Source organism: Schistosoma mansoni, chromosome W, assembly GCF_000237925.1.
Source record: "Schistosoma mansoni strain Puerto Rico chromosome W, complete genome".
Classification (NCBI taxonomy): domain Eukaryota; kingdom Metazoa; phylum Platyhelminthes; class Trematoda; order Strigeidida; family Schistosomatidae; genus Schistosoma; species Schistosoma mansoni.
The window spans coordinates 15823308-15967486 of record NC_031502.1 but is presented as its reverse complement, the minus strand read 5'-3'; the positions used below and the strand labels follow the sequence as shown (position 1 = coordinate 15967486).

At 35.9% G+C, this 144179-nt stretch overlaps 7 protein-coding genes across 8 annotated transcripts in view; 5 read left to right on the top strand and 2 right to left on the bottom strand.

Annotated features, from left to right (window-relative positions):
- The window catches only part of Smp_091190.1 (family C78 non-peptidase homologue (C78 family)), a gene marked incomplete at both ends in the record, with an annotated part of 19343 nt that extends 13399 nt beyond the window's left edge, over positions 1–5944 (top strand). The window contains 3 exons of one of the 2 annotated variants that reach the window (XM_018788744.1): positions 4060–4122; positions 4663–4917; positions 5481–5944. In XM_018788744.1, coding sequence (XP_018654255.1) covers positions 4060–4122; positions 4663–4917; positions 5481–5522 — 360 coding nt within the window. The remainder of the gene's footprint in view (positions 1–4059; positions 4123–4662; positions 4918–5480) is intronic. The other variant, XM_018788743.1, reaches the window with a different exon arrangement.
- A 14317-nt stretch (positions 5945–20261) lies between these two features.
- Positions 20262–55736, top strand: Smp_171960 (putative short chain dehydrogenase; the record flags this gene model as incomplete). The annotated part of the gene is made up of 9 exons (XM_018788740.1): positions 20262–20454; positions 21778–22140; positions 23749–23907; positions 25555–25697; positions 32022–32403; positions 34000–34176; positions 37366–37604; positions 53752–54033; positions 55701–55736. 9 exons carry the CDS (start codon positions 20262–20264, stop codon positions 55734–55736), a joined length of 1974 nt encoding a protein of 657 aa, XP_018654253.1.
- On the top strand, positions 31190–31408 carry Smp_114910 (putative short chain dehydrogenase; the record flags this gene model as incomplete). The annotated part of the gene is made up of 1 exon (XM_018788741.1): positions 31190–31408. The coding sequence occupies one exon, from the start codon at positions 31190–31192 to the stop codon at positions 31406–31408; it is 219 nt and encodes a 72-aa protein (XP_018654254.1).
- Positions 55737–57802: 2066 nt separating the features above from the next.
- Smp_091210 (hypothetical protein) lies at positions 57803–59413 on the bottom strand (the record flags this gene model as incomplete). The annotated part of the gene is made up of 1 exon (XM_018788739.1): positions 57803–59413. The coding sequence occupies one exon, from the start codon at positions 59411–59413 to the stop codon at positions 57803–57805; it is 1611 nt and encodes a 536-aa protein (XP_018654252.1).
- Positions 59414–61252: 1839 nt separating this feature from the next.
- Positions 61253–99924, top strand: Smp_171970 (putative hypothetical protein; the record flags this gene model as incomplete). The annotated part of the gene is made up of 19 exons (XM_018788738.1): positions 61253–61300; positions 61848–62051; positions 66412–66495; positions 68388–68483; positions 73174–73506; positions 76029–76184; positions 77225–77440; positions 78400–78588; positions 80145–80375; positions 81257–81376; positions 82948–83205; positions 85853–86104; positions 87205–87408; positions 90643–90810; positions 93756–93971; positions 96268–96462; positions 97779–98039; positions 98632–98783; positions 99555–99924. The coding sequence occupies 19 exons, from the start codon at positions 61253–61255 to the stop codon at positions 99922–99924; spliced, it is 3753 nt and encodes a 1250-aa protein (XP_018654251.1).
- An 8957-nt stretch (positions 99925–108881) lies between these two features.
- On the bottom strand, positions 108882–129021 carry Smp_142180 (putative poly(ADP-ribose) glycohydrolase; the record flags this gene model as incomplete). The annotated part of the gene is made up of 12 exons (XM_018788737.1): positions 108882–108973; positions 110268–110396; positions 110715–110823; positions 111785–111893; positions 113041–113276; positions 121603–121816; positions 122333–122535; positions 124243–124413; positions 124529–124612; positions 124643–124759; positions 124796–124879; positions 129019–129021. The coding sequence occupies 12 exons, from the start codon at positions 129019–129021 to the stop codon at positions 108882–108884; spliced, it is 1551 nt and encodes a 516-aa protein (XP_018654250.1).
- Positions 129022–140665: 11644 nt separating this feature from the next.
- Smp_142170 (putative trithorax protein ash2) overlaps positions 140666–144179 on the top strand; it is a gene marked incomplete at both ends in the record, with an annotated part of 16815 nt that continues 13301 nt past the window's right edge. The window contains 3 exons of the mRNA XM_018788736.1: positions 140666–140754; positions 140798–141072; positions 143866–144151. Of these exons, the coding sequence (XP_018654249.1) occupies positions 140666–140754; positions 140798–141072; positions 143866–144151 (650 nt within the window). The remainder of the gene's footprint in view (positions 140755–140797; positions 141073–143865; positions 144152–144179) is intronic.

The following is a 144179-nucleotide window of genomic DNA, read 5'->3' as shown; positions in this document are numbered from 1 at the left end:
ATCTCCGTGATTGTCTTTCCTTCTTTGTCCTTGACTGGTCTCTCCGGTTTGCTATATCTCCCTGCTAGTTTCTTCGTTGTATCATATAGTTGTTTCATATTCCCTCCCCTTGCAGCTTTCTCTGCCGTCGTTGCTAGTTCTCCCATGTACTTCTGCTTGTCGGCTTTAATGCTCTTCTTCACTTCCTTGTTTGCTTCTGCGTACTCTGCTTGCGCCTTGACTTTCTCTGCTCGTGTTCGACTGTTGTTAATTGCTGTCTTCTTGTTCTTCCTTTGTTGAATCCTGTTCAGGGTTCCCATAGAGATCCATTCCTTATGATGATGCTTCTTGCGACCCAGAACGTCCTGACACGTCGAAGTTAGTGCTTGTTTGATCCCTTCCCAATTGTCCTCCATCGTAGTTTCTTGTTCTTTCAGTAGATCCTGTGAAGCTTGGAACCTGTTGTTGAGAGTTATCTTGAATTCGTTGAGCTTGTCAGTATCTCGAAGGAAGGTTGTATTGAACCTTTGTAATGCTGTTTCCCCAGTTGTCCAGTGTTTCTTTAGCTTCAGTCTCATCTTGGCCACAACCAGCCAGTGGTGATCTGAAGCTATGTCAGCTCCTCTCCGGGTTCTCACATCTTCCATTGTCCTTCTGAATATTTTTTTTGATACAAATCTGATCTATCTGGTTCTCTGTGGTGTGGTCCGGTGAGATCCATGTAGCTTTGTGTATGCGTTTGTGTGGAAATATTGTGCCACCTATAATTTGTTGAATGCATATAGATTTGCAATTCTCTCCCCATTTTCATTTCTCTCTCCTAGTCCATGTCGTCCAATTATATTTTCATATCCTGTGTTGTCCACTCCGACTTTAGAATTTAGATCTCCCATCAGGATGATGAGGTCCTTTCTTGAGCACTTAGCTATGATTGATTTCAGCCTCTCATAGGACTGATCTTTATCGTCCTCTTTGCTATCATTGATGGGTGCATAACATTGGATAACATTCATTGTGATCCCCTCCTTCTTTGTTTTCAATGATGCATTGATAATTCTGAATCCATGAGATTCCAATTCTATAAGTGCTATTCGTGCTTGTTTGGACAGCATCGGATCAAGTTTTTGATTGTGTGAAGCATTTTCCTCTTCGTGACCAGAGTACAGTAGCATCTCTCCCGTATTTAGCCTTTGCTGTCCAGCTTGTGTCTAATGGGTTTCGCTGATTCCAAGTACTACTAATTTATATCTCCTCATTTCCATTGCTATTTGACTGGTCTTCCCGGTCTCCCACATTGTTCGGACGTTCCATGTTCCTATAAAAAGTGTTGCTCTGGTTGTTAGAAGGGGCACTGGCCTCTTGACTTCCGAAGAGTCTCGGCTTTCATCCTGAGGCGTCATAATTCTTTGTTCAACTTGGAGGGCAGAGTTTAAATGGTTTGAATTATTTTTTCTGGTTAGCGTAGTTTTAGCGAGTTAGTTTTCTATGGGATGGGGTCGCTAACCCCTTGCCTAACCCTCCTCCTTTTTATGGGCTTGGGACCGGCAGTAGCTCTAGAAGAGCTACAGTCGGAGTTTTCTATCCCATACACATAAGCAAATGCAGATGAAGACAACCAGTGTAGCAGATGCCTCTGTATCAGTAGGCCTCAACACATACAAGGGCAAAAGCAAGATCCTCAATTACAATACGGAGAACACCAACCCAATCACACTTGGTGGCGAAACTCTGGAAGAGGTGGAAACGTTCACGTACCTGGACAGCATCATCGATGAACAAGGAGGATCTGATGCAAATGTAAAGGCAAGGATTGGCAAAGCAAGGATAGCACTCCTACACTTGAATAACATATGGAACTCAAAACAACTGTCAACTAATATCAAGGTGAGAATCTTCAATACGAATGTCAAGACAGTTCTACTTTACGGAGCTGAGACTTGAAGAACTACCACAACTATCATCAAAATGGTACAAGTATTTCTAAACAATTTTCTGTGCAAGATACTTACTGTCCGTTTGCCGGATATCATCAGCAACAATTTATTATGATGAAGAACAAACTAACTTCCAGGTGAAGAGGAAATTCGGAAAGGTGACTGTAGGTGAGTAGAACATATATTGGGGAAATCATCAAGCTGCATCACGAGGCAAGCGCTAACTTGAAATCGTAATGTTAAACGGAAAAGAGGAAAACCAAAGAACACATTTCATCGGGAATTGGAAACAGCTGGAAAGGATTGCCCAGGACAGAGTTAGATGAAGAATTCTGGTGGGCAGTCTATGTTCCTCTATGATGCGTAACAGACGTTAGTAAGTAAAGCCATATGACGGAACTACTGTAACAACGATTGTATATCCCTCAATATTTTAGGTGTTTGAAATACTATGAAATACTGTAAAGTGTACCATAGGTGATCAAGCATTGTAGTAGTCATTATCTCTAGTTATGGTTACAAAGTTGAGAAAATTATCTTGGAAGATCGTCGAATCTCGGTCTGATAATTTCTGAAACACTTATTATTATTTTTTTTTATCATTATGGATGACCACCTTTGCCATACATCCGTCGTACGGTCTATAAAATGGACACTTAACAACCTCACCAAGTTATTAACCACTGTTCACTGAAACTCCATAAGTCGTACAAACTGTCTCAACAGTTGGAGAACTTGACTTCTAAACGGTCCCAGTTTTGGACAAGTTTGACATGAACGACTTAGTAGTATCATTAAGCATCACACTAAAATTGTGGCTGAAACCCAAGGTTATGGACCTGTTGTTAGTGACTGACCCCCATAACAAATTTATTAAGAATTTATGTGGTTGCAGTTTAATGAGTTGTCAGGTGGATTAAGAACAACCAAGAATGTCAGCTACCATTGTTCACTGTCACTACTTTTATTTAACAGTGCTATAAACATTGCTGTCGGTAATGTTTTAAAGCGTTAAGTTCTTCTAGCTGGGACTAAACTGTTTAGTGGAAACGCTGCTGTGGTGTACTATTCACAGCAAATGAGCCATAAATTTAGTTGTTCGATACAAGCTTATACGCACGCGTGAAATTAGTAGGCTAAATAGTCATTCATTTTCAAAATATGTATATTTAAGATCTAGACTTTTTTCGAGGAAGATACTAGATTGAATTGCTTGCTACCTTTTTCCAGAATACCGATGAACGTTTCCGGAGTATCAGAGCATAAGTTTTACAGTCTATTTTTAATAAAGATTTTACTTGTATTATTCTTTAAGTTCTTCGTGTAGTTGTTAATTAAAAGTTTTTTAAACGTTTGTACGTACTTCTTCTCCTTTAATTTCTGTTGAATACTCTATTGCTTATTTCGTCAGTTTCATCTATATATCTGTTTCTGTTTTTTAAACTTTTTCCTGTGTTTAAACTTGACTCATTCTATTTGCAATACATGACTGATTCTGGCTCATGTGAATAAGTATGCAAAAATATTAGTTTTTAACGTCCGGTAAAGCCTAATATTTGAAATAATCCATTAAATTATATCATCACTTCGCTTTCACTTCAGTATAACAAAGATCTGTTATAAATACTCAAAGGCGTAATGTAAATTGTGTATGCACTTCTTATTTACCTCTGGATATACATATCTGGTAACAAATGTTCATTTTATATTCAGCAAAGTTCTGTAGTAGCGTCTCTTAATTTTTTGAAACTAGAAAGTACATCAGTAAGCGTAAAGTAACGGAGCAGTTGAAACTTTACTTTTCTTTAGCCATAATACTTGTTTATTGATGTGTTTGTACCTACTGCTCTTGTTTTCATAACCCGTCATTGTTTAGTTACTCTGACTTTACCCGTCATTCGTCACCTTGATTCGTAGAGCGATGGTTTCACGGCTAAAGTACCTAGCTGTCAGCTTGTACTTCTCAAGTTCTAATCCTTCTTCACTTTAGTTTGGCTCGGGAAAGCTTAAGGTCATTAACAAAACATTAAGGTGTTGGTTTTTGGGTATACCCCTGATGTAACTGCATATACTCTTGATTGAACAGTATCTCGTTAGTGTTTTTAATGTTTACTATATTGTTTTTTCGTAACTTTATTGCTCGAAGTCTGTCACACTTCCAATGCTATTACAACATGAAGGTCACAGTCGTATAGTTATCGGTGTCGAAGTAAGTATTTATTTCATAATGTTTCATGGGATCGTTTTTTAGTGTTGTATGGGATTATAATTTTGTTTAATGATTTATGTAGCATCGTTGATATATATATATATATATATATATATATATATATATATATTGAATATTGAGATTATTTATCATTTTGTGACTGTAATTGTCCTTTTAAAGATTGTAAGTACTAAACCCTCCTATGTGATAAAAGTGTAAGGGAAAAGCAATATACTCTGAAATTTTTAGGATCTGACCTTAAATTTTCTTTTACTTCCTAGTTTTTTTTTAATTTTCACAATATTTAATGTATAAATAAGTAACCCTTTGTGTCACCAATAGAAACTTTTAGGAAGTGTTATTAGAATATTCTGAGAGTTTCCATCCATAAACCAAACGATCAGTTTTTTAAAATTCAGACCACAAGTTATCTCATTTACTTCATCATTTTTTAATATTAATTTTCGCCTCTTTTCGTTTTATTTTTTCGGGAAATCAGTAAACCTTTAATTATTGATCCTTTAACTGTTCTTTTTTTAGGTTGATGAAGATGACAAACCGTTGGCTCTCATTGTTCTAGATCCTGATGTTTCGGCTGAAGCTATGCGTCAAGTTATCAAAGCAGCTGATTATTCTATATCTAGTCCGAATATAGATTTATCTCATCTTTCTTTCGGATCATATAATTGGATGGATGTTTTAGGAAGTATGCGTGTGGATATGGCTCAGTTAGTTCAACCTCAGTATCAACTGCTTCAAATTAATGGATTAATAGAAACGGATTTGGATTTACAGGTATGAATGCATTTCTTACTGGGTGTTTTACTTGTGTAATATTATACACTGCTTACTATTGTCTACTTAAATTTTCCAACTGACCAGAAACCTTATACCTTGATTTCTGATCACATTGGTGTTTTTAAGATATGTGAGACCTGTAAAACTAAAGGGAAAAATATAAAATTACATGGGTCCCCCAAAGAAACAACAGACAAATTTTGAGTTACTGTCATTTTTGGTTAAAGCTTACATTCCTAATACGTTTTGGGGGCAGTTTTAGGTTTTCTTTTTCCTAGTGCCTGATAGTTTTTCGGAATAGTTTTGAGACGGCAATTCAGAACTTATGTTTTACTGTCTTTTTATCCTTAATGAAAAGATAAAAAAACGGTTTTATCTGTCAACGATATATACTGGGTCTTAGATATGCTCATTATTAATACAGAATCATAATAGCTCTGCGTCCAGAACTCACTTCTGCGATTGAGTCATAAAACCCGTATTTCAGTTTTAAATATATATATATATATATATATATATATATATGACTAGATTGTAAACCATAATTTTTCTTTTTTTAGGACGCTATGGTTCCGGAAAATGTTACAGTTGCGATCTCATAAAGAAAATGGTTTGGAAGTGTAACGTTACTTTTTATGTAAACCCCATTCTTAAAATCTTTTCTTGGATATTAGTAATTTCCATCCATATACTTTACCGTTTTTCACATTCTTTCTGCATCGTATTACTTTCATTCTTACATAAACGTTTCGTGTTTCTTAGGTTTATTTTTATACATGCTTCTAACTAATCTCACGACACTTCGCCACCATGGGCACGATTGCTTTTGTTCTTAATTACCCCATTGCTTTCACTTCTATTTCACGTATTCGTTTCTATGCCCGTTTCTTTATCTTTCTACAGTGTGACACTCTTACTTAATGAAAAGCTATGATAAATCTGCGTCCTATCTTTCTATTCGCGCTTTCATGTTTCATCCTTCTTTAGGATGAAATGGTTTCAAAAATAATAAATACATTGTGTTGTATATGTACTCTTTATTTCTTTGGCAGTTGTCTATTTGTTGCAGACTACTATAAATATAACAAGAACAGTATTTATATATGCTTTGATGTGGTTCATGTGGATTACTACGGTTTATCGATTGCCTTTACACGCCGCCATCTTATTATTGGAATGACATTAGTTTGGTTAGCAACAGTCCATTATGTAAGACAAATTCGGTCCACCAAACGTACGAGAGATTACTCTAAAAAAGTACTGTAACACTTTTTTAAAATCGAACTTCATCCTCGTCACCATCGGGCTTGCCATGGACCTGACTTATTTGTCAAAATTGTAAACGGGATGATGATCAATACGTGATGGGCACCGATACCATTTATTTCAATGCTAACAAGATCAAATTATACCAAGAGGTCTTTAAGTAAAATGATTTCAAGAACAGTTCGACCGGCTAGCGAGTTCAACATTCAAATAGTAGAGACCCATGCTTCGAGAATGTACACGAACTGGAAAATGGATAAATGTTATTTAGAACATACAAGTATATGGTGTAAATTGGTATTTATTCAATAATTTTCAAAGAATTGAAATGCTATTGCGTCATAAACTGTTTACAAAAGTCTAATATTGAATGGGAGTTGTATAATAATCTAACGGTTAATAAAAAGTGTTGATGTGAAGATAATTATCCGGTTGTTAAATTCTAAGAACAGAATAATTAGAAGTCGCAATAATGGCTTATTGTTAGTTGTGGAAACTAATTATTAGGGAGTGGAAAAGACAATAAATTGTGGAGGATAGAAAGTAAGATTGAAATTGGTAGGATAGTGAGCGGGACACACCTTTATACACAAAGGTAGGGCTTGAGTTAGTGAATAGCTATGGTCACCACTATGCACAGGTTTTTCACTTTTTTTAACCTATCCTTGTGATCGTGAATGGTTTGGAAGGCTGAGTGACTAGTATGAACTAGATGTTCCAGGATTGACTTCTGTAGTCCTTTAGAGGATCAGGTAGGGTAATATTCTGCGATGCTCTTTCGAGAGGAGTCGGATTATGCGACCAGCATAACCTGCTCCACATCAGAAAGTGAAGTGATAGGTCCTCGTTGAGGTGGACCGAGGTGATAGCTTGTCTTTCACACAACTACGAATCAAATACCGACCCGAAAAGACGATATGAAGCCTAACCTAATGGAGTGATTTCGAGAATATCTGCCACGGTATATTTTTAGACTAAACGTCCATAAGTAGTCTTATTTGGTATTATTTAGACACATTGTTATTCTGGTCCCTGAATTCTATCAACGAATCTAGATGGATATGTATTGTTGGTCGTTACCTTCTCTAGTCTATCAAGTTTGACATCGGTGGTATACTCGGTTCAGATTTTTCTACTCCCCGTGTATAGAGAAGGGGTAAGGTTTCTAGCTTGCTACAGTGGCAACCAACTTTGGAGATTCGTCTACTAGTCATTTCAGGTTGGCTTTATATATATATATATATATATATATATATATCATTGTAGTAAACCTCTTGGTCTCTTTAACAAAATACTTGGGAAGCGGAAATCTGATTTTGCTGTAAACTTGATTGATTGATGGCAAATACTGAACTTACCCAGGCTGTTGAAACGGGTATTTTTGTCACAAATAACCAAATTCTCTTGCATAAATCGAAACTGCCAACTACTATTCTAAGTATTGTTAGCTAGGATGGGTGAAGACCATATCTCCACACCGTCATTCTATCTATAAATTTCGTATAGTTTGAATTTGGTGTCGTGGGAGATACAGTTGTGGAAACAGAGGTCACATTTAATGGCATCATTTTCAGGTTACATTGACGCAGAAAATTTATTTAGCATGGGAGTATCTACTCAGTCGATTTCCGAATGGTTGTAGAATTTAAGCCAACCATTTAGTAATCCCACAATGTCGCAAGTTATTCATGTCAAATATACGGCGCAGAAAATTTTTTTATATTGTTGGAAGGTTATATAAACGTGGAACAATGAATCCAGTTCCCCTAATTTGTTCCACGGGATTTTCACTAATAATCTTTTTGAAGTGATTTCTACTCAGTTTGTTCTGTGTCATCTTCCTGAAATTTTTATCTAAGTAACTTGTTGGTATCAAATAGAAACAAGGATGATTTTGAGATTTAATCCTTTTGATTCATGGTGATATTCTCACATCCTATCATTTTCAACTTCCAGTTCTAATGGGTTTCGGATCATTGAGTAAGAAGGGATTTGTGAGCTGGACATCGTTACCGGTAGGTGCTTGCTCAATGGGCTACAAGTTAGGTATTTATGTCTTCTTTGGAGTCCTATGTGGTAGGTTCTCTCCGCCGAGGGCTCCAACACTTAGACGAAGAAACTGTTCAGTGTCCGTGTTTTTATTCGTGGTCTAGAATACATTGGTTCATGATTTCAACAAGATTTTGAACCTTTCAACCGTCGAATTCTGTTAATTTATGAGCTTTCCAGATAAAAATGCAAACTGCTTCAGTATTATTTTAAACAGCCTTGATGAATGAAAAAACGATGAGTCAAAAATTGAACACACGTATAATATACTCAAGGTCGGGATGTTTACTCTCATTGTACTTCAGGATGCTCATCTGGATTTCCTGACAAGATTCTGCCAAATGTCGGAAATAAGATATAGGGAAATGCTGATTTTTTGTCCATATTGACACTCTGGCATGGTCCAAGGATCAGAGGAGTACAGTAAGTTTCTGACAGTTAGTGCTGGGGAACAGGATAGTATAGATATATATATCAGACTTTACTTACCAATCAAAAATAGGACTAAACAGAAGACGGACCAGCCTAATCTAGTAGCAGGGTGAGAAATCGGCTATGGAAGGTCGGCTGTCAAGATTGCTTGCAGTTACTCATAAGTAGTGACTATGGACGTTTACCAATCAGATCCTGAGAAAGTGAAGGAGTGAGTTGCCAAGTTCAGCTTTTCAAACACGTAATACACAAGCATTTTGACCATCAGGTCTGTGCTATACTAAAGAACCGATCAGTTGACGTTAAGCATGTCATGGTAAATATATCCCCGAAATAAATAGCTCCTTAAGTTTTCGACATTGATACTGACAGTATTAGTTTTACTGGACTCACCCAGCTGAAGGCACGCGGTCACGCATCCGCATCAGATCACGAGTGGGTACACCGTGTTACGCATCCCTCGCAACCGTTAGCCAACTTAGATCAAACGCTTCCCGATATATCGCTAGCCTTCCAAATATATCTTCGGACCACTTATTTCTTACTTCTTATTTGACTGGATTGGCATACTTCGATTATAAAGGTGTTGCATGTAAAGGCGTTGATTACCTCTGATTAATGGTGCAACCAACGTGATCTGGCACATCAAACAGTGAACTGCGAGTTGTTCCTAGTTGGAACATTATGTATCACCTTTTAATTTTTTATTTTTTAATAAACTGTGAAACGTCTTTTATATTTTCGGATACTTTTTCTCGTTTACTGGTTTACTTCATATTCATTACGGCAGAACAGACTCCTAAGTTATGTGAGATTAAAACTCTTTTGCCCTCCTCATTTCAGTTAATTCCATTTCGGTTCGACAATATCTTAGCCTGGTGCTGACTTGCACGAGCATTCAGTGGCAGATGCTCGTGCACAATTCCTCTCTGTATTGAAAGCACTACCGCGCAATTTCAACAGGTACGTCACACCTAGTATTTTTACTTGTGTTCTTTCGGATCACAAGGCTAGCGATATATCGGGAAGCGTTTTATCTAAGCTGGCTAACGGTTGCGAGAAATACGTAACACGGTGTGCCCCATCGTGATCTTACTAGGTAAGGATGGCAAATCGATTGATGAAGTAGTGGTCAGACTGAAACGTGGCACAAATCCATGAAGTCACTGACAAGTGGACTGAGCCATGTTGGTAGGTGTAGACTTACTGGTTGGGATCCGCGAGATGATAGCAATCAATGGTTGGAGACCTTAAATGACATGGCTCAAAATCGTTTGGAATGTCGAAGGTGCATCCACTCTTTGTGTTCTACCAAATTCTAATCTTCTGAATCCCTCATGTCCCTATCCTGTTTCTCTCTCCAGATTTATTTCACTGTGTTATACTCTTTCAATAACATCTTCAAACCCTAATCTTTCACATAATGCTTATACTCTTACTACTTCTACCACTGGGATTTGAATCGACAACTACATTTGTGCGCTAATGTGGTATGGCAACTCGAACTGATGTACGTACGTACGAAGTTCTACGTTGTGACTGACTGACTCGTGATCTGGTGCTGATGCGTGACCGCGTGCCTTCAGCTGGGTGAGTCCAGTAAAACTAATGCTGTCAGTATCAATGTCAAAGACTGAAGGAGCTATTTATTTTCGGAATTTATTTACTGCAGTGGTCATTCCCGTCCATGACTTACACTGCTGTCGAACATGATAGTAACGTATTTGTATGAGTTAAACCGTAAATTTTTTGCTGACTGACTGTTGTCCGTTTACTGCAACTGTGCACAGACTACAACCTGTTTCTGGCTAGCACTAACTTCCGGCACAGTCATCGCCGGTGTGCCACCTGGCGTCCTCCCTCTGCATCCCAAGCCTGGACTCAGATTGATCACATCGCGATCAGCTACCGCTGGCGTGGTTGTGTACAAGACTGCCGCTCCTTTTGGAGTACCTATCTGGAGTCCGATCATGCCCTGGTCTGCGCCAATCTTACCTTACTTTTCAATGGCCGAAGAATTAACCGCCATCAACGGATTGATGTTAGTAAACTGGCTGCAACTTCTGTTGCAAGTAAGTATCGAGCTGAGCTAGCTTCTAGGCTAGCTACCATCCCACCGAAAAGTATAGATGAGCATTGGTTGCATCTCCATGACGCCATGAAAATGGCGAGTAAAGCCGCTTGCGGCTTCGCGAAACGTCCCGCTTACAAGCACTGGGTTTCTTCTGGCTCCTTACAACTGATGGAAGCCCGTCGGTCTACTCCGGGTGACCGTGAGTTTGACCACAAACGAAGGCTGTTACGTAATGAAATCGGGCAAAGCTTGCGTAAGGACCGGGAAGCCTGGTGGTCGGAGCGTGCTAATGAGATGGAAGCAGCAGCTGCATCTGGTAACTGCCGGAAGCTCTTCCAACTCATCCGAGCCACTGGCAGCAAGAAGTCTGGTGTGAGTGAAACAATCTACGAGGATGATGGGATGCCAATCACTAACATCTGTCGACGTCTTGGACGATGGGCGGAATTTTTCGAAGGGCAGTTCAACTGGTCTGCTGCTCCGGCAACATCAACCAGCTTGTCCTGCCCCCCATGGCCGGTGACGACTGATCCACCAAACGAGGCGGAAGTCCGCAAGGAACTCCAACTCTTGAAACGTTACAAATCACCTGACCCAGATGACTTACCTCCGGCTCTTTTTAAAGATGGTGGCGACTTTCTGACTAAGGAATTGACTGTGTTGTTTGGAAAGGTTTGGGAGCAAGAAAGTGTTCCAACATCATGGAATGAGTCAATAGTCGTCCCTATCTTTAAAAAGGGTTCACGTTGTTCCTGTAACAACTATCGGGGGATAAGTCTACTTTCGATTGCGTCCAAACTATTGGCTTCTATCATTCTTCGTAGGTTGTTTAAAACCCGCGAACGATTGACTCGCGAGGAGCAGGCTGGTTTTCGTTCCGGTCGAGGATGCATTGATCACATCTTCACCCTCCGCCAAATGTTAGAACACCGTCATGCTTATCGCAGGCCAACAATCGTAGTGTTTCTTGATATCAGGGCGGCCTTCGATTCGTTGGACAGGACTGTTCTCTGGGATTGTCTATTGAAGAAGGGTGTGCCTGAGAAGTTCATTAACATCTTAAAGGCCCTATATACGAACACCTCAGGCAGAGTGAGGGCATACAACCACCTTTCTCCCTTGTTCCATTCGAGCAGTGGGGTTAGGCAGGGTTGCCCGATCTCACCATTCCTCTTCAACTTTGCCATCGACGACATCCTGGACAACAGCTCTGATGGATGTAAGTAGTGGCGGTGTGGACCTGCTGCCTGGAGAACGACTTCTCGACCTCGAGTATGCGGATGATATTGTCTTACTGTGCGATAATGCCCAAGGCATGCAATCAGCACTTAATCAGTTGGCAATCAGTGTCCGCAGGTACGGCATGTGCTTTGCACCCTCCAAGTGCAAAGTACTCCTACAAGACTGGCAGGATTCTAATCCTGTACTCACCCTGGATGGTGAGGAGATTGAAGTAGTTGAAAAGTTCGTGTATCTAGGTGGCTACATAAGTGCTGGTGGTGGCGTGAGTGATGAGATTGGTGCACGTATAATGAAAGCCAGAGCGGCTTATGCCAATCTGGGCCACCTTTGGCGCCTTCGTGATGTTAGTCTGGCTGTAAAAGGTCGGATCTACAACGCGTCGGTGAGAGCCGTTTTGCTCTATGCTTGTGAAACCTGGCCTCTCCGAGTTGAGGATGTTAGACGTCTCTCTGTGTTCGATCATCGTTGTCTCCGAAGGATTGCTGACATCCAGTGGCAACACCATGTTAGTAATGCAGAGGTTCGGCATCGTGTGTTCGGGCGCAGAGACGATAATTCAATTGGTGTCACCATCTTGAAACACCGACTTCGGTAGCTTGGACATGTTTTGCGAATGTCGTCCCAGAGACTTCCACGTCGTGCATTGTTTGCCGACTCTGGGACTGGTTGGAAAAAGCGGAGAGGAAGTCAGTGTATGACATGGTGTCGTGGCATGAAAGAGAGCTGCAAAGGGCTAGCTTCTGTTGGTCCTTCACGACTCCCTGGCTGGGGTCCGAGAGATGGTGCAACACAGTGGCTAGAGACGTTATCAGATATGGCTCAGAATAGAAGCCAGTGGCGATCCTGCTGCAACCTTCTTTTACTTTCTACATAAAGAATGGTTCTAACTTTCCTAACTGAAAGAGTCTTCTGGTTGTACATTTCAGTCCGCCTTATCTTTTCATCCCTTCTCTTCCTACTTTCATTATTTTGTGTGGCGCATATGTATCTGGTGCCCTTTTGTACCAATATATATGTTTATATAAATAAATAAATAAATAATATTGTGATCGATTCTGAGCCATGTCACGTAGAGTCTCTAACCATTGGTTACGATCGTCGCGCGGACCCCAACCAGGTAGTCTGCATCTACCAACATGGCTCAGACTAGAAGTTAGTGACTTCAAGCACTGATGCCACGTTTTGGTTTGGCCGCCCCTAACTCTTTTCCAACCATCCCCTACACTAGTCAGCATAGCGCGTCGTGGTATTCGGTGTTCAGGCATACGTAACACGTGGCCTAACCATCTCAGTCGATGAAGATTCATGACTTTGCACTTGGAGGGTGCAAAGCACATGCCGTACCTGCGGACACTGATTGCCAACTGATTAAGTGCTGATTGCATGCCTTGGGCATTATCGCACAGTAAGACAATATCATCCGCATACTCGAGGTCGAGAAGTCGTTCTCCAGGCAGCAGGTCCACACCGCCACTACTTACATCCATCAGAGCTGTTGTCCAGGATGTCGTCGATGGCAAAGTTGAAGAGGAATGGTGAGATCGGGCAACCCTGCCTAACCCCACTGCTCGAATGGAACAAGGGAGAAAGGTGGTTGTATGCCCTCACTCTGCCTGAGGTGTTCGTATATAGGGCCTTTAAGATGTTAATGAACTTCTCAGGCACACCCTTCTTCAATAGACAATCCCAGAGAACAGTCCTGTCCAACGAATCGAAGGCCGCCCTGATATCAAGAAACACTACGATTGTTGGCCTGCGATAAGCATGACGGTGTTCTAACATTTGGCGGAGGGTGAAGATGTGATCAATGCATCCTCGACCGGAACGAAAACCAGCCTGCTCCTCGCGAGTCAATCGTTCGCGGGTTTTAAACAACCTACGAAGAATGATAGAAGCCAATAGTTTGGACGCAATCGAAAGTAGACTTATCCCCCGATAGTTGTTACAGGAACAACGTGAACCCTTTTTAAAGATAGGGACGACTATTGACTCATTCCATGATGTTGGAACACTTTCTTGCTCCCAAACCTTTCCAAACAACACAGTCAATTCCTTAGTCAGAAAGTCGCCACCATCTTTAAAAAGAGCCGGAGGTAAGTCATCTGGGTCAGGTGATTTGTAGCGCTTCAAGAGTTGGAGTTCCTTGCGGACTTCCGCCTCGTTTGGTGGATCAGTCGTCACCGGCCATGGGGGGCAGGACAAGCTGGTTGATGTTGCCGGAGCAGCAGACCAGTTGAACTGCCCTTCGAAAAATTCCGCCCATCGTCCAAGACGTCGACAGATGTTAGTGATTGGCATCCCATCATCCTCGTAGATTGTTTCACTCACACCAGACTTCTTGCTGCCAGTGGCTCGGATGAGTTGGAAGAGCTTCCGGCAGTTACCAGATGCAGCTGCTGCTTCCATCTCATTAGCACGCTCCGACCACCAGGCTTCCCGGTCCTTACGCAAGCTTTGCCCGATTTCATTACGTAACAGCCTTCGTTTGTGGTCAAACTCACGGTCACCCGGAGTAGACCGACGGGCTTCCATCAGTTGTAAGGAGCCAGAAGAAACCCAGTGCTTGTAAGCGGGACGTTTCGCGAAGCCGCAAGCGGCTTTACTCGCCATTTTCATGGCGTCATGGAGATGCAACCAATGCTCATCTATACTTTTCGGTGGGATGGTAGCTAGCCTAGAAGCTAGCTCAGCTCGATACTTACTTGCAACAGAAGTTGCAGCCAGTTTACTAACATCAATCCGTTGATGGCGGTTAATTCTTCGGCCATTGAAAAGTAAGGTAAGATTGGCGCAGACCAGGGCATGATCGGACTCCAGATAGGTACTCCAAAAGGAGCGGCAGTCTTGTACACAACCACGCCAGCGGTAGCTGATCGCGATGTGATCAATCTGAGTCCAGGCTTGGGATGCAGAGGGAGGACGCCAGGTGGCACACCGGCGATGACTGTGCCGGAAGTTAGTGCTAGCCAGAAACAGGTTGTGGTCTGTGCACAGTTGCAGCAAACGGTCCCCGTTATCTGTCCTGCGACCAACAAGTCCCCATCGGCCACCTAAACGACTCTCTTCTGTGCCTAGACGCCCGACCTGTGCATTCAAGTCTCCGGCTAGTAAGACTGGAGATCGTTTAGATAGGACAGATTTTCCAATAAGAGCGAGCTGCTGTATAAGTTGAAGAGTAAGGTTACACAAATTGGGGATAAAAGGGGGTGAATTAGCGATATGGTAAGTAATAATAATAATAATAATAATAATAATAATGTAAATTGTCTTGCTTATAATATGAGCAGGAATAGAATCGTCAGTAGAGTTCATCATTTCATTCATTTGTGTGTGGGCTGTGATACTGCCCGAGTGCCCAAACCGAAGCAGGTGGTTTTCTTAGGGGACCACACCCCGAGCCTTTGACCTAAAGGTCTGATCCACAAGGCAGTGGAGCATCGTGAGGAGATGCAGTCCCATGGTAGCCGTTGACCAATGACAGGTTCTTCCGCCCTTCGTTCCATCAGGATACTGGAGCCCATGTGCACCATTGGTTTGAAATCAGGGTTTTCCAACTCCCCTAGGTGGACCCTCCGTGTCCACCAATCCGGTTATAGCGCCGGACATTCGCTTTTCGTCCTCTCACTTTCGTAAACAACACCCCCGCCACGAGAAGGCAGTGAGTAGGACTTCCCTGGCAGAGGCTATATATTCGCTGGCCATGTGAGAGCATTTCGAGAGGGAGAGTAGACTCTCCCCACTCTCGGCCGTACCAGGGCATTTGGGGGCATCGATCACAATGGCGTAGGTGTATACACTCTTTATCTTCCCTTAAACCTTGAGATTAAAATTGCTTCATATCTCTCTTCCTTCCTGTACTATATCCTTATATACAAACTTTCTTGATATACTACCACCACTAAATTAATTACTTCTATGAATCCGGTGTTCATCTTGTTGTGCTAAAGAGGTATGGCAACTTGGACCGATGCACAAATGTGCCTGGTCCTACATTGTAACTGACTGAGTGCAAAGTACTCCTACAAGACTGGCAGGATTCTAATCCTGTACTCACCCTAGATGGTGAGCAGATTGAAGTAGTTGAAAAGTTCGTGTATCTAGGTGGCTACATAAGTGCTGGTGGTGGCGTGAGTGATGAGATTGGTGCACGTATAATGAAAGCCAGAGCGGCTTATGCCAATCTGGGCCACCTTTGGCGCCTTCGTGATGTTAGTCTGGCTGTAAAAGGTCGGATCTACAACGCGTCGGTGAGAGCCGTTTTGCTCTATGCTTGTGAAACCTGGCCTCTCCGAGTTGAGGATGTTAGACGACTTTCTGTGTTCGATCATCGTTGTCTCCGAAGGATTGCTGACATCCAGTGGCAACACCATGTTAGTAATGCAGAGGTTCGGCATCGTGTGTTCGGGCGCAGAGACGATAATTCAATTGGTGTCACCATCTTGAAACACCGACTTCGGTAGCTTGGACATGTTTTGCGAATGTCGTCCCAGAGACTTCCACGTCGTGCATTGTTTGCCGACTCTGGGACTGGTTGGAAAAAGCGGAGAGGAAGTCAGTGTATGACATGGTGTCGTAGTATGAAAGAAAGCTGCAAAGGGCTAGCTTCTGTTGGTCCTTCACGACTCCCTGGCTGGGGTCCGAGAGATGGTGCAACACAGTGGCTAGAGACGTTATCAGATATGGCTCAGAATAGAAGCCAGTGGCGATCCTGCTGCAACCTCCTTTTACTTTCTTAATAAAGAGCGATTATAACTTTCTTAACTGAGAGAGCTCTTCTGGTTGTACATTTCAGTTCCCCCCCATCATTACTCTTCTCTTTTTTTCCTTCTTTTATATATACACATCTTCCTTCTCCTCCCATTCTCATTATTTTGTGTGGCGCATATGTATCTGGTGCCCTTTTGTACCAATATGTATGTGTTTAAATAAAATAAAATGTGAAAAGCCTAAAGTTTTTCGATTGAGGTGACTTTCTCCCAGGCCCCCGACCCTACTTGAAGTTCAAAAGGCTATAGGTAATCTGAAACGAGGAAGAGCAGCTGGTCCTGATGGATTGGCTCCAGAGGTCTTTAAATATGGTGGTCCAATTTTAGCGATTAGGTTGACTAATATTCTGGCTAAAATCTGGGAGACGGATGTAATCCCATCCGACTGGTCACAATCACTGATTGTCCCAATATATAAAAAGGGGTCCAAATCATCCTGCGATAACCATAGAGGGATTAGTCTGACTAACATAGTATCTAAAATACTAGCCTCAATAATTATCAGGCGCCTAACTAAGACTCGTGAACTGCAAACACGAGAAAATCAGGCTGGCTTCAGACCTGGTCGTGGCTGTATCGACCACATATTCACCATTCGTCAAGTTTTAGAGCACAGACATGCTTATCGGCGTCCGACAATGATAGTTTTTCTTGACTTGAAAGCAGCATTTGACTCTGTAGACCGAGAGGTTCTGTGGCAGTGTCTGTCATTGAAAGGTGTACCTGAGAAGTACATAAACCTTTTGAAGGCTCTTTACTCGAACACTATCAGTCGAGTGAGAGCTTATGGCGAACTGTCATATGATTTTACAACCTCAAGTGGTGTCCGTCAAGGCTGTCCACTATCCCCCTTTTTGTTTAACTTCATTATAGACCTGTTGCTGCAAATGACACTCTCGTCGACTGAGTTTACAGGAATTGATCTCCTACCAGGGGGACCACTAAGCGACTTAGAATACGCAGATGACATAGTCCTGTTTGGTGAAGACGCTGACAAAATGCAGAGTCTTCTGTTGGAACTGAGTAATAATGCCAGGATGTTTGGGATGCGTTTCTCCCCATCCAAATGTAAATTGTTACTCCAGGACTGGCCTGCGTCAACACCTGAACTAAGGATAGGGAGTGAAGTAGTCGAACGCGTCGACAACTTCACTTATCTTGGAAGTCTGATCAGCCCTAATGGGTTGGTGTCTGACGAAATCTCAGCACGGATTCAAAAAGCTCGTTTGGCTTTTGCCAACTTACGTCACCTATGGCGAAGACGAGATATCCGTCTATCAATTAAGGGACGAGTATACTGCGCAGCAGTTCGCTCTGTTCTACTTTACGGCTGCGAAACATGGCCATTAAGAGTAGAAGATACTCGTAGGTTACTAGTATTTGACCACAGATGCCTTAGAAATATTGCTCGCATCTGCTGGGATCACCGAGTAAGTAATAGTGAGGTTAGACGCAGGGTATTAGGTAACGATGGTAAATTAGTTGATGAGGTGATAAATCTTCATCGACTGAGGTGGTTGGGCCATGTGTTACGTATGCCTGAACACCGATTACCACGACGCGCTATGATGACTAGTATTGGGGACGGTTGGAAGAGAGTTAGGGGCGGCCAAACCAAAACATGGCATCAGTGTTTGAAGTCACTAACTTCTAGCCTGAGCCATGTTGGCAGATGCAGACTACCTGGTTGGGGTCCGCGTGACTATCGTAATAAATGGTTGGAGACTCTAGGTGACATGGCTCAGAATCGATCACAATGGCGTAGGTGTATACACTCTTTATCTTCCCTTAAACCTTGAGATTAAAATTGCTTCATATCTCTCTTCCTTCCTGTACTATATCCTTATATACAAACTTTCTTGATATACTACCACCACTAAATTAATTACTTCTATGAATCCGGTGTTCATCTTGTTGTGCTAAAGAGGTATGGCAACTTGGACCGATGCATATATGTGCCTGGTCCTACGTTGTAGCTGACTGACTGACTTTCTCCCAGGATACCGGTAGACATTTAGTGACCCTATATCTAACTCCAGGTCGATCGTACTAATCAATGTTATTGAAATATACTTATAATCAATCCGCGTATAAAATTATTGACTTAAATCGCGTTAGTGAATAATGGAATTAAATAAGTCAAATACGAGAATGGATTTCGAATACGTGTATTTCATACACCCACTCTTTGTGTTCTCCCAAATTCTAATCTTCTGAATTCTTCATGTCCCTATCTTTTTTCTCTTTCCAAATTTATTTCACTGGATTATACTCCTTGAATAATATCTTCAAACCCTAATCTTTCGGATTACTGCTTATACTCTTAATACTTCTACCACTATGGGATTTGAATCGACAATTGAATCTCTGTGCCAATATGGTATGGCAACTCGAACTGATATACGTACGTATAAAGTCCTACGTTGTAACTGACTGTATTTCATACAATCGTTGATCCAGACGAACGGTCGAAGAAACGAAGAGAAGTGAAGAGAGCGAAGCGAGACGACACTCAGTGGAGGAGTGTGAGTCAACTCGATCTACTCAAACGTTAATCGAAATTTATAGTCAGAACAGAAATAAGCTACAGATATGTGATAACAGCATAAGAAGTGCGCTCATATAAAAACAATCAAGGTTGATAAACGAATAATTGACAAGGTCAAAATGGGAATCAAGAATTGATAAATTGGCCTGCCCAAAAGCTAGAATAAGCTGTGTGGGCTTAACATAGCAACAAACACTACACACTATATAGTAGTCATTAATCAAAGAGTTAAGTTCTAATTGTCTTGACATTATTTTTTTAGTGAATCGTCAAAATATTACTTTTATGTACGGTAAAAGAATTCGATTTTTGTAGATGTTTTTAAGTCAAAAAGCCTGCTGTAAACGACAACTGAAAATTTCTTAAATAGCTAGTGTCACACTTGAGTGGAAATCAGGTTACTTTCTTTAGATGTTATTTAAGACTTGTCAATATTTCAGTGATTTATCAGGTGCAAATTTTTTGTTAGAGTTTTAAATCTCACTTTAAGTCGTGAGAAAAACGGGTTTTCAATGTTAATCTTAAGGAAAACATGAGGATTCAATAGTTGTGGATGAAAAAATCAATTTTTGTCTCATTCCCCCCCCTAAAATGTTCGCTAAATTGATCAATTTAGAAAGTTCGGGGTGTTATTTATAGTATCAAAAATTTTGTGTGCGAATGTTAGGTTAATCATCTTTGATGTCACTGGTCCCCCTAAAGCAAGGGCCTCTTATTCTCGATCTAACGGTTATTCCTAATCCTTGGCTAGTTTTAATTTCATGACTTACATGTTAACGGATTGGTTTCCATACTATCAAAATATGTCATATTATGGTGCTTGTGGAAGTGAAGTATTTGTATTTCAGCTAGAAAGTGACATACATGCCAATGTTTACTCTAAGTATACATTCGTCGACCACTATTTTTGTTTTATTTACAGTGAACACTTATTATTCTGTTGTAGGAACGCATAATTTGAAGAATGAAAGATATAACTGGTTGTGTTTGTCTTGTTACGGGAGCTACTCGTGGTATTGGTAAAGGCATAGCAGTATCATTAGGAAAGTCTGGAGCTACAGTGTATTTAACTGGACGAACATCAGTGCCGCTTAGTGGCGGGGTTGGCGGTAGTCTCCAGGAAACATCAGATATCATCAACAACTTTGGTGGTGTAGGTATCATTAACTTTTTACATGTGATACGATTGTCCTCTGCACAAATTTGCTTTACTATTTGCTGTAAATATGGTTTTCAAGATTTGCGTTCTATGTTGACATACTCAAAGGCATTTGAGGTAACTATACTACCTGAATCCATATGAAAAAGTCAAAGTTTTTCTCCAGTCCGTGAAGTGATTCTCCCACGTTGCGAGATGTTATGTCCTCACCTCTGAAGTTCTAGATTGTTCTGAATGTTATTGATCAAGCAAATAGAATTGTGCATCCTAGGTTGTAGAATGCATCAATCATTTGAACAGTGATAACACTATCTGTCTTCACGTCTTAGTAGAATAATACAGGCACGATTCTAGTTACAAGTCAAATTTCTAACAATATTCACTTATAAAAGTCTGAATTTCGGACGTTTCTCTTTGTTAGAGAACGTGGAAATCAATAAAACCAACTGTAGAAACCATATTATCGCCCTAAGGAATTTCACTACTAAGTAGATGGAAATGGAATACATAGACTCACTTGTTTGTTGCTTATGCTTTACATCTATGTCTTCATATCGCATGTATTTTTTTAAACTTATGACGTCATTTATTGTTGCGATAACTCGATACTCAATGCTGGCTGGAATTGGAATAAAGCTAGAGGTGGCCAAACCAAAGCGTAGAATCAGCCTATTAAGTTATTTACTGTTGATCCAAGCCGTGTTCGTAGGTGCAGACTACGGGGTTAGGGTCTACGTGATAGTCGTGATCACCGGTTGAATAACTTGCATGACATTGTTCAGAATCGTGGTGATGGAGATAAGTTCATTCCTCGTTTTTTCTCAGATCTCAATTTTCGACATTATTTTGCGCTTTCCGTTACTCGAATTCTTCCCTTTTCAAACCATTTTGTTTAGTTTTAGTCCCACTATTATTGATTCTAATATCTTAACACTCATTTTATTGGTTTCACTTCGTTATGCTGAACTAATGTAACAACTTGAGCAGATGGTTATTTGTCCTAAATGTTATATTGGTTATGACTAACTTTGTTGCTAATCCAGTCACCCCTAATTATACTGTAATGTAACCAAATGGAGTGAATTAGTTTTCGTTAGCCATCAAAATCAAATCCTGCTCATGCACAACTATTAACTTTAAATTAAGACAATGCCTAGTTTAGGTAAGTAATTTATTGTTTTAATCTTTTTTCAATGACAATAAAAAGTGTTTATTGGAAGGCAAATTATTTTTTCTCTACTGCACATTTATATCTTAGAGTGATTATTGAAGTAGTACCATTTCAAGGTATTCTTTTTCAATCGTTATTATTTTCAGAAAGCTATTCCTGTTGCGGTTGATCATTCTAATGAAGATGAAATAAAAAATCTATTTCATCAGATTGATCGGGAACAAAAAGGTCGCTTAGATATCGTGGTCAACAACGCATATAGTGCTGTAACATTTATACAAAAAAATATGGGGAAACCTTATTATGACATTACAGACAGATCTCCAGGTGAAGCTTGGGATGTTGTTAATAATACTGGTCTAAAGAATCACTATATTTGTTCTGTTTTGGCTACGCGAATGATGATTGAATACCAGAAAAAGTTAAATTCAAGTTCAGCTCAACCTGGCTTGATTGTAAATATCACTTCTATCGGTGGAAAAATCTATCTTTTTAACGTGGCTTATGGAAGTGGTAGGTCACTATTTCTTTTGAAGTTACTTGAAACTTATCTGCTCTCATTATAATCATAGTCTATATTTTTACTCACTATTTATATATGTATATATATATATATCCCTTAATAACAACTTTCATATCACAGCTATACAAACCCAAAAATGATGTTTGGTAAAATAAAGACACCTTTCTTTTCCTTAAACTCTGAGAGTCGACTGAGTAGTACACTTCATATAACTAGCTCCGTAGGAGCAATTGGATCGACAGACACACATGGATGTGGCAAAATCAGGCAGTTTGTCTTTACTTGCGGTTCTACTGACTATTCCCAGAAAACCTAAATGGGACATTGAAGTAAGTCCCCCGACTCTAGCTGAAGTTCGAAAGGCTATAACTAATCTGAAACGAGGAAGAGCAGCTGGTCCAGATGGATTGGCTCCAGAGGTCTTTAAATATGGTGGTCCAATTTTAGCGACTAGGTTGACTAATATTTTGGCTAAAATCTGGGAGTTGGACGTAATCCCATCTGACTGGTCACAATCACTGATTGTCCCAGTATATAAGAAGGAATCGAAATCATCCTGTTATAACCATAGAGGGATTAGCTTGACTAACATAGTATCTAAAATACTAGCCTCAATAATTATCAGGCGCCTAACTAAGACTCGTGAACTGCAAACACGAGAAAATCAGGCTGGCTTCAGACCCGGTCGTGGCTGCATCGACCACATATTCACTATTCGTCAGGTTTTAGAGCACAGACATGCAGACTATATTGTTTGATGTCGTTGTTCATGTATGTCTCAACATATCAAACACACTTTCCGAAATATATGTTTTTGTTATTTAATCTATTCCAAGAAGCCTACTAGTTGTTTATCAATCTTGCCTGCCACACCAGTCTTTACCAGCTTTTGAAATTTTCTGTTATTGAATGGGGGTACGATTCGCCAAGTACGTCATCGTATAGCAGAACAATATCCGTCTTGGTTGAGCGAAGATGAAGTAAGGCTGATTAAGAGTTTTATTAGTGGTCACTTAATGGACATAAAATTGACTTAAATAAAGCTTTTCAAGTTATTCACTGTACTCCATCAAATTTACCGCATGCTTTTGTATATTGCTGAAGCTATCGGAATCTATGTGCATAAGCCTAACTTAAATTTGTACAACCATTCTCTCTACTTCGGGCATCTGTATAAGAATGACTTTTTGCTGAACTTTGATTAACTACCATCCTCTCAAAAACTATTTAATAGATTTTCTGATACCTTTCACTTCTTTATTTTTGCATATTCTTGGCTATTACACAAACACTATGAAATTTACGTTTTATCGAAATAAGTTGTTAATTCGATTGTGAAATATGTAATTTAGCAACTGTTTAGCTAAATTCTTTCAGTTTTTACAAATAATTACTTTGGTAATTGTAATCCTCCTTCCACTCACACAAATAATCATTTGGTACTATATTACAACCACCCTGAAATCCCCTCAGAATAGTTCTTCAAAATTCTGTTTAGCCGAAGTAGTTAAACAAGTTGGCTGTTTGTATACTTTACTACTAACTTTTGTCCAACTTTTTTTTTGAAAGTCTGAGTTTTTATCAAAACATAATTTCAGGTAAAGCAGCACTAGATCGTCTAACTCATGATATGGCGTTCGAATTAAAAAAGGAAAATGTTAATATTTCTGTTGTCGGAGTTTCTCCTGGATTGGTTCGTACAGAGCATATTCTTGACGCTGCTTCTAAAGGTTCTCTCACAGTGAATATAGAAAACAGTACGTTGGTGTATTTATGTTTTAATATTGGTTTGACTTTACCTTTATATTCTCTAAATACTTTCTGACCACCGTAGTGTTTGGTATAACGTATATCTTTGATTTCGTTTTACCTTAGACTACGTGGTTTTAGCTGTTCAAATGTTCGTAAATCCATATACCTACTTTTGAAAGATTTGAAGTGTTTTCTGTAGATTTCTTATTCAAGTAAGTCTTTTTGCTTTGATAGTGGATATTTCTAGTAAATAAACCTGTATTCAGACCAGAACAGAAGCTGTAGTAGACAATGAACATTTGAAACTCGGTTGTATTTTTATTACTTACTGAATAAACGAAATCACATATTCGCTTTTCTTATCTCATAGAGTCATAGTATCTTTTTGAAATGTAAAACAATGTAGTGAATGCACTGTGGTGCTTGAGAGAGTCCCCAAATGCCCTGGTACGGCTGAGGGTGGGGAGATTCCACTCTCTCTCTCGAAATGCTTTTACATAGCCACGTGTATACAGCCACTGCTAGGAAAGTTATACTCACTGCCTTCTCGTGGTGGGGTGTTGTTTACGAAATTGAGAGCACGGAAAGCGAATATTCAGCGCTTTGATTGGGCTGGTCGATACAGAGAATTCACCTAGGGTAGTTGGAAAACCCTGATTCCAAACCAATGGTGCATATGGGCTCCAATATCCTGAGGGAATAAATGATGTATGAACTAATTGTTGGTCACCAGCTACCATCGAACTTTATCTCTTGACGTTGCTCCGCTGACTTGTGGATCAGACCTTTGGGTCGGAAATTCCGGGTGTGACCCTCTAAGGAAACCACCTGCTTCAGTTTGGGCACCTGGGCAGTATCCAGCCCACACACAAATCAGGTGACTTGTGTGGCTCATATGTATTCGGTGCCCCTTTGTACCAATATTAATGTGTTTAAATAAATAAATAAAATAGACTGACTAGTACTAAAGTACATATGTCATTTTGTTAGTGTGCATTGCCACTTAAGCCTTCTCAATCGATATACTTTTTTTTTAAAAAAAAACTAACTTTACTTACATTCCCTGTATATCATGTTAACATTTTCACACAAACAGTCCGCTGAAATGCATCCAATTAACCCAACACTGTAGAGCACTGTATTTGACCTAAAATGTTAGCAGGTCTTCAGTCAGAAAATAGCCTTGCGACTCTGTGCTTGTCAAGTTCCATCGTCAATACCTATCTGATATATCAGAGAAACTAATGGTTAAAGAATGTTAGTCAATCACCTACTTGATTTTGTATAGAATTCGGCTTCTTCGTGTTACTTGGTCACCAGTACTGACAGCATGAACACTAACAACTAACGGAGTGACATAGTCAACAGTAGTCTTGATCGAACAAGTAACATAGGTTCTTGAACTTTCAAATTAGCAAGTTTAATGCTTTATGGACATTTTAATCTATATTATCGTCTAATAAAATCTTCACATGTTCGAATAAAATATTTTTGACTCATCTGAGAAAGTATAGTTTTATGTCATATATTTTTGAAATCTCAATGTAATCACCGTTTAATTTGTTAAGAAAAATCATGTCAAACCTTGAAGCTAGTATCTACATAACTGCATTTTCCTCCTTAAATTTCTTCCGGCTTTAATTATTTTTCAGGTGAATCTCCTGAACTAGTTGGTCGCGTAATAGTAGGTATGGCTGCTGAATCGCCTAAGAAACTACTTTCTCGGTCAGGTCATATATTCTTTGTCAGTGATTTAGCTGAGGAATACGGTATACATGAAGATTGTGGTCGAGAAGTCATGAACATAAGGTCTTTGAAATACCTTCTTTCATATAGAGGCTACTATATTGCTAAATTTATACCCAGTTTTATTCGAATACCAGAATGGTTATTCTATATAATATTAAAATATAGATGAGAAATTTTTTATACAGATTTCCAGCTTTCTTTTAGACAATCTGATAATAAAACATCCATTGATACGTACTTTTTTTCAATAAGTTACTTTTCAGAATAATCCTTGATAATATTCAGGATGCTTTGTACCTGATTCTTCAAAAATAATGATTTTTTTTCTCATAATTTCACGTCTTCTACTTAATTATGTCGTTGTGTTTACACTATAAAGTTCCGTCATTCAGATAGAACAAGTTTTTATTTATTAATAATCCAATGATGTTTGTCTAGGTCATCTTTTTCACTCGTAATACTGGTACTATCTGAATTATTCCTGATTAGTTTGTTTACGAATTTTAGAATAGTTGTTCTTTTTAAGTAAGAAAATAGTAAAACTGTAAGTAACAGGACGATAATTATTAGTATAAGGGATTGTAGAATTTTCACAGTTTAAATCACGAACCGATCATATCTATACTACCACTGAAAGCTTGGAAGCACCGAACGGCTGTTTTGTCCTAGTATGGGACTCCTTAATACACGATAATTATCAAAGTTAGAAATCAACACCGTTAAATCCAGGCTTTAGTGGTTTAGAAGTTAAACATTCACGTGCGGGACCGAATGTTCTGGGTTGAATTCCAGAGTCCGGTGTTGTGGATGCACACTGATGAGGGTTTTCATTCTAGGATGATAATTGCTGGTAATGTACGATAGAATTGTGTGAATCTTTTTTGTTTTTTGGCTGGCACTAGTGCTACGACTCAGGAATATGTCTTGAAATGATTTTATCCTGCTGTTCCAATGTGATATTGCAACTTATCGACACAGGTGTGTATGAAATTCTACACTGCATATGACTGACCAATGCTAACGTCAATAAATCAACCAAAAATCTAAAGACCATATGACTCCCTGTTTTTTTCCCACATGGAAAATTTTAACATCGTTATTCAACTGTACCGAATTGGGAAAGTGAATATGCTGTGGAAATAACTGTTCTAAGCCTTTCTTTAATCAAATTTTTCAGAACCGTTATAGCTATGTACTTAATTCACATATAATACATTAAAGTATACTTAGCGTCTGGATAGTTTTTCAATATAACGCCGCCATAATCCTTTAATTGTGAACTCATGTTTTAATACTGGTAGTCAGTTTTGAATGCTAGTAGTGTAAAGTTTTGGTTTGACTGATGTTTCCGAATTTCAATCACAGTGCCCGAAGTTTCTTGTGAACTAGGTTAATGATCTTTGGGGTCATAATGTGCAAATCAACTGCTTTCTTCTGATCTCATTTTGATTTGAGTTATCGGTTGGCAGATTCTGTGAAAAGCCACATAAGTTTTTCACTCATCAACCACGTTGATGAACACTTCTTTAACAGTAGCCTGAGGTAAACTTATTCTGCTCGTCAGTCAAACAAGTCGCGCATCAATTTCTTAATCCAAAAATTTCATGTATCAGTTAGATTCTTATTGTTATTGATATTCTGTTGGCCATATCATCCAGTATCTAATTTTTAAGTGGTTCATATAAACCTCTGTATTTAGTAACAGCTTTGTGAAGTCGAAGCTTTGACAACCCGAAAATCGCGTACTCAACAGGGAGACAGACACATATTAGCATTTAGAAAGAAATGTGATGTGGTTTTAAATCCAAGACTTATTACCAACTGCTTGGTACCATAAATGTTTCCCTAAAGTTGTTTTTTCTTATCTCTACTTTTGTATTTGCTTCTCTATAGATAACCTATTACTCATTTTTTATGACTAATAAACCTTTACCCAAACAATTCCAATGGCTTCACTCAGAGTTCAGGTTAGTTCCGTAAATTGAGGAAGTTTATCTTACGCCGAACAGCGTTTTACGAGACAGTATTTTATAATGCTACTTATGATTACTTTCCTATATTGTATTTCGATATTGGCCGTAAGTGGGAAGTGAATAAGATGCGATAACGCACATAATGAGGATAAACAAAAAAACGATGGAGTACTTTAGAAATGGAAAAGTTTCCTGACCTACTAAAATAATGAGAATCATTCTATTTCTAGTATAACAAATTGTAACTGATTAACTGGCTAGATCGATGAACACAAGTCAATATCACCATACATAATAGTATTATCCTGAAATATGTCACAAAGTTGTGTAACGATCGCTTTTTTATCAAACGAGAGTTATTGGGAAGTGTTTATTTACTTCTGCTGAATGAAGTGTAGGAAATTACTCAGTTCATAAGTAGTACCAGAAACGAAGGAAGATTTCCTTTAAATGTTGACTATTAAATAATAGTAGATGACTTTAGGTGACTACCCTGTAACCATTCGATAATGAAAACCGTTGACCGTATTCGGTCAAGACACAGGTATGAAATTAGGACAGCTTGGTGGTTAAAACTACAGACTGAAATAGCAAGGTCCCGAATAAGCTGTTTTGTATTATTATAAAAGTAGTAACTCCGAAGGTATGGTGACATTTTCCGACTTATATGGAACCTCATGATTATTATAGTACTAATGAAGGTAGTTGTCGGGCGAAATACTAAGCGATCGGAGGAGCGAAAGATAATCTAGCAAAATTTACCTAAAAGTTCTTGAATAAAAAAGCCATAGTTCGTAACAAAAACATTATAAGAAACACAGTGGCGTTAGATAGTTATGGAGAGTAATTTAATCTTAATACAGGAGCTAACTGAAGAGGTGGTCAGTAAATTTGCCACCATATATAAAAACAACTATGACCCCAGTTAAGGCTAGTGAAACACTATAGTAAAGATCATATAAAGTACAGCAACAATCCAATTCCCATTAGAAACCCAACTTAGTCAGGAATCTAACAACTTGTGATAGAGCGGCTGTGTTTCCATAGTTATCGAGGTCTAGTAAATACTAATTCGATGCATATTGATATACAGCACAGAAATAAGCGCTTGTTCCGATAAGCCCATGAATTTAATTAGCAAGAGGATTGAGAAGTAGGGTGTACTGGCTAAATCATCTTTCATTCAATTGCCTGTGTAACATACTACCTAGTTCATTTTCAGTTTTTTCATGGCATTATAAGTATTTAAAAATGAAAATATATTTCAAAGTCCTTGTGTTATAACAATATGATAAGAACAAATCAGCAATTAATGGACGAGAGGTTACATTATCTCTCTGAGATCTCCATCCTATGGTTTGGACTTATTTATCCAACAATAGTAGCATTGCCAATATAGGGGATTGTTGGATGTGTGATTTTACATCACGGATTGACTTCAGCTAGACAACCACTGATAACTAGTTGGCACTGGTCCTAGTATGGGACTCCTCAAATGGGCTTTCTGGTTTTCAGTAGTTATGTAACAGTCCGTGTTGTGAAACCACGTTCACTAACGTTGTCAATAGGATGTTGAGATCAACTGCATATTACTATTCCTTCACTCTCGAAAAATGCTTCCATTTGATTTGAAGTTGACTATACTAATGCTACTGAACATAACCTCGCCTTACCAATCTATCTACTGAATAAAATTTTGCACTGCGAAGTAGACTCTCGACATTAGTTAGGTCTTAGCAGATTTTTAGAGTATTTGATTAGCAAAACAAAGTGTATTCCGAAATGTAAGTACTAAAAATAGTCACGGTAAAAAAATTCCAGTCAGAAATAACGTTATGATTGGATCCTATATATATATATATATATATATATATATATCCTTATTTCACCAATGAAAATCCAAAGAGAAATGGCACTTGTGTTATTCCAACTACGTTCTGTATCACGTAAAATATTGTTTAACAAATTGGATTTGACCTCGTACTTTGTATCCGTCGTGAATAGAATAATAAAGCCCAATAAATTCGCTGTTCTGGACAGTAATGAATTTCGGGAGCAAGTCTGTTAGAATATTTATATCTCACATCTTACAGTGAAACAAGTTGACTGTTATTTAAGGTTTTGTATTTTTATTATATATTCATAAAATTGTGACGGCGAAGGTTTTGGTTTAGGTGATAATGATCGAACGACAATTGGTATTTCTGAAGAACCAGTAGCTACTTATTGCTTTTACTCAATAAACTTTGATATTCTGCCATAAATGCCTCATCAGATGATTCAGCTACCGGAATGGTACTGATTTCAAAAAAGTTCGGAGAATATTTAGGTCAATATTGAGAAATATCAGACTGTCAGGAAAAAATATAAAACCTTTCTCAAAACAGCTCGTCCCTAACAGTTTAATATCTCTCGACGTTAACATAAATACTTCCTAAATGCGTCTACACAATCGGCGGCTTTTACCTAATAGTAAGAATACAATAACATGACATCGTGAACGAATAGGTCTTTTGTTCAATGTAACGTGATAAAATTATGTGTAGAAGGATACTAGCCATTTATCAGGGAAGCGAAATGCCCCAGTTTTTTGTAAAATTAACATATTTTAATTTTTCAGAAAAGTATGTGATGGAGATATAGGACTGCGAAGCAGTGATAATTTGTAAAATTGTACGCTATATCCCATACTTCTCCAGGTGATTTCATTCATTCAGAATTCTCACTCAGAAACCGGTCCGAAACACCCAAAAAAACAATTTCATTTCCGGTTTCATTAGTCGAGAATTTAAACGTTTGGGTAAGTTGTACTAATTAAACAATTTTTCTACATATCAGTTTTAATTAGCAAACTCCACTGTTTTCAACTTACCAAGTCTACGGAAAGCTAATATAGTGTATAGTAATTGATCTCTCAAATTAAAAGTCGTCTAGTTTCCATAAATCATATTATGTGAATTCATTACTGAAATCAAAGAATCGTCGATAAATCAACTTGTTATTCAGTGTTGGGGAAAGTCTATATCGATTCCTTCATAAAATATCTGTGCTCTTATTGTATCGGATTTTTATTTGAAGATAATGAAATAATCATAGAAATCTTTAATCTTGTTAATTTAATTTCGTTGTATCTTCCAGACAACTCCATCCAGTTTCTGACTTATTTATTTCAGTTAATAGTTTACTGAATCGTTCTTTAATTCACCCCCCCCCCAAGTATTATGCGTCTCTTATCATTGTGATCGGTCCATTACAATATTATTGTTTAATGTGCACAATCTAAAATTGTTAACGAAACTTCTATAGAAGTTTTTACAATATCAGAAAGAACTTAACACCACGTGATAGAAGACAATGTTTGGAAAATTTGATCAAGTTGAACCATTTTGGTTTGGCGAATCATTAACTTGAAACTGAAAACGACATTATGCTTCCAATCAAACGTTATGAAATTCAACTAACCAATCATTCCGGTCAATATGAACTAACCAATCAAATTTCAACTGACAAAAGAATATTATTATATATTTTTTATATCTTGGTTATGTGATTAATTTGTGCAAACATGAGTGGGAAACTTCATGGTTGTGTTTGCCTAGTAACAGGAGCTACACGGGGCATTGGAAAAGGTATTGCGATGGAGTTGGGTCAAGCAGGAGCCATTGTGTACATTACTGGACGCACATTGAAATCTGACGGGAAAAATGTTGAGGGTTCTTTAGAAGAAACAGCAGAAACTATAAATAATTCTAACAGTGGAGGCGTAAGTTCTCAATTTGAATAAAAGGTCTGGACACAGAATTGGATGTTTTCGCCTAATTTCGTATACAATACTTTTTCATACTGTTTATGAAGTACCTTTTAAAAACGTAGGATACGTACTCTAAAAGCAAAAACCGTGAAATTTATTTGCGGATGAAATACGAACGTACTGGAAGAGTAAGGCTAACACTATGTATAAATCTAAAAATTTGAGGACGATGATGCTCATCATACCAAAAGTACTATCTGAAGTTGTTTCCTACAATAAAGACAAATTACTGAGCAATAACAATCTATTATTAAGTTTTATCTGTTGTTTTAACTAACCAAATATACGTTCTTTTTAAAACATATCAAGCCCTCACTGTCTCCAAGATCACGACACCTACAAATAAAACTATTCAGGTGTAATAGTGATCTAAGCATTTCTGTCTAATACAACAGTTTTCTGCCTAAATACTGAATTATAATTACGTTGACATCACAATTGTCTGATCATTTTTACCGACGAACTTTTAAATTAAACTGTTAGGTGATCACGAATGTTTGGTTCAAATGTATCTAAATCTACGTATCACTATTACCCGAAAATTTCGATTTCATAATGACTATATACGTCGTTTATATATTTGTAGAAATGCATACCAATAGCTGTTGATCATGCAGACGATGATCAAATCTCCAAATTATTTGATCGGATTGAACGTGAACAAAATGGACGTTTTGATATTTTAGTCAATAATGCTTTCAGTGCTGTTGGCTTTCTGCTGAACAATGTAGACAAGCCTTATTACGAGATTGAGAGTAAATCGCCAGGTGAAGCATGGGATATAATAAACAATGTTGGTTTAAGGAATAATTATATTTGCTCCGTTTTTGCCACAAAATTGATGATAAATTATCAGGAGAAGTTGAAAAGGGATGGTGTTAAAGATGATCATCTCAGGCCTGGACTAATAGTAAATATTTCGTCAATTGGTGCAAGGATTTACTTTTTCAATGCACCTTATGGAGCAGGTAAAGCAAACGATTTACTCGTTGTTCAAATAATTTCAATTTAACAATCAATCTGAATTAGGAATATTTGTAAACATTTTTGTGTGTACCAAAGTGAATATTAAAAATTGGGCTTAGAACTAATGGCCTCGATTAATCGACCTGTAAGGTGTATCTGGTACATAGGCTTTCGCTGAACATTCATCTTGAGTTGTTTTTCCTTATTCTCACATGTTGAAGAATAATCACAATTCATACCACTGTCTGAACAGCGTTCTAGTGTTCATTACTCTTAATGATACCACAAGTAAAATTCATCGAATCCTTTTTAATATAAGAATTTTGTACTTCGCCTAGCAGTAGTTCTCACGAATTAATTTCCCTTATAGAAAATGGTATTTGGGGTTGTAAACTGTGCTTAAACGTAATTTGATTCTGAAACAGTGCTATCATTTATATGTTTATATATATAATTGATATATATAATTTGATTCTGAAACAGTGCTATCATTTATCTAATCTAACATAAACCTAAAAATTATCCCTTCGTACTCTGAAAACAATGTATCCAGAACTCCTAGTTCTCGTTTCTGTTTGGTTTATTTATTTAACAATTAACTATCTGATTTATTCATATATAATAATAAGGGATTCATTCGTTGCTCTGCTGAAAGATACTTCTAATTACCAGTGTAGTAACGACTAAGAACGACGTGTAGAAATGATTTATTAGGTAAAAGACCTCTCCACAAATTTAAATCTTAAATTTATGCAACTAAAACTGGATGATCTATTTTTTTTATTTATGTACATTTGAATTATGTTCATGTTTCTGTGATTGAAAAAGATGAAAATTATTCAACTTGCGACTATCATGTAGATGGATTCGATGGTTTAAATAGCATGTTGATTATTTTCCGATGTTAAATTTCATTTGAGAAATGTAACGTTTATTTCCATACGAGCAAGCAATTTATAATAAAATATGGCTCGGAACTAATTATATGTTTAATGAATGACAAAAGAATGAAACTCACATTATCAGTTACAACCCCACAAATTAGGCTATTGATCTAACCACCGTGCTAATTTTTTCAATTAAGACCCAGATAAATAGAATATTTATTTCGATAAGAAAATTAATTATTTTGCCTAGAATAGTATCAGTGTAACTATCCAAGTTAATCGAAACCCACCACTGTGTTCCTCTTTCTCAGTGCCATCAATAAGTTGTTTACTGACTGGTTTATAGAGAAGTGTTTTCAACATGATCAATAGGCACTAAGTATATTACTTTTAGTAAATCACTGAAGTTCTCGTTTTATCTGGATATGAATAGGTCTTAAGGAGTAACCCATAAGAAGAAAGATGTGTCACACTATAAATCAAAACCTTATAAATCATGGTCTGTACGAGTTGACGGTAACTCCAAACCATAGTTTATTAATGGTAGACGATATACGTAACTGGACACTTATCCAAATAATCGGCACCATGTTTCATACCATATCTGAGACAACCTTACTACTTGTTTGGAGAACAACTCAAATATATTCTCTTAGTCTCATGGTCAATGGGAGTTTATATTATATTCTTATTTTACTTTTAATATGATAGGTAAAGCTGCATTGGACCGCATGACGTGCGACATGGCTTACGATTTAAAGCGGACGAATACTAATATATGCATCTTCAGTTTATGGCCAGGTCCAGTCCGTACGGAAACTGTAGTTGCAGAAGCTATTGGCGGAACCCTGAAACTTGGCGAAAAGATAGCTTTTAATTATGATACTGGTATGTGGATGGGAGACTAATTAATCTTATAATTGTTTATTTCCTATATGTACTTGGAACCGCAAGCATTTTCGTGTTGCTAAATCCATCTTGGCATTTTCTGGGCAGAATATGACGTCTCATTTCAAATATAGATAATTAACAATTTATGAAAAAGTCAGCCTTCCCTACTTGAATAATAGATAATCACTTAGATATTCGTTTTCGTGTGACTTTTTCGGTCTTATTTTATAAGACTGTAAGCTGAAATTCGTTGAATGGAACTTATTATACATGTAACTTACATGTATTTTGAGTATTATTCACAAATATCAACTATTTTTTAGGAGAAAAGAAACAACGGAGTGATCATTACAATAAACATTGAGTCATTCTGTAAAGTACTTATATAGTGCATAGTTAGAGGTTTTTGATAATCAGTACAGACTGTGATTAATGTCTTAACATTTTAACCATAGTTGTTATAATCTTAAACGGAAGGAATATCAACCAATGAAGTGAACTTTTAAAATCTGCTACTTCCTATTGATTCATGGAAGAGAAGTAATTTGATTTTTCAGTAAGTAATCAGAAATACACTAAGTCAGTTGATGAATTTGTCTATTGACTGTTCTTCAGCGTAACTAACAATCAAGTTTGAATTTCAAAGCAGTTTATCACCAATGTTGCGATCTTTCAAAGCTGTAGTTTTGTAAATTAAATTAACGTGTTAAACTATTATATAGTGTTTGGGTCTAAATTATAGACTGGTCAGATAATCCACTCAATGGTATATGTAAAATCCACTGTTTTTATTTAATGACAAAGCCATCCGTCCCACTGAATAAAAAAATATTTGTTTATTGGGTGTTTGCGTAGAAGAGAATGTAGTTGGGATCTGTGGAGTCGATTGTGTAGGATCGTATCAGATACTGTCAATGATATTGGCTGCTGTTTGTGATTTATCGGGATTTGATTTGAGATATTGATTGTCAGTAACTAGAATCCTACTCATTTATACTTTTCTCGTCGTCTTACGAATTTTAGTTTTTTTATTGTTGACTGTTTATTTCCAAACAACTTCAAATGGTAACAGTTGATGATGATATCTACTTCCGAAGTGATCGAATTTTCAGAAACCATTCCAACGGATTACTTTTCAGCACTGAAGTGATTATAAGCTTTTTGATCATTTAACGAAGTTTAATACTGCTTGTTGCTTTCTCATAATAGAAACCGGTAACTTGCAACATTCTATCCAGTATGATCCGTTAGCAATGAAAGACCGTTTAATCTTTAAATTTTACATTTGATATACCATTAAATTCTAATAGATCACGTTTAATACTAAATAGAAATGGTTACAAACATATGACATTTTCTTTTTTCTATATACCTACGCTAAAATAAAACTGATGTATCATACCTCATTACAAACTCACTGTTTATACCTCAAAACTGTTGGCAATGTAAGGTAATATTTAGATGTTAATGTGTAATTAAGCAGTTAGGTTATTTCAAAATGGCCACTAATCAAGTTTAGAAATCAATTTACTCAGTTGTCAAAAAGATCTGTTAGTCAAGTTCCTATCGATCCTGTAGCAACTAAACAATTAACAATCTAGTCCAATAACACTGTTTTGGTTGTGAATGCGAGGGCATGGAGACCAGATAAAGTTCATTCAAATCTTATCAGAATGATGTTTAATCATCTTCCTCATACCATTATGCTTATGTCATAAGTAGAAAAAAAACATTAAAATGAAAAAGTTTCGGGAGTTCTGTTCAAGTCTGTGTATGACTAGTACTTTATGGAATGGCTAACGCACTTGACCTGATTCTGTGTACTATCCGACAGTGGTTAAGTAGTTAAAGTACTCCAATTTCCATCAATAAATCTCAGATTCGAGTACAAATTTATTGACCTCGATTTGGGTAGCCACACACAGAGGCTCTTGGTCGAAGATCAAAATATGTACTTAGTAAATTCTTTGACGATTTCATATTTCCCGACCAAGCATTTGTTTGAAATATTTTCTTATGGTATCGGTTGTAACCATTGTGTATATTCATCCATTGAGACTACTATATCTTTCGAATTCATATTATTGTGACCTTTGTAAAGATAAGTGTCAAAGAGTACCTTTAGTTTAAACAATAAATTATTGAAAATGTCTAAATGTTAAGGTCGAAGATTATTTCGAGGACGTCTTTGAGTACGAAGTTTTGAACAGTCGAACCCGTTTTCCTGATATACCTAACATTTCGGAAAGAAATCAAACTTTTATGGGAAACGAACTTGTTTTGCTTAAACACTTACATGGTGGATTGTTTTTACATTTTTCATAGTAGTTTTCGAAATACAGATGAAGCTTCGCTTAATTTGTACATGACAAAGCATAATTTAGAAAAGACTCGGTTGTGCACTGACAAACGTCCCGATTCGTTAAACCCTATTGGTTACATTGTATTAACTCGTATGATTTTATTCTTATGGGATATCATCGTACAACTGTTATGGATTCGGCTGAGTTAGATACTCTGAGTTCATGTACTGTATTACTGTGTTTCTCATGATCGATACTACGTAAAATTCATTCGTTGCTAAAATGCTAATCAGAACCCTAGAAAAAGCATCCGTGTATTTACTCCTCTTATCTCTTCCTACCTTCAAAATTTCTTGTCAGTTTATAAACATGAATTGAAGTTGATAATTTTATTTATTAGTATAGGGCTTTGGAGATTATTGAGTTTTAATTGAGTTCATAAACCGATCAATGTTAGACCACCATTGAAAACCTGGAATCTTGGAGTTGTAGTGAGAAGCAGTGACCAGTAAATCTTATTTATATTCCGTTTCAAGTAAACTGATTAAATATTTAGTTCTTTCCAAATGGCACACTGATCAAGAATAATTTTTATATTTACCCGGTTTTCCCTATAACGTTTAGTTTTACTTTCTCTTGGGTGTCACACGAGATCTTTCCCGCTTGACAACGAACCGTCACAGGTTAAATCGTCTGCTGCAAAAAATATATCATTACAAACGCCGTATATATTGTTTGAATTTCCAACAATCGTAATTTATGGAATAATAGTTCTGTTGAAATAACCTGTCAATTATTAAACCTCATTCGATTACTTTCATTTCTATATTTTCCATCAACCGTCTATTAAATATTGTTCTTCTTCCTTTTTTCTAACACACAGCGGAATCACCTCAGTTGTCTGGCAAAGTAATTATTGCGATAGCAAATGAACAACGAGATAAGCTACTTTCAAGAAATGGTCAAGTCATTCTAACTTGTGATATAGCTGACGAATATAGTATTAAAGAAATAGATGGTAGAAAACCAATTAATCTACGTTCATTACAACTAGCTGTGAAAACTAATTTTCCTTTACTGGGTTCCTTTATCCCTGGTTTTATTCGTATCCCATTGAGTTTGGTAACATACTTTCTTCGTCGTCAATAAACGTTCGATAGGTTGAAAGTGGACAGATTAAAGTATACAATATACAGAAAACTTATTATTGCATATTTTCACTTCTACAGTGTGTAACAGTATTTTTTTCCTAAATTGTGTTTAATATCGCTACTTTTTTGTATGCTGTTTCACAATACATTTAAGGGTCAGAATAACTCGTTATTTTTACTGCTGTCAATTTTATTTCACAGTTTGAAATGTAAATGTTCTCACGGAGGTATGTAAATATTATTGATCTAAGTGTTTCGTCGGTGATAAACCCAGTCGTCGCTTTTGAAAAGACAACTTATATTTTACTTAATGAGTAGTTAAAGCGTAATGTATCACGGTTTCATAAAGTGCCCTATTAAAACTTGCACAGTGAATCAAAGAAACATCTTAAATTCATCTTATGTATTGAATTCGTCACTAATATTAATATATCCGTCCCAACAATTCCATAAACTCACCAAATATGACTGAATACATTAGAGCCCTACATGATGATCCAATAAATATTTGAGAATCGAAATCGCAAGGCTAGATCTGTTTCTAGCAGGAAACACAACCCAAGTGCCCAGGTCGTCGATAACCTTCCGGAATCCTACAGTATATTTGACGCGATTGTGGTTGCTACTCCAACCAAAGTTGATGAATGGGTACAGGTCGTAAACAAGAAACGAAATGACGATATAAAAGAATATGCAACCCCCTTAAAAAGTAGTCTTGAAATTAAAGACTGATCACTGTGACAGGTCAATTATTTTTCATAGAATAAAGGAGAGTGGGAGCTCTAAGCCTAAAACTTGTTTTAAGCATGACATTGGATTGATAAAACAGCTATTTAGTCTCTGGAGTCACCTTGCTAAAGGTGTATAAACTGGGTAGTCAAGCTAACTTAAAATCAAATCAAACCGGGTTGCTTAAAGTAGTATTTAAATCTCTTAATGAACGGGACTTAATTTTACAGAATGGACTAAAGGGTTTAGGAGTTTTTGTCCGTGAGGACTTACCGCTCGCAGACCGTGTAAAAAAACAAGAAGCTGAAAAAGAACTACAACTTAGGTTAGGCGCTGCAGAAAAAGACTTAAAAATTGTAAACTTTCGGATTGTGAGGCTTCGACAGAGAATGATGCCGAAGCCACTATGGGTGCAGCACGAAGCTATTTAAATAGGCTTTGGATCTGATACACTAATGCCCAAAGCTTAATCAATAAGCGATCGGAACTAGGTGTACAGATTGACTGTACCAAGCCAGAAACTTGGCTGACGCAGCCTATAGATAGTATGGAACTTGATTTTGAGGGTTTCACGTTGATTAGAGCCGACAAAATCCAGAAGCGTAAAGGAGGGAGAATAGCTCTATTGATTAAGGATACTATCCCATTTGCCATTATCAACAGTGTATCCAATAAGAGTGGAACGTGTTAATTAGTTAGTTGCCGTTTGAAATGCAAGGACAAGAGCTGCTGATTGGTTTGGTCTATTGCAGTCCAAGCTTTGAGGTAAATGTGGTCTTGCTAAACAGTCTCAATACTTGGTCACAAAGTGGTCCATGTCTAATTCTGGGAGACTTTAATGCACCTACGGTAGATTGGAAAAATCTGAGAACTGATTTGTCAGAAAGTTCCATCGAGCAGGAACTAGTTGATACAGTTATCACATGTACCCTAGTACAATATGTGAAAGAAGGGAGTAGGTACTACCCGAATTCTGAATCATGCATACTAGATCTCATATTGACCCATTATGAGGATGACGTCACGAACCTTGATTACATGCCACCCTTAGGTAAAAGTGATCATACAGTTTTAATCTTTGACTTCCATATAGTTATCAGAAACAGGCACGCATCAACCCAACCCAGACCTAACGTCTGGAAAGCTAATATACAAGATGTTGTACAATCAGCATCGTCAGTACATTGGACAATAGAGCCAGAGTCCCCAACTGAAACAGCTTGGGACGTATTTTGAAATTTATACTTAAAATCTACTGCACCCCATATTCCTTGGACTACACCAAGGGGTCCGAGAAACTCTCCACCATGGCTCAGTGGGAAGGTTCGCACCCTTCTCCGTAAGAGGAGAAGAATGTGGGATAGATTCGGGTTACTGGGGACTGATGAAACAAAATCTTAATATCGAGAAGCTCGGAATACCTGTGCCTCGACCCTCCGTAAGTCTAGAAAGTTGTACAAGTAGAAAATTGTTAAGGAATCTATAGAATGTCCTAAACGCCTGTATTCGTATATAAACAAAAAGATGAGGTAATATTCCAGCACTATGGAGAGACAGTAATGCTTCATCACTAGTGGAGGACGACTTTGGTAAAGCTCAAGTATTCTCAAACTATTTGAGCGATGCATATACCGTAGGAACACCCTTCCCGTCAGTCCATACAAATCCCCCCACACTTACTGGACAATGTGACCATTAAAGAACTCGATGTCTTTGGTCTGCTAAATAAGCTTGAATTAGGCAAATCTACGGAACCCGATGAACTGCATCCTAGGTTACTAAAGGAATCAGCTAACTTTGTTGCGAACCCTTTAAGTATATTCTTTAATCTATCCGTAACTCAGAGTCGATTGCCAAAAGACTGGAAGAACTCCATAGTAAGTCCTTTCTTCAAAACAGGTGTGAAACACGAACCTGAGAATTACCGACTCGTTAGCCTAACTAGTGTGGTTGTTAAAATTTTAGAAAAAATTACTTACATAGCTCAACGAAGCCCGGATACTCTCGGAAAAGCAGCATGGTTTTAGAACAGGTCATTCCTGTCTCACTAACTTATTAGTGGCTCGTGAAAGCTGGTGCACTCTTAAAAATCAAAAGTTACCTATAGTCGTGGCCTACATTGACTTTAGCAAAGCTTTTGACAAAGTTCCTCACAACCGGCTGTTATATAAGTCAAGAAATGTCGGAGTTGGAGGCAATCTATTGATGTGAATAGAAGACTTTCTAATTGGGCGATAACAAAGAGTACGAGTGAACTCCAAGTTGTCTAGCTGGGAAACTGTGCTTAGAGGAGTGACTCAGGGTACAGTTTTAGGACCAGTGTTATTCCTCTCACATGTAAATGACCTTTCTCGTCTCATGTCATCATCGGTCTTACTATATGCTGACGATGTCAAGATATGGAGGGCGATAAGAAGTAAGAGTGATAGCTTAGTGCTTCAAAATGACCTGGAGAAATTATCTGAATGGTCTCAAACCTGGCAGTTGCAATAAATATTTCCAAGTTTATTGTGATGCATATCGGTCATCAAGGTACAGATACATACACGATGAATAACACTGAGCTACCTGTTGTCCAGACACACAATCACTTGAAAGTCATCTTTAGCCAAGACTTAAAGACTACTGCACACTGCTGTGCAATGGTCGCCAAAGGTTTTAGAACCTTATGGTCAATACCTAGGGTCTTTAGTTGTGTCGACGCTAAAACGTTTTTGACTTTATATACAGTATTTGTGCGTCTTAAACTTGAGTACTGCACACAAATCCGTCGACTCTTTCGAAAGGAAGTTGGATCAGCTGAGAGACCATCATTGCCAGGACTAACACTGGCCATCAAGACTCCTGTTATTTCTAAACTGAAACTGAGGCATGTTTCAGTCTGCCACACAAAATGACTAAAATTTCTCAAATATGGATATTTCCAAACAATCGAAGTGTGAGATACACTAAATCACCCATTAATAGGAAAAAAGGTAAAGATGAAATCCTGATTTACTAATTTATTCTTAACGAAACATACACTTTCTCTTAATAACGGGAACGTTATTTGAATATATATTTGAAATTACAAACAGTTGGTTTGACAAATTCGTCTCCTTTTTCCAATGACAAATAGACTATTGTATCAACTTCCCCTTTACAATAGAGCGTAAGCACCTCGATGTATACACTTTATATTTCCTATATTGATTTTCGTCGTCTGACCTTTAACATATCCTTGTCGCTTGACCTCTTATCCTTTTCATTCTTGTTTGCTTCATAATACTTCATGTGGACATTTATGGCTGGTGTTGTAAATACATCACATGACCCAGACAATTCATATCTTATGGAAACTTACTAACACAACCTAATGTAATGACTAGAAATACGACAAATTCGTCAGTGTTGTGACGTGAGCTAAATGATAGTTAGTGCTATTGGTACGTCTGACTGAGGGATAACTGTTGTCTGCCACTCATTACAATGTGACGATACTATCTATCCAAGGAAGAAAACAGGACTGTAAGAGAAGGCTGATTTATTCACCAATCACTAATTAAACGGCATTCACAAAAACGATAATAATTGATATATCAGTTTAAATGTTCGGCCAAATAGAGACTGGTTCCCCATATCAGCAACTGAAGAACTCAAACTTTCTGGTGCCCTCTGAGAGGTTTTAAAGTTGTGTATTATATCCCCGGTAATGCCGCATATTTATAATGTAATCGAAAACTACTGCCTGCTTAAAGCACAAGTTATACTACTCTAACAAATGGTGGGACATATCTTTCCTCTATCAATTTAATAAAGACTTTTTAAGTTACTTGTTTTTAACATTTTCTATTTATATTTTACATCAGAGACTACCTCAAACTAGATAATCGTTGAAAACCGATTATTATTGGACAGATATTTGGTTCTAGTATAGGAATTCTCGGGAGTAAGCATCTAGTATGCCTCTGTGGACCGGAACCACGGTCTTGCTGAGTGTGTGCTACCTTTCAAAACAGTTGGTTACTGTCAGATGGTTCAGAATCTCTATAGTGAACAATCATCAACTACTCCTAATCGTGACACCTGCTTTACTCTGTTGATCTTGGTCTCACTATTACCTGGGAATTCTTCCCGAAGTTGATCGCCAATGTCCATATAATCATTGGTATTAGCATGGGTGCGCGTAGATTTCTCAAGCTGTAGTTTGTGTCACTAATTTGACAACTGATAGACCACGCGGATTGAAAGAACTTAATGGAAAATATTATAACCGAAATTCATATAAACCAACGAGGAGGAAAGTAGACTTCAATAGTTCATTGTCATTCAATCTCTTGGAAATTGTCTCTAGAAATTCTCACTGTGCATATTTGTCTGTATTTCATACAAGAGGCTATTTTGGATATGATACCTAAATTGATGTTCTGATTTCTACTCTTGATGATCTCACTCTAAGAAAAAAACATCGATATTGAAAGTATATAATGTCAGTGATATTTAAATATACTAGATATCTCACCAATTAAAGTCGTTCATAGATATTCGTCAATAAATCTTCCCGGTTGTATCAATATGAAAGTTTATCATAAAAAATGGAAATCATATAATAACTAAACATTAACCATTTGAAAGTGACGTACTTTTCCATACAATTTTTACATTGATCAACTAAGCAGAATTGCTCAACGTACAATATGAACAGGAATGCACACAAGTCCCATAGAACAGTTAGGAAGAATAGGTCAATAACTCACACTTTACTGACACGACGAAAAAATTGTTTAATCTCTTCAACAGTTTTTTTCTGAAAATTGGTTCCAAAATCAATCATCTTTGATCTTTGTCAAAATGAGTTAAACACTTCTTAGAATGTAACTCTAGTATAAATGTTAATAACAGGTTTAACTGTTAACCTTATTATCAAATTTTCGAAGACAAAGATCCTACTTACTTACTTACTTACGCCTGTTACTCCCAATGGAGCATAGGCCGCCAACCAGCTTTCTCCAACCCACTCTGTCCTGGGCCTTCTTTCCTAGTTCTATCCATTTTTTGTTCATTCTTCTCATGTCTGTCTCTATTTCTCGGCGTAATGTGTTCTTTGGTCTTCCTCTTCTCCTTTGACCTTCAGGATTCCAACCAACTCGCTAAAAAAGCCCTAACCAGAAAAAAAAAACAAAGATCCTACACTCTGTTTTAATTCACCATATGATACTTAAAGGACACAATTTTGATTAACATTTTTGAGACTTTCTAAAGAAATACGAAATATCTTTGAAAAGTTTCTTTTTTCGCGAAATTTAATTGTGTTATGAGTTGAGTAAATGTTAAGAATTTTATCTTAATGCTTTTCTGTACATAAAATAATATTCCTTTTTTTCTTAACTGTGGTCTATAGAAATATAATATGGGTGAATAGTGCCAAAGTATAACGTTTGAGACAATCATATAAAGGATTATCTAGTTTATGCTTGTATAATTAGTAGACGCTTGGACTTTTTTATATTTTCTTATTTCTAAGCTTTCCTTTGACCCGTGTTTCTTTGCCATGTCTTATTACTCTAGATTTACTATTAATTAATTATTCCTTTATTACTCTGGCCTTGTATCATTGATGAATAATTGATGTATACTTTGTAATTTTCAAACCACGTTTCTGTGTGTTCGGACATTTCAATTACGTCATTATATGAGTTTTGAGTCACAACTGAAGGTTGATCTGCGTTCTATCTTCATCTTCTGATCGATCACTGGGTAAGAAGTCTAACATAATTTATCAGGGTTTGAGTTATCCAGTTGTTGATATTCTTGACAGAATTTTAATCAGTCTTAGTGTATGTGCCTTCTGTGAGGATTACCTCGTTATAGCCGGTTTGTCACAAATTTTATTGAACAGTAGGATCCAGTAGAATTCAAAACACGCATTTCTTCCTGTTTAGGACTTGTCATTTGAATTAAGTCTTGAGCACTTGAAATAAAAGGTGCTGGATGAAGATCAATTCTAGAATGCTGGTACAACCATCTGATGAGTTCAAAATAGGATGAGATACGTCATGAATTCTACTGCTAGCCACAGTTCATTTATTCTATAATTCGAATTACTGTTCAACTTATTTTGAATATTTCCAACAACAGAGTTACAGCTTCATTTGCAGCATTCAGAACCTCTGTCATTTTAATTGACATTCAGACTGCTAACATTAAGTATGTATCTATCTAACTAGAAATACACATTTCTCAATAAACTATTTCCTTCAGTCATATTAATTCATAACAGACTTCAGAAAGCTGATGCTCGATAATTCAACAGACTGAATTATCATTAGTCTGTTTATCTAAATGCATGAGAATCATTATTATCATGAGTTTAACTATTAAATTAGAATCACTATTGTTACAAAGGTTTTAAAGAAACTTGATTTTTTACACCATTTAGAGACAGATGATAAGAATCTCAGTCTTGAACAGCACAGAGTAAATTGTCTCATAATTCATTATACGTACTTTATAGAGTTTGCTTTTTAAGATACATTTAACTCATTTGACAAAGAAGGATCAACCTATAATCCAAATTAGAAATTCTTTAAAGCAACAAGCTTTCTTTTCCATCGAAACATATTAGTTCAGTGAGTATCTAGAAGAACTATTATGGGAGAATTTCTAACATGACATAATTCAATCTAGTAAAGTACCACAAAAGCAGTCACCGTTAAACAGTATAAAACACTTTTGCAAGAAAACAAGTAGAGTAATGATTGTATCCATACCAGTAGATAAATAGTTAGTTCATTCGGACCATTTTTCATGATTTGGATCTATTAAAGTAACCTACTGTATCATTCAAGAGAATTCAGCGAAAATTTTCTTTTCTATGAAATCATTTACTTAGGCTGTACGTTCGTATTTATGGTTGTCTGATAACTGTATAAGTCTATAGAAAGATTGAAAAAAGATTCCATTATAAAGTTGTCCGACATTTCAAATATCAAAAGGAGATTGACTCATCATCAAGGGGTTGGAAAAGAATGGGATAATGAAAATAATTTTCAGGTCAGAGATATGAAATATGATTGCCCACTTGACGATTATGAAGAATAATGTAAAACGTAAAGGTCATAATAACAATTGAATAGTGGTCATGATAAGTTGTCAACGGATAATAGTAGCTGATTACGGTTCTAAAAATACAGAATAATAATTAAAATAAAACAAGACCCAAAACACACTGGAGAAGGGAGTTAGGGCCAAGGAAGGTGATATGAAGTAAGAAATAAAGAAGCCATGATAAACTATAACAAATTCCATTTTTGAATTCAACTATGATCCTGAATTTAGTATCATATTCGACTCCTCGTTTCATCGTTTTGAAGGCATGTTCCGTATCGAACGCTCAAACCTAGGTGATGCAGATAAGGTTCGCTTACTTCTGAGGGGACTTGGAACACGTGAATATAACAAATATGTGAATCTTATCACGAAATTCTCGAGATTTATCTCTTAATATCTTATCTTAATATTCTTACTACTATCAGTACACTTGTCTTCCCACTATCAACTTGTACTTTTACCTATTATGCTCGGTGACGTATTCTATTTCATTGTGGTTATGGACTCAAATAGACTTGATTGGTCTAACATTATCGTATAAATATTCATGTATATTAGAGTAAAGCCTGATGACGGTCTAATTGAAAACAACTGTTCGCTTACATGTGTTGTTCCAAAGTATTTTTGTCATTTAGACAAAATTCAAGGCCTGTCTTCCAGCGAAGACGACTAGTACCTTATATTGCTCTGTCAGTTGTCGACCAAGAACTTGACAGATTGGAAGCACTAGGTGTCAGTCAGCCATTAAACTATTCACTGTGGGCTGCTCCAATATTAGTTGTGAGAAGGGCAAATGTCTCTGTTTGTATATGTACTGACTTCTCCACTGGTCTGAATAATAGTCTAGAGGATCATACATATTCACTTCCGATACAGGCAGACTTATTTATCAAACTCAACGGAGGAAAGTATTTTGTGGAAATTAATCTTGCTGAATCATATCCACAAATAGTGGTTGGTCGAGCCTCCCAACCACTACTAAAGATTAACACCCACGGAGGCCTTTACTAATACAGAGGTTTAAGTTTTGGTATAAACCCAGCACCAGCTATTTTTCAACGAACTATGGACATTGTTGGGCAAATTTGCCAGGAGTCGTTGTCTATTTGGATGATGTCATTAATACAGGTATGAATTATGTGATTGACTCGATGCTGTTTTAAACAAAATATCTGAAAGAAGAAAAGAGTATGTTTTTCATGGGCTCGCTAAAATACTTTGGTTTATTTTCGATAAAAATGAACGACATTAAGATCTAGAAAATTTACGAGCTATCAAAAATATGCCTCTACCATCTAATATTGCCTTGTCAGTTATTACAGCAATTTTTCGCCACAACTGCATCGCCATCGAGCACCCATGAGCCATTTGTTACCTGACCATATAAAATGGAACTGCTCCCCTGAGTACCAGAACTCTTTTGGCAAGGTAAACTCATTATTAATGTCGGATCTACTACTTTCATATTTTGATCCCTCATTAGTTGTTGTTGCTGCAGGTGCTTCTGATTATGATATCAGTGCTGTTATATTTCATAAATTTCTGGATGGCAAAGAGAAAGCTATTTCTTATGCTTCCAAAACATTGTCTTTGGCGGGACGCAATTACAGTCAAATTGAAAAAAAGGATTAGCATTAATTTTCTCAGTTAAAATGTCTCACAAAGTACTGAATGATGGGAAATTTACCTTATTCACTGATAACAAACCCTTATGATCAATTTTTTGGTTTATGAAAGTTATTGTACTTTATACTGCGAATCACCTCCAAAGATGGGCTAGAATGCTATTGGTTTATGACTACATTATCAAGTACAAGTCTACCTGTGATTGTGGTCACACTGATGCACTATTGCATTTAATGAGTAATCACGAACTTCAAAATGGAGATACCGTCATTGCTTCTATATTGGTTGAAAAAGATGTAAACAGAATTTCGGTAAATGCAATTCAGATTCTTCCTTTGATGGTTACTCGAGCTGCTAATCACACTTGTCGTGACCCTGTTTTAAACCAACTAGCTACATTTATCCAACTTGGTTGGCCCCCACGTGTAGCATCATATGAACTAAAGCAGTATTATCACTAACCATCATAAATGACTGAATTATGTTTGTCGATCATGTGATAGTTCTAAATAACTTACGCTCAGTCTTCCTGCAACAACTGTACATAGCTCGTCAAGGCATTGAAAGAACGAAGGCTATCGCTCAAAGCTATGTATGTTGGCCTAACATTGACGAGCACATCGAAGATTAAGTGCGTGTATGCAAAAAATATACTACAGTTTCTAAATGTCTACGTAAAGAAAAATTCCATTCCTGGTCATCTCCAGAAGAACCTTGGTAGCGCGTACACATTGATTTTGCTGACTCATACCAAGGTACCTGTTTCCTCATTTGCATCGACGCTTATTTAAAATAGCCCGAGATTTCGCCCATGAACAAAGTCACTTCTCAAAACATTATTATGAAATTACTACAATTGTTTTGCTGTTTTGGAGTCCCAGATGTTTTTGTGTTGAATAATGGCACGCAGTTTACTTCTTCAGTCTTCCCACTGTTTTTTAGCAAGTTTGGAGTTGAATATGTCTGTTCAGCTCCACACCATCCACAATCGAATTTTCAGGCCACAATCTTTGTGGACACCTTCAAAAGAGTACTACTGAAGGCGAATGAGGAAGGGGATATATAGGAAATTCTTGATGGCTTTCTATTGGTCGACAGAAAAACTCCATATCCATCAACAGAAAATCAAGTGTCTCCATCAGAAATCATGTTATGAAGGAAAATTAAAACTGTCCTCAATGCTACTAAACAAAATAACAAGGTATTGGAAGAAGAAACCAAAAGATAGAGACTCAATTCAATCTCCATGAGGGGCTAAAACGTTGAATATTTCAAAAGAACGGGAAGTATACGTTCGCGATTTCCGATACTCACCTCCTCAGTGGACCCGTGAACTAATACTTGAGAGACGAAGGAGAACAATGTATGTGGTGGGAGTTGAAAATAAAAAGTGGATACGTCATGACGGCTCTATACTGGAATATCCTGGCACTTCACAGGAAACTGAGAAACTGGGCTCAGTGTGAAAACGTTTCTGAAACAGTTTCGATATGGGAAGTCCAGCGACCCAGAAACCCTAAGAACCAGGACAGAATCCCATGAGAATATCATTACGGAAACGCAAAAGATCAGACTTTCTCCTGACTGATCCGAAAAGGTGAACATACAACGTTTCCTGGGGGAGATTTTTAACTAGTTACTAGTCGTTTTTTATTTATTCCAGTCAATCAGTTTGGATACGTTTTGTAAGGATCACAACGCTAGTCACTTTCCCTTACATATGAACTCAGATAAATGGCAGTTATAAATTTCTTTCTAAAAGAGGAAGAAGATGTGAATAGAGGAATAAAGAGGCCATGATGAACAACAGAAGCTATTTTTGAGGATATTATTTCACTTAATTCAAAGTCTGTAAAATACCGACAATTAGTTTTGTTCCAAGACTATTTCATGAACCATAAGCTTTCATTTGATGTATGATTCACTGCCATACCGTTTTATAATTCAAAGCTGTTGTAATTTAAACGTAACTTTTTGTACTCCATTTTTCTGCTCTAACGGTTAGTTTGGACATAATTGTATTTTTCTAGATGTTTGTGCATTGTTTTTGTGTTAGACATCCGCTTTTTTCGTGTCTTTTCACATTAATCGAAATCAGAGATGAATCGAGTAGTGTTCCAGTTGACTGGTCCCCCTTTCTCGCTAGTCAACCAATCACGTAATAGAATAATTTTTGTTTTTGTCCCCAAGGTCGTCAGTCTCATTTCGAACTCGCGCATTACTAGCCTCAAAACTGAACCAGTTGGCCTATCGTGTCAATGATTTTACGTTGATCAAGACAAGCTCTCTTCTGTATATTATTGGGGATCAGAGGTTGGACTTGTCATTTTTGCATTCAGAGTTAGAGCTTAAATTGACGGATCGCTAATGCTCCAGAAATCCATCGGTTTTTTGACTCGATTTCCCTTTGACCCAATTCTTTTGACTGTGTAGATTACTTTAAAGGAAGACCCCTTTGGAGCAACATGCCCAGAATTGATCAGGTGCTAATGTATCAAGCTAATAATAGCTTTGCACTCCCCTTTTAAAAGCCACGCCGGGTAATGTTCTGAGACCTATTTGAAACGTGGTCACTTTATGGGGCCAATGTAACCTCCAACACAAGAGCAAGTAAATTTATGGATACTCATCGATGTGGCCCGAAGCGGAAGTTTATCCTTGACACATCCGTCAATGATAGGCCGGCTTGAGATGACAATACGAACCTTAGCTGAATAGGTTTTATTCTGGGATTTCGAAATCCGTTTATTCAAGATTTTGGCAGCCGTATCCCCTTTAAAATTGATATTCTTAAAAAGCATTTTGTTTTAAATTGCCGGTGCTTTCAGGATGTAGACTTGGTGTCAAGTTCTTATTTACGAATCTGGGTGGATAGCCGTTTCTGATGAGTATTAGTTGAAGATGAAGTAGTTTGCCGTCTATTGCGTCATGAGAACGTATTCTTCTAGTCCTCGAGGATAACTAGTGAATTAATTTTCTCTTTCTACTCAGTATGGTCCAGCTATAGAAAATCGTATACTGACAGTCTCAGGTCAGTTTCTATATACGGTTTTTGTAAAGAACCATCTGGCCTTCCTTTCAACAGGACATCAATGAAAATTTTCTCGTTCGCCTTCGCTTCAAATGTGATTTTTGTAACCTAAGGACAAAATATGGATTTTGACACACCAAGTACATTGATTAAAACGTTTATTTTTCCCAAAAGATTTCTATTAACACCCATTAACTCTTAACTAGTGAATGAATTGTAATGTAGTAACTTTTAACCGACTAAAGCGACTGAGGTCTCAAAAAAGTAATTAGTGAATATATAAAATTGTATATTGGATGTCACGAGAAATCAGTGATAAGGAAAAAAGTCTTATCATATTCCAGTTCATTTATGAGCAACAGGTCTGTGACAAAAAAAATAAAATATACTTGTAAATTATCTAAGTATACAATTATGTGGTGCTATTTATGCTCGTTGAGATCAGGTACTATTTCACCAATATGTAGCTCATTATTGAATAAAAAGACACTTTCGCTTAATACAAAGAACGCTTTCGAATTGGTTGATTTACTCTTACCCTTTCAAAATGAAAGAGTAAATCGTTAGAAAAAGAAAAGAAACAATGGTTTTCTTACATACAGAAAATCTTATATGATAATAAGTGACAGAGGTGCGGTAAATCTCTCACTAGCTCTAAGATTTTATCTAGTTTTCAAGCATAAATTATTGGCTAGCTAAAAACAGAAGGCACAACGAAATCTTGTAGGTGATTGTTAAGATTCATTGTCAAGAGAATTTCAGGACTATTACGACTGAAGTTTTGAATGCAAAGCCATAGTACAACTTAGAATTAAGTAGCTTAGTGAAAAGGACAACTTTGCATCTGAAGAACATTTTGTTTTAAAACTGATCCGCTTTGACATGTGATTATGTATAATGAAATCAATATAACAGGAATTATTTAATTTCCTAAAACTATAAAATGTACTTATAAATAAATCACGATGTTAATTAAAAGAACTTTGTATCTAAAGTACATTTTGTATTTTAATTAACATCACATTTTTCGAATTGATCTAAACAGAGTTACCTTGGAATAAAAAAATGGTCATGTGCTAATGAACATATGAATTAAATAATTAATAACCAATAAAATTTATGTTATCTAATACCTTTCATAATTACATTTCAATAAATAAAACAGATCAACAATTAAATTCACTTAGTATTGTTTGTTTGAATCTTCCTATCGATTTGTTAGGACTTCAACTGGTCAGTCTCTAATTGGCATATGTGCATACTGTGCGTATTGCCTCGATATAGCCTAAATTCACAAGCGTGGTAAGCAAAGATGGATAGTGGCTAGCAGTGGAATCCAGGACGCGCGTTTCGTCCTATTTGCAGTCCTAAACATCAATGGGAAGATTCAAAGAAGTAATATTAAGTGAATTTAAACTTCACCACATTGCACAAGCAAGTGGCTATCAGGACTCAGTAGCTAAATGGATTACGCGATGGTGTTTGAAGTGAAAAGTTCTGGGTTCAAGTCCCAGAGTGAACATCAACTCTGAGATACAGGTACATCCAGCTGATGAGTCCCAAATAGGACGAAACGCGCGTTCTGGATTCCACTGCTAGCCACTATCCATCTTTGCTTACAGATCAACAATTAGTTATAATAGTTCTGTTATGAAATGATTACTGAAACGAAATCCTGTAACCTATTTCGAGACATAAGTGATAAAACTTGATTGATCACGCTTTGATGCATTCGGCCGACATCAATCACATTTACATTTCTACTTTACTAAGAGAATAAACGTTTCCAGTTCTTAATAATAAGCTTGTAGACATTTTCTGATAGTTTTAGTATTCATGTTCTCATGACTATTTAACGTAGATCAACTAGCTACATCACATCAGCAACCGTCCAGCAATTTACGAGTACCGTAGTTTATGCTCTGACTAGTGTACATCGGTTGATCAACCTAATCTGATCAAACAAGACGATAAATTGCGAATAAAGCTCTACTATCAAATTTATAGGCTTTTAAAATTATTTGCTTTTTCTTCAGGACAATGTAAATGTCTATTAATAAGAAATTCTTATTGGATGTTTGAAAGACAGTAGTTTATAATTAAATCACCATATACCACTAAATTTGTTCATCGTTTACGTTGATCTACTCGAATAATCGTAGAGCCAAATGCGGGCATAGCAACTCTATTATGTTTACCATTCGTTGCTTTAAACAAATAATTATCAGAAACATTAATTGGCTTTTTTCTCTAACAAGAGAACAAGTAAACTGTATAGTCAGGTTTTTAATATTTTTAAAAGGAATATAATAGAATCAAACAATAGAAATTATTTTTAATTCAATGAATAACCAATGACTGATCAGTATACAGGGAAAAACGAAAAGAATGTAAGTTAATCCCCAAATTTTATTCAATTATCTACTATACTCTTAAGTCAACTAATGTCCTACTGAAGTTGGAAATCTGTTGAATATTTTCTTAAAGATTTATTTAGCTGATTTATCTAATTTATCAACAATGAGTTTTAATTGTTCAACCATAGATAACTGACGTTTAGTTCGATAGTGTATTGAGAGGATTGAAAAAAATAACTTTTTCTATTTGGAAAATGTAAAACAACATGACATTTCTTTACCATTAGGAATCTTTTAGAACTCATCATGGAATAGTCGTTCTATGATTGATCACATACGAAATCCTCACAGCAGTAGTTTATGAAAGTAATTTTCAAATTTAACTATTTTGGTAATACTCTGGATGCGAAAAATAGTGTGATAAGAAAATTCTTTATTAGAAATCTTTTTTTCTGAATGCCAATTCAAAATAAGATTACTCCAATAATACACATGTAAGATTTTCAATTTACCCACTGACTTATTTGCAAGAAATGAAGACGCAAATATCATCTGATTTATAACTCGTCAATCAGATGTAAGTGTACCGCTTTAAGATTAAAAGCTAACAATTAATATCTCAGTCACCACGAAGCTATCCAATGATCTATTGAGTTGAAAATAAAACCGCAGGTGCTGATTATTATCAAATATCTTCTTATATAGCTTCAGCAATCTATAATGTAATTCGAAATTGAAGTTTCAAGAACATTTTCTCAGAAAGTTAAATCAAACCCTGACCAATAGCATGCGCCTGTCAGCTTTTCTCACTTATCATTTGGTCTTTGTCTGATTAAACTAGCATATTACCTTTCCTTCCTGAAAAAATATATCCGGCCATTTGCATTCAGCATTAGGGACTGAGTTGAAGGGACATCAATAATGAATAAGTTATTCTTGCCTATCAAATGATGATCATGACATAGTTAACAAACGAGTGTTACAGTTTTCAAGTGTTTTACTTATTTCTTTCTAACGAGTACCATTGGATTATATTCTTAATATTTCTTTTAAGAGTTGATTTGATAATATCGTTCCTCATCATTGTCAAGGTTATGAGTTCGCTTAGAATTTGAAATGTATAACATAGAGTTGAAGTTTTCAAACAGTCTTAAGCAATTCTATCCAATTTTAACGTTAACGCTACAATGTAAAATTTGATGAATTATTTTTATCTTCCTTTCCAAAGTACATTTTTCCATACATTTTACGTTCAACTTCTCTAATTTAAACTCCATTTATTTTAGTCAGACGTCATAGACGCAAGCTATTTTTCACCAGGACAGAGACCTCACTCAGTTGAAATAATGGGGACTTTAGATTTAGATGAATCGTTCATTGATCCTTTTCTGGAACTAGCTCCGTTTTCTGCACGCTCTGAAAAAACTTATGATGAAGGACGTCCAAAAGTAGAACAGAGACAGATAATTGGGAATTTACCGATACCTATAGACAATTTAAAAGCTCATCTACCATTTTTAGCCACTCATTTACAAGAGGCTTTAGCTGAATCAGGAAATCCGAATCAAGTAAGTCATTAGATTAAAATACAAACATAGCCCTCTGATTAACAAACTTTCTCGTGAAATTTCGTACACGTTAGATGTTTCCGTCATTAAAACTAATGGTTTGGAAAATATACTTTTACAAACTTTGTACACTTAACTGTTAAATCATCATAAATCATATATCTGATAACTTACCGTAATAGTGAATAATTCAAGAGACCTGTTTATTAATTACGCTTCTTCAGAATAGCCCTCTCCATTGAGCTCAGCTGTAAATAAACTTGTAGTTACATATGTCCTAATAACACTAAAATATTCACTGTTTATTCGGACAACTAGCGTTATTTGGAGTAGAATTACTTATCGAACTTCTTTAAAAATTGGGATAACAATTGACGTTAAGAAATGAATACTTTCAATTCAAGTGGCATGTTTGTAGAATGATCAATAATAATAATAAATCTCAGCTCGGATCATGGAAACCTAGGTTAGTAAGCGGAAGATTTTTGTCACAAATTAAACGAGATTTTCAGCTTACATGCCCCACATAAATCTAATATAAAGTACAGAAATTCATTAGTTGATATAAATTTGCCAAGCAAATAAATAAGTTGTGAATAGAAAACTATTTCATTATTCTTCAAGCACTCACAATCATAAACCTTAGCTTAAATAAGTAGAATAGCATAATAATTTCTAATTTGCTTTCCCAATGCAACGCTAAATAACCTAATCTACTTTTCTGTATCTGCAAAAAGAGAAGTCATTGTTATACACGTCTGAAGCAAATGAGACTTCATTCACAGACATAACGATTAAATAGCTCGATAATAGTCAAAAGTTTATGATGAATTTAACATGAAACATTAAACGACGGATAAACTCTTTAGTGTTGTAGTGACAGAATAAACATAATGTTGTACATCCATACTATTATAAAGTTTACAGAAAATAAGATTTCCCTGAGAAAATAGTGATGGAAGTAAACAAAATTTAGTCAAAAAGTTATTCGACGAAAATATCTAATTATAACATTTTATTACTCCATGATCTCAAAGATCATTGACAGTTCTGGTTAACAGTAGGTATTGGCTTCTATATATAAAGTAGAACTGCGTGATCTGTACGATTTATATCGTTTTCAGAAAAAAATTTCTATAGATACCATTCATAATCACAAAAGTCCGATCGTCCGAACTGAAGTAATCCTAATGCTTTTTCCGCCATTCTGGTCTGACATTCTCCAGGTAAATAGTGAGAACCATCAAAATAACAAATAAATCAAAAAACAAACCAATTTAGCAAGCCAAAATAATTGTGTCATGTTAAGAATTTCTTGTTAAATATGAATACAAGTCATTTATTGTGAACTACAATCACGTTCCAGGATATGATTTGATGTGGTATGTGTGTTATTCGTCAGTGAACATGTGAAGTCGGTATTTGTTTTGAAGCACCAGATCGAGTTTCATGAACCAAGGCGATTGACACAATGACTAACTTGACTGTGCTAATTTACTTTGGCCTCCTATGTCTAATGATGAGAAATAAAATCAATCCAAATTTATGTCTGGTTGTCTTTACTAATCGTTTCTCTAAGGTTGTGTTAGACTAAATGATGGAATTTTATTTCCATCTCTGAGATTTTGGTCAATATGATTTAAGTCTACTTAAATCTTTATCCTCAGCTCTCTGTATTCTCATCAGTTTTCAATCAAATCTAAATGGAATTTTAATAAAAGTTATGTGATTTTTTTAACAGACTCTTTAGACATGTCTGCTTAAGTAGTTCTAAATTTATTTAGCTATTTCAAGTGTGTGAACTCTATAATAATTACACATGTTGTAATTACAAGTCCCATATTAAATTACGTTAGTGATCCAATCATTTTTATGATAATCTAAATTGCTATATTCAATCTTTCTATTAAGTATGAACAAGGGTAACAAAAAGCAGTGACCAGAATAGCACTCTTGATAGGTCACAATGCAACTAAACAATTACATAAATACACCGTGATTTCACAAAGGTACTCTATTCCGTTTGTCGGTTCACCTTTGTTAATTATCCTTAACAGTACAATTGATAAATAATGTCCGATACTAAACTTTAGAAAACTATGATTAAAACTTTCTTGAATAACAAAGTACACGAAACTACAGTTATAGGTTTTCTTTTTAAATGCATTCAAATATAATGGGGTGGATCACATCCATTTCCTAAGAATTCACCTCTGTTGTTGTGTTGGCAGATAGAAGTAATCAATCAATCATTGACAAATAAGTACTTCACACAATTAAGAATCGGTCTTTATTTCCATATCGTGTGTTCAGAAATTGGAAGAGTAGACCAACTAAACAGAACCAAAGAATATTTAATATCATTTACATCTCCCATTACGGCAGTAGGAGGATTATAAATGAATTATCGTTCAAAAAGTTCGGAAAAAGATGGATTTTGTCAGATTCTTCACTGAATAATAGCACGTTATCTGTGTACACTAAATCGAAATTCGGCTTCCAAATAGAAGATTAATCATTCAACCAATCATATTCAACTTGGAACCTGAGGTACATGTAAATCTGTTCAAGTCATCACATCAATTTAGCACAGCAAGATGAAATTATCATGTTGAACCACAAAGTAACAGAGGTTGTAACGTGTCAGTAATAGTAGAAACGGTTGGGTACGCAAATGTATGAGAATGTTTTAGGATACATAATCTAGAGTAAGACACTCTCACCACTTTGATCAATTCTGAGCCGTGTTACTCAATATCCCCAACTATTCATTACTAGAACTGCTTAGACTCCGACCTTCAGCCTATCTCTACACCAGACGACATCACCTGTCGAGGTGGACGGTGGATTGACAGAAGTAATACGTTTCTTAACAATTTCAATCGACTGAGACGGTAGGTATGTCTGCGTGTCCAGAACCCGAATAAGGGTCTCAAACCTACCTGGTTTCTCGAGTTTACATTTATAGACCCCTAGTTTAATGTTAAACTAATGTTTTGTACATTATATTAGTCAGACTTATTCCGCACTAGTTATCTCCTGTCCTTTCTTATAATCTGAGATGATCAGAGATTGATGTCAGTCAGATGAGCTTACACCCAGTTCACAGGTTCTAGCTAATAACTCAGTCAATACAACTGCCAAAACTGAACCACTATTCCTGAAGATCTTCGAGGTTAATTTATTAGGCTAAGGAAATCCCATATCTTGAAACATGCCTATGAAAAAGTTAATTAAGAATGGTTGACGTTGAAAGGTTTCACAAATACCACATTACGGCAAATTCAAGTCCAACCGGAAATATTCGAACAAAAATCCTTTACCAAGCTGATAAACGTATTTGAATTACCTTTCGATAATAAATAAAACTGTTGGTTTCCAGACTTAGGCCAATATGTACCAACACAATACGGCATTGATAGTTATGACCATTTTCCAGAGGTTGATCGATGCATCCTTCAGCCTCTAAATAGGCCAAGTCATGACTATTATGTATCAGTATTTTACACAACGTCTCTTTAAATATAATGAATTACTTAATGGGGGTTATAAGCGCTAATCTCACTAAACACGATTTTCTAATTAGAACTTTTAATGTGTTTTAATTACGCTGAAACAAGTGTGATGAAGGTAAATCAAAACAGTAATTCATATTCACCAGAAAAATAACAAAAACCCCAAAGTAGAGAAATTAATTATTATGAAGGCTAGTGTTATTTCCTGACATATGCAGATGAAATAAATATACAGAAAATAATATTTAAAATTGTCACCAATAGACTTCATCAAAGTAAGAATAACCTGAATCGATCAGCATGTTTGAGATAACTGTTGGCTCTTCATACATAGATGGAATTAGAGCTGAGTAATATGGTACTGGAGTTGTTAGACACCACAAGTTTGTTGTTAAAAAAGAAGTGTTTGGTTGACGCTGAATATCTGTATGTTTATCAGTACGATTCAATTTTGATGATTTTTTTGAGAGTTTTGTTCTTTTACAATCCATGTGTCTAGGTCGCTTTTTAATGGCTTTTTCTTCAAAGCGATTATTCAAAAGACGTATTATATACTCTAAACAACGAATGTTCCTACATATCTCTGATAAATTAGTTGAACTCGACGTCTGTGACTCGTAGTTTGATGATGACGAGTTCATTTGAGAAACTGCAGCATATTTTTTGAACTTTTTCATATTATCCACACGTTCATGATATTCATTTTCTTTTACTGGTTCATCAGCCTTCCTATAATTTTCATTACTCAAAACATCTTCACTATGGTCTTTAGGAAATGTAGAAGAACATAAACAGTTACATTTTAAGTTATCACTGTATTCCTGCTTTTTATCATTTCTTCGCCTGTTTTTACAAAGTGCATTTGAATCGAGAACGGTTTTTAAAGCCTCTAGACATTCAGAAGTTTTATTCGTCTTTTTACAATCTTGTTTAATATCCTTCGTTTCTCCCACATCCATAAGCAAATATTTTGCCAAGCGTAATAGCATTAAATTAAATTCAGTATCATCTACTTCACTGAGAGCTTCACTTTTAAGTAATTCATGATGAAGATACTGTTTAAGATTCTGTTGATCCAAAGAGTTGTTATCTATAACCTTTATAAGCCCTGGTTGTCTTGACTGAGAAAGAGGTTGTTCAGTTTCACTATCATAAGAAACTGTCCTGATGAAATCAGTAGAACTTTTTGGCGCCTTCCGAATATGGGATGGTGTTTCCAAATCTAATTTGGGTTGTAATTGGTTTAGTTCTAAAAATCTATCTGCTGATGTCGTTGAAATATCTTTTAAATGGTTTGCCGGAGAGGTAGAACGTCTTGTGATGGGTGCAGGCGTCTGTGTATTTTCAATTTGTATACCTGGTCCAGCGCTTAATACTGAAGTAGTGGGAAACTTGAGTTTAGGTTTTGTCTTTTTAGACTTTGCTACGAAGGATAAGGGACTCTTACTACTTGTATCATTTCTTGTAGAATAATGGAATTCAAGATTTTCATCACACTTAAATTGTTTCGGTTTTACTGTAGACAATTTTAATGAAGTGTTCTCGGTATTTTCAGCTTTAGGTTGACTGTTTTCAAATTTGTTTTGCCTCTCAGTTGATTTTAGTTTCATTTGTATCGAATTCTCAGCACTACCTTTCGAAGGAGATATTGTTTCTTCCTTATCTGTTTTTTTCAAAGCTCTTCCACTTTGTTTAGAGGCACGCTTTACTGCTTTTTTGGAGGCTTGTTTTTTCGCTTTTTTAGCAGCTTGTGTTGCTGCTTCCTTTGCAATCTCTTTAGCAGCTTGCTTACTCACCTGACGAGCAGCTGCACGTCCTCCAATTCGAAGACCACTCATACCCATTTTGGTAGCTAAATTAGCCATTGCTCACAACATTCTTGATACGTGTTTAACGTATTTGCAATGAATGATTGATTTGAAATATGGCCTTATTAGATTAAAAGTAATCAAACTTTTCAATAATCATATAAGCATCATGTGATTCATCGATCTGTTCGAATTATTTCATGTCTTTAGTTTTATACAGGATAAATTAAGTTCGGTTTTCCGACCAGATCTTTAAACAAATAATATTAATTGTAAGTGAGCTCATATTTCTGAAAAGAATAACATTTAATGAAAATTTATTATTTGCATTTTGATGCTGGATTGACTTCTTGATATTTTTCCTGAAAAGTAAATCTCAGCGTCCAATATTCAGTTGTAACGTGTGAATGCAAAGTAATGATCGAATAAATATGATCGTCACCGTGAATGAAGTAATGAGATGGCGGAGTAAAATTATTTCCAACAGGTTTTGCATATAAACTGGGAAATGTTTTTGTATTTTTATCCAGTTTCGCTCCAGTTGCAAATTAACTGGATTGTAGTGTAAGAGGGTAGTAACATTTTCATCAATGAGTTCAAGCTATTCAACCTGATGTACAAATATTTATCATTGAAACGGTATTTCATGTGATCCTAGAAACTTATTTGTAGAAGAACATCTAACTAGTAATATGAAATCGTCTAGTAATGAATCAAAGGATATAGGATAAAAAAGAATAGGTTATGGTGTTTTGGTGAAATTATTTGTAATATGTTTTATCAGTTAAATCATTCAAACGGGTATTCTATAGCGTCAGAATTTCGAATTTTTCGACTCCTTTGAATTTTACTGATTTGATTGCTAACGTACTAAATTTCTTACGAAAACTATTTAACCACTGATGTTGCACTTATCCTGGTGGCTGATATCTAAAAAAATTTACCAAGTTGAATGGAAAATTTATGTGCAATAGTACTGAACTAATACTGTAATACTGTTAATAACTAAACAACGTGGTTGTGCGATAGGATTTTTGCCTGACAAACGTAGTAATGATAGTTTAAGTACTTACAAATTTTTCATTTGATGGTGTATAATATTTAAAAAACGTTTATGGCTCCATGAAAGAACTGAGATCTATTATTAAATAAATATTCTATCAAAAAGTCATTCACCCCAGATTGTGCATCATTCATAAAAGATAATCGGTTATATTATCTGATTTGTTTAAAGTTCAGTTTTCTTGTGAATAAGTCTGTCGCAAATCAGTAAAGAAAACCCACGGGTTTTTTTAGAAAATAGTTTGCGTTTTTCTTTGAAGAATCTTAGAACAAAAGTAACTAAATTTTCATATGACATATAAGTCTATAAATTGTGATAGAATTCCTTTCTACTTTAAGAATATTAAGTTTGGATTTTCGCTCACGTGTTTACTCATTCCGTAGATTACATTTGTAGGAACCCCTTACTCGTTGCAATTCTCTCAATGGATCCTGTGCTAAAAATGCATCGTAGAGCTATACAACCCATGGACTGAATTGGAAAGGGTGAATAGTTGAACTGTGAATCAACGGTATAAATGTTTCTTGTTCATGATGATATTTGGAGGAATTGAGTTCAATACTGTGTAAAGTTATAGATGTGCACAACTGAAGCGGCATACTCTGGGAAGTAATGGCTGTTCAATGTATGATAGTTTTAATGATTTTCCAGCTAATATCAGTCGATGACAAAGAAATCTCCCACAATAAGTTCAAATCATATTCGGTGGTCTATTACTTGAGTGTTGGTACCATAGTGCTTAAAAGGAAAATGTTATTTACTGTTTGTTTGGTAAAAGGACTTTCTGGCTGGTTCTAGATGATTCATTTTCGTAAACTGAATATTCAAATCAGATGGTAATTGTACAAGAAATGAGCATTAAGGAGAAACAATTCAGACAAGTAATTAATAGTTAAAACATCAGGGATTTTAATGTCTTTCAGAATAAATAAACATGCAAGCAGTTTTAAAATTTATGTTTGAAACACTTGGGAGAAATTTCACTCAATGTACGTTGAAAATACCCTAAATACGTTTAACAATCAGACGATATTCGTTTTAGATTTAACCTCAATATGTTTCTCGTTCACTATTTACCTTAACAAGTAACGGTGTGTGCTTTATAAATATACAGAATCCTATCAAGAAACACAGACGAATGATTTATATACGGATTATAATGGTCTGTGAAAAATGATGTACCAACCATATGTATTGCTTAATTATTCAACTCTATTACCTCATTAAATCTGAGTTGGTTTATGTGCATAAAAATGTATCTGTCTTCAAATAAACCACAATAATTTACTAATATCCTTACGTGTAACAAGTTTTCAGGACATTAAAATTCTTAAGCCCCATGCTAAACTGCGGAAATCATCAAATAAATTAAACTGCTTGTGCATAAAATTTATCGATACTGTTTATCTCATTTAATTTTACTTCAAGTGTTGTAGTGCCGGACAGCATCCTGGACCAATCAATACAAATTTACCAACAGAATTCCATGGATCTGTTCACTGTGAACATCGCTCACTGTCGACTCCAACACCACATGTTCCTTCAGTACCAATTCAATGTATTCGACAAGAACGACGTCAACAGCAACAACAAAAAACCTGCACAGTAAATGATTTTCCCCCTTCATGTGAAGTAAGTTTGTGATAATGAAAATTGATCCTAACTTTTAGTCCTAAATAGGATGATCGTTTATTACATATTAAAATGTTCAACTTTTGTTTTTACATCAAATAAAACATTTGGAAAAGGTCCGAGTATGGGAAGAATAACGTCAAACCAATCGGTGGTTGTTCGCTAGTTCTAAGACAGGTTATGAGTCAAACGTAACCATAGGTTTCTGCTTAAATGTAACATCCTATATACCGAAAATGAAATGCTTATTGTTATGGTGAAGAAAACTGTTACTACTAACATGGCTGGCATATTTAAAAATGTAGCTTCATAAATGACTAGACTGTTGCTGTTTTGAAACTCATTTTGGTTTATAAGTAGTACATTAGTTCGAAACCCTGCTAAGCACTCGTAATCTTTTGATTAAAAAGCGAAATATTAACTCGGCAGGTTCTTCAACAAGATGGGAATTTTATTCTTTGTGACGATTTCGTGTGAAATATGATAGTTATTGTACTAAGTCTTGTGATTACACGGTGGATTTATTTTACCCTCTAAAAATAAATTGCTAAAACATTTCATACCACAGTAAAGTTAGTCAGTAAATAGTTAAAATCTTTTATCAAAGGACGCTGAAATTTCTGTTCATTAGTAAAATGCTTTCGTACACACTTCAATACGTAGAGGTGACTTTGAGCATATATTGAATGTTTAGAGTAGTTTGTAATAAAATAAGATAAAACAGTCATTTACCACTTACTGGTTTTCATCAATTCATGATGATACAGGTATTCGAAGATAATATATTTGTATTTGATAATCACACAAAAATATTTTATTTATTCACCCTCTTCTAGTTAATGCTTAGATTTAAAAATTAACCAAAACAGTTGAACAAATGATATGAGTATGATTATTGAGCAACTCAGAAAGATGTACTGCTGGAAGAGAAACATTTTGTGATAAAATGACTTCTCACAACTAGCTAGTGCTTGTTCGTAGCTTTCTAATAGATAGTATGCAGTCCTTAATGCGTATATCATGATCCTCTGCTTTGACAAATCAACCATTTGTAAAGAATATGTTGATTCGTACGATATATTGAGTTTTTCAGTTCAACACCTCAGTCGTTTTTATCAGAAACGTTAAGCAGAACGAAACACTCAAAGAAAGTTCTTTCCCAAAATCCTCATAATAAATGAAAACAACATTGAACTATTCTGTTTATTGTAGAAATATTTTATTCTGCATTTGAGATTATAAGTAGATAGCTTTAACTGTGTCAGGTTGAAGACGGTCTCATGTTTAAGAAAGTGTTTTTACCACCGCATATATATACGATTGAAATGTAGCTTCACTTTTCGTTGACCGACACAATAAGGTTGAGAGGGGGTCAGAGAGTTTCACTAAAGCGGATCCATACACAAGCGGTGGTCTTCTATAGAAGTGATAATGGAAAATATATTTGTTGGTATAATTTCTTAGATAATTAATTAAAACTTATAACTCAATAATAATTTGTATGATGAGAATATACTTTTCCCATCCTTGACTAAACAGAACTCAATAACGAAGTTCCACTTCTACTTCTCTATTAACTAAAGTATAGACTGAAAGTTACAATCCTTTTACATGATACTAATGATATTAGTGATTTATGGCTCATACAATTATACTAGTAAACTAAAGAGACCATTATACTCAACAAATCTCGACTAATGTATAACCTAGGCATTTACAACAACAAAAATTAATGATGTATTCATCGCGGCAGAAGCTTCACCCTTTATGAAAAAATAAATATCAAGCTGGTATATACATGATGAAATATTGATTCTATAGGAATACAATTTACTTCAAGTTTCTTTGAAATACATAGTTTCTTTCGAGCATTATTGTTGATCCTGAGCTTAATTCAAACAAATTTTGCTTCTTTATCTCCATTTATTTCAAATATTCCTTGGCCTTTTCTTCTTTTTATCAGTTTAGTTTTACTTCTCGATTTGACTTCATGTATAATTATGTAAATGTAAATTTGTCTAGCTCTGTCATAACACCCATGAATTACAACATCATATTTGTCAGGAGAATATTGAGTATTTACAGAACCAATTATTAGATATGAAACATCAACTACAATACTGTCAAGAGAGAGAGAAAACTAAAGAACAATTGCTGGAAGAAAGTTACAACACAACGAGACAATTACAAGAAAGCGTTACAAACTTGTTCCAGCAGGTGAGGGATCTACATTTGTTTTATGTTGCTCCATTTAATATTTTCCTACCATGTTAATTTGTATATGAAGAAGTTGATTTATAGAGCTCCATAGTCAAAATTTATCTAAAGATAATATTCGTTTTCGTCTTATTTTACCAGTAGATCATCAAAAAGATATGGTGTTCATCTAAGAATAGGTCAAATTACACTAAAGTAAGTAGCTTACCAAAAATGTCGATTCAGTTTATGAACTTAACCTTTCAAAATAAGTAGATGAAAAAGGTTCTAAATCATTTGTTGAAATGAAAGTATGATCTCCAGAGTTCATCTATTTAGGTATTAATGCTCATGATTTTTATTTGAAATCTATATTTGCTATCTTCTGATTAAATGGATAGGGTCAAGGATTTATCAAGGTCATTTTAAAGTCGCTCAGGTTCAGCCTCGTTATCATGGTTACTGTTGGATCTGGCCGATTGTGAACGCTATATTCGCTTCCCTAAGCTAGTTCCGTACCCCCGAGCTAGAACTATACATCGACTTGAAAGACCAGAGAAAAGGCACAAAATACGTGGGAAGCACTTTACTACAGGGTTCCTTTATGTACAGAAAATACAGGGATTTTATAGTAATTTAAGAGTCCTTGAGTTTTACTGAAAGTTCTAGAATACTGCTAAACATAGTAGCAGTGTATTAATCAGCCAATCAGGATCTCCACATGTGACTTTTCCATTTTCATTATTTTAGTAACATAACTTCACATAACTTCTAATTAATCGCTGATTGGTTGAAATGCTCCTTGATGACCCATGAGCTTGTCATGTCGCTTGCGAGAAAATTGCAGGGTCATCCCAACAGTTACCAAGATGAATTTTAAAGGGAAGCTTCTATAGTACTTGGAAATCTTAGGAGATCCGACTCAGCAGTCATAGGTAGTTTTGTCTTCCAAGTAATTAAACTAAGTCATTTGTTAGGACACTTGCACGAGTGTTTCAGCATCCCAGACAGGCAAATAATAATAATCGTCGCTTATTACTAGTGAATATCAAATATAAGTATTATGAGAGATGTTGTCTAACCTGGAGAACTCCAATATTCACTCAACAATGTATTCAGCCAAATTTTATCAATATTACCAATCTCTAGGGCAATTTAACAGAAAACTACCACTCCTTCTAGAGAGCATATCTAGACTCCTATTAAACCATAGTCCAACTATGTATTTGCCTTCATCTTACTGAACACAAATATTACACCAGTAATACCTCTAGGAGCTCATTGCAGTAGTGATTTCACAAGTTTCTACTGAGGTAATACTTTTCTGGAAACTAGTTCTTAGCAGACTCAAACATGATGGTAAGCAAAGTCAACGTAGCCGTATAGACTGTTAGAAAGTCTACCTAATGTCCGTGAACTATGACGGATAGCGAAAAAGGAAAAGTTGGAAAAAATCAGGGATGATGGATAACACTGGCTTCAACCGACCATTTAGCTACTCACTAATCCCCAAAAAACTAAATGAGAAATCGACCTCTCCCTCTCAATAAAGGAAGTTGATGAGGCCAAAGCTAAGTCTAGAAGAGAGAATACAAAAAGACCTGACATATCAACTTCAAATGTTCTGAGGGTGGTTGGCCCACTTTTAGCAATTAGGTTGTCTGGGATATTAATTATCGTTTAAGGACTAGAATAATTCTCATCTGACTTATTTCGATTTCTAATCGTCCCAGTTTATGAGAAAGAGTGGGAATCCTATTTTGAAAAGCACACAGAAAACAGTTTAACTTATGTAATGATTTAATACATTTTTGACCCTTAACTGGAACTCTAGAACAGAAGATTGTGAGGGATTTGACTCTGTCACCTAAGAGCTTTTGCGGCTGTGATTATTATTAGGCATACGAAAGAAATACATCGATTTATCAATGAGTCAATTCTCGACCATAATCGGTTGGAGCAGAACTTATGAAGAACTGTCATAAGAATTGGAAACCTTAAGAAGTTTCTGCAAAGGCTTTGTATAATTTTTACATAGATATTCTTCTGGAAATAACATTTTCTTCGTTCAACTTTACCCATAGTAGGCAAACTTCATTAGCAAGACAAAAAACCTGTTGAGTTATCTAATTTCTCTGTTGATTTGATTTTCTTTTCTATACAGGTTGGAGAACGAGAAAATTTACTTCATAAATTAAGCTTGGAAGTGAATAAATTGAAAAATAAACATGAAGAAGTAATTTCACAGGTGAGCATTCAGAATTCAGTCAATGATTTAAAGTTGATTTGTCTATTTACAGTTATATGTAGTTTACCAACCCAACATTTTGTTTCCATCTCGTGATAAAATGACGATACGTCATGACAGTAGAGAAGCTTGAGGGTGATCATGTAATTGATGTTATGAGGTTCGTATGTTTGACAAGAGAAGATTTATAATCAAGCATAACATCCCAAAAAACTTCATATAATTGTCCGACATATGTATTATGTCTTTCGAGTAGGAAATTGAGTGGATGACCATAATTCCACATCTTAGAACTGACTTTTATCATCGATGAAAATAATCGCGAATAAATGCTAAACAAATCAGCAAAGAATTAATAGATGATCAATCTAGAAATTCCATGGTTCAAGCATAATTTTGGATTTCATCATAAGAGCAAACAAGGAAGATAAATTCCTGAGTAGATGTAAGCTAGACCAACACTGAAAACGAGGAATCACTGGACGACCGTTGAGTCCTAGTATAGGGCTCCAGGAAGTCCATCTTGAAGTCAGTCACTAGTTAGCACATGATGATCATTGTAAGTGAGAAGCCGTGACCAGTGGAGTCCAATACGTGTCAGGTAGAGACAGGTAGCTACTTCAGACAGTGGATGAATGGTTGCACAAGGTTATGGATCGACTGAATTTAGACATTAACACCGTTGGACGCTTTCTCGGTGGTCTAGAGGTTAGGCGTTTGCACGGGGGATCGGAGGCCCTGGGTTTGAGTCCTCATGCGGGGTCGTGAGTGCGCACTGCTGAGTCCTATGCTAGGACGAAACAGACGTCCAATGATTCCACGTTTTCAATGTTGGTCTAGATGACATCGGCACATGAATTCAACTATTATAAATCACTACAATCTCCACAAACCCCCATTCTAAAGAAGATAAACATTAAAAGGCATGTTATGCCGGTTTCGGTAATTTTGAAAATGATTTCAGATTATATACTAATAACTAGTGAAAGTTTTATAGCTCACCCAAGTGGAAAATGACTTTTAGCTAAAAAGCTAACATTTAGTAAGCATATTCAATTACTTCTACAGTTTATCTAACATTTTCGAAGTCAGTAAGTCAGTACTGTTACCTTATTAAACCTGATTTACCACTTTGTTCCAGAGAATGGTTAAATGGTAGAAACTTTAGAGTTTTAAGCCTACGACATCCAGAAAGACTTGAAATTTGTACGGAAACCCATATTTAATAGGATATGTTTTATTTGTTTTCTCTCTTTTTTAGTATAGTTTTACAACAACTCTCTAAGTTTACAAGCAAAGATGGATGGTGGTTAGCAGTAAGAACCAAGATGCACGCTTCGTCCTATTTTGGACTCGTTAGTTGGGTATACCTACATCCCAGAGTCAATGTTCACTCTGGAACTCAAAACCAGTACCTTTCGTTTCAAACGCAATCGCGTTATCCACTTAGCTACTATCTAACATCTTTGTTTCAGACTTACTTTCAGATGCTTTTGGTTTAGCTGTAGGAATCTTTTGACACAGAGTTCAGACCTCTAGAAAGTCATCATTAAGTGTATCGGCAACCATCAAAAAGCTTATGCACTCCTGTTAAATATCAGGATAACTTATCGGCTCAATTGGAAACCTTAGTGACAAATAATTCAAAGTGAAATCAATTACTTTACAATAAGCACTTAATAATTTGTATAGCACTAGTCATCAAGCAGTGATCGATTTAAGAGCATAAGTTTGTATTTACCATAGATGATCATTCAAGATGGTGACGAAATCGGTAAATTAAGACAACAGGAGAGGATTGTTACTGAATATACATTAAAACTCAGGAAAATCAGCATTGCAAAAAACCAACTATAAATGACAGCAGTTGAAATTATTATTTTTTCATTTAGCGCGATTCATTTCAAAACCAAACTAAAGAACTAGAAGAGCGCTGCCATGATCTACAAAAAAAGTATGAGAATAATGCAAATAACTTGACAACAATGGTAAGTTTAATTTCTTAGTTTTCGTATCTTCTCATCTTACCGTTCCTATTCAAACGGTCGCCAAACACTTTTGCTGTCGATTTGTTTGTATGGTGTTTCTAAACCAAAATTGATCAATATATCGTCATCAACATTAAGGTTTGTGAAGATTATTGATATAACGAACTTACCTAGATTAAGCATTCACTGAAAACCAGAAAGTAATGAATACCTACTTCGTACTTGTAGTTTGCGTTTTTCGAAAATTACTTTATCTGGACATCACTTATGACTGATAGTTTTTCTTTCAGTGACGCGTCTTGACCATACATGGGACACAACAGATAAACACTGTTTCCCTATTTAGCCCTAACTAATCCGAAAACAGGGTAGCAACTTGTGTATTTCTACACGCCTAAGAGACTTATTCTAACTTCTGAAGAGACAGATTATTGTAATTTTTGCTTTTGTCCTATCATACACAATATTTGCCTTTTTAAATTACTCAGGTGTAACCTTGAGGATTTTTGATACATGCTTGGATAACAGCACGTTTGTGTCTGACCTGTAATTTTAAATGACTTATAAAATTGGGTTGCCTTATTAGTGTATTATCGAACTTCAATGCTTTATACAGTCGCTGTATCTTTTAGTTGCTTGTCTACCATTGAATGTTAGCATATCTGATATATACATATACTAGATACAATTCGTATTCGAGTTTTATTATATCTCTGTTGTATTAATGTGGCCACTCGACAGATCGTATACGAAGTAAATAGGTAATACATTTCGTTAGAATTCATATCTTTGTATCACTACAGAGTCAACAAAAAGGTACTAAAACAGAGATTGCTCAAACAATGTGTTACGAAAATCAAAAGAAAACTTGACTAAACAAACAGTTATTTTATTTAAATGTGTTTACAACACCCTTGGAGGTGGGTTAAAAATCATGGTATAAGTTAATGACCGACCCATAGAGGAATTTCCAACAAAGTGACAACGGTTTAAAACTTCTGCCTTAGAGAAATTTACGAGATGTAAAATGTGTTATGAATGTTTTCACTATTTAACCATTTGCAGCAGCTCTAGGTTTTATTATGACGAATAAAGTACAGTCGTGGAATTTGTCTAGAAATGTTTATGGTGGACACTAGCTGCTTTCTGAACTTGTATTTGCTTATCAGAACATTTTATATGACTTTTTGTGTCCCCTCAAAGTGGTTGTTTTTATATTTTCAATCTTTATAGTACTTTGGGGAACAGAATTTAAGTACAAGTGACCACGTCAGGTGATCGTCTATATTATATAGATCCAAAACGATACAAAATAGACTCACATTTTATCTCAATTCCATTGTACACCGATACCTAATAGTTGATTAAGTGAAAAGTGAGGATGATGTGTTGACGGGAAGAAAGCTGAGTAACCCCTGAGAAGCCTGTAAAATAGTCGAAATAGCTTCATCACTTTAGGTACCACTATTTATAAGGGAGCATAGATATCTGTACAGGGTCGGGATTCATTTATATACAGCTAAAGTATGAGTAAACAGTAACTCTAACCGATAAATTACATGTAAAAGGATACATAAATTGTATTCAGAACAGAACTATAACGGCGTTTAGCGTCCTTTAATTTTTAGGTTGTTATTTAAACATACTACGAAGATTTAAATGTTTATTTTTCAATTTACTTAATTTCCATCATTGTTTCTGAAATACTGTGGCAATAGGAAATCAGTCTTTTAACTTGAATAGTCTGTTGGGCTCGTGCATAAGAAGATTTTGTTTCAGTATCAAGTCTTGGAGACAGCATGTCACAACAGTTTTCTTCCTTTTGTCTTTATTTCCATTTCTGCACACCATACCTTTGATTAGGAAATACTTCCAGAAGTTAACACTTTACTACCTAGTGAAACTTTATTTTTCCACCATATTTTGTAGGTGTTCTAGGACAAATAAGATTTGATAGAAATAGAAATTTGTATTATTCTAACCACTTCTTGCTGTAACAAATGTGTTGATTTTTGATTTATAGATGTCATGAGAATAATAACTATAACTCAGTTTGATTCTAAAACAGGCGTTTATCATAAAATTCAGGATCACACCTGCCTAAGTTAAACAATTCTTGCCATAAAACAAATAATATAGCTCAGTGGTCTATCGGTTAAGGGCTCTAACTCGAGTCTGGTAGGTCCTGGGTTAGGATCTCGCGAGTGCGGGTTCGTGGATGCGCACTGCTGAGGAGTCCCATAATAGGACGAAACGGCCGTCCAGTGCTTCCAGGTTTTCGATGGTGGTCTAGCTTCAATTGACTCATGCTTTCAACTATGAAACATACTAAATCTCCACAAAACCCCTTCTGATAAATAATATAAAGTCATTAACATTTTCGGATTTTCATTTGAAAAAACTTTAGGTGAAGGAACGCGATGAATTATTGGCGAAAATGAAATCAGAACGTGAGAATATCGAAAACATCAGTGAAGAACGGAAAAGACAAGTACTTATTTCTTACATTTAAGAATGATTGTAGTTTGGAATAACTTTAGGTCAAATAAGACGTAGAGTCTTTCTGGTTAAATTAACAGTCTTTCAATCATATTTAATGTGGATAAGTGGGTTAGACGACTTGTAAACCAGTACATTTAGAAATTAATTCCAAATAACGATGATAACTGAAGAACTATTATGAAATTAGGAACTACTGAAGAGATATTTTTTCTTGACTTGGAGATTTTAGTACTGCGCAATAGGCTCAAATATGTAGCATACCTACTAAAAAGACGAAATATGTAGAACCACCACCATATTTGTTGTGTAGATTTGACCAAAAGTATTTTCATAGTTGAAAGCGTGAGTTAATTGAAGCTAGACCACCATGGAAAACCTGGAAGCACTGGACGGCCGTTTTGTCCTATTATGAGACTCCTCAGCAGTATTTGTTGATCAGAATTAGTTTAGTCAAACGTTTTCTTTATTAAAGCTTACTTAGATAAGATAGTATATTAATTAATGTATATTTTGTCCACTACAGCCTAAGTTCCCGTGAGAAATATGTTTGAGATATATGGCCAAATAAATTAATCGAAATAATGCAATGTAAGAGAACCTAAGACTTGTACGAAATGACTTAAGTACATTAGTTGGAAAACAAACTCCCCCCACAGCCCTTCTACAGTTACTGCTGGACCAAAGCCCGGATAAATGAGGAGGGTTGGGCATGTGGTTGGCAACCTCATCCCATAAAAAACAACCTTGCTAAAAGAACGCTCACCAAAAATAATCACTTAAACCATTTAAACTCTGTACTGAGAGTTTAAAGATCTTCAATTAGAAGAGTTATAACTACTCATTATGAAAGCCAAGGTTCTTCGGAAGTCACGAGGATGATTTTCCTTCTAACGACTAGAGAAACAATTAATATAGGTACATCGAATGTCTGGACAATATGAAAGTTCAGAAGCGTCATTCGAATAGCGGCGGAAATAGAGAGGTTCAACCTGGCTCTGCTTGGAATAAGTGGAACCTATTGGACACAAGGTGAACCAAAAAGGTTAGCCTTGGGAGATGTGCAGTTGTACTCGGGTCATGAAGCGGAAAATTCTTTTTACATACAAGGACTTACATTTGTGCTGCCAAAAAAGCGTGAAAAGCATTCGTGGGATGGGAATCTCGTGATAGCAACGAATGCAATAAAGATCAGTTTTATAATAGGTTGCATTCAATTGTAGAAAAGAACCCAGGAAAGGACATAACCATCCTGTTGAGACACATAAACGCCAATGTCTGAATGGACAACGCCGGAAATGAAGATGTCATAGGACGACATGGATATAAGGTGCACCATTTTACCTCACAAAGTAGTATTATCACCCGACTACAATACAGAGAGTCAAATCAATCACCTTTGGATTGATAAAAAATTAAGAGGATCCACTTTGAAGAACTCTTTAATAGACCAGTCCCACTTAACACACCAGAAATCCAAGCAGCATACACACTCCTCCTCATAGATGTCACCTCACCAACAATTGGGGAAATCACCATGGCAATCAGGAAGATCAAGGGTGGGGAAGCATCAGAACCAGATAACATACCAGCTGAAGCACTAAAGTCAGACATAGAGGTAACTGTAAACATTCTCCACGTTCTATTCGGAAAGATTAGCAGATTAGATTCCGTAAGGATCAGCCATGCACAGACCAAATCGTGACACTACGGATATTTTGAAGAAGCCCATCAATAAATAGTGAGGGATAATGTAATTAGGTGGATCGTAAGGAGTTGGCTGAAGTAATGAATGTTTAGCAACACTTTCTGTCGTTGACTTTTTCTCCTGCTTTTCCTGAAGGGTAATTTTGGGTTAAATGTAGAATCTAATAACTGCCTCATTAGTTTTATAAACCAGAACGACACCGAGCGTTCATCATAGTTAGGTCATAAGTTCTCAGGAGGCAAAGGGTGGTTCATACAAATAAACGCAACAGTTAGATGTGGAAGTATTGTCCATTCCTCGCATACGACAATGTTATGAAGGAATGTTTCCTTCAAATTTCATGGTACAGGTTTACTTCAGTTCATCTTGGCTTGTAAAAATAGGACAAAGCTTTTGTAAAATGCTCATAAAATTTAGTCTACATCAGTCGTAATGTGAATCGGCTTTTTTTAAATCATATTTATTCCCCTCTATGTGAAACAGATAATGAAAATGCTCAAAGAAACTTCAAATGTGCGTGAAAAGCTAGATTTACAGATAGGTCGATCAATGCAACTGGAAGCAGAGTTAGCTCGTCTTAAATCAGTGAACACACAGTTGGAATCTGGAATTCAAGAAATGACTAAGCAAAGTCTGTCAAATGCTCAAACAAGTGCAGCAGAAATTCGCACATTGCAAGAAGAAAAACTAACAGCATACAATTCATATCAATTAGAAATCAACCAAATAAAGAAAGAATTAAATCAGTTGAATAATGAAAACACCGAGTATAAGAAGGAAATTAGTCGATTACAAGCTAAAACTAATGAATTGAAGGTGTGTGTTTGGTTATTTTTACTTACGTAAAGTTGATCTAATGCACGTTGTAGATTACATCTGTTTTAGTAGAATTCAGTTGGCTACAAGATGTATCAGTTTGTTTGTTTATCATGCACAGTTAGGAAATTAAGACGAATATGAAAATTTAAAGGCCAACTAGACAGGTTAAGGTAAGCCGTAACAAAGAAAGGAAATAAATAAAGTACACAAAAACAATGTGATAACCACTCCGGATAATAAATCAGTATTACAAGGATAGGTTAAGGGTAGGAACACTTAAAGGGGATTTCAGTTTCCGTATAGCCAAGGCTTCAATAAACCTTAGTACACGCTCTTAAAGGCTTTTGTACAACACTACAAATGCTGACTTGATATCAACCTTATGACCAGTCTCGACCAAATATTTCGCATTGGAGGGAGATGTCTGTCTATCTTGTGATCTTATTTGACCATTGGAATTCATTTGTTTCTGCAGCCATTTGGGTATGTTTTCCGCCACCCTTACTTGCAGATCACGATTGCTCCTCCCACATTGTTTTTGTGTACTTTTATTTTTCTTTGTTACGGCTTACCTTTAATCTGTCTAGTTGACCTTTTAGTTTTCATATAAAAATATCTTTACAAGTATATGTGATCAGATTGTTCGAAGCGTATTGCGCAAATATATCACATAGGACGAATGTGTTATCTAGTTGTCTGTAATGAACCTTATGCCATCACTTTCACCTACCTACTTTTGGTTCTCTCACAAACATCTTGTTTAGACATTTTTAAAAGTTAGGAGGAAAAATATGTATTTCCAATGAGCTCCTCATGACTGCACATAAACATACGGGCCCTATAACACAAATGGCTGTCCAGAGAATAATTTAGGAAAGGTCATTTTGTTTGACAAATAATCTGGAATTTGTCTTCAGACGTTTAATAATACTTTATGAGCTGTATTATTTTTTAAGGTCATCTGTAGTCGAATTACTGCGTCGGAGACTTGTATAATTATTCCTATTAAATTCATACAGTCCGTCGACTAAACTTCTGTCACTGCAACAATTCTCTGAGGCATGCGAACGCAGAAGATGAAAAAAGGAAGTTGATTGGACTAACGTACTGTTTAAGCATGAAAATCAAACTATTTAGCCAATAATAAAGAGAAAGAGTGGATGAGTAATCTAATGAGTAAATGGGTAAATAACTGAATGAATAAGTTATTAAGTTGATTTTTATATGGTCTAAAGTAGTTATTAGATAAGCTTAAACGAGCACAGATACACAGAAATACACAATGTATGTATAAAATTTAACGTTTAGTTACACGAGAGTACATACGAAATGACTTAAATAGCAAATTTGCTATTTACACGTGATTGAGCCCTAAACTAATACAGCCAAGAACAAGTATAAGTGGTTGTGAATTATGATTTGTAATTGTTTAATACAAAGCTGGTAAAGAAATGGAGTTGGTTTCATTACATGAGAGATTAATTGGATATACTAGCTTGCTACACCCTATTACGATTATTTGAATTTTATTTATCTGATGATATGAACCAATGAATAAGCGTCAGTTATATATTGTTTCTACTTATGTAATTAGAGATTATTCATAATAACACACGTAGTCATTTTGAAAACGGTTTTCTGTTTGAGGAAGATTGCCTGAAAAGTGACTATTTTCATGATAAATTATTATTTGAAATAAACTCATTCTTTATCTAGATACAGTTTGGATAGTAGCTAGCAGTGGAATCCAGGACGTGCGTTTCGTCCTATTTGGGACTTGTCAGCTGGATGTACCTGCATCTCAGAGTTGATGTTCACTCTGGGACTCGAACAAGTAATACTAAGTGCATTTATCAGTGACTAGTATGATTACCATTTTATGTTATGTCACCACTGATCACTGTCGATAAATATCTCACTTACCCTGCTAAATTGTTTTACAATCCACTTGTTGAATAATATTTTAAAAAACATTGCCTTAATCTATGGATGTTTCTATTAGTTGCAAAGTGATTATTTTAATATTAAATTCATTATATACTTGAGATGAGTTTAAAACAATAAGACAATAAATATAAAAAACCATAATTCTCAACCTACTATTGAATTTGATTAATTAATTTGATCCGTTTTTTCTACATTTACTTTCCGACGAAAAGGATGAGGTTATTCAATGCAGAAACAATTTACAGATTAAGACAAATACTCTGGAAGAGAAAGAGAGACAAATTCACTCACTTACTCATGAACTTGAATCTTGTCATCGGGTATGTTAATTTGAGGTTCATTTTGATAAAATGGTTTTGTTTCTCATCTTGTGAATTGACAAGGTAAACAAATATTCAAAATTAGTAATCATTTTATTACAAAGTATAAGCATTTGCATTAATGGATGGTTTCGGTCAATTCTTTCATTTAAAATAATCCTTTACTTCGACCGAATGAGAATATCTATTTTCAACTATTTCTACTTATTATAGTATTCCTGCTTTTTAAACTTGATCACTATTATCTTACAGGAGTTAGAAACACAAATCAACTCAGTTGAACTGTTCAAATCAGAACAGAAAATGATTCAAAATTCATTCGAAGAAAAAATAAAACAATTAGAAATTATTGATGTTCAAAAGCAAAGAGAAGTTGAAAATTTGTCAATGGATTTAAATCAAGCCAAGGTAATTTCTTCAATTGATTTTTTTATTGATGTTTGGTTGGCTCCTTCACGGGATTGAAATCTGTGGTTAGGTAGGATTTCACAGACAGAATTAATAAAGTAGTGTGTATGTTCGACTTGATAATTTCAAACCCATCTATCGACTAGTATCTTCGGGAAATCACACGAACGAATCACCAATGTCTAACATGAACTTCTTAAGTCATTAATTAGAACTGTGGGCTATAAAGGCCTTTGAATACATTATGCAGTCTAGTGCTGTCCTTTTCAAGATGATGAAAACATTCAACTAGGGGCCATAATAAGCTAATCGAATACTTGAAAATCTACATTATTTCAATGTGTTCTTTAAATGCTAGGGTATGTGAAACAGTTTAACAGTATTCTGAAATCCGACTTGAGTTTAAATAAAACTTTTAGTTTTTACAAGATGAAAATATTTTTTCAAATTCAAGCCGGAAGCTTTCTGGTATTCCATATACACTTGAAAGATGTGTGGAGTTGTGTAAAGCCACTAATTTACAAAATATTTTCTGGTATTTCAAACTACTCAAATAAACGAACTTATAAAGTTCATAGATAGTTAAAGATTTACTATTATTACTAATGGTAATGATGATTACTATTGTGTTATTCGTATAATTCCTTAGTCCATCTGTCCTCTTGTTATTTTGTTCAAAACTAGGTTACTACTTGAAAAATGATCATTAGTTCTTTCCTACCAAATTAAGTCATTTTATATTTTCAAGTCTAACTTCTGATACATTCCTTAAGAAACTCATTCTGTTTGCAAAAATTAGTGATATATGTAAAAGACTTGTCTGTGGAATTTCATATTTATTTTATGTAAATGCATCTGTATAGTACGATGTTTAGATGACAGATATTCAATCAAACGTCAGCTTTGATTATTTTTACTATATAAACAAAATCTCAAGTTTTACTAAATACCTATCAATTGCACGTACATAACTTCATACTATTCATCGATGAGATTGTTTCTGTTTACTTGTAAACCAATTCAGTGTTTCCTACCGACAGGAACAAGTAATACACAGTCGTAAATCTCTAGAAATATTACAAAGTGAATTATCATCTAGTCGCACAATGTTGATAAAGTCAAGAGAAGAAATTGTTAAACGATCTCACAACGAAGAACAATTGGAGAAATCATTGCAAAAATTAAAACTCGAACTAGAGCAAACAAATGTACATAAAACTGCAGCAGAAATGGCCAGTAAAACAGCTATCACTAATGTAAGATAAGTAATTATTTTGCTCACTTTTTGTTCTCATTTAGTTACTTCTGATTATACCTAAAATGCAACCCAAATAGATCTCAAAATGTAACAAAGCAACTTATTTCTGTCAAAAATCCAATGTCCACTTCCATTTACAACTGATTGACTTCTTATCAATGTTTTTATATCACAGGACTAAAATCTCCATAATTCTACTCAACTCAAACCTCATTGCTATTCGCTGTTCACAACTAAGCTTTTGCTTCTAATCCATGACAAGTAATGTTTGTGATATGTATTTTATTCTTATTTGAACGTCAGTTTGTGAGAGTGGTAATTTTTAAGAGTTAGAAATTTCATCTAATGGACAGTAAACTCATTTACGAAGTGTATATATTTAATACATTATCCCCTAAGTTTTCTTCTCAAGAAAGTCTATCATCGACTAACACCAAGACTACTCTATAACTAATATCATGTACAGCCGGTACCAAGTGTTGACTAAATCATGCGGATCATGTTTAAGGACATGAAATCGAACTCAACTACATTACATAGTATTGGAATACATTTGGCGTTTTATTTCAAGGATAAAGCCACAGAAGGTCCTACAATTCGCCCATTACTTTTCTCAATTTATCTGAATGGCCTATTAACCATTTCGATCAAACTTAGTGTTCACTACTCCTCCAAATTTATGTTATTGATCACTAAATTTAGGAGGGTTACTGATGAATTATTTGTAACCTGACTAGTCTACGACAGAAATACACTTGGGTGATGGATACTATGTATAATAATAGATTCATACGTAATCCCTTAAATCAACATATCTACATTGTTAAAAACAAACAAGTGAAATAATATCCCAGTTATTATTGTTCTCAAGATGTGAGATAAGAATAATAACCGTCACTCAATTACAATACATTGTTTATTTAATCCAACTATTCATATAGCTTTTTTAACTTACAGTATCAAGAATTGGAAACACAGTTGGAATCTTACAAAACATCAAATATAACTATACAAACCCGTCTACATGAAGTAGGCAAGGAATTAGACGAAACAAAGTTGATTAAATCGCAATTAGAAGAAAGATTAAGCATTCTGACGGAACAATTACAGATAGCGCAAAAACAAGTTGAAGAAAAACAAGCACAAGTTAGTCCTTTTGTTCACGTGAAATAATATAATTGAACATTGCCAGTCATTTTTACTGATTTCACCATAAAAATTCGTTACTGTTCATATTATCAGTGTGTAGAGTATTTTAAGAAACCGGATAATGAAGAACATTTGACCAAATATCACCTTCCTCTGTTCCACTTTTGTTATCACATTTCAAAGTGAATCTGAAACGTCAGGGGAACTAACCTTGAATTAGAGATTCTATTTTTCATCACTTGATAGTGTTTTCCATAAATATTTTAATCAATAATTCGATTGTAGCGATTATTGAAATGCCATCAATGATCAACATCTTAGTTGAAGGGTTCTCTGAGATTCTTGGGATAAGCGACATTATATAGTTGTATGTTATAAAGGACTCTACAGTAGAGCAATAAAGGTTCATACCAATCGTATTGGTGAATTATCAAGACAATATGTAAATTGGTATTACGAAGCTGTTTAGGAATTGAATTATTTGTATGTTGATGAAGTAATATTCTTATTAGATTATGACACCGTATCTTAACTAGAGTGCCATCATACATTTTCGTGTCCCCATTTATATGTTTCGATATAGTGTACCAATAAAAATAAAAACAGTATTTGGGCTCGTTGTAACTGCTGATTCAGATAACTTCTTTACTTTTATTTGCATCAGTTTTCACTGATCCAACGTAAGCAACGCCCTTGGTATCTGTCTACTACTTATTTGTTGAACCCACTTTTTTGCAGAAGGATTAGTTATCAATGTCAGTGAATTTTAGAGTGAACGCTCATGTCTTTGCTTTACTAAGATATAAATTTGGAAATATTTCTACATTTCTGTGTACGAAAGTAGAGTAATAATTATTGATTTCCACTCTAATGTTTTTTGTAGAACACCCTACAGAAATGGAAAGTATGCTGTTTGTTTAAATCGTTTTCTTGAATAAATAAATTTTGTCACCTATTTCATGATATTTAAATTATGAATATTATGCTATACATTTGGTCGTGTTGTCAGTACATTGCTAACTGTTATGAAAACATATGTTTGAGGTTTCGATGAAATTTTGACTCTTCACGGATCAGTGGGAATATTTCCGATACCAAAGATGTGAAGTAATCTGAAAAAGTAATGTTTATTTTAAAAAAATAAAAGAAAAATTTCAAGGGATAAAAAGTTAATTCAATAACAAAAACCAAACTTAGTCATCACGATGGTGAGTGTCTAATCTTTTGAGTTTTCAAAGGAATATAGTCATTGTGTCCCGGAAAACAGCCAACGTAGCTTCAAGGGGCCTTTGGTTTTAAAATCTTTTTGACTGATATCTACTTAGGATGATTTTTCTATTAGTACCATTTAATCACTAATTTTCTACAACCACTGTCCTGATTGAGAATACTGAGGTTTCATTAACCAGGTTACTGACATCCAACTGGCTTAATGAGCATTTTTTATTCATTTAATGACTCAGTGGTAGTACGTAGTTTTCACTTAAACAAATATTATGTGAAAATAAGCACTTCTATCTAAACTTATTTTGTTTTATTGATCCTCTTTACAGTTAAACCGCTCTGATTCAATTGTTAATCGTATGTCCAAAGAATTTAAACGAACACAAATAACAATTGAAGAAAGTGCACAAAAAGTAAACAGTTTATTTGGTCAGTTGAAAACAACTCAAGAAAAGTTGAATGGAGCAAATGAACAATTAAGTGAAGTAGAAAGTAACAGGAAAAGTTTGCTAAAAGAATTAGAAGAATACCAAAGTTCTCACCATACTCATGATAGCGAAGTATGAAAAAGTGAATTTCTGTGCTATTGTTTTAGTTTTGTGTATTGGGTTGTTGATTAAAGTTCGGTTAAATCGAGCGGTTACAAGTTTCGTGCCAAAACAACTGATCGACTGTTCCGTTCTATATTGAGTGGACTACATAACCCGGCCTATAATCTGATTTCCACTTTAGTCCAAGTATCAAGTATTATCCGTTGTATAGGTACGTGACAGTTGTTTACAATTCAGTACATCAGCTATCCAGCCAGGTTTCCGCGTTTGAATTGAATCATGCAAATCGAAAGAATATTAACAGTTACTAACTATTTTATGCTTTTCCGCTATTCGTTTTTTTTATATCCATGTAACTTCAAAGATTCTAATGACCACTTAGTTAAGCTCGTCTACGCCAAATTTTCCATGCTGTAAAGATTTGTTCTTCATCTCATTTTTCCAAAGACACTTAAATTCTAAAATAACTGTCCACTTTAGCTCCTGCAAAAACATTTTCTCTGGGAATTCAGTCTACTCAATCATAGTCAATATGAACTTGATCTCACATTATTCACTCACACCAGCACCTGATTTTGTTTTATAGCTTCATACCAATTCAAGTAAATCTATGGTGTGAGTTTAACGAGAGTTATAAAAGTATTTGCTTGTTTCGCAGTTGATCCTTAAAAAGACCATATGAATGATTTATTGATAAAAACTAGAAATATGGAACTACTTAATTCTGAAATGTTTTAATCCATTCACATTGGAAACCCTATCATGTACTTAAGAAGACTTAATACACACAAATAGTTTATATAATGACAGTATTGATAACGATCGTTTATGTGTAGTTTAAAATTATATTAAATTATTTTTGTGAATGTTATGATATTTAATTCAAAAAGGTTCAGTCAATGGAAGTTCAGGTCAATTATCTGCTAAGTGAACTTGGACAAATGAATGATCGCTTGACAACAAACCAGAAAGAACTGACTGATTCACAATCAGAAGTAGATTCATTAAGAGTAAGTTTAAACTAAAATTAACTTCAATTGTATTACAGTGTTTGGAAATGCATTATTTTCCCAAAATACGACCTGAATCATCCAAAAAAAGAATTTTCTCAATAAATGTCATGTTGGGTGTTTAAACAGTAAGTGCACCCTTCAATTCTAGTGTCCTAAACTACCAACGTCAATCACTGGTCCCTAAGAACACATTCAAAAAATTTGTAAATACTCATGAGTTTTTCATGTTCAGCTGTCAGTTCGAAGAAGATAAAACTTTATCTTTATGATAGTTGGAGTCTGCAACGAGTTATTGGTGGAAAAGTAGAATTTCATTTGTACAGTATTGGGTTGAGTTCCCTGATTACATTCAGCCCTGATTTCGTTATTGAATTAGGGTTTGATCGAGTAGCTGGATACTGGTCATAACAGAAAAAAATTTAAACGATAGGTAATCAAAAGACTAAGGAATTTTTTTTATTTATCGGATATTTAGTGGACTTAAATATTGAAATAAAGAACCTGTACATCTGTGCATAGTCAAAGATTCATCGGATCCGCAGAAAGAATTTTATAAGATTGATTATTCCATTATATCTGAATTTTCTTAAAGTGTATTTAAGCATGCAATCTTTGCTTTGATACAACTCACTGAAACTTATTATTAATCTGTAGTACCTAAATGAAAGTTCTCAATGCAACTAACAAAAGTACCTTTGTATTTTTCGACCTTATCTAGAGTATTATCATTAAATCTTTGTTTAGGGATACTTTAAGTGGTAAAATAATTTAAACTACTAAGTCCTGTGTATCAAATCAGTTTATGTAGAATTTTCAGGGATTCTAAAACAACACCAAACAGTCAAATAATCAAATCACAAATTCTAATGAGAGAATTTAACGCTCATACATTCATTAGACTATTGTGAACATCTAGCAAGTATTTTGTAATCAAAACGTTTTTGCTACAACAAATCCTGTTCTTTTCTCTGAACTGATATGTTATTTTATTTACGACGTAGAATTTATGTCGAATTTCCTGTAGGGAATTTAGTTATTTTCTCATAAGGGAGAAATTTAAATTATAAATCGCTGTCAAATGGAATGTTGACATTATATAAAAATTGATATCTGTAATGAAGCGTCATTTCAATCATAAATAATGTTGTTATGTTGTGCGCTACTTATGCCAACAGACATAAGTAGTATGTAGCAGGAATTGGAAGTAGAATGCTTACCAGTAAAAGAGTGAAATAAGGTGAAGAGAGAGGAAAACGAAGAGCAATTGGAATCACAACCGGCTGGGAGAAATGATGATGTATGTAAAGGACAACTGAAGGGAGATATGTAAATGATGTATTTAATACATGAATCTCACATTTTACAAAAGTACTGTGTAATCTGTCATAGAATAGTAAATTGTTTTGCCATACCTGAGCTTCCGTTGACTGCAACGTAAAGAACTGTATGTTTCAGTCCTCATATTCCAAGGAGCTGTATACAGCCGATATAAAACCCTTAGGTTTACAAATGTTTACTACTTATTCAGTGATCAACAAATTAATTCACTTTTGAATTATTTATTGTAGAAACGAATTAATGAGTCTACACTTGAAATACAACATTTAAACTCAATGCTGAATGAAAAGCAGATGAAATTGGATGAAATGGGAAGACAAGTAATCGAAATGGAGAGCCAACTAAGTTCATCTGACCAGTATACTCAGTCATTAAGTTCAGTTAATGATGACTTGATGAACGAATTAAAAAATCGAACTAATGAAATAGAAAAATTGCAAAACGAAATCAAACAAAATATGACAGGAATACAAAATTCTGAATTTATAGTAAGTGAACTGGTAATTACATGAATCTCTAAACTATTTTTGGTGAAATTCACCCTACGAGATTGATTGTGAAAGTTTTATATAACTGACCTAACTACAGTTTAACAAACCGGGAGAAATTCGTTCAAATCATTCAATGAACTAAATAGGTGTCCAGTCGTTTGTGGTGTAAGGAAACCTAAAATACATTATTGTAAAGTAACAACATGAGATAAGCAAACAATACCGTCTTCCATTAGATTCTCATCAGGATTTACTCTAATATACAATAATATTCGTACGCACATATGAAACCGCTAAACCAATCATTACATTTTATTAGTCAGTGATAGTAGTAAAATAGGTTACATAAATGAACATAATAAGTAAAAAGTACAAATTGATAGTTTGTTGACAGGTGTACTAGTTGTTATAAGAATAATCGAGGTTTGAATCAACGTTTCATTATAGGAAGTAGGCAAACAATGAAATAACACTGGTTCGAAATCATAATATCACATACTAAAATTTTTCGGATAATGGGACAATGAAGCATATATTTTAAAAGACGGAGTGAAGAAAAATAAACGAAGAGTATGAAAAATAATAATAAATAAGATGGTTTATTAGGGTTAATTTGCCAAGGGAACGATAAGGATTTTACAAATTTGTGATGAACACAGACTTAGATTGTTAGGTCGAATACCTACAGCTTTTGCTTAATGTATGAGACGAGATAAAACCTCAAAAGGAAAGCTAGTAGTTATACAATAAATTGATTTAAACAATTTATTTCTATCTACTTCATGACTACTATCGGTCAAATGTAATAGGACGGAGGTGAATAATTTTTTGGTTACGCCCTTTCCTAACCACGAGGGTAGGTGTTCACTAACTCGCTTGCTCAGTTATCTGGTTGCATAGCAAATGTAGCTTCCGCAACAGGAGCAACTGAAGTCGTAGATAGACATGGATGTCGCGAAACCAGGTAACTTACCTCATAGTTGTAGATTCACTGTAGGTGAGCTATAAAACTACAAACAAATGTTAGCTGCATTATTACGTAATTCCACAGCTTTTAATCAATGCTATTTCATTGTTTGCCTACTTCCTATAATGAAACGTTGATTCAAACCTCGATTATTCTTATAACAACTAGTACACCTGTCAACAAACTATCAATTTGTACTTTTTACTTATTATGTTCATTTATGTAACCTATTTTACTACTATCACTGACTAATAAAATGTAATGATTGGTTTAGCGGTTTCATATATGCGTACGAATATTATTGTATATTAGAGTAAATCCTGATGAGAATCTAATGGAAGACGGTATTGTTTGCTTATATATGTTATTCTAATTCATGATGTGGGGAGTTTTAGGATTATTGTAATCAGTAAATCGTGGACAAACTACTACAGTTTCTTTAGAAGAACTGTACAGATGGATTGTCACCTTACGTATGTTCATATTTTGATCACCCAAATCATCCCTTGCCTTCCATCTTTGTTTGTGCACTACACTACTTATTTTCAAAGAAGTAGTCTGAGATTGTAAAGACATTTATTCTGTTTGGAATGTATAGTTTCTCAGCAGTTGGATATTGAGTTTTCGGAAGAAAAAAATGATAATTAATTCGAAAAACTCTTGAGGGTTAAAATTGAATATCTACAACACTTCACACATCATCTGTCCAGAGTGAAACGGTGAAGTTTTTCAATTTCAATTACTGAGGTTTCTACAAATATGATTCAAACAACCAGTACAAAAATGAATTAAATATAATTTTCGTTTAAAAATAGTCTAAGTGTATTCATCTTTTTCTACTACTTATATGTTCCATTGACTAATATTCCTTTGTTGCAACAAATAACTTATTCTATTCAATTATAACTATATTTAGGCATTCCAGTTCATTTTTCTAGTTTAAAGGTGTCTTCTTTCTCTTATCATCCTATTTCCGTAACCATCCTACTTTTTGATAATGTCAATTTTCAAAACGCATTTATCGTCGTAGGCACTTGGCAAACATTTTTAATTTCATATGGTACTATGCAGAAGCTTAAATATTTGATATGACATAAAGGAAGTAAATTCGAAACTTACTACCGGTTATTTATTCACTAAATATCCACCTGCTTTAAAAACATTTCAACAATTGCGCTATACTCTCAACTTGATCAACTGATTCTGGATGATTAAATTAGAAACCTGTTTTATAATATGCCTATTATTTCTTAAGAGTAATAAATGTCATACATACGTAATTTATATGTCTCAAGTAAGTTAACCCATGAGTTATTAGCTATTACCGACTAATAAACAGTGAAATCATTTGAGTTCGGCAAAATCGTAAATACCAGTTCAACCGATGTATCAGTACAATAAGAAACTATAGAGATAATCTTATTTCTGAGTTTACTTTCTAATAAGATTCCTATTAAGCAGCTATTGTCATCATAATATAGTGGCAAAGGAAATAAACGTGTACTTTCTATACATATAAATATCTGAAAACATAATAATTACTTTGAATAAATTAATGATACAAACTTTTAGTTATAGAAAAGATTGACGAATATTCGGACAATCTACTATTTATATTATCCCAAACACTGTAATAATTGGATTCACGTTTGTTTATTTTTCCAACTAATTTACTAGATACAAGAATTAGAATTCAGTGTTCAACAACTAACTAAGCAACTTGAACAATCAGAACTTTTACGCTTGGAAGCAGAAAAAGCCAGTAATCATGCTGTCAGTGAATCGGCTGCCCTTAAAATTGAACTGGCTAAAAAAGATGAACGAATTATTAATTTACAGAATACTGGCGACACAATTACACAAAAGTTAAAATCACTTGAGCAGACATCGAATCAAACTGAACAAATTATCAACAAATATATTAACTCTGTAAGTATGTTTTATTTTCGGAAGTTCAAAGCTTAAAGATAAATTTGAACCACAGACAATGATCATAACGCTTTCATAATCCCAGATCAATTAATTTTTTATCCTATAAAACATCAAGTGTATCGTGTTTAAAATTGCCCAGTCTATTAATTAAAGTCTCCCACATTAACAGCTACTTTTGGCTATATCTTGTACAAATGTTGTTTTCTATCTTGTGGTGCGATGTTTGTATATGAACCCAGTATGTTTGAAATACATGATTCATATTGCAGAGACTGTGATTAGTGCTCTGGAATTAACAGGCAGGGCTAGACAGGAAGAAGGACCGATAAAAATTCTAGACTGCTCGTACGGGTTTAAGCGTCATTGGTCCTGTCGATAAATCGCAGTTCGCTAATTGGCGGTATCATTACGTTATATATATTAATAGGGCACAAGTTATAACAAAAATACCGTATACTATAAGTCTTTTAAAAATACAAAATAGAAAACAAATATATCCACTTGCTAATAACCCCTGTCTAAGAGATAGTATGAATACAAAAACTAGGAGTATCTCGATAAGACTAGATTGAATATTTCATTATGAGCATCAACCCTTACGGCGCCGTTCACAGTTTAAACCACGTCAAGTTATAAATATAGTAACTGCAAGTTACTGCATATCTTATGTTGAGAGTGCTGATTCGTTGCGTAATTAACATACAACAAAAAGCTGTAATGTGAATAAGGTGAAAAATGTGCCTTCGAAATACTATACTCCAACAGCATATCAAAACAATGATGAAGCTGTATTTTGTATTTAGTTCATACTGTATATCATCACACCAATCTGAAGAATAATTTTCAAGTCCTTAATCAAGGTACAGCTAGTTTACATCATAAATTTAGATTGTTTATCTTGCAATCTACAAAAATCATTGATCTTTCATTGATCTTTATTACCCTTACGGTTCATTTAAATGGAACTCTAATGAGATGTTCTTTATAATATATCCTCTCTCTTGGAGATAATACTTTCAACACAATCACATCTCTAAATCTAACTTACATAAGTTATAAACATCAAAATTTATCTAACTTATTGCTACTTCAAATAGGAAATCGAAAAAGATAGCACGATTCAACGGCTTCAGACGGAATTGGAACACATACGTCACCAGTTAATTGAAAGCGAGACAGAACTACAGAGCAAGTCTTCACAAATAAAGTCACTAGCGTGTGAATTAGAAGCTGCGAAAGCAGACCTGGCAGACTGCAATCTCCACAGAAATTCAGAAAATCTTGCACGTAAACGTATAGAGGTAAGTGAAGGTAATTAACTTAATTTATTTGTGTATTAGTTTCATATATAGTTTTGAATTATTCAGAGATATCACAAACAGATTTCTTCGCCATAATAAGTTTTTGCTGATGGTAGCCGGCTGACGGATATTAAGTATCTTGCGTAAACAATTGTTCAGAAATACTTGTACTATTTTAAAGATGGTCGTGGAAGTTCTTCATCTAATTCTGTCCTGGGCAATCCTTTCAAGTCGTTTCCAGTTGCTATTCATCGTTTTAATTTCAGTTTCTGATTTCCGGTACAGTGTGTTCTTTGGTCTTCCTCTTTTCCGTTTACCTTTAATATTCCAAGTTAGCGCTTGCCTCGTGATGCAGGTTGATGATTTCCGCAATATATGTCCTATCCACCTCCAACGTCTTTTCCTCCCCAGCTGGAAGCTGATTTGTTCCCTCTCACAGAAGCTTGTTGCTGATGGTATCCGGCAAACGGACAGTAAGTATCTTGCACAGAAAGTTGCTTAGAAATATTTGTACCATTTTGATGATAGTTGTGGTAGTTCTTCAAGTTTCAGCACCGTACAGTAGAACTGTCTTGACATTCTCATTGAAGATTCTCACTTTGATATTAGTTGACAGTTGTTTTGAGTTCCATATGTTATTCAAGTGTAGGAGTGCTATCCTTGCTTTGCCAATCCTTGCCTTTACATTTGCATCAGATCCTCCTTGTTCATCGTTGATGCTGTCCAGGTACGTGAACGTTTCCACCTCTTCCGGAGTTTCGCCACCAAGTGTGATTGGGTTGGTGTTCTCCATGTTGTATTTGGGGATCTTGCTTTTGCCCTTGTGTGTTGAGGCCTAATGATACAGAGGCATCTTCTACACTGGTTGTCTTCATCTGCATTTGTTTATGTATATGGGATAGAAGAGTCAGGTCGACTGCAGAGTCCAAGTCGTCAAATTGATTACGAGCTGTCCATCGTATTTTATACTTCCCCTGAGATGTAGAGGTTTTCATAATCCAGTCAACCGCCAGATGAAAGGGAATGTGTTGGAGGAAGCAGCCTCGTCTGAAACCGGTCTTCACTTGAAATGTATCTATAAGACGTCCTCCATGCACGACTTTGCAGTGTTATCCGTCGCACGGATTGCGGATGATGTTGATGACTTCCTCAGATACACCATGGTTTCGAAGAAGGTTCCGTAAGGTCCTCCTATCTACACTGTCAAGCTCCTTCTCACAGTCAAGGAAGTTGATGTGCGTTGACGAGTTCCATTCAATCGATTGTTCAACAATGATCCGTAGTGTCATGATTTGATCTGTGCATGAACGATCCTTACGGAATCTGGCCTGTTAATCTTTCCGAATAGAACGTGGAGAATGTTTACAGTTACCTCTATGTCTGACTTTAGAGCTTCAGCTGGTATGTTATCTGGTCCTGACGCTTCCCCACCCTTGATCTGTCTGATGACCATGGTAATTTTTTCCATTGTTGGTGAGGTGACATCTATGAGGAAGAGTGTGTATGCTGCTTGGATTTCTGGTGTGTTAGTGGGACTGGTCTATTAAAGAGTTTTCCAAAGTGTTCTACCCATCTTTTCCTCTGTTCTTGAATCTTAGTGATTAACTTTTATTTTCTGTCCTTGACTGGTCGATCTTGTTTACTCTATCTGCCTGCCAGTTTCTTCGTTGTGCCTTAAAGTTGTTTCATATTACCTTCCCTTACAGTTTTTTCCTCTGTCTTTGGTAGGTCTTCCACATACTTCTACTTGTCTGCTCTAATGCTCCTCTTCATTCGTTTGTCTGCTTCTATTTACTTGACCCGTGTCTCAGATTTATCTTGTCTTGTTGATTGCTGTCTCTTTTTTCTTCTTTTCTTGAGTCTTACATACGGTATCAATTGAGATCCATTCCTTGTGATGATGTTTCATGTAGCTCAGCATATCCTGGTACGTTGAAATTAGTGCTTCTTTGGTCCCTTTCCAGTTTTTCTGCATACTAGGTTCCTCTTTTTTAACTAAATCGTTGAGGACTTGGAATGTGTTGCTAAGATCTGCCGAGAATTCGTTGAGTTTGTCAGTATTATGAAGGAAAGTTTTATTGAACTTTTGTGATGCCATTTACACAGTTGTCCAGTGTTTCTTTAGCTTTAGTTTCATCTTGGACACAACCAAGTGGTACACCATTGTTCTTCAACTTAATTGTCTAAATGTGACATGGTCGTTGAAATATCTGAACGTGTTGGACCTGATACTTAATGGGCTGATGACGGCACACTGTTAATCAATTGAATCTAGGTTTAACTGGTTTTCAAATCTTGACTAACTTTCAATGACTCTCCAGCTGAAATCATTTCATGGTGAGATTTCCTAGATTTGAATTATTATGTCATCACATTGGATTTCAATACACATCTTTACAATTTTAAGTAGTTCAGGACAGCAATCTGTATTACTCTAGCTTTTCTTAATATGCTTTGACTGTTATTAGACATAAACAAGGAATAAACGACGTTACTTTTGTCGACCCACTGGTAATTGAATTCACTCGATTAAGTTGCGTTAGGTTCCAACCATACATAAATCTTAAGTTTCTTTCTCATTAAACGCGTACCTTGTTGACGAGTATAAACTGAATCAAACCACTTAACTATTAACTCATTTTAATTTCAGATTTTCTATCTTGAATGTATCATCAAAGAATGAAGATAAAAACACCCAGGTGACTGCTAAGAGCAGTTTATGAAGTATAAAATTCATGAAATTCAAATTTTCGACTAAGTAAATGTCAATCATGACTCCAGTTTATTTTATGGTTTTATTGTGACATACTTGTAAAATGGAGCATCATGAGATTGGTTTGCAACCTTCTGTGTGGATATTTGATTGAAATTTATTTTGGTGAGCATTCTTTCTGGGCGAATAATATGTGACTGACGGAGAATGATGTTAGCCACAGATAGTATCCATGGTGCATGTTTCTCACCACTTTCAGGGAATACACCTGTACCCTGATGAGTGAAATAATGGTAAAAGTGTCCAACAGTTCAAACTCAATGAGATGGCGTATGGTACATAGTTTTTCTGTTACAAAGAACCAACTACGAATTTAGTCATATTTTTTCATGCAGTAAGGAGATTTCAAGATTGCCTTTTGGAAATTTTCAGTCAATTCTAGATTCCTAAGCTTGTCAGTTAACGAGTGACTGACAAGTAAGCACTTTTATTACTCATTGCATCTTTGTCTATGTTTATAGTTAGAAGTGGCAGATCTTCGGGAAATGAAAATGGCTTTTACAGAACAAATCGAAAGACAAGAGCAATTCATTGAACGGTTACAATCTGAGCTTGCAAACGAACGTGAAAGAAATGATTTTCTTAATAAAATTAAAACAGATAAAGAAAGAGAACTTTATAGTATCACAGTATGTTCAACGATAAAATTATTGATATAAATACTAACTAATTACTCCTGAAATAAAATTATGCTCATATTATTATTAACTCCTATGAATCATGATTGCACGAATGATTTTCAGACAGTTTCTAATCCAAACCAGTGTAGGCTGAAAACTATTGTTAATCAGAGACAACATCACAATTGTAAAGTGGGCAGGTATCTGCTGCCCTAAGACTTGCATTGCTGCATCAACTGATTTCAAATAGGAGTGAAAGCCAAATAATCAGGGTTTCATTTTTATGAGTATCTAAAGGAGACGTCTTTCAAAATATAGTCTCTTGTTCTAGGATTAAAAAGATATATCTCTTTTATGATAGTTGATATCAGAATTACTTAAACTTGTGTCGATTTAGAAAAATTGTTTATTTTCTTAAAAGACTACTCAAAATAAGTAGCGATACTTTATTCAAATGTTTGGGTTCATAAAACCATAAATTGTTTGTAAAAATACCTCCAGTTCAGTCAAAGTCTCTGATGTTTTAAATATTGTTGATTACTGGATAACTGAAAAGCAAATGGTCTTTCTCACAAATTACCAGTAAAGATAATGAGTAACTAGAGAAAGACATTGATAATAATAATAATAAATTCGTGACAACTGATCTAAAATTAGACTGAATCTCAGTTTAACAACACAAAGATATCTATCAGTACGCAAAAGTAGTATTGTAGTGAACGAGAACACAATAGGGCATAATCGAAAGTAAACGAAATTACAGAACATATTGGCGAAATCTGAGAACCAAACAGTAAGTACTTAATTTGCAAAAAGTCCATTAATTATCTCAAAATTGACTGTTACTTTTGAAAATATCAGTCAAGTGTCTCATACCAATTACTTTCTGTTTCCATTCTTTCCTCCTTGATCTTCTTGGCCTTCTGTTGTTAGACATTCTATTCCTGACTATCGTCATATACTACTTATGTCTATATAAGTAGCACAGACCACAGTATGAATAAGACAACCAAAAATGAAATGTGAAGCTTAACCGAAAGTAAATAGTTTGTGTGGATATACAGATCAAAACAGCTGTAAAATATCATGCCAAAAAATGGTGCTTTATTTCTGACGAATAAAATGAATGACAAAAATAAATTTTTTTTTACCATTTTCGCCTTGTAAACAAATATTCACCAAGAAAATAATGAAAAAACCAAATTTAAAATCGAACAGATCTTATTTCGAGAGCAGAATTTCAAAGTGAAATAAAAAACTAATGGGAAGAATTAACACGAATCAATCATTAAATTAAACAAAACGGTGTTAAAATATGCTTTGTCTAACTTTGAGTGTCTCAGTAAATTAAGATTAGAAACAAAGTTACATTTGAAGGCAATTTATGCAAGTTAAGGTTGTTACAATGGACATATTAAATAGGCAATAAGTCATAGACATACCTGTTGCAATAATACACTCGTTATCAACAAAAACTATCTTATACTATCGAATGGTAGGGTCTTATTCTCTCCTTTTCTTTACTGACAAAATAACTTGCTGGATAGGCTCTAAGAGCTAACTGGGTCTGTTATAAATTATTTACTAATGGTCTTACTAAAGTAAAGCGTATAAAATAGAGCATACTGAAACGGAAATTCATGCAGATTTTCACATGGAGAAGCATTTCCCACTAATTGTCGTAATCCAACTTAAATTGCTTTTTGTAGGATATCGAGTTCGAACCATATGAGGAGCTAGTTTTCATAGCCTTGTTGTTATTATTATAGTTTTACAGGACTTCCTTTAGTTCTTCATACTAAGGAGTACCAGTTTAAACTGGTATATATAGCCTGATTATCCAAATTGTTAAAGCGAGTAGTTGCTGAAAATATGTATGAAAGGTTTTCATTGGCCAGTTCATAACCTTGAAAGATACAACTAAAATTATTAATCGGTAAACATATAGACACTAAGTCCCTTTTGAAATTAATGCATGATGTTTCTACAAAATCCAACTTTCACAAGAGAAGTGCTAAATTTACAACCTAGTTCAGAACCCATTAGTTTAACATTGCTCCAACAACTGACTAAAATACGTCAAGACAAAGTTAAACCCTCATCCAAGACGCCACTGAAAGTTAAATACAGATTTTCAGCCTTGAAACATCAAAGTTGTTTTGAAAAAGAGGTTTAGAATTTTGGTATTTTTCACGATAAACTCAAGAAAGATTGAAGTATAGACGTAAATTAAGAAATAAAGTGTGTCAAATTCTAGAGATAATTAGCAATCATCTAGTTTATTAATAATTTTGAGATTATGAAAATGTCTGCTACAACTTTTCTGATTACTTTTCCATTGAAAATTAACTGATTATAGCCCACTAAAATTAACAGAACAGGGGGTGAAAACATAGTTATGTAAGTCTGTAATCACTTTAAACCACTGAAAACAACCAAAGTATCCAGATATATGAAATACTTTACAAAGGAAATACCACATATGTTAATACTTTCAATGCGAAACGAATAAAACTGAACCTCTAGGGAACTTAATCCAAAAATGGCTGGAAGGTTTGAATATCAACTTTTAACTTGAACGGCATAAACAAAAAATCCTTCCTACTTAAGTAAATAAAACTCCCCTTTTTTACCATAGTTTATTTTATACGGGACTACTCAAGTTAAACTAAATAATTAGAGATTTATGGAACCGACATTCAAATTGTTTCACTATAAAAGATTAATGTATTAGACTGTGTTCCTAAACTTCAATCCCAGCAAAACTTGCTCACAAAAAGATACATAAAACCAATTTTCTGATTCTCTCACTTTTGAACTATGAAACATGACACATCTAAAGTATTTTACCAAATCATTTTCTCAATTTATATAACTCTACCGAATGATAAAACTTCCAGTTACTCAAACACCCTATTATAGCAGTCATGTTAATGTTATTTTGTTGGTCACAGAATGAAATGGACCATCTACATCAACACAACAAAGAACTTTCGAGTCGTTTGCTAGAACGCGAATCAGCTTTAGATTCTATGTCACGCGAATTGGAATTATTTACTTCTAGACTAGACACAACTTCAAAAAGTCTAACAGAAACTGAAGCAGAATTACTAGAAACAAAACATAAATATGAATTATCTGAAGCTAAAGCAAATAAACAAAAAGATGAGGTCAGTTTGATTTTTATTTATATATGTACCTTACCTTAAAAGTGCGTTGTTTGTTTTACTATTAAGTGGTGAATAGTTGGATCATAAACCATGAAAGATATATCATTTATATACGGTGACTTTAATTGATGTTCTATTGAATTCACTTATTTATTCACAAAATATATCAGCAATTGGTATGCTTTGGAAGTTACTAAAAACCAAGAAGAACGTGAAATACATTTTGAAAATATATTGTAGAGAACTTAACTTTCAACTTGCTAGGTCACCTAGTTTGAATATATTAGCCTATTTGCATCTATTCCTAATAGGTCAAAATCGTCTACTAATGCATTCCGACGAGGCTACTTCTCATTCTCAAAATATTATGTTCTTAAATGACATCATTAACTATAACAGAGTAGTAAATTAACTTCGATATACATTACTGTTAGAAGTTTGTATTTTTCATTGAATAAAGTACGAAATAAGTATTCTTACTGGCTTTTCGTTATTCATTGCTATTAGCTTCATCAAAGTGACGGTAAACCAGAACTTACAAAAATCTCAGTCTGTATCAATGCATTCACTCAACCACTCAGAATTACTTAATACGGAAGAATTTTCATCGAATTATTGTATATAAGCTGAGATCTTTGTAAACTGTGGTCTACTATTACTTTGATAAGTCTATTAACATAAATAAAAATACTTGTTTTTTGTTTTCGCGTATTGGGAAATACAAATTTCTAATAATAGTGGATATCATTTACCCAATTCTCAGATTTTTTAAATTACTCAATCTGAACTTTGTTTGAATACCCATGCATTTACTTTTATATAGTGTATTACCAATTATTAGTTAACTGGTGTTCAAAGTACTGGCCTCAATTAACTTACCTAAATCAAATAATAATTTTCTCAATTAATTATGGTTCTGATAAAGAACGATATACTGAGTAGTGAATTTTTTTAACTGATATTGATTTAAATTCAAAATGTTGGAAAAGTAATCGGGTCTCAAGCACGACAGATCTCATTAATTTGAGTTTAAGTGATTTTCTATGTGGACATCTTAGACATAGAGACATTATTCAGTAATTAGTATCAAATGAAACATTTGATCAGTGTTTGCTGGTTTTTAATGGTTCCCATTTAATCCGACTTAGAATATTTACATCCACTAATCGTTCCCCTTAAGATGAAGAAGCTTTATGACTCCATCAAGAGTAAACACACCACTAAAAGTTACTGATTCATGAGTTTACTAATTATTAATTAGAATATCTTAAAGAGTTACAGATTTCCTCAAGGGGATTTACAAGATCGTAAAATTCTATAGTTGTAGACCCAATTAGGCATAGCTCGGAACTAATTATAGTGGTATAAATCATTTCACTATGTTTGCTATTCTTAAATATCTTGCTACTTTTTAGACAATTTTCAGCAAAACTCACTGAGTAATTTAAATTTAAGACATACGGGATTTTGAATACATAGTGTGATGAAATCATATCCACAACACTAAAGAAAATTAACACCTAGTAGCATAGTGATATGACACAAGTTTCATGTGCTAACTTACATGAACTTCAGTGAGTAGAAAGAAGAATATACCTTATGAATGAGCCAGTTCCTCTGGTTCAATCAACTCAACTGACTAACAGAGATGATCGGTGAGAATAAATACAATGAAGATATAATTTTGTATTTATCTCCTACGTATACGTCAGTCCCACAATCTGACAGAGGACATTGAGTGCATACAAATATTTAACAAATATAACATAGTTTGACCAATAGCAGATTATTAACCTACCATGCATTATATTGTCTAAATACTTCGTAAAATCGGCTTTTGTAACGTTTGTACAGTAACTTTCTTGATCAACTACTGACACGTAATATCAAACTAACCTATTATATTCATCACTGCACTCGGCCAAATGACTTTACTTGAGTTAATGGTGCTGAAATTAATATTTGAAACGAGACAGCAAACCATCAGAGAACCAGACAAATTATGATTTCGAGTATTGTACTTAAAGATAAATGAGTATTTATGATGTTTAAAATCTATTCGTGTAAAATAAAAGGGATGTGGTCATAAACATTAGTAATTATAATAAAAATAGATGATTACATGATCAAGCAACATAATTACAAAACCTTAACTATCTGATACATAGATCAAACTTTTATCATCGGTAAGATATGCTAACAGGCTACGGTGTTACTCAGTTACCTACGTTTCAATCTAGACACTATTTATTCAAATTAGTCTACAACTTTGTTACCTTATACTCTTCTGTTCTAGTTGAAACAGTACGAAATAACTTTATCGAGTTTAGAATCACGATTACTTGAAAGCGAAAGTCAACTAACGAAATGCACTGGCCAATATAATCAGTATGATTCAGTTGACCGAATTCAGTGTTCACAGCTAACGGATTTGGTGAAAGATCTTAAACAACAAATAACAGAATACAAAAAAGTTAACACAGTTTTAAGAGTAAGTTTCAAGATGGTTTTTCCGTTAAAGGCAATAAAAAAACTAGTAATTTTTAAGTGTGATTATTAGATTAGAATGTTATCATGACTTAATATTCATTTTCTCAAGTGCTATTCACTTGTTAATGAAACAAAATAAAGACCAATCACCATATGTCATTAGTTGTAGAAAACATGTTGCATGATCAGAAACAATTCTAACTTTTTTTCATGGAACAATATCCCATATATCCCTTAGCTAACTTTACGTTTAGAATTCAGTAAAGGTCTATTTACTTAAATACTTCTTGTAAGCGTAGAATACTTTTAGTCACAACGCATAAATGTAATCAGTTTGTTGATCAGTCTCTTATTGGCATATGTGGATACTGTGAGTATTACCTCGATATAGCTTTAATTCACAAGCATTATAAGCAAATGTGGATAGTGGCTAACAGTAGAATCCAGGACGCGCGTTTCGTTCCATTTGGGAGAACTAAGGCTAATAAGTAAGAGTCCTTTAAGTATTAAGACATATAATGAATGTAAAACAATTCCTAATGATAAGTATACTGAAGTTTTAAACAATTTTTAAGAAATTATTGATAAAATTCTTATGTATCTTTTCTGGTTTTCTGGCATTTTATGTAAATTAGCAATACTAATGTTTTACTAGTTTGGTCATTCACATTGTAATCACATTTCCAATTTTCTTCAGCGTTATATGATTCACTCATTACAACAATGGTAAACATACATTCATCTTCATGTTAACCTTTATTGTTCGTCACCCTCATTATTAATAAAAAGCTCTTGAAAAAAGTCAAGAAAACTGGTATTGCGTAGTTTTTCAACAAATGTTTTCTTTTATACCGAGAATGTGTGTGATCTCAGCATCATACTCTGGATCTGCATAAACGGTAATATTAAACTTGGTTTCAGTAACTGATATTTTCTGCTCATCAGCAAACAATATGACAAACTTTTACTTACACTACTATCATACTTGTACTATTGTCATTTGAAAACAGTTATGTACTTAAAAATTCGCTACTATGGTCTAATCCAAGTAAAGCAATGAGCATGTATGACTAAAGAGACTTAATGCTTTTCAGAATTGAATTCAGGACCTGGCAATCGTTCCCTCATGATTAAGCAATATGACTTTTCCCAAACATTTCAGGATTTTTAAATAACTTTTCTACATTTGTTTATTATAGTTGGGAAAAACAAGTTATGAATACAATCAATATTGATCATCTTAACACATTCCATTTGAAGAAATTCCTTATTATACGTTGTTTTAATTATTCATTTTCTCATGGTTTCTTTACAAAGACCGAAAGAGCTCACTTACAAGAAACAGTAAATCGTCTTGAAGGTGAATTAGCTGCGCGGTCAGATGCATTACGCAAAGCAACAGTCGATATTACACGTATGAAAACGAAGCATGAAACAGAATTAAGAGATAAAACAGATCATCTAAATGGATCACTTTACCAAATGGAAAACAAATGGAAAGAAGCATGTAAGATGATTGAAAAGTTAGAGAAAGAATACAAAGATCAAGAATTCAAACTTGTGGAAGCGTCAACGAATGTAAGTTATGCAATTTAAAATGTTTGGCAGACCGTGTAATTGATAGGCAGATAATAATTATCTAATGAAATTAATATCACTGATTTAAACCAAAGATTTTTGTGTCAATACTATCTTCAGACCGTCATTTGTTCCTTGAATAACATTGCCTGATCATTTTTGGTGACGATAAGGTTATCATATAAAACCATATTAACGCGGGATATCATTCATTCATAACTCATTCTTACACACACACATTTACAATTCATTTCAGTCTTCTTTTATTTCACATCGTGAACTTTTCACTTGATTCTCATTTAACTCACTCATATTATCCTGTTTACAAAAATGCAACATCCAAATATGATTGGTTTGAACGTAGTATAGATTTTGATATGATTGTTATTAAAAAAACACTATATATTTCTTTGATGTTTTTGATTCCGATTATTACCCTGAGGAAGTCCATAAAAGTTAGCTGGACGAAATGTTGGAATTATTTATTTAAATTTCAATCGCTGAGGTTATTATTTCAAATATAATTTTCACATATAATGGTAAGGTTATCAGTTTTTACACATGATTATTATAGTTTCTTCTCGTTTTGCAGAGTAGTGATGAAAACAAACTATTAAAACAGAAACTAGATTCAATGGAGTCAAAAAACCGCATGATGTACAATGAACTTGAAACAGTTAAATTATCGAGAGAAAATTTACAAAATGAATATAATCATATCCAGGATGAACTAGATAAATTAAGGTGACTATTTCAAAGCTTTTATATTTCATTGTAAAAGTAGAGTTTTAAATACTTTATTTGAATGAAAGGACAAGGTTAGTATATTTATATGATTTAAAACATTGTACGTAGGAAAAATATCTAAGGTATAAAACTGTTTCTTTAAGTAGTATAGTATAACATATTAGAAAACTAGTTTAGCTCCATTCGATTGACACATGAAAAATTGTAACTCAAGTCAGTTTTGGGTTAATCTCCTCAGGTTGTATAGATAATGATAGAGGTTAACAAACTGGAGTCCTTAATATTAACAATCAGAAAAATCAAGCTCTTACATATATATGTAGTATTTTCCTAAAACCCTTGGTCTTTCTGCTGCAAAATAGTAGAATACTAAAAAACATCAAACGCAATAATGTGAAAGATGGTAAACAAATCAACATATTATCATCATATTACATTTTGACCATTCAGGCGTCAAAAAGAAATATTCATTTTAAATTGAGATTCTTACTGCGCATTTAAAAGAAGTAGAGCTCTTCACTCTTATCGAAGTGGATATATACGGTAGGAAATAAAGTTGTACACTATCTATCATTTGGGATGTATACAATCACAGATAACTTAAGGAGGATGATGAAAATGAAGGTAGCTCGGAAGCTCTCTACCAAAAAACAATGAAGTGAAAAAAACACCCAAACAACCTTTAAAGTAGATAAATGACAAACAATATTCATAGTTTACTCTTATTCTTCTGAGAACAGTAAATTAGTTTCTAATTTTATAATTTAGACTTAAAAATGAAAGTACTACAGTAAAAGTTTCGGCTGGTATTCAAGCTGTTCAAAAGTCGGTGAATGCCAGTACAAATACGGAGAATACTGAAAAAACCGTGACGGAATATTTACCTAAGCTTCAACTCTCAAGGTTTGTGATTATTTTTTATGGTTTATCATATTTTATCCTCATACTTACACAAAAACATACTACATATATAAGGATATCTAGAATGATTTTCATGGAAATTCAGCAGTTAGACATAAGTAGCATGTTGCCACAGTGCTTTTTGCTTATTACTACTGATTTTGGTTTAAATACTCAACATTTCCCAAAGAAACTATTTAATCTCAATTATGATGGCATAAAGCTGCTGTATATCTAATCACGTAATACACTCAGACAAGATATATCCGTTTGATAGGGGACCAGGTGCAAACTAGAATACGAGCAAGATACGGGAGGTGAGAGGACAGAAGTACACGTACGACAGAACTTATACGTGGTATACCAAATATGTCCGTCTACACTCCTTAATTAGTCACGCGTCACTTTGATCGGGCATATCGAAAGGACTTGGATTTAATGGAGAGTTTCGTGTAAAATGTGCTCTTTTATAGCAATAATTAAAATTTTCTTCCCAAAAAATGTTTGACGAAATAAGAGTTGACTGCCGTAACGTTTAAAATCGTGAATATTTATATTCAGTTTGAAGAGACGGCTATGAATTTTAATAAAAACACTTATTTGAAAAAAGGTTCCCGATTCTGAGCGTAAACGCTGGGTCAAATAAAAAATGACATTTTATGAATTAAATATTTTCTTAAGCGATGAAAGGTTTCTAAACAACATAAAGGTCGCTTTAACAATAAATTTATTTTAGAAAAATTGGTATTTGAAATCGCTAAGTAATAAAAAGCTGTTTAGTTTACTTTTGAAGACTGGTGATTTCAGTAGAAATCGTCTGATTCTGTAACAACCATTAAATCATAACTACTTGAAGAAACCAATCATAATATTGCGATGCCTGAAATTTAAGGGCTTCTGGTGTATAGAAATCGGTCTCAGATAATAGTCCTACGTTTGTTGTATGATTATTTGAGTATAATGTCAAAGGTTAATATGGTGAATGAGAAATCTAAGAGACTAGTTGGTAAGAGATTGCATTTTTACATGGAGAGAACCGTACATATGCTGATAGCAGAAATATGGACTACTAAATAAACCAAGTTATTCGATTCATTATGACATGATCTCTAAGATCATGAGTAAACAAATCCATCAAGAAAACAGTTAGGTTTCCTCGACACCATAACACAGATAAATATTTTTTGCTGATTACAATTGAAATTCTAACTTTTAATGCTATTTTAGGAATAAAATTGCATATATTCTTTGTTGAAAACAAATATATATACTTCTGTTTCGTAGTAATAGATCTAAACAGTATTCAGAACGAAATAAAATGCGTAACGCGTCACCTTATGAATCTGTGAAACTTACTAGTCATGATTTAAACAGTTCCGAAAATTCACCTGATTCCATCGAATCAAGAGTGGAAGCACTTAAACAAGCTAATCATTATTTAAGGATGGAAGTTGAAAATGCATGTAAAATGATAAATTCAAGTGTTTTGAATAAGAATAAAATCGAAGATGAATTTCTGTCCATGCCAAAAGTAAAGTATCCAAATGTAACTCAGTTTGATATTGTAAATCATAAACACAAAGTGAGTTATTCATGTTTAAACAAATATTAGTTGACTTCTAACTTGCCTGTCTTGTAACAATGAAGAAAAGACTGATAAAGTGCGTACCATTAGGATAAATTCTACTGTACACTGATATATGACTAATGCATGTAAATAATGGCTTCGAAATATCTCATGAAATCAACCAAAAATATTTCAGAAATGTTCCTTGCCTGTTATAGAGAGAAGATAAATGAGATTATATCGTAAACTCATACTGTCAGTGGTGCTTGTGAGCATGTTCTGCAACCACCTAGATACAACTCTATCTTGGGTGTTAAACGATCTCTACTGGGACGGAATTTAATCCCAAAGGTGTGTTGTTTCAGATTTCAAGTTCACTTTAGTTTCAAAAACTGTAAAACATATTTACGTTCACAACTAGATAAACTGCTGTCTAATGATTAATATTATTCTTTACACTAGGCAGCTACTTCCATACGTCATAGAACTCCTCGGTAGTTAGTACTCATGACCGTACCTAGAACAATCAGCTAGCTCTTATCTATCAGACTACTGGGTTATTATCCGAAGGTACACATTTCTAACATCAGTCAATTCGCTGTATGGTGCAATGACCATCAAACTCCATTAGCGGCAAATGTTTCGGTTCCGATAGATCTGAACTCGAAACAGCTATCCAGTTCTCTGTGGTTTTCATCGATATCCCAACTGAGGTCAATCAGTCACAAATATTACCCACAAATTAGCCTAGTATGTGCAAGACCTCTACTTTAGGACAATAGTTTACAATACGATCTCAGACAATCGCTGAGATCTTGAAAGGATCGTATAGCTATTTGGTTCTAGTATGGGAGTTCTCGGCGATGCGGATCCACGACCTTACCATAGGTCGGATTGATGAGTTCTCTATTATGTAGAACCTGCATCATTATAAAATAGACAGATTAACCTCTGATTGTACAGGTATTCCTTTTCATGTTTGCATTTTTAAAAAGTATCCTTAGTTAGTATACATTTTAAAGGTTACTGTTACTATAGAACTTTATTGAGGCATATGACTTCTAAATAATTGTAACTAACAAAACGTTTGACAAAGTCACAGAAGTATTCAAAGGTATTACCTTAAAGAAGAATAAAAACCGGTTGTATTTACCTCTGAATCTGTTCTTAGTCAAATACATTGATTCGTAAATTGAACACATTAAGACTGAATAGAAAGAAAAACTGTTTGTAATTTAGTCGTACTAAATACAATACCAAATTTATCATCACTTAGCGGAATTCTTTTCATAGCGGCAGTCTTTTTAAAACTATAAACAAAACCTCTGTTGAAATCAAATCCAAGCTAATAACACTTTACCGACCTACTGTTTTACCATTTGGGTTACAAGATTCAATAACTAGCCAGTGTCGATTTCCTTCGATCCATCAACTTGTTTTTGTTGATCTCAATATTGTAGTTTTTTTCCGTGTTGTTGAGAAATATGACGGCCTAAATTTCACGATTAAAGTTGCTTTGTTTGAATTACTATTACGAATGAGGTAAGAATTATTAGAACGGAGATCAACTAACCAATTCACAAGAAGTAACTCATTATTAGGATTTTAATCCAAAGTTTCTTAGAACAGAACAAATTTATTAATGACAATCTGCGATAAGTAGTAGTATTAGTGGTAGTAGTCACATTCAGTATTCTAACCATTAATACTCAAAACTGTTCAGTTCGTACTCTCGTAGTCACGTTTAGGCCAGCATTCAAGTTAGAGAAAACTCTGTGGGTACAATCGAAAGCATTGCATTTGAAATTTAAATCACGAGCGGAATAGCTTATGAAGAAATTATTACAAAAATCACACAAACCCTTCGAAAGATATTTTGATACTAACTGTATGGATATTAGATTTCAGCTGTCTTAAGATCCATCTTGATTAGGTTACTTTTTACCAGTACATAATTTGTTTAGTAAATTGGATGGAAATTATCCATCTATTAAGTGCAATAAGATCACTACTAAAGAATTAGTACTTGACAGCGAAAATTGCTCCCAAATTTAAAATAGGCTAATATTCATCCCCGCCTGAAACTTTTTTTCTATTTTCGCATCTTAAGGTTGGATTTTTCAACGAACCGGATCACCACATAGAGTATCAAGACGAAAGTTTGGTTGAACAAGAATCGAAAACTGTTTGGCTTGAACGGGCTGAATCTGTAAGATTTGAACTAAAAATGGTTGACCTACTATAATAGCATTTATGAACAGGCAACAGCTAATTACTTTCCTTTTAATGATATTAGGGTGAATTTCGATTTTAGGACAGGGAACCAAGAAGACATTAAGTGTCTTAAGGATATAAATAAATAAATGTTAGCTTCACTTTTTAGCCTTAAACGATCATTCCTGACCGATATTAAGTAAAACTAAGTAATCAGTTTTCTTGTAGACAATCTGTGATAGAGATTGATAATTATTTATGAATTGTAAAGATCATAAAAGAGAAGCAGACGTTCTTCAGTATTCATACAAATTTAAACGAGTTAAATATGTAATTCTCTAAATACTTTGGTGTCAGGTACAAATCTTAATCATTTTTAGCAGTGTTAAGTTTACACTCATGAATAAAAGTTCAGACGAGTATCAGAAACACCAATATCAATGTCCATTGAGCTTTTATTTAAAAATCAGCCATAACCCACAGAACTCAATGAATATATATTGATGTTACAATACAGAATAATGGATCATGATTAATTGATGCGGGACACCCAATAAACATAAAAAGAATAGAAGGGGAAACAGTGGTATTGATATGGACAACTGTTCCATATTACGCTGATTTCTGCAATTTAATCTAACTTCTCTTTTGAAAACTAATTTTTGACCTAAACTTAAGAATAAAGGACAAAGAGTACATTTATACTTTGTAAATTATTTAACCCTGAATAAAGTATATGGATTTCCCCCAAGATTTAAAGAGTAGTCCCGACAGTTTTCAGCCAACAAATACTCTGGCAAGATAAATGATCATGAAGATCCAGTCGTAACTTTAGTTCCCTACTCCTCCAGTAATTACTTACCTTTTTTTATCTTTTAAACTTTCATAATTCATTTAAATTATCAGAAAAATGACGTTCATGACAACTTATCAAAATCGCTTTACGAGTGATTTGGTCACTTAATTCGGCATAGTATATTGTAAATAACTCGTGATTTTCGGTTAAAATGACTCTCATGATCTTTTCTTCAATAAAATGAAATCTGCTCTCTGAAATATTATATTTTCTTTATGAATGTACTGCATGAAGCATCAACTTTGCATTCTTACTTGTAATGATTGCGTCATTAGTTGTATTCCTTATCAAGTGACATTACTGGTTCTTATTTTTCGTTTAGTTTGAAGAACTACATTTATTTGTCCCACTAAAGCTGATTTTAAAAGTAATCTAAACTGCGCTTGATACATTCTGCGTAGCTTGACGTAAAGATGAATCCGATAGACAGCTATTGATGACAACCATATAGCTGTCAAGATGTATAAACTCAGAAAGATCCATACAGACAAACCAATGTTTTTCTTCCAAACCCAGTCGGTTTCCTGGATTTGTTCTACCGCTCTAGTAGTAAACTCTTTTCTCAAATTACCAATCAAAAATTGCTCAAATTCTTTCCATACATTGATGAAGATTCCTATTATCATACGAGATATAACTCCTCCATCTACATGACATTCTCGGACAGACTTCGCGCCTATGTTATCCGTAGTAAAACCAATGGGACATTGCAGGCATCCTCCACTTGACGGATAATTCGTTTCACCTGAGTAGTAACCCTTAGGACACAAGTGACAACCACTAAAGGCGTACGGAGTTTGAGGAGCATGACCTGGAGGACATGGATGGCATACGACTGACCATTTTGTCAGTGGATATGCTGATGAGTTTCTAAATAATGATTTATTAAGCTCACCAGGAGTGATTGACTTGAGCAAAGGTGGAGGCTGATACGTCTGACTACCTGGTGGACAGACTACTCGTATGCCAGTAGTGATTTCGCGTGTAAATAAACTGTCCTTTACTACAGATTTTTTAATGAGTTCGTCCATTTCCGCTTTTAGAGTAGCATGAATATAGTTAAAATGACTTCCTGCAGGACTTGATAATAAGAAGATCGGTTCATGTGAAAGCTCAATCGGTATTGATATTTCTGTGAATGTACTTTTCGGTAATTCAACTGGCAAAGAATCTGTTGGTTTCTTGAGTGAGATCAGTGGCATCACTTGTACTACTATATCTTGACAAGGACTTGACTTATATTCAGCTATATTTACTTTCGATGCACACCAGTGTTTTATATCAGTCAATGTTTGTGTAAGGTTTTTCTCTGCTATTATATCTTTGGAAAGTGCTTCAAGTGCATAACTCCATACTACGATTGGTGGAGTATAAACGTGGGAAGCAAATTGTGCTTGCCTAACAATTCTACTATCACGTTGAAAGAAAGCCCATTTGTTTTCAACACCAATTATTGGTGTCGATCTAATAGCTGCACATGTGACAATTTCCATTTCATGAGTGAATAGAAGTTGTTTGATTCCTGAAAGTGTTTCACTGTATTTTGGCTCAAAATTCATTTTTACACCTGGTATACCTTTCTTCTTGAGAGCGTTCTGTAGCACAGGTACTTCGCTGACTCCAGTTAACGGCAAGAAGATAGTTAAAACTTCACCAACATGAATTACTTCTCCTCCTCTGTTGAACCATACTGTTATAGTGTTAGGCAAACTTCTCTCTTTCAGCTGTTTATTCACTTCCAGCCAGTCATTTATATTTCCTTCCTGAATTTGGTTCAACCAACACGGCAAATAAAGTATTTTGCCAGATGGTATCCATAGCGTGTGGGTACTGACTTGTTGTGCGTTGAAAAATTCAACACCGGATAATAAAATATGAAACAGATATATCTCTGACAGTTTCATGGGAAATGTAAATTCGTAGAGTGATGTATTGATTTATTTGAATGTAATCAACTTGTGATAATCAATAATCGATAGGACTATAAGTGTATTAAACTATTCTTTAATTATTCTACTGTAAACTATATATAGTTTTAGCATTAGTTATTCCGCTTTGCAATCATACCTTTATGTCTTCATTGTTATAAAATGTTGTTACCTCACTATCAAACACTTTTTCGGATACTAATTCAAAATTAGATTTCGGTGTCGCTTATATTGTTGACTATAAAGGCATCACTTTTAGTTATGTCGATAAAAACATTACATCAGAGCCACCACATGTCATTAGCGAAGTATGTAGCACAATTAAGCATATCACAAAGTTTATGAAGTGGACTTGGGCAGTTGGATACCGTTTTTAATGTAAACTTTACGTGATTCCTTGTGTGTTGAATAATCTATCTTTTCATTTTTAGTTAGTTAAGACGTAGTTTTCAACATAGATAGCTAGTTCGGACTCCGATCCACATATTCGTTTTGGTTGGTTCAATAATATTTTCACCCGAAATACACACAATAATCGTTTTGTTGTAAGCCTATTCTATGAACTTCCATATTTTATTGCATTAATTAAAGCCTTAACATTCACTTTTTAGTTTATTCAGTAAACACTATGATTTTTTATCCCTACAAATAATTCCTTCTATTTCATTAACATTTTATTTAGATTTCACAAAAATTCCATGATAACAACAATTACTGGTCAAACAAGTTAGAAAATATTGATAAACTAAAAAATTCCAGTCGAGATACTGTACAAAGCGTAGGACATCAAGCACACACAATTAGAACAAATACAAATACTGACCGAAAAGTGAAACCCACCCGTCTCAGTGATTCCAACACTGGTGTCAATTACAATAGCGGACGGAGTAAATTAACAAAACTAGAACCAACAGACTACCATGTGAAATCTGGTGACAAATTCGTTAAAATTACAAGTATGTCTAAAATTAATCCAGTCCCAATTAAACACATATCAACGTATCGCAGTTCAAGAATAAAATAATAAAAATGTTGAGTCTTACCTTTCCATTTTTTGGTAAATCAAGGGGAAAGCATTAAGGTTATCCATCCAGCAAGCACAACTTTCTGTACGCAGGTGTAAGCCAAACTACTTTTGTTACGGTTAGTGATATGAACCGACCGAGGTTAGGACGTGCAACCCACTATTTTGAAGACTGATGGCTCTAACGACTACTCTAATGCTAATGGTGTGGATATTTAAGTTTCATTAGGAGAATTAGTAAAAATGTTTAGCGTAATGAAATGATTAGGATCTTCCCTTAAACAACAATTTAGTACTAATCATGGGATCACAAAGTTAATTCAAAGCGTATCTTTTGTAGTGTCACTTTCCATATCTATTTAAGCATACCGAAATAATAGTAAGCAGTTAAATTTTACCCTACAATTTTACAAAACTTAAGCAATCATAGTTTGTTATGTGATGACACATTTTCTCCTTTCTTCAGTAACCTACGCAGTATCTACTGTTATTGATTTGTACAACCAGTGAGCTGTGATTCCTCAAGGTTTGAAGATAGATATATTCGGTCACATTAGATATAAGAAACTAATTCATACTGGGGAACAATTCTGCTGAACCTATACCTTTGTGTTAACACGTTCTTGTTGGTATCGATATCGTGTTCTCAATAAACGGTCAAACTTGTATGACTATGATGTAACCGCGTAAAACTCATGTTAAGACAGTTACCAAACAGAAGCAATTAGGCTGCTGAAAGACGCAGCCGTACAATCATTTATGACCTGTGTTTTTTAGAAGTGTAATCAGTAGTCAAGTACGAGTGACGACTACACTTATTACATATTAACGTTGGACGGAAAGAAACAAGTACTTGAAAACCATTAGATTAGATGTTACCTTTGAACATTAAAAACTGGATAATTATATCCCTGGTTATACATGGATAATATATTGTTAGCGGGACATGGATTGGATTAAAGCATGTTTCATGCATGATGGTGTTGCTGCACGTTGATTGGCTAATTCTTATCCAATCAGCTCTAGTCGTTGCTTGGAGAAGACTCTAGAATATTCTCATGTAAAATCTATAAATATACTAACATATTTCTTATTGCGCTTTCTACTTCATCTATTCCTGTTATTTGGAATATAATTTCTTCCTTGTCCAACCGTGTTCTGATTTGGGGACTTGTCGAGTGTATTGGTGTCTAAGAATACTAAGCAATAGGAATAGCTGGGTCGTAATAAGGAATATATATTAATAGTTATAACATATATGATTAATCTATCCTATTTAGCGGGATGGGAAGTACATTTATAAGAAAATCTAAACGTCGAATACTTAATTAATAGAAACACGACTGTCTAAATAGAGGTTGTACTCCCATCCTGAAAAACTAATCATTAAGATAAAAATGGACTTCTTGTTTTGTAAAATACGTTTCTAATTACGGATAAAAAAAGATCACTATGGAGTTGATTTATTTATTTTTTCCTTGCATTTTGTACAAGTTGCAAAACGAAAAAAGTGAAACTGTAGCTACCTTATTCGTGAAAAGGTAAATAAAAAAGAGGTTTGACATAAAAATTAGTGGCATTTTACATATGTATCAAGGATTAACGTTTACTTCAATATTTGAGAAATGAGATCAAATACAGACTGATTTTTCATCAAGTCACGTTCAGCATTCTCAATTAGTATTTGCCATAATCGTCCTATAAAAAGTGAAATTAATAAATTATTAATTGTGATAACGAAAGAGAATATTGATGAGGAAAAGTACTTTTATACTAAGATAATAATCGTAAACATAACAGTCTGAAAGTGCTACCATAATATGGGGACGATCCCATTAAAATAGGATTTGACTTTCGAGTTTCGCACAAAATTCGAAAATGAATGATATTCATCACTTACTACATGTGAATTTTAGTAGAAATGCCTTTATATAGTATATATAGTACTAGGTTTTAATTTCACTCTAAATAACAATGTCTGTACAATCAATTCTCTAAATCCATAGTACAATACATGATATCTCTACATATTTTATACAAGTGTATCAATCCCTAGTGATGGTGACATTACAGTAGATATCCACAATATTTCCCATAAAAATCTAAATTAAGATATATTTTCATATACTCAATTTGACATTGATTATGAACTGATTCATATGCAAAATATAGAATGAAATCCAGAGTAAAACGTAGTTTTTGAATTTAATCATTATCAGAATTTGTACAATATTATTTCACTAGAAGCAAGAGACTACACAGGCACTAAACATCTATGGAATAGTTGCACCTCAAACCTTCATTAAGGTCAACTTTAGTATACAACAAACTAAAAAATGGACGAGAGAACTGTTCAAAAGTTGTAACTTTATATTAGGATTTAGATAGTGATCACCCAACCAGATAAAGACAGTTGTTTAAATTAAAAAAGAAAATACACTTAAGCACCCTAGTTTGTACACTGTAGAGTACTTCATTTAGAAAATTTAAGAAACTTTATCTCTGCCTATGTAAATCTTAATAAATGTTTGTCTACATTTTCAAATCAATTGTCGTCACGAAAGAGATTGACCTCGCGACAGATTTAAAACTGAATGACAAAGGATAACCTTTGGTTAGTTACATACTTATTTGATTGACGTAATCGGTGCAACTATGAGGGATATGTATATGTTGTGGAACTTTAATAATTATGCGTTTCTGAAAATGGACAAGGATAGAAATGAACTCAACATGAATTGTCCCTAGTCTGAATAACTAATCAATGAAGAAATACTATATGGATTATAATGAAAATAATAATTATTTATTTACATGATTGCTTTTAGTGGTAGTCATAGGAAAAATTAAACTGGTGGATAAATAAGAGGTATGTGAATAACTTTATTTCATTATATATATTCACGAAGATATTCAATTAGAATTACTTCGATATCACCATCTACATTAACGAGAATCTATTGAATAGTTCATTTAAAAAATTCCGCCTTACCCACAGTTACTTTTTCAGAAGAAAGCAACGTATACATTGCATAAATTCTATCACAAAACTCTTTATCACCAAAAGTAAAATATGCCAGTGACTTTTTAGCTTGGAGGCATGCCATCATTTGAAGTATACCTGAAACGTTTAACACACGATGGAGAAAATAATTTAAGGTGGAGAGTATTTTATCAAAAAATTCACAGTTACCCAAATCATATATATAAAAGAATGTTTTTCACATCTTTGAGTATAAGGTGCGTTTTACTAAAACTTACAGCTCAGTAAATAAGAATAGCTCCATGGTAAGCAGTTAGCAATCTAAGGTAAATACATTAACTAAAACGATTAGGGTTAAGGGACTACGCAGTTGTTTAATAACAAATTCGATACAAATGACATCCATAAAATTTCAGGGAAACTTAACTTGAAAGTGTAAAGGAATTTTTTACGTACATTTCAATTCTATATCACCTCTAAAAGCACCACATCCCCAATTCCCAGTAGCTACAACTGGAGGTAGTTTTCTTTCAGGGAATAACTCGTCGGTAAATCCACAATATGCCTGTAAACGTGAAATAACGAAGTGAATGCAAAGGAATAGAACTATATAAAGTTTTCTATTGTCTAAGAAAAAATTGTGCTAGATATGGGGGAATAAATGAAAAAGGTAAAACTTCGCAAAATCTCTTCCCGTGATTCAGTACACATTTTAATGCATATTTCATTAAATAAGTGGTTTTTGGTATTTTTAAATTTTTCGAACTGTAAACCTGCATTTAAGTTGTACTACAGACGATTCAGTTTTGTACAGGCCGAGATTTCTCATTTGTGGTAAGCTGTGGTCATGTAAATGATGTATACAACCATGTGAGTCTTTAAGTCTGGAACAATACAAGGTGCCTATGTTGACTATTTTGTGTTTTGGTTGAAGCGTTAGGGATAGGAAAATTTGCATCGACCAATCAGAATTAGTATATACCATAGTGGTGGTGTGAGAATTCGTTATTGACGTAAGTAGAAAACATAACATACTGTCTTCAAAATTGAGTTCGAAAACATACAATTTGCAGCATACACTGAAAGTAACTGATAGTTCACTCCATAGAAACAATTAGACATCCTCCAGTTAACTGACTAATATGTTTTATACTAAAAAAGGCTGGATAATTCGCCAAACGATGAAAAGTGAAATAAAAAATAGACAACACCTAAGTTGATTACATCAGTTTTTCGAAAAATAGATTAGAATTTTATTCAAACCACAAAAAGTTACTAGTACAACAATGGTGTATCAAATAATCAAATAGTTAGTACATACTAATCTATACAAGCCTATTATCAGATGATAGGTGATGGTGTACTATTAAACCCTTTTATGGAGAAAAGTAAATAGATTGCTCTAAAATCAAACAGACTACGTTCTTTAGGTAAGCAATGTTATTACAAGTAAAGAAATATTATCCAACCGAGATTATTATAAAATCAAATATACTTTAAATAAGGTGATAAAATCATAATATTACCTTATTTAATTCTCTAAGCATTTCCTCGACATTGTACTGTTCCATAGGATTACTGTACTTAGTAGCATCCATTGCTACTACTGCATAATTCCATCTCCCCCACTTATCGCTAGTAGAAATCAAAAGGAACTATGCTTATAGTATTAATAAGCGATATTGGTGAATAAACTATTATTCAAAAGAACTGAGCTGAGCAAGTACGCTTTTGTAATTACAGTTTTCTGTCTAATAATATAAGCTAGACAGAAAAGAAATGTAACTACATTGTAGGTCAGTATGTTGGGAAATTGTGCCAATAACAGTGAAAATCACATATCCATTAAGACTATTAGATAGCTTTTTCTTCTATCCTATTATGGGACTTCTCACCATCACTAAAAACTTTTAAGCTGTGCTGAAGGCACTTTAATTTTTGGATAACCTAATCATATACAAAGAATGAATAATCACGCATGTCGTATTAGGCTAACCAAAGGGTTTTAAGTGAAAGTACAACTTACCAAAATGGTAAGTAATTCGTGTAACAATCCAAGTAGATTGAATGTGAGGACATTAACTAACCGGCCAAATCGTATAAACCCCAATGTGTTTACCCAGAACAAGTGAACTTGAATCGTTTGAAAATGTGGAACAAAATAAATATGATTCAATGGTGGTCTAGCTTAGATCGATTCATGAATTCAAGTATTAAAATTACTACAATCTCCACAAATCCCCATTCAGATAATGACTCAAAGGTGTTTTACAAATGATTATCGTAACTAAATAATGAATAGTCATCGAACGTCTAGAGAATCTAAGATTCTAAACTGAATTTCAGAGGGTTCAGGAATGCTCAGTTAGTGGATGCTAAGGTAAACTAAATGTTTGTCATCTACAGAAGCTTACGAAAATCTAACTATAAGTTAATAATTGTATCTTACCAAGGACACTACTTTTTATATTCTCTTTGAAGACACGCATGCTGAAGTTATTTGTCAGTGAACGTTTAGTGATTATAACAGTTAATCTTCCAAACCTTACATTTTTAATTAACGGCCGAATGTATAGACAAAAGCTAACGTTGTTTGATTGTCAAACTCTTAAACTGAAAGACCAAAATATGTTTTAGGAATCTAATAACAAACATTTTTATGGTAACCCACTTACTAACCGTGTATGAAGACGGGAAATAATCCGACGAATATCTTATATTCTTAATAACTCCCAAGTATCACATCCGGTTGGTCAGTATTATGAATGTATGTGAAACTTACCGTTTCATCCCACTATCCGAATGATTAAAATCTCCAGTCCAACAGAAATCATCAGCATAGCCAGAACCTACGGAATACTGTTCAGCACCTTCAATAATAAGTGTTTCATCAAACCCCAGACGCTCAACAAATAAGCAACTGACCAACAATTCTGGTCGTAAAGCGAACATAATTTCTTCTTGTACACATCCACTATTTAAAACACCACCACCAAGATAACTGTTAGCGAAATCAACCTACAACATTTGGACATTTGTAAAGTTATTAATATTTTGAATATAAATCCTTGAAAAGCAGTGCCAAATAGATGGATATTAAAAATAACATTATAATACAAAAGATATGAGCAATAGTCGTTTGGACAGCAGTGAACTTATGTGTTAGTGATCGTAAAGAAATCTGTACTGATGCAGACGGTCAGATCAAATGATTTGATTATATTGAACAGAAAATAAGTATTAATAATTGTAAGTGAAAGATACGAGATGGGAACAGAGTCGGTAACTTTTTATGATATCAACAACAACAACAACGTTTTACTCAACAGAAACTTGTCCAAACACCTGTACACTAACACCTCACTTACTGCTACAGTGATCATTTTCCTCCAAAATTAAGGGAACCAAATCCAATAAACGGCAGGGACAGGAATTATAACACGACTTTTACACAAAGGTGTACGACTACATAACTGGAAACATTTCTCTGTTGTATCAGTTATTTGATTCAAATAACTATATTTCATTCAGACATTAAATAGGAATAATATATATTTGTAAAATCTCAGCGAATGAATTTGTAGTAAATCCAACGTTTCGCCTGGCAATCTGGTCCAAGCTTTTTCAAGGAATTATAATCAAACATCAAAATTATCGAATATAAATAGGTACATGGTTCTTCGTTTCATTGTACACTGAATAGGTCATCCAATCAACGTTAACAATGTCTAAACTAGGTATGTGTATTAGTGTGTAAGAGATGTGTGATGTGAAATGATAAGCGTTAATATAACATATTGTATAGAGAACGTAAGTGGTGAGAGGAGAAATTACATTCACACTATATGTTGTCTCTTATCGGTGAATTTATAAGGAAACATACAATTTGTAATATATGATATGAATCATATCTGTCACAGCATGTATAAAATGAAGATAATTAAACAAAAATAAAAATAAAAGAGTGTAATTTTGAAATTGTATGTATGTGTCATTTTTTAATGTTCCAGTTAATTGTTTAACAAATTCCGATAAGACAACTGATTAGAATCATTGAAAGCAATTGTTGTCATTTAGATAATACGAAATAGATAAAAAACGTTAAGGAGTTCAGGTTTTTACTTATTAATGATTAGCTGCCATGGCACTGCTAATTGTATTCCATCCCTCCTATTAATATTGTTTGGATTAGCCCAAATGTATAGGGTTTCAGCTGTTTGCCTTTCCTTGTAAGAATTGAAATCTTTTTGGAGGATTTTTGTGTGAACGAAATCAATTGTATGACCCGATTCTATCGAGTGTAATGCTATCGCTGATTTGTTCTCCAGTTTCCTTACATCATCTGAGGATTTAGGAATGTGCGGCGTAATGTGTTCTTTGGCCTTCCTCTTTTCCTCAGTTGTCTTGATGTTTCACCTATATACGTTGCATTACAGTCACTACATCTGATTTCATAGACACAATTTTGTTGTTCTTCTTTGTGAATCGGATCTTTAATTCTTACTAATTTTGATCTTAGGGTATTGTTTGTTCGAAAAAATACTCTTATATTTTGATTATTTAAGATTCTTCTAATATCTTCTGAAACACCTTTCCGATATGAGATCACCACTGTGTTAACCCATTCCTTTTTCTGTAATCTTTTTGTATTATCCATACCGTCTTTTCTTTCATCCTTAATTATTCTTTTAATAAAATCTTTCGGATAATTGTTCATCATTAGGGTAGATGTAATTAAATTTATTTCCTTTTTCATATCGTTTGGTTCAGTGACAAGTTTTTGAGCTCTTGTAATCATATGAAATCAGATGTAGTGACTGTAATGCAACGTATGTAGGTGAAACATCAAGACAACTGAATGTGAGGGTGAAGGAACACAAACAATGTTTGAAACACATTCCTAAATCCTCAGATGATGTAAGGAAACTGGAGAACAAATCAGCGATAGCATTACACTCGATAGAATCGGGTCATACAATTGATTTCGTTCACACAAAAATCCTCCAAAAAGATTTCAATTCTTACAAGGAAAGGCAAACAGCTGAAACCCTATACATTTGGGCTAATCCAAACAATATTAATAGGAGGGATGGAATACAATTAGCAGTGCCATGGCAGCTAATCATTAATAAGTAAAAACCTGAACTCCTTAACGTTTTTTATCTATTTCGTATTATCTAAATGACAACAATTGCTTTCAATGATTCTAATCAGTTGTCTTATCGGAATTTGTTAAACAATTAACTGGAACATTAAAAAATGACACATACATACAATTTCAAAATTACACTCTTTTATTTTTATTTTTGTTTAATTATCTTCATTTTATACATGCTGTGACAGATATGATTCATATCATATATTACAAATTGTATGTTTCCTTATAAATTCACCGATAAGAGACAACATATAGTGTGAATGTAATTTCTCCTCTCACCACTTACGTTCTCTATACAATATGTTATATTAACGCTTATCATTTCACATCACACATCTCTTACACACTAATACACATACCTAGTTTAGACATTGTTAACGTTGATTGGATGACCTATTCAGTGTACAATGAAACGAAGAACCATGTACCTATTTATATTCGATAATTTTGATGTTTGATTATAATTCCTTGAAAAAGCTTGGACCAGATTGCCAGGCGAAACGTTGGATTTACTACAAATTCATTCGCTGAGATTTTACAAATATATATTATTCCTATTTAATGTCTTACATCAACTCGGCGCTCAAATACTGTGAAACTATTCGCTCTAATTTAGACGACAGTTCTTATATATTTCATTCAGTTAGACGGATAAATCATGGATCAGTGGTCATGTAAATCGACCTAGAGTATTCAAGACCTAATCTCTACTCGAAATATTCTATCTATACTAATTATTAATGACCACATCATGTATTCATTAATTTGTGTGGTGAATACGGTTCACATAATTATTTTACAAAGAAGTCTTAGTCCTCTGAATGGTTTATTTATCCCCTAAATGCCCTAGTACGGTCGAGGGTAAGGAGGGTCAGCTCTGCATGCTTCAGTTTGGTCATCCGGGCAGTATTCCAGCCCACACACAAACCAAATGGTGAAAACTACTAAAAAATATTACTCTTGTTTTAACTCTCCCTCAGACAAATCATATTCACAATCATTTGATAACATTCGTCTTTATTTCTTTTATACCACGTACTTATCTACTTCTTTTTATCCTTATTTTTTGCATACGATAGAAACCCTTTCCTATCCAAACGATCTCAGGTCACTGACTGGTCGAAAGTTAAATGCCACCGCCGACTACGAATACTAAAACAGTCTTTCTGAAACCCCGTTTATCATTTAAACTGGCCTCATTCAACATTCGCATATTAGTGTAAATAGGATAACAGACACGGTTGTCTATGTCTTCACAAAGTCTTGACACCGATGTCTGTTGTCTATCCGAGACCCGTATTTAATACCTTAGTGAAGTACTACAAATTCGCTCTCCATCTGTCATTTCGAAAAGCTTGTTTCACGTGCGTTTATCTGGAGACCCTGTGGCATCTTCGTCTGGTTTTGCTGGCGCTGACGTAACACTAAGCTCTAGAGCCGAAGAAACACTGTTCGATTGGATCCCCCTTTCTGGTCGGTTTTGTGTTGTTAGATTAAAAGGCTCCATCAAAGTGCGAAGAAGTCGGTGTGAGATGTCTTTTCGTCATTTCCGCCTACGCTCCGATAATTTACAGCCCGGATGAGTTACCCCACCAGTTAAATGTTTTTCTACAGAGAGTGCGTTTGACAAATATAGTAGTTTTAGTTTTATTTATTTACTTAAACACATAAATATTGGTACAAAAAAGCACCAGATAAATATGCGCCTCACAAATCTCATTCGATTTGTGTGAGGGCTGTGATACTGCCCAGGTGCCCAGACTGAAGCAGGTGGTTTTGTTAGGGGGCCACACCCGGAGCCTTTGACCTAAAGGTCTAGTCCACAAGGCAGTGGAGCATCGTAAGGAGATGCAGTCCCATGGTAGCCGGTGACCAACAGTTGGTTCATGCGCCATTCGTTCCTTCACGATCCTGGAGCCCATGTGCACCATTGGTTTGGAATCAGGGTTTTCCAACTCCCCTAGGTGAATCCTCCACATCCGCCAATCCGGTTAAAGCGCCGGACATTCGCTTTTCGTCCTCTCAATTTCGTAAACAACACCGGTGCCACGAGAAGGCAGTGAGTAGGACTTCCCTGGCAGAGGCTATATATTCGCGTGGCCATATGAGAGCATTTCGAGAGGGGGAGCAGACTCTCCCCACTCTCGGCCGTACCAGGGCATTTGGAGGCAAATATAGTAGTACTAATTGGAAACTTGAATTCTCAGGTCGGGCGTCTAAGCACAGAAGAGTCGTTTAGGTGGCCAATGAGGACTTGTTGGTCGCAGGTCACATAACTGTGACCATCTATTGAAACTGCTCAAACCACCTGTTTCTGGCTAGCACTAACAACCGGCACAGTCGTCGCAGACATGCTACCCCGCGTCCTCCCTCAGCATCTTAAGCCTGAACTTCGACTTATCACATCGCGATCAGTTACCGCTGGCGTGATTGTGTACAAGACTGCCACTCCTTTTGGAGTACCTATCTAGACTCTGATCATGCCCTTGTTTGTGTTAACCTTACCTTATGTTTCAGTGGCCAACAAACTCATCGCTCCAAATGGGTCGATGTCAGCAAATTGGTTGCAGATTCTGTTGCACCTAAATATCAAACCAAACTGGGTTCAAGGCTAGATGTCAGCTCACCGTAAAGTGTAGATGAACATTGGCTACATGTGCATGACGCCATGAAAATGGTGAGTAAAATCTCTGGCGGCTTCGCGAAATATCCCGCTTCTAAGTACTGAGTTTCAACAGGTTTCTTACAACCCGTCGACGCACATCGGTCTATTTTGGGTGACCGCGAGTTTAACCATAAACAACGACTGTTACGTAATGAAATCGGGCAAAGATTGCGTATGGACCGAGAAGCCTGGTGGTTGGAGAGTGTTAACGAGTTAGAAACAGCAGATGCTCCCGGTAACTATCGGAAGCTCATTCAACTTAGTCGAGTCATTGACACCAAAAGGTCTGGTGTGAATGAAACAATCTGTAAAGATGACAGGATGCAAACCAATAAAATCTACTGACGTCCTGGACGATGGGTGAAGTTTTCCGGAAAGCGGCTTATGCCAATCTGAACCATCTTCGGCGCCTTCGGGATGTTAGTCTGGCTAAAAAAGGTAGGAGCTATAACGCATCGGTGAGAGCAGTTTGGCTGTATGCTTATGAGACATGGTCTCTCCGAGTTGAGGATGTTAGACGACTCCCTGTGTTTGATCATTGTTGTTTCCGAAGGATTGCTGACATCCAGTGACAACACTATGTTAGTAATGCAGAAGTCTGGCATCGCGTGTTCGGGCACAGCAACTATACTTCTATTGGTGTCACTATCTTGAAACATCGACTTCGGTGGCTTGAACATGTCTTACGAATGTCCTCCCAGCGAATTCCACGTCGTACATTGTTTGCCGATGCTGGGACTGGTTGGAAAAGGCGGAGAGGTGGTCAGTGCATGTATGATATGGTGTCGTGATATGGAAGAAGGATGTATAGGACTGGCTTCTGTTGGTCTTTCACGGATTACTGGTTGGGGTCTTAGAGATGGTGCAACATAGTGGCTAGAAATGTTATCAGATATGGCTCAGAATGGAAGCCAGTGGCGATCTTGCTGTAACTCTTTTACTTTCTTCATGAAAGTGAACGTAACCTCTCGAACTGAAAGAATTCTTTCTAGTTGTATTTTTCCTAACCGAACTGTTTCTCCTGTTATGACTATTACTTTGCTCTCATACACTAATTTATGTTTATCGTTGTTCTTATTTTTTATTATACGCACTTAGCATTCTCTATTTTTTCACAACCTCATTGTTATTGTGTGGCGCATATGTATTTGGTGCACCCTTGTACCAATGTTTATGTGTTCAAACAATTAAATAAATAAAAACTTAGTTGATGAGGCAAATTAGTGGAAACAACCACGTATGATGAAACAGAAACTCTAGTGACAAAACGGAAACACGATATTTACTTCATAGAAATGGAACAGGTTAGGAGTTTAGTACATTATTAATCGTATACAAAGACGCTTGATTTCGGCGCCATTTAGATATCTGTATTGAAATTCACAAGTCACAAACATAGATTTTATATAAACAACGGCTGCAAGATGATTGTATGAAAAAAATTCACAGTGATCAATCTAAGTGGCAGTCAGTCAGTCACAACGTAGAACTTTGTACGTACCGGTTTCCTTGGTAAGTCTGAACAGTTGTCTGCTGTTGCCTATTGCCGCTGCCTTTTCCATCTCTCATACTTTCGCTACCCACTACTGTTCACGATTATTGCGTAGGCTTCTTGTTAGCCTACGTTAAGTTGACTCCGCTCTTCGTTATATTCAGAGCCAGATGGGATGAGTTTTCGAGCATCTGTCAATGCGGTAGATGTTGCTGAGATCCAGTGCTTTTCCCTAACCTTATGGTTCACCGTACTAGCAGATATCACTGCTGTTTCCACAGCTTCTCGGATGTCATTCCACTCTGCCTCGGAGTGGGCATCACTTACATGGCTGCCTAACTGTTTTCTAGTTGTTCCTGAAATATATTCTTGGCTTGCCTATCATTAAGTAGAACCCTAAGAGTCTTCCTTGCAGCGTCTTTCCTACGTCAAGTAAGACGCAGACAGATATGTGCTCGCACTAGAGCATGATCTGAACCTAAATATGTGCTCCAGAATGAGCGACAGTCTTCTACCGAGCCCCTCCATTGTTGGCTGATAGCGATGTGATCTAGTTGGGTCCAACGTTTGAACGAATTCGGGGGTCGCCATGTCAACAGATGTTTTTCCTTATGCTTAAAGTTAGTATTTGCAAGAAACCGGTGGTTATCTGAGCATAGCTGCAATAGACGGTCGCCATTATCTGTTCTTTTAGCCACGACACCATAAGATCCACCCAGGTGTCTTTCCCTTTCGCTTAGTTTACCTAATTGAGCATTAAAGTCACCTGCCACTATTACTTCATCAGAGCGCCTAGCTTTTCGGAAAAGGTTGGAAAGCTTTCTGTAAAACTCATCTTTTACATCATCTGAGCTGCAGTCATTGGGAGAGTAGGCAGAGATGACGAAGAGACAACGACGAGTGTTCCTGTTTTTCCGAGTCCTTACTGTTCCGTTTAGTCGGAAAGCGCACAAGTGACCGTTTACTGGGATCCAGTCTAAGAGAGCTAGTTCCGCCTTAGGACTCAATGCTATACCTACGCCAGCGAGACCACGGAGAGCAGCATCAGGGCTTCAAGATACACGAAGCGTGAATCGAGTTGGTTCTTTATTTTGACATGGTGAGGTCAAATGAATGACGCTAGTCGGATTCTGTATGCGCGTTTCGGAGACGCAGCACACATCGATGGTGCGAGATTCTAAAGTCCGAAATAAGAAAGCCTGTTGTCCTATTCGGCAGTGTTCGGACGTTAGAAGCCCCTACACGTAATTCAGATCGTGGTTTTAGGAGACCAGGGATAACGTTCCGCGTACTCGAATCGTTTGCCCTAGCGGTGCGAAGTGATAAAGGGAAGTGAGAGTGGTTAGTCGCGGAGATAAGAGAGATATTAGGTGTAGGAAGGATTTGAATGTGACCAACTTGGTCTTATGTGTTTTTACGAGTATGATGGCTGATCTCACTTCCCGGTTGCCCACACCGTGGAAGGGTATTTCTTGAGGAACCTGAAAAAGAAGTTAGATTATTGTTGGTTTTAACGACTTGAGAGCGTGACCGCAGAGCCCAAGGGACAACTGCTTGAGGTCGATTGCGCACGGCCTTTCAGTGGGAGGTTTTTGACGTGTTAGCTCTGTTCTTTAAAGGGCCTTACTGCCGGAGACGGGAATCCGTGAGGTGTGACATTTTTAGGGTCGACCTTTCTTAACCCCCTTTTCTAACCAGCAGCATCGCTGTAGCTGCTGGGTGTCCGAGGGAAAAACCTTACTGATGTCACACCCCTCTACAGTATGCAGTAAGACTTCGCCCTCAGACCTTGAGTTGCTGTTTTTAGTCTTACCGTTCTCTAATCGACCTGCCTGGGATGGTAGGACCTACAGGAACTTATGTTCCAGCCAATATAGCCCGGTTGGGTCATCACGATAGGCAAACCCGACCACTACGTCAAGGTAGCAACTACGGTAAGGATCTAAGTGGCAACATAAGATACATTGCGTAAAAAACGGTACAAGATTACACTCAATACAAAATAGATTTAATAAACGACATAACAAACTTGTAAGGTGTTTGGACCAGCATCAGTAATTGATCCTGTGGCATTGACATGTAAACGCAACTGGTCAAATGTTAACTTGCTCTTCGACCAATCTGGTGCCAAATTACCTAGACAGCGTCTTGTAAATGTAACTGATCCCGTAGGGAACTTTTGAAGAACACGATGGAAATAGTGTAAGATGCAACGTAGCTTCTCAATTTTGACATGAAGTATCCTAAAATTAAACCACAATATAATCGGAAGTAGTATTCAGTATTGTTATGAACTCTTATTACAGTTCAGTCATTCATTACTTAGTATTCTTTGGACACTTCACTAGACAAGTCCTCAAATCAGAACACGAACACGAACGTAATTACATCTCAAATAAACAAGGTCGAATGGAAGTGGGAATAACAATAAGAAAAACGTTAGTATATATATGAATATATTTCACACGAAGACTTTAAGGTCTTTTCCAAGTATCCGCTAGTGTACCACAAGTAGTATAATGATAACCAACAAGAATATAGTTACAAAAATGAAAGCAATCAAGGGACTTTGCAGTGTCCTATTTTAGGTTTTCTATATGCATCGTAATTTCAGTTAGATTTTCTTATAAAATAGCATTGAGAACCGTATTTCTATTATAGCTTGCTAATTACTTTTGTGACTTTCAACTGGTCTCATGAAAAGCAGATACAGTAAATGGTGAAGATGACCCAGAATTTAGTACAATGGATAAACTCACCGGCTTGTATTATATTTACTGTCGGATTTCGCTGATAGTAAGTGAGAGAAATTGATTTGAGGGAAATTAACATATTCTGCATCTTGACTGTGACAATTACGTCTAGGAAATGTACAAAACAAAGCATTTGCCAAAAGACTGGCTATCTGGAGTTGACTTAAAGTAAGTGAGCATTCTTTTCGGCATGACAGTAAAGGAATAGGCTAAAGTGAAGAAGTAGAAATGATAATCAAACAACGTCCAATAAATAGTGAGAACTACTGACAAAAAGACAAAAGTATGAAAGCAACACCGCCGTGAGAAGGCAGTGAGCAGAACTCCCCTGGAAGTGGCTGTATACGCGTGGCCATGTGAGCATTTCAAGGGGGAGAGCGGACTCTCCCCACTCTCAACAGTACAAGGGCACTTGGGAGCAAAACTGGGAATCAGCCGCATCTCGTTTTTCCCCAGCTTGAACGTGCTAATAGATTTGAAGGTCAAAAAAAGCAAGCACATGACCTACACTTGGGATTTCTAACCGAAAATTTACCCGAGTACTTCAAACGTGAACGGTTAGTAGTGAATACACTAAGAAATACATGAAATATTGGCTCAATGAAAAGGGGATTCGCCAAGCCTTAGAAAAATATGAGAATAGTTCAAAACTTTTTAACATGCCGATAATGCGATACTCGAGACCAGTGTTTTATCTGACTATGGTAAGTGATGGAACTCGAACCGGAGCATGATCACACCAAACCCCAAGTTAAATATGTTTACCACATTGGCAGTCCTAAAACATGTCAAAACCAGAGATTCCAGTTGAGTGACTAACAACTGGTAGCCGTTATTGCAGAAATAAAACACATCAAACCTCTGTCGGTCAGCTACAACGTAGGGCCAGGCACATATATTCATCGGTCCAGGTTGCCATACTCCATTAGCGCAACAAGATGAATACAAAATTCATAGTAGTTAATTCAATGAACCCCCAAATGCCCTGGTACGGCTGAGAGTGGGGAGAGTACGCTCTCCCTCTCGAAATGCTCTTACATGGCCACGCGTGTACAGCCACTGCCAAGGAAGTCCTGCTCACTGCCTTCTTGTGGCGGGGGTGTTGTTCACGAAATTGAGAGGACGAAAAGCGAATGTCCGGTGCTTTAACCTGGTCGGTAGACACGGAGAGTCTACCTAGGGGAGTTGGAAAACCCTGATTCCAAACCAATGGTGCAAATGGGCTCCAGTATCCTGAGGGAACAAATGGCGTATGAGTCAATCGTTGGTCATCGGCTACCATGGGACTGCATCTCCTTACGATGCTCCACTGCCTTGTGGATCAGATCTTTAAGTCGAAGGCTCCGGGTGTGGCCCCCTAAGAAAACCACCCGCTTCGGTTTGGGCACCCGGGAGGTATCACAACCCTCACACAAATCAAATGAGATTTGTGTGGCGCATATGTATCTGGTGCCCCCTTCTACCAATATTTGTGTTCAAATAAATACATAATAAAAGTTAATTCAATGGTGATAATATATAAAAAAATATTGCATATAAGGATATAGTACAGGAAGAAAGAACCAGTTGGTAGAAGGAACGATATAAAGCAATTTTAATCTCAGTTTAAGGGAAGACAAAGAGTGTATACACCTACGCCATTGTGATCGATTCTGAGCCATGTCACCTAGAGTCTCTAACCATTGGTTACGATAGTCACGCGGACCCCAACCAAGTAGTCTGGATCTACCAACATGCTTAAGACTAGAAGTTAATGACTTCAAGCACTGGTGCCACCTTTGACCAAGACCAAATCTATCTAAGAATATTTCTACAAAGTATCAATCAATCTAGTCCCATCTTTTCAGAAAGGAAACTATCAAAGACATTTTAATTTTCAAGAGTAAGTTATAAACCATTAAAAAACAGCTAATTACTTTTGTAACAAAAATAGGCAAATTTAGTGCTAACGAGCAAATTCCAGAAAGAGTGTTACCGAAGAAATTATCGTTTCCACCATCGGGGATCAGATTCAGCATACATAATTGTTCTAACGTTTTAAAATTCCAGTAGGATTTGAAACGATAGTTGTAGGAGAGAATAGCTTCCTAGAATAAATTAAGAATATGTGACCTAATCATTTCTCTTGTATACCATACAAATAGCAAATCTGATTACGTGAATGACGACATTGTTAAAATTATAATAAACTAAATTTTTTACCTTTAACTCGTCAGAAGATTTTATCTTATTTCTCAATGCCTTTTCAATCACAACCCACCTAGAAATAAGGCTATTAGCACCACCCTAAAACATAAGCCCAATGAACAATCTTACTTCATAAACTGGATAAACACTTTCGGGAGAACATGGCATACGAACAAACAATCCGTTCCACTTATCCTGGTAGTCGTCAGGATATGGTACAGGTGGCTTTACAGGGTTACTGTCACACTGAAATGTTATCAAGTTAAAAAACAAACAGCTTACACGAAAGAACACTTTGTGTGTTCGTGAAGGTTGTAGAGGGGGTAAACATGGTGACGACAAAGTCAGCTCCTCTAAAGGATCTCCCTAGGATAAGTGATAAAAAAAACAAATTTCAAGAATTTACTTTGAAATAATGAACACATTTTGACGACTCGATCATCCAAAGAACCTTTGGTCTTGTAGAAATCGGAGAGTTATGACAGGATATCTATGACTTGAACAAGTATCACTTACTGACGCTGTTGTTAGACGTTATTTAGCCCAGATGTTTTGTGTGCCTGGGGTTGTGTAGAGGAGCGTGTGGAAATCTGAATAGAAAGGATCTTGAGGACATACGATGGACTTACAACCGATAGACAAAGTACTTCTTTGCTTTCCATCCACTTTTTTGGAAGGGCCAGATTGATTTTAATGTATTTTCTTCACGTTTAATGGTCCCCAGGAATATAATTTAAGGGAGAACAAATGAGATTTTGGATAACAAACATAGAAATCATTTATCTACGTAGCTAAACCATATGGCTGACGTCAATTCACGATGAGAACCCTAACATTAGCTGTTATTCCTAACCTTATTTCTCACATTGATTAATAACCATAATTAGACTCTTTTAAATAGTCGTAGTATCTCAAGTCTACTTTAATGTCGCTCAAAGTGTAGTCGACTGGAATTGCTGTTGGATTAAATACCCCTGTGTGGTGTATAAATTGTCTGCTCAATTAGCTTCTAATTAGCTGCAACTGCCCAGTTAAAGGTATTGATCCAATCAAATAATCAATCAATAAGCTTCAATCAAAGGTCGCTTCTACTTTACCGTGTCGCTGTTACAAAGATCATCCATAATTTATAGTCCCGCCCCATTAGGAATAATCGAGACGGCAACATACACAAATATCCGAAGACAATATGACATAACATAATATTGCTAACTTGTAAACCAATTTCGGACTTGAGTTTCGTGTATTTGACCATACCTTGCTGATTTCATAGCACTATGCACAAACAGAAGACGCTGTCAAATGTCTTTATGAAATAGGACTGGGATGAAACCCAGGTGGTATGCCAATACTGCACTTGGAGTGTGGCTGTGAACGACTTCCCACACGATGACTTTAACCCACCACCGGAATTAATGTGTACAGACCATCTATCGATAACTGCGACAAGTATTACTATTTCCATGAAATAAACGGACAGGAAAGACGAAAAAACTGTAAACACATACGAAGTGCGCAAAAAACATTTGTTTTGCTTTAAATATATATTTTCTTCTTAAAAAGCTGTCAAAATTTATTATTATAATCAATGATCGAAATGAAACTCATTACAACCCTTTAGAACTACAGTTACAAACAGTCTGGAAACAAACATTTAAACCCACAAACTAAAGGCACGGATTAAAAGTGTGATGGAAAACCCCACTCTCGTATGCGATTTCGACCTTGTACCTGGCAGTCAACCAAAATGAAGCGGGAATTATTGTTTAAAACGCGGTAGTTCATAATAGATGGCGTTTTTCGGTCTTTGTCGTTTTTGGTGACTTACAGAGAAAGTGTGAAATTTTCTACGCCAAACAGACTCGAAAAACAATCAAACCAAGCTAATAAAAGTGGTATTTAAATCTTCCAATAAAAAGGACCTAACAATACAATCAGGGGGTTTCGCCCTTAACGACGTACTGCTAGTGGACCGTATGAAAAGACGTGAAGCTGAAAAGTAATTAAAACTAAGATTATTTGCCGACGAGAAAGACACTAAAATTGCTACTTTACGGGTGGTGAGGCTCCGACAGAGAATGATGACGAAGCCTATTTGGGCGCATCATGAAGCCATTTAAGTGGTTTTCAGATATGTTACTCAAATACCTGTAGCTTGCCTATCGGATCTAGGTTTACGGACAGACTCTTCCAAGCCGGACATAGTCGCTGTCACAGAAACTTGGCTGACTAAGTCTGTAGACGGTAGGGAACTTGGTTTTGAAATTCTCACATTGGTAACAGCCAACAAAATCCAGGGTAGATCTAGTCATTAGGAATACTATCCCATTTACCGTTATTGATAACATCCCACAAAAATGGGACGTGGGAATTAGTTGCCTCTTGAAATGCAAAGGACAAGAGCTGCTGATTGGTTTGGTCTACCACAGTTCGAACTTTAAGGTGAGTGAAGTCTTGCCTGATGGTTCCGACACTCTGTCATCAGGTGGTCAATGTTTGACCTTAGGAGACTTTAATGCATCTACGGTGAACTGAAAAAATCTGAGAACTGAGTCGTCAAAAAATTCTTCCTGTCAAAGGCTAGTTGATGCGGTTATTACATGTGGCCTAGTGCAACACGTGAAAGAAACCACTGCATACGACTCAGACTTTGAATCGTCGTTACCAGATCTCATATTAAACCATTATAAGGATGATATCACAAATCTCGATTGTATGTCACCCTTAGGTAAGTGACCTTGCAGTCTTATTCCTTGATTTCCATATCGTTGTCAACAACAATGTGGCAGTCCAACACAGGTCAAACATTCGAAAGGCAAATATACAAGGAATTATACACTCAGCATTCTCAGTAGATTGGACGATAGAACCAGAGTCCTCCTTTGAGACGGCTCGAAATGCATGCAGAAATTTATACATAGAATCTACTGCATCGCATATTCATTCGACCACACCAAGGAGTACTATACACTCCACGCCGTTGTTCATTAAGGAAGTTCACACCTTTCTCTGTAAAGGAAAATGAATTCAAGAGAGATTCAAATTACTGAGTACTGATGATACGAGACTTCGATATCTGGTGGCTCAAAATACTTGTGCCTCAACCCTCCGCAAGTCTAGAAGACTTCGTTAAAAGCTTGTTAAGGAGTCTACATAAAATAGCACCCCATCATACTTCGAATGTGTCAAGTGTAGCGCACTTAGTCATGCTGAAAGAAAAATTGGAGCGTAGCAAAGTCACACATCTAATTAAATGCATAATACAAATTTTCTCAAAATATCGACGCCTGAGTGACTAAATAAACGGAAACCCACCCTTAACTACCGATCACGGTGAACCCATACGAACTTACAGCATGGAGTTTTTCCTGAGAAGGATAAAAGCTAGCTTGGAACTGAAATTACCGTCTTTTTCACTTAAGCGTCCTTGAACGGATTTCCTCATGGCGGTCACTTCATATTGAGGCGCAGCAACTTGGTGAGGTGTTTGTTGGTTAGCTTGACTTAGTAGTATATGTGCATTCAGGATACCTGTATATCTCACAAAACGTAAAAATGACAGATAGTCACGTATATTGTATGTTTTTGTCTGTCTTCAGCTGAATAAAACCTAGTGTCGTATGCCTTTGTCGTTGAAGAAAACTCAGTTTCAAGTAGCTTATCCTATTTGTCTAGGAGGAGGTCAGTATTCAACACAACAAATACGAAGTAATCAGGCCTTAGGTTAGTTTTCCGGATGCATGGTCATGGATGAGCAGTAGTTAAATGTCCCATACCAATGCAAAACGGCCTTCCAGTACTTTTTAGATTTTCGGTGGTGATCTAGCTAAAGTCGGTCCTCTTGTGATAGTCGTAATTTTCTGTCCATTTATTCAGTAGTAATGCTGCGTTTGATGCTTTTGAAAGTATTTTGACCGACCTAACCGATACTTCTCAGCAGACGATCTTATCTCAAAGGTTCTTGATATAGGACGACTTCAAAAATGCCTTGAAAGTTTTTCAGCATTTAAGAATAACATAATACTGATTGTTGCGGATGAAATGTACTCATGGCGTCCACGTACAAAGTAAGCATCCCGTTTTTCTGTGACTCGTCCTGTTACCAATGCCGTCCAACTGCTGACTCCAGAATAACTTGCTGTTACAGGGGATTGTTGTTGTCAAAAAATGTATGTCTGCCTCGGATATAGATACTCAAGCAACCATCGGGGAAGCCGGATTATATGGACATGTTTCATGATGACGTGTAATTGAATGTACGTTTTGCATTATCAGTGTTCTAATTAAGTATCTGATAGTCACTAATTGCTTCTTTTCATATTTGGGACAAAAGACTGGCATTGCTGACGGGTATAGATACTAAGGACAGGTTTGTGTGCTGCCACATTTGACAAGCTTACAGTATATACTGCAGCTACCTTAAGTTAAAATTGTTCGGATAACTTATTGCCTTAAGGACATATTTAGTACATCTTCGTATTAGTGCGTAATATGCATCTACTTACCATTTAGATTGTTGCTTCTTAAGATAACCAAACAGCAGTTTTCCAGAGCCTTAATTAGACAGGGCAATGCATAACCTCATCTTAAGGGTTAGTTAAAAGTCTTATGGTGCACAAGTAGTCTCTCATTTTTCGTTCAATAGCCCTGAAAATCAATTTATTGCGTACGTTTATCAATTCATTTTCCCGTTTTTTAGTTTGAAACGTCAACATGTTTTCTTTGTGTGCGTTAGTGGTATTGTGATCGAGTACTTCAGTAAATGATACCTTTGGTCCCTCCTCTATTTGGTAGTCATCTGAAAGCAATTAGTTTTAATTGGTGAAGACTGACTACAACGATATAGTACTGTGCAAGAACAAGTGATCATCTGGATTTGTGTTATCCAGAATATGTCAGTGCACTATCACCCCTATAGACAAAGAATAGCTTGTTTAGCAGTCATTAGCTGGGATGACTGAAACTTACTTCCGTTCATTCTCGTTGGTGAAGACGTACTGCTTGGATTGATGCTACAGGACAGTGCAAAGGGTCTAGTAACTTTTAAAATATTGCGCACAACAACTGCACGACATTCTTAACAACTTTCTAGGCATTGATATCAAAGCAGTAACCAAGGTGCAGACCTACTGAATTAAAATATTCCTCACGTTAAAAGCCTTGAGACGTGATGTCACCATGTCTAGGAAAATTAAAGCAAAATGGGGCCAATAATCTTGTAATATTGTCAGGATTGAGACACACAAAGTATATCTGCCAAAGTAATCCACTTACACGCGAGGCCAACTACAGAACATTTACATCCACCTATAGTACTCGAAAGAAACGGGCCAGTGAACAAATCTCAAGGGTTAGTGTATGGCCGAAACCTAATCCTGCTCGCCCCTACAATTTGTGCGATGAACCCAGGTTTTCCATTTGCTGTAACTATGGTGTTAGGCCTAGCAGCAAAAAACTTCGAACGTCTGCAAGTAATGACTACCTTTGAGAAACATGCACTGGATGACATTAGGTGCTGTCAGAGATAATTTGCATTCAGAGAAAGTATTTTTATAGGCTGTCATATCAAACTTGTTTTGTCCTGGAAAATATATTTTCACCAACCCTAGGCCATTTAGGAACCAGATATAAGTAATCGTTTCTTTGTCATAAACAAGAAACATGCTGTTGACCATCATTAACTAATTTGTCTTCTATCTCTGGTTTTAGGACAAAATTAAAAACAGTAATATATTACCGTGACAAAGATCACTCTCCTACTATCCAAATGCCAATCCTAAAGTAAATACAGTTTTGAATTCACATTTTACGTCCATAATGTTAAGAATATAAGGTCTAAGTTCGCCTATAGTTTGTAATGAGTTACTTTTAATTTTGCTGCACATAGATTGATGTGTTTCGTAGTATGTGACGTCATTAGACATTGATAAAATGCTTTTCAGAGAAAGAGGTCCTTGGGAGTTGACCAGAGCTCAATTATTAACCACATTGGCTAATAACTCCCTAGAATATTTAGCATTTTAGGCCTCAGCATTGTTGTGCACCATCTTAGTTCTACTGAACAAAAAACTGACTAAAAACACTCAGTCAAGGCTCCTCACAATATCTCGTTTAAGGATTGTGGAACTTCGGTGGGCTCCAAGCAAATTATCCACCATGCAGGTAAATTAATGTCAAATAATTTGCCAATCATCGTCAAGGTAGAGAACAGTCAATGCTCATCAGTCACTGGGAATCCATGAACTAGTCAATGAGGCAATGGTTACTTTCTACTTTTTTATTTTACTTAACACATTTCTTTGACAAAGTCGATTTGTTCCTTACGGCAATCATTGTAGCCATAGTATCTAGATACCACAAGAGAGTGATTCAATTTGGATACCGACCTAGAGGTGTGATTTGGACGTAAATCTGAAGGTTCTACATTTTCCATTAAACTCGAGTAGACTGCAATCTAAATTGGTGATCTACACACCCTTTGACACCTGCAGACCATTTCTTTCGAACGCTAGTTGGCTTACATATTATACACTACCAGGACGAAACAGCTCTCCAGTGCCACAAGGTTCTCAATGGTGATCGAACACTGGTCGTTTCATGATCTCAATTAAAGTGAAACTCTGTGGAGGCAATCTCAGAACATTATTTTCGCTACATTTAATGCTACTGAAGCGCGCATACTAATTTTCCTTTTCATAACTCGTCAGTAACAGGAATTATATTGCAAATATTTATAATTGTTTGTTATTGACTCGACTTACAGTAGATATAAGCGAAGATATTATAGCAAAGAAAGTATCAGAGAAGCGGTAATCTCAGAAAAAGTTTTACTTACTGTTATATATGCTTGTTCTGTATGATTAGTAAATGACTGGATAATTATATTGCGCTCACCGTAGGTCTTCATAAGGCTTATGAAATACTGCCATAATTTGTTTTTTTTACTTGCTTACTTGTTTATTACCACCATCCCCAAACTACGTACCATTTGGCCATTACCTTACCATTTATACTGTCAATTAACTTCTTATCAATGTGTTATACTGAATCGACATCTTACCCACAATACGGAAGCTTTGTCTCTGATGTGCTTGTAACATGAAACTGACAAAGACAATCTAGTCCAGCAATATAGAGCCTAGATCACAGGAATATCAAAACGAACCACAGACATAAGGGATAGGCTAACATTACAACATAAGTGGGATGGCGTTTATGACCAGCAAACATTGTGGTATGGAGACAACATGAATCCTCACATGACTCTAGGGCAGAAAACTTTGTTTTCTTATGGATCCTTGTGATCTGGAGGGGTGTAACTAATTGTTAGTATCAATGCTACTTTACTAAAACAACCACCCTTTTTATTCATGTTTGTGACCTTGAATTTGTGTCACTTTCCGCTAAAAAAATCTTACGACAACCTAACTGGACCTTTTAATGAAACATATTATAGCAGTTGTTGTGAAAAAATCGTTTTTGTGTCCAAACACCTTGTTTTCCTTTCCACATTCTAGAGATCTGGATTGTATTGAACTGTTCAATTATTTTGAACTCCCTCCACTTATGCAGCTCTTTACCCATTCTTTGCCGTATTAGTGGGTTGTTTTCTTAACTAGGGACACTTAAATAAAAATTGATCCTGCGAAAGTAAGTGGGTGACCATATCTTAATTCTTCCATCATAAGTGATTCCACTTCACCACTTATGAACATCATCCTGGCCATTCCTCTTTACTTTTACTTTTTCAGTGCCGTCGTGATACACCACCTAAACCACATAGATAAATCATATGACTTCTTCCAGAGCCACAATTAATAGCTCCGACATTTCAGAAAGATTTATGGTTGTGTCTGTTGGAACCCGTTAGATTTTCTCGAGGACACCATCAAGAAGTACCAAGTAATACATGAAAGTTGACGTTTTTAACAGACTGATTACGTATTTATCACACTACGTCTTCATATAAAGTGCTGTGAACTTTATTTGAAATAACTCTCAACCAGCAGCCGTTCATCAAAGTACAGCTTCCTTAAAGTGCGACGATTTTTCCTTTGTGTATGCGTGTTTGCAAGCGTTATTCAGATTCTTATGTACGTAAATTTATTTATGATGGCATAAGTTTGAGGTCATCTAGTGTTCAAAAGTAATCTACTTTAGTCTATACAACCTTGAAGGGGTAAAGTGACGGTAAGCATTCTGTATCTGAATAACAGGAAGTGGTTCACTTTACTGCATACTGCTTTGGTCTCCTAGCATGTTCATTTGTTACCGCTGGAAAGTGTTCATAGAATTTTTATTGATGGATCATTTCAATTATTGTTTGTTTCTTTGTATTCTGTACCTAAATAAAATATTTGCGTTGTTTCGCTGTTTCTTACTAATGGTTAATACGACTTGACAGTGTACTTCCAATATGGCTCTCATAGAACTGGACGTTATGTTTCTACAGCGACTGCCCTACCAAAGGTTCTTCAGTTTGAGAGAATTCGAAAATAGCTTTGAGGATATTCAATAAACCAGAGTAGATGCAACCCAAAAATGCGGAAGACCTAAATTCTTTGGATTTATCAACAACCTAAAAGAAATAGTGAAAAACTCTGGGGAAATTCGTGAACATATGTGGTGTAGTTCGATATTGGTACATTTGTCTTTGCTACTATAATAATAGGCCTAATCTCAAAACTGTAGATTCGTTATGATGTGCTTACCTAAGCTACAAGATCCTACATGGAAGTCATATGACAGTTTATACTGACCCATTCTATGTGACATTAGGCAATAGGGCATTTAACACTTCTGAAGAGCACAGTTTGGCCTGGGTAGAGAATAATATAATCAATAAGAAAAGCAATAGGTTACATAGGGTGACCACTTCTGCATGGCTATGCCATGCCATTTCTATCAATTATCCCTGCATTTACCATCACTGCCCTTTACAGTTTGCTAAATGTTGAGTGTGAGTTTTCTCAGTTGTCTTATATTCAGCTTCGAGTGTCTTGTGGTTAGAATTAATACTAATACACGAATCCCCCATCAAAACCAACCTGACATTGGTTCGATGAACAGTCATGTGGGATTTTCACGTTCAGGCTTTAGGTGGAATAATACAAACCCTCGGCTGTCAATAGACTGAAAGATAAATCCAAAAGAATGCAGTATCAAGTAAATGGGAAATACATGTAGTAGTTTCAAAAATGTTTGGTTTCATTCTCAACACGCCGAAAATGAAGATCCATTTGAAGATTATATAAGGGTTAAACAAGTGGGATTATCATAATCAAGAATGATTCAGCACAGAGATATTTTAACATGTTATATTAAGGTGTGTAGCAGTAACCATTGGTTAACAGTTTATGAGCGGTAAAAGGACTTTGTGTTTAGAAATCGATGACGATTAATATTCGTATCAATGTTCATATTGCTATTATCTTTGTTTCAAGTTGGAAAGTCTGTTTTCTGTCTGTTTTCCGTCCATATGTGTTGATTTTCTCAATTATCTTATGATCAGCTTCGAGTATTGTGTGGTTAGAACCAATCCTACTACAAAGTCACATACGTGGTTGCTGCAAACGGTCTCTATCTGAAATATTCTTCCATAAGACGTGAGCATAGCCTTCTTAACTGACTCTTTCGGGAGAAGGCAAGACGATCACATACTCACACATGGTCTACGCTGCTTCACTTGAAATAACTGTGGCTTATACGTCTAAAACACACTACCAATAATATTCCAACCAGTGCTACTGTCTGTTCATTCTTACTCATTTTTCCGCTTTTCATATCCGTTAATCCGTTGTAGTTGTAAATAATCCCCCAAAATCAATAGCTCATTAAGTGTTCGACATTGGATGCTGACCATGTTGTTTAAGTGGACTTGTTTAACTGAAGGCTTTCGGTCATGCATCCATACCAGATCACGTTTCAACACGGCGTGGGACACAGCTCCTACGTTTCATTAGCCAGCTTATAGAAAAGGTCCTCGATATATTGGTAACGAATCAAATATATCTTTCCTGCCTCTTCTCGTCTGACTTCTGATTTCTATCTGACTGGGAACGATCGAATATAGAAGGTGCTACTGGTAGCTAGTTGTAAAACTAGAACATCCGTTGCATCATCATTGGTGAGACCGACGTGATCTGGTACACCAAGTCAATATACTGTGAGTCTGTTCCATTTTGGAATATTATTATTCATTGTTATTCTTTATTTGAATTTTATATATTGTGATATACTTTTTTTCGCGAATTTTTTTTCTCGGATATATTTTAATTAGACATTTTTCGTTATCTATATTACTATGACGGAACACTCTCCTAAGGTTCTTAAGTTTAAGTCTATTCCCCTTATTTCGATCCAGTTAACGCCATTTTGGCCCGACAATATCGAGTCCTGGTTCTGCTATGCAGAAGCCGATTTTTGCATGCACGGAATCACGGACTGGCGCACACGTTTCCTCGCGGTAGTTAAGGCGTTACCGCGCGAGTTTAACAGGTACGTAACACGTAGTATGTTTACTAGTGATGTTCCCGAACCTTACGAAACACTTAAACTATCGATTTTAAAACGCGGAGACCTAACTGATCGACAACGGTTAGACCAACTCCTTAACAATATCGACTTGCAACATGGTTCTGCGACGGACATGTTGCTTAGAATGAGAGAAGTCATCGGCCAACGAACTTTCGATGATGGCCTATTTAGACAACTTTTCTTGTCTAAACTCCCTCAACAGGTGCAGGCAGTGCTTGTTTCATTTCAAAACAATGCCATAGATGAACTAGCTGCATCTGCCGATCGAATCTTGGAAATCACCAAATTTTCTAAGGCCGAGGTTTTTTCCATCAAAGAAAAACCCCAATCGACCTCGACTGACATGGCCGAACTATGTCACACGCTTACAAGATATCTTAGAGTTCGTAATGACCGTAGTCGGTCAAAATCCTCACGTAGGAGCGTTTCACGTAAGAGATCTGTCTCTCGACCACGAGAGACAGACAACCCCGACTGGTGCTGGTATCACAACCAGTACGGTAAATCCTCTAGAAATTGCAGGAAGCCCTGCAATTATCCGACCCCAAAATCGAGTGACACGAAACACAGTTCGGGAAACTTCCCAGCCGGCACGCGTTAACGGCAACCGTAGCCGGCGAACACAGCCGCCTCTTATATGTCACGGATGTGACTACGAAAGTTCGCTACCTCGTCGACACCGGCGCAGAAGTTAGCGTTCTTCCCGCGAACTCCAACGACAGACTTCGCGAGTCTGTTTTAAGTTTACAGGCGGCAAACGGAAAACCGATCGCTACTTACGGTAAAAGGTACGTCTACCTTAACGTGGGTTTACGCAAACCCATACACTGGATTTTCGTGGTTGCAGATGTCTCCATGCCAATCATTGGTATAGACCTGTTACAACACCACAATCTACTCATCGACACACGCTCACGAAGGTTAATAGATGGAAACACTAAGTTATCTGTTTGCGTAACTCCTTGTTCTGGTTGCAGGTTATCCCCAGTCACGATTAAGCACACCATAGACCCCTTGTACCAATCAGTACTCGACAGATACCCCGGGATATACCAATCGCAATCGAAATTGCCTGGTGTAACCATCAATGTTACACATCACATCTCGACTACAGGACCACCTGTATTTTCGAAAGCCCGTCGACTCGCTCCCGAAAAGCTTAGGTTAGCCAAAAACGAATTTGACCATATGATAGACTTAGGTATAATTCGACCATCGAATAGTCCATGGTCATCCCCATTACACATGGTCCCTAAAAAGGACAGCAACGATTGGCGGCCAACTGGTGATTATCGGCGTCTGAATGCCAAAACCATTCCCGATCGTTACCCGCTGCCTCAAATTCACGATTTGACAGCTACCTTGAAAGGTACAACTGTCTTTTCAAAAATCGACTTAGTTAAGGCCTATAACCAAATACCGATGGCACCTGACGACATTCCTAAAACCGCCATCATCACTCCTTTCGGTCTTTACGAATTTCTACGAATGCCTTTTGGTTTAAGAAATGCGGCTCAAACCTTCCAAAGGTTTATCGACGACGTCTTTCGAGGCCTCAACTTCGTACATACGTATGTTGATGACTGTCTTATAGCAAGTTCGGACAGAGAATCGCATCTCAAGCATCTGGACATTGTTTTAGATCGACTCCAAAGGCATGGCATTACTGTCAACATTCAGAAATGCCAAATCGGGACTAACTCCTTAGACTTCTTAGGACACACTATTGATGCCCAAGGCATCCGACCCCTTAGGAGCAAAGTGGCGGCCATTCTGGATTACCCAGAACCGACCACGATCAGGCACTTACGAACCTTTAACGGACTCGTAAGTTTCTATAGACGGTTCATACCCAAATGCGCATCTCTTATGAAACCGTTAACCGATCAGCTTCGTGGAAATGCAAAATCAATTAGTTTAGACGACATAGCCCGTAAAGCATTCTCCACAGTTAAGGAACACATCGCTAAAGCAACCCTGCTTGCTCATCAGGACACTCAAGCGCCCATTAGTATCGCAGTAGACGCATCCGACTCAGCAATCGGAGCAGTCTTACAACAATGGGTTAACCATTCTTGGCAACCTTTAGGATTTTTCTCGAGACGGTTGCTAGACGCGGAGTCTAGGTACAGCACGTTCGGTAGGGAACTCCTAGCTATGTATTGTGCTGTACGGCATTTTCAACATTCCATCAAAGGAAGAGAATTCACGCTTTTTACCGATCACAAACCTCTTACCTTCTCTTTAAGTTCATCTTCAGACAAGTACTCACCGCGAGAGTCTCGACAACTCGACTACATTTCGCAGTTTACTTCAGACATACAACACATTTCTGGAGGTAACAATGTAGTCGCAGACGCCTTGTCTCGAATTAGCTCCTTGAACAGTTTCCAAGGAATCGACCTTCTTAAACTCGCTCAGCTTCAAAAAGAAGACATTGATCTTCAGCATGAGTTATCCTCGACAACTCTTAAACTACGTATTAAGCAGATGGGAACAGGTAAGGAAACCTTACTTTGCGACACAACTACAGGTAGGGATCGTCCAATAGTACCAAAACATTATCGACGCAACGTCTTCAATACGTTGCACAATCTTTCTCATCCAGGTGCTCGTGCAACAGTCAAACTTATAGCCGAACGCTTTTGTTGGCCTGGCATGAATAAAGACGTGAGGGAGTGGGCACGCTCCTGTGTAAGCTGTCAGAAATCTAAGGTCATAAGACACAACAAATGTCCCTTAGGTTCTTTCAAGACCCCTGACGCTCGTTTCGACCACGTCCATATAGATTTGGTAGGACCCTTACCCGACTCGAACGGATACTCATATCTCCTAACATGCGTAGACCGTTTCACTCGATGGCCAGAAGCAGTACCGATTAAGGACATTACTGCTGAAACCGTGGTCCGCGCTTTCGTCGAACGATGGGTAGCAAATTTCGGCTGCCCTTCAACCATCACTACAGACCGCGGACGCCAGTTCGAATCTGGACTTTTCCGTTGTCTGACCACACTATTAGGAATCACGCGCTTCCGAACGACTGCCTACCACCCACAAGCAAACGGGTTGGTAGAACGTTTTCATCGACAACTAAAAGCTTCATTATCAGCTTCAAACGTTTCACAGTGGACAGACGCTCTTCCACTCGTCTTGCTAGGTATCCGCAATGCAGTGAAAGCTGACATTGGATATACGGCATCTCAACTCGTTTACGGAACGACACTCCGACTCCCAGGAGAATTCGTGGATCCTTCAGCTTCTTCATTGAACATGGATCTAAACGCCGACACGAGTAGGCTTTCAAACGCTATGCGTTCAGTTAAACCTGCTCACACTCGACCTCAATCAACTGATGTTTTCGTTCAACCCGAATTACGACATAGTACACACGTCTTCGTTCGTCGAGACTCACATCGACGACCCCTCGAATCAGCATACGAAGGACCCTTCAAAGTTCTTCAACGCGAACTTAAGTACTATGTAGTCAATAAGAACGGTACGAACGATAGCATCAGTATCGACCAACTCAAAGCAGCGTACTTAGAAGGGAAACCCTAGCTACGTCGATTTTCCTTCGGTACAAGCAAACGACACAGCTGCTACACTCGTAGTACCCTACACGACAACCGACACACAACTTGATACTTCGTCAACGTCGATAGATAAACCTAAAACAACGCGTTCTGGAAGACGAGTAAGATTTCCAGAACATCTTAACGAATATTGCACGTAGGACATAAGCTTTATCTTGAATTACCCTTTCATAGTTTATTATAAAATTTTTTTGATATGCTCATTTTTTTTTATTTATATAAAAAAAACACAGAAAAAAACAAAACATTTATATCTTTTTTTGAGCGTATATATATATTTTTATATATAAAAAAACCAAAAGAAAACCATTTTTTTCCGATCGCTTTTACGCTTTTTGTAAGTGTATTAGTTTATTCATTTCTTTTCCCGCTCACCTTGTGTCCCTACGCAAGTACGAGTGTATTTTTGACATGCACTCACACGTTCTATTTTTCCTCTTTTCCAGGACGGCTGGAAAAGAACGACGAAGTTTCGCAAGGAACCGGAATTTTTCATTGTACTATATTTCTTTATTGCTATGTTGTACATTTTGGTCCCGTAGTTTAAGGAAAGACGACCAGACGCTGCTAAACGAAGCAAGCTATCAGAAGAGTGTTTACCAACGACAAACTCGTTGGGTTTAAACTTCTGGCTGGTCACGTCTTAGGGGCATCACTACCTCACTAGGGGGGAGTGATCTGTAGCTGTAAATAATTCCCCAAAATCAGTAGCTCATTAAGTGTTCGACATTGGATGCTGACCATGTTGTTTAAGTGGACTTGTTTAACTGAAGGCTTTCGGTCATGCATCCATACCAGATCACGTTTCAACACGGCGTGGGACACAGCTCCTACGTTTCATTAGCCAGCTTATAGAAAAGGTCCTCGATGTATTGGTAACGAATCAAATATATCTTTCCTGCCTCTTCTCGTCTGACTTCTGATTTCTATCTGACTGGGAACGATCGAATATAGAAGGTGCTACTGGTAGCTAGTTGTAAAACTAGAACATCCGTTGCATCATCACCGTTTTTTTGCAATCTTGTCCGCCTATATCGTCAGGATAGTTATGTAGATCACCAATATAGATGATGCGTCAACTCAAATTGGGTGGGAATGGCATGACTCACCACCTAGCTTACTTCGAAGCCACATCTGGTAACAAGTGCTCAACCTGTCTTTCTCTATCACAGTAACCAAGTAATGGAACTGCACTAGCCACTGGCAAGTAAAACCAGAACCTTATTAAAATGGATTATGTCATTAGGGGTAGCAGATTATAGAGGTATAGAGTAAGGACATTGACGAATAAGCCGGAGCGATTCATTGATCCGCGCCGGCTACATGTGACACTGAAGAGGTTCAGTAAGTTGTTCGACGTTCAACATTCTACCACCAAACGTTGTAGCCGTTTGGCTAGGGCTCAGAGATAGATTCTGGTACTACAAATCTATTAACCTACCCTAACCATTGTCTTTTCTTTTCTCCCATGGATCATAACTTATGGTTTTCGTATTTCAATCTAACAAACTCCTGCTTGGCACTGTAGTAGCTTTTGACTCTGGCGAACCCATTGCTGTGTAACAAAAACATTCACTTGAGTCCAAGTAATATTCATACAAGTGAAACTATAAAACTTACGAACAGTAGAGCACACGAACATCTTGATGACTCAGACTGAAGGATTTTATGGGCATGAAGCCAAGCTTCAGTGTCAAGAGGTGAGGGGTAAAAGATTAAGAAACTTAAATGAGTTCTCGACAAAGATATTGGGTATTGAATAGCGCTCAATCTAAACTCATCGTTACAAAGGGAAACTTTCCTCTCGATGGTATTTTCCTATCTTATTTTGCAGTTCTAAATGTTTAACAGACTAACGATAGCGTGATAGATGCATCAAAATGCAAACCTGAGGTCTTGGATAACACAGAGAAAATGGACTGTGATCAGAATACTCAGCTGTCAGTGGTTGTAAATATACCGACACCTCCTGGCCCCCAGTGCTACTGGTTTGTGGTTTTCATTCACATAACAATATTTCAGCATGTCACCACGTGATTTTAGCCGGCCAGATTTTCAATGCAGTGTTTGTTACAAGTGGTTCCATCTTGAGTGTATAGCATTCAACATAGGGTTTGTCCATATTTTCATTAAAATAATCAATACTTTTTTGAAGAAAAGCGTTACCCTTCCTCACAGCTTACCATTTCATGTGTAAGAAATGCAACCCGATCGGCGAGGAAGTATTTTCCAGAAAGCAGGCAAATTTCACAGTTATGTGTCAAACAGCACTTGCCAACCTAATGTTGAAACATGGAGGGCGTTTGTACTTCATGGAAATGAAGGAACTCATCCCTTTTTTAGAGGAGTACTGGGAAGAACTTACAACACAACCCAGAAGGTCCAATAATTCTTGGTATCCGAATATCCACAAAACTTTGGTTTGTTATGGTTGTTTATCTATTACCACAGACTAGTAGTGATGTATTCAAGACCGTAGAAACTTCAGATGGTCTTTGTGTGTGCCTGTCGAACACTGTAAGTACCTGTCTTATCCAAAATTTATTGTGACATATATGTGCTATCCAGTGAAGCTTTCTTAACTTCTTGACGGAATTACCTACTGATACTTCGGTCACATTATGGCCACGAAACTATCTTAATCCATTGTGCTTGACAAAATTTCTGTTTGGTCAAGCCTCTCTGTACCTTCATAGGTTTAGTGATTGCTCTTAAGTAGGTGACGTAGATTTGTCGGCAGATTTGAAACATTTAGCGGATCGTGGAGACGTGACTTATGGATTCATAACTTGAAATAACCTACTTTACGAAGTTCATCATTCCAACTATTTCCGGCAGTATGGTAAAACTAAATGTTTTAGACTCATTTAGTAGTAAGTGCACTATACACACTTTTCTCAAATACGGTTATGGGCAAGATGTAGTTCAAGAGTGCTGAAACAGTTCTCCATACATTTATCAGAAGATCCAATGAGTTTAGTGACCAGAATGCTGCTATCATCTTTTTAAAAAACTAATGAGTTAATGGTTAGGGAAAGAACACAGGCCTATATGGTGACTGATCATCGTTTACCTTGAAGAGTCACTTTCATCTATTGGTAACACCATGCAAGTAATTCTGAAGTCAGACTGTGTTTGCGCTCAGCGATGATTACTCGGTTGATATCATCTGTGGCTCGCGCATCTTTTACAAACTTCACCCAATGGCTTCAATATTGCACATTATTTATCAGGAATGTAGCTGTGTGAAAGAAAACGGAGTCCGTCGGTTGATGAATGAGGTGCTAAAACAAAAGATGGCTATATAGGACTGCGGTCTATTGGTACCTTGTAGTCCTTTAGTTGGAATTCAATAAATCATTCAGTTTGGTGACTGAAGTGGCTATCAGAGATTGTTCAGAATAGGAGTCGATATTCGTCCTTTTTTAGTTCTCTTCTACTTTCCTCATATGAATAAAATGAATTTTCCTGCATGAATGAGATTTATCTTGATAATATTTCAGAAAGATTCGTATCCTTTACTGAGTACCGTTTTTGTTCATCTACTAATCGATCATATCTTCATCTCTGCCGTCACAACATCATATAAGTTTGTATGGCATATTCTTTCATTGTCTTATTGTACCAGAACCTTTATGCATTATGAACAGTATATAGATAAAAGGCTTTTGACTTTCAACAGATAGGTCGTAGGTATGAATCCCATATCAGCTACTTCGTTTTAGCAGTATTACTAACCATCATACAATATGGTTCAAAGTAGTTAATAAATTTTTATTTGCTTTATGCTTTACATTATTTGTTGTCAAAAGTGCCTAGTAATTCTACAACAACCAATTTCCCGTGCTTAAAGTGTAGCGTCTGAACTCGGGAGTACTCATTGGGTGGTTTCATTGCAGACATACCGTATTGGGAAAACAGTTATTTTTAATCTACATGTTTTCCTTTGGTTGGTGATTTGTGACTTTAGAGTAACAAACTGCGTATGGTCTTTCTCGAAATGCCCTGGTACGGCTGAGAGTGGGGAGAGTACGCTCTCCCTCTCGAAATGCTCTTACATGGCCACGCGTGTACAGCCACTGCCAAGGAAGTCCTGCTCACTGCCTTCTTGTGGCGGGGGTGTTGTTCACGAAACTGAGAGGACGAAAAGCGAATGTCCGGTGCTTTAACCTGGTCGGTAGACACGGAGAGTCTACCTAGGGGAGTTGGAAAACCCTGATTCCAAACCAATGGTGCAAATGGGCTCCAGTATCCTGAGGGAACAAATGGCGTATGAGTCAATCGTTGGTCATCGGCTACCATGGGACTGCATCTCCTTACGATGCTCCACTGCCTTGTGGATCAGATCTTTAAGTCGAAGGCTCCGGGTGTGGCCCCCTAAGAAAACCACCCGCTTCGGTTTGGGCACCCGGGAGGTATCACAACCCTCACACAAATCAAATGAGATTTGTGTGGCGCATATGTATCTGGTGCCCCCTTCTACCAATATTTGTGTTCAAATAAATAAATGGTCGTGTCATTACCTAAGATCTTGCGTTTGTGGGATTTCTGCTCAAACTTTTATCCAATGCATATATGCTATTATTAGAGCCTCCCGACAAGTGTAGTTTGTTCGTTTAAGTACGTAATTTACCCAAAATGTATCAGAGTTCGCTATCAAACTGTATCCTTATTCATTTAAATTGATCCATCTGTTTTGGTCATAGCAGCTTAAGCATATTTTAAATGTTTGCTATCTAATCTTCGTTGGGAGAAATTAAGAATATTCAGTCTGCAAGCCTAATATTTACTCATCAACATTATTCGTGTATAAAAGTAGGCTTTTTGGAAGAAGTGATACATTCACTAACGCTGTTTATATATAGACTAAATTTATGCTTTAGCAGTTTAATCAATTTGTTTCATTTGTATGTTTTTAGGATCTTACCAAGATTGGTCCAAGTTATGATCGATTTCGTGCTCTCACAAGTCAACTTCGGACAAATATTACTAAACTAGGAGTTCCTTCCGCTAACATACCAAACAGTGTGTCACAGACCCAACCATCTATATCAGGTTCCGTTTCTGATACAGCTGATCAATCATCAACTCTTACCTCCTCTAATAATCAGTTGCCTTTCACCAATGAAGCCGATGGCATAGATGTGCCTGTTTGGCGTAAACGCAAATCTCCTGGCAGTGGGTTATCTGTTGGAATGGGGAACTTTTACAATGGTTCTTCAGTGATATCTACTGTTCCAAGTGGATCATCAGAAAGTGCAGCACTTGGTGCTGTGACTAGTGCTGATGTCCCAGGGTTCCCTGGGACTAGAACTGCTACTTCGTCAAATGGAGATGTAAATAACGGATTATCCAGTGGTCTTGTTCGTTCAACTCGTCGAGCCACTTCGGCATCTGTTCTTGGTGGAACCACACCCTTAAGTGGAACTTCAGGTTCTGATGAAGGACGTGCAAAGTTAAATTCTTTGGGCTTCCCGATTGATCATGCACTAAATAAGGAAGGTTATCGGTAAGTTTATTGTTCTGGATTTACGCTC